This window comes from Molothrus aeneus, chromosome Z (assembly GCF_037042795.1).
Source record: "Molothrus aeneus isolate 106 chromosome Z, BPBGC_Maene_1.0, whole genome shotgun sequence".
In the NCBI taxonomy this organism is placed as follows: Eukaryota; Metazoa; Chordata; class Aves; order Passeriformes; family Icteridae; genus Molothrus; species Molothrus aeneus.
Window position 1 is genome coordinate 68,715,112 of NC_089680.1, and position 142,850 is coordinate 68,857,961.

General features: G+C 44.1%; 2 protein-coding genes across 3 annotated transcripts; one reads left to right on the forward strand and one right to left on the reverse strand.

Moving 5' to 3' along the window:
* Window positions 1-9,851: 9,851 nt before the first annotated feature.
* On the reverse strand, window positions 9,852-22,046 carry DHFR (dihydrofolate reductase). 2 transcript variants are annotated; one of them, XM_066569128.1, is made up of 6 exons: window positions 21,915-22,046; window positions 21,385-21,434; window positions 19,844-19,949; window positions 18,799-18,925; window positions 11,579-11,694; window positions 9,852-10,032 (listed from the first exon to the last, which is right to left on the reverse strand). In XM_066569128.1, the coding sequence occupies exons 1-6, from the start codon at window positions 21,998-22,000 to the stop codon at window positions 9,945-9,947; spliced, it is 573 nt and encodes a 190-aa protein (XP_066425225.1). In that variant the 5' UTR covers window positions 22,001-22,046; the 3' UTR covers window positions 9,852-9,944. The 2 variants fall into 2 exon arrangements, with proteins under 2 accessions (XP_066425225.1, XP_066425226.1); XM_066569129.1 differs by lacking the exon at window positions 21,385-21,434 and having other exon boundaries at window positions 21,915-22,019.
* Window positions 22,047-22,119: 73 nt separating this feature from the next.
* On the forward strand, window positions 22,120-117,583 carry MSH3 (mutS homolog 3). Its single transcript, XM_066569072.1, has 24 exons — window positions 22,120-22,221; window positions 24,357-24,480; window positions 25,088-25,296; window positions 27,643-27,855; window positions 29,207-29,323; window positions 30,075-30,192; window positions 30,717-30,862; window positions 31,837-32,003; window positions 56,884-56,996; window positions 58,742-58,856; window positions 65,098-65,182; window positions 65,755-65,864; window positions 76,619-76,751; window positions 84,700-84,887; window positions 87,337-87,505; window positions 90,113-90,177; window positions 92,086-92,202; window positions 93,786-93,893; window positions 95,468-95,582; window positions 98,889-99,046; window positions 112,404-112,590; window positions 113,615-113,744; window positions 115,532-115,706; window positions 117,180-117,583. Exons 1-24 carry the CDS (start codon window positions 22,120-22,122, stop codon window positions 117,286-117,288), a joined length of 3,273 nt encoding a protein of 1,090 aa, XP_066425169.1. The 3' UTR covers window positions 117,289-117,583.
* The last annotated feature ends 25,267 nt before the right edge of the window (window positions 117,584-142,850 follow it).

Genomic DNA, 142,850 nt, shown 5'->3' on the forward strand with positions numbered 1-142,850 from the left:
GCATTCTCCTCTGGTGTACAGCAGTGAGACCCCTTCTGGGCATTGTTTCTTCCAGGCTATCCAGGAGCAGCTGCCTGAGCCTCTTTGCTTCTGACAGAGAGCCTGTGGGCATCTTCCGGGACACAGAGCAAGGATGTTCTCTGCAGAAATCCAGGCGGGCCCTGCCCACGCCTTCCTTGCTCATGGCAGGAGGTCTGCAGGTCGCCCAAGCACGGCTGCTCTGGAGCAGCCAGCCTGACCCTTGCCATCCCTGCGCTGCGCTCTGCTCTCTGCAGTTGCTGTGTGCCTCTGGTGGTGCTCACGGCGTGCTCTCCCATGCATCTGTGAGCCACAGGCCCACCCGATGGCCCCCAAAGGCTCCAGGGGGGGCTTTCCTTGGAGGGCACCTGGCAGGGCGTCCTCGCTGCTCGCACGGGGCTGTGTGACTCCCTGCCGGCAGCCCTCACGGCCGCCTCGCCGAGCTGTGCGAGCGCGCAGCCACCTGGTGCGTGCAGCAGGGCAGGTGAGGGTGAGCTGGCAGCCAAAGGAGCCACCACGGTGAGCTCGGCATCACAGGGAGAGAAGGTTCCAGGAGCAGTGTGATGGGGATCTGTGCCTTGCTATTTTTTAAAAGTGCACGTCAGGATCAATGAGAAGCCGCCATGACTAAGAGCTGGATAAATGGTATGAATAAGCCACTAAGACAAACAACATTCCAAGGGCAGGTTCCTCAGTTGCTCTTTAGCCTTCTCTTTCAAAAACTAAGTTGGGAGAATGTCCACAGATGTTTTGGGGCTTTTTCCTGCCCGTGGTGAGATTCTAAGTATCGTTGTTTTCTTTTCTCCCCTACCTCATCCATATTCTTAATACTCAGTCTTTGCCATGCAGCCTCAGAAAAGCTTGTGTACTGAGCACTCACTCTTGAGGAGTTTACTGCTCTTCACAGTCCTGTTGTTGGGTTAATTCTGTGAGATGGAGAGGCACTGTACATTTGTGTTTATACCAGCACTCCTGCTGCTGAAACAGTACCACTTCTGTAGTTCTTGCAGCTCTAAATGTCCCCTTTCTATTTCTCCTTCCATCCTTGCCTGCATTGTGCTGTTGAGCTTGATAGCCAACATGAATCATTGACCAAAAAAACCCAAAAAAAACCCCCACGTATCAAACCAGCTCTTGGAAGAACACTTTTATGAAGATAATTAGATTTTTTTCTTATAAACATCACCATGGATACTCTTGGTTGGATAGAAAAACAACTACTGGTATCAAGAAGTTCCTGCTAAAAGTGGAGGAGACTGGAAAGCCAGAGCAGGCAACACATCTATGAAGCACAAATTTTAGTATAAAACACAGAAGATGTTTGCATATGCACATGGCCTATTTGTTTATCACATTTCTTGATAACCCTCTCCTGTATTTCGCTGACAGTTGGGCTACCTGAACATGTATCAGGAGAAAGTTCCATGGTTGCAGAATTCTAATAACAATTTTAATTAACTAAATATGTTTGTCACAAACAGATGTTTTTAGGTTGCTCAAAGAATTACTGTAAAGGGTATTGCCAAATCAGGTTTAACATAATAGTGAAAGTGTAACACAGTTCATTGACATGCTTCACTCTACTACTCACAGCTCAAGCACAGAGATCAAAATCTAGAATCAATCAATCTAAAATTAAAATCAAATGAAAGTGATATATGTGGAGGCTGAGGACAGGAGAAAGAGTAGGAATGGGACAGGGTAAGGATGCAAAGGCATAAGGGAGACTCTGTCACTGAGTTACAGGGCTCAGAATGGACCTCCCTGCAAAATGTAGCCTCAGACGACCCAAGATTTAGGCCTAAAGATTTTAACAGCACTTAAACATAGTGGCACTGAATTAATAGCCTACTTCAAAGAATTTAACAAAGGACTCTGTAGAATTTACTAGAAGCATGACAGTAACTCACAGGCCTGACTTATGAATCTAGTGCATTTAGGAATCAGAGAGCAACATTCCTATTCCATTTGCTGTAGCACATTCACAGTCACAAACTCACAGAGGCAGAGCCTGCTCAGGTGTGCACAACCCCTGTACAGGTTCATCCCTGTGGGAAATGCCCCCCAACTCAGGGAAGGACGCATTTAGGACCAATGTTTGTAGGGTCACAACGTCAGGACCAATGTTTGTAGGGTCACAGGGTTAGTCATAGTAACGTTCCATCTGGATTGCAATTCTGCTTGCCAACTTTCTCTGAATGTTCACAAGCAAAATGTTCATCCACTTGGACTTGCTCATCAGCCAGCACCAGATCCTGGGAGCAGACAATGTCTCTGGAGGACCTCAGCCCCTGAGGAGATGCTCGTCAAGGCCACAACCTAATGAGCATTTCTGAGATCACAGCATGGCCCCAGGTGGGTGATTCTGTATAAACTGTGCCGAAATAGGGGTGGGCAGGCAGGAAAATGACGTATTTAGTTTTCTGGATGCCAGTTGCCAGCAAGTTGCAGGAAGCCCAGCGCTGGACGGCAGCCTGGAGCCCAGGAGCCTGCTTTGGAAAGGCAGTCTCAGAGCTGAAAGCCCTGGCTTGGCACCTGGCAGTCCAGGCATACCTGTGGGGCCCAAGTGTCTTCAGCCAGCTGGGCCTTTCCTGTGTCCTTGGGGATCCTGGCAATCAGCCAGGTCAGCTGCTCCACTTTGTTTGTCAGAAGATAAAAGAAAGGAAAGGAATGGAAATAGTTAAACTCGGTCTGACATCCTCACCCCCTGCTCTAGTTTTGGATTTTGCTTCCCATGAGAAATTGTAAACACTCTGTCGTGTCTGTTTGGGACTGGCCAGCCTCAGCCTACACCAACAAGAACTCATTCAAGGAAAGGGACCATGATTGCTTACATATGTAATTATTATATATTATTTCATTGCCCTGTAAATTGTTGAACCTGATATGATGTAATATAAGCCATTCTGTAGTTCAGTTACTTTATTATGTATTAGTGCATAGAATTATTTTCAAAATGGTGAATGAATGGAAAAATATAGAAGCCTAATTAACTTGGTTTAGTTGGGATGACTGAAAAAAGCCCCAAACCCTGAAACCATTTTTATGATATACTAATTTGGTATATAATAAAAATAAATACATGAAATACTTAAAAACATTATAAATCATTGAATACAGAGGCAGCTGTTTATTGTAGTAGAACTGTTTGCTGAGAGGAACATGCTCATGTTGTAAACAACAGTGTTCTTAAAAATATATCTAAAATGTAACAGGCACAGCTGCTTGCTTGCTCAATTCTTGAAAGGGGATTATGGTAGTGATGTAGAGACATCAGCTGAGAGGTCTAAGAGAGAAGTGGAGTGCTATGTTTTGTGCTTCAAAAATAATGACCAAAACCAAACAGAAGGAATTAGGAGTCTATGAAGTGTCTCACAAAAACCCCATGTGTGCAGTGTAAAATCCAGAGAAGAGCCTTGTTATGTTATTGGTTTGTTTCCCAGGCAATTTGGAGGCACACATGGCACTGCACTGTCTGTGCTCCCTGGGCCTGCCAGGCTCTGGTGCGACCCTCTGCCTCCAGGCAGATCATGCCAGTGCCCAGGTATCTCCTGGTTTCCATCAAGCATGCTTTGATTAGCTATTTAGGACATGGAGCTTTCTGCCTGGATAAATAATCTCTCTGAAGTGTTTGGTGGTTTATTGCCAAGTACTTCGATTAAAAAACTGAGTGTGTGTGGGAAATGCACTTGTGACACTTGCAGGAATAATTGTGGCTGGTGACGGAAGCAGGGCTCCCTCTAACAGCTTTAGAGAATATATTGCAATAAATGTCTTGTTCCACGGGCACCAGCCTTTGCAAAGCTGCACAATTCAAGTGCTACCTTCCTGTCTGCTATAAATCAGCAGACTCAGGGGATAACCATCTTTTGCCAGCTCCCACAGTCTGTGAACATCCTTAGAGCAGAATCTTTCTCATGCATACGTTTATAAATGGTTGTTTAGATTGCAGCAGAATGTTGGCTGTGCTTCTATGTCTGGAGCAGCTTCTAAAAGAATCTGAATTACATACTGTGAAAGAAATATAGTGAACTGTGCAGAAAAAAAGGTGAAACTGGTCTGCAACAAAAGGAACAGAATTTACATGATTCCATTGGAAAGATAACGAAAATTTCATGAGAGCCACTGAGAATCAACACTAAAGAAATCAATTTTGACTGGCTGAAATAGCAATATGCACAAAAATACTCAGTGAGTAAAGAACTCAAGTCAAATGGGTTGCCTTCTACAGTGATAAACAACTGAACAGGCACGAGAAAAAAAAAAGGATTTAAAATTATTTAGAAAAAAAAAATCTTTCTAAACTTAGATATGTTACCTTAATGAGGTTTACCACCTAGGACTGCTGATAGGACCAGATCTAAATTTCAATATTTTTGAGCAAAACCTAACAAGAGGAGGTATAGTGATTAAAAGAGCTCTTGTGAAAATGAAGCTCTTTTTCCAGCTGTTTTCACAAGAAATAATTTCCAGGAGCTTTTTTGGACATGTTCAATGAGCTACTGATACAGAACTAAAAAGACTAAACACTTCTAAAGTGCTCCTTAGTACAACTGAACAAGCTTTAGTGCAATTCAGTGGCCCAATCCATTTTAAGTTATTAAGGTGAAGCAGGGATCTCCAGTGAAGGGCTGGTAATCCATCCACTGGGACAGCTGTCCAAAGCCAATGTGAGTGCTCCCAGCAGGGTTTTGTGTGGAAAACTGCATTTGGAGGAAGAATGAACATCAAAATATTTTGTTTTTATGCAAGTGTCCATCTCAATTAAATCAATTACATAATTTATAAATGATTTTGTGGCTTTGAATAGTGGCTTGCTTATTGAAGAAGACTCTGCTTGGTGTTAGGAACTTATTAAACTGAACTGCTCAAGGAAGGGAAAGAGATTGATTTAGGGCTCCATAGGTAACGGTGTATCATTCATTTCTCGCCCTCTCAAGTTCTGTTTATTCTCAGTTTGCATTTACTTTTCCTTTTTTTTTTTTCCACAGCAGACATCACTTACCAAAATATTTATTTTCATGCCTACAGCTTTGTTTACTTAGGCAAATATATGGCCCAATTTCAAGAAAAACACTTCACCACCACTTAATCAGAAATAAGCACATACTTAAGAGACATCTATTTGAAATACCTAGTTCTCTTGATCAGCCCAATTCTCTGAATTTCTGTAAATTTTCAATCCAATGAATGAGACTGAAGAGATAAGGAACAGAATGGTGAGGACTACAGCTCAGGGACTGAAGAGGATATAGAAATGCTGTAGCTAAACCATCAAATGATAAAAAGAGCAAAACAAGATATATGAGAAAAGATAATCTACTTTAACCTACGCAATTTAATTGGAGATGAGCAGACTTTTGCAATGTAAGCCATTGTCCAAGTCACTTGAAAAGAAGTTCTGAAAATGTAATCAGAATAGACCTCTGCTTAAGAGCTCATCTATTCTTTTTCCAACCATGTCAATTAACCTAACAAAAGGCTTCTTGTATGAATTTTGCTTTGATGTTACAGAAAGAAGACACAACGATCTGCAGAGAGCAGAGGGTAGAATAACCCAGGATCATCCCAGAGCCAGCTGAAAACAAGTGGAGGCAGGGAAAAGAGCAGGTTTCCCACGTGCAGTCCCAGAACCGAGGGAAGCAGAAGAGCACTGGACTGGGCACAGCGACAGCCCCTGGGCACAGGAGGCTCTGGATGGGACTCTCGCTCCCGGGTGCAGAGCAGGCACCTCCGGAGAGCAGCTCCAGCTGAGGATTTCTGTGGAGCTGACAAAGGCAGTCACACAAACGCCCAGATCCTGAAAATCCCTCTCTAATTCTTTGTCACAGCAGCTTCAAGGTGCTAAACCCCGCAGCACTCTTAAAGTGTTTTCTTAGTAATTATAGCTACAGGGAAAACTAACACCATAAACCATGTATCCTTCTAGGAAACATCAATTTCCTCTTCTCAGCTCTCTTTCTCCTCTTCCACTTTTCTGTTTCAGGACCTGGCTCTTCATATTTTTCAGGCAGCCTTACCCTAACTTGGTTGGCTTTATTCCTACAGCCCTCCAGAGCAAGCAGAGACAGCTAATGCCCACCTGAATAACAAGGGAGGCATCTCCCAGTTTTGTACTTTACCAGGCTTTGTCGCCTCATCTGTCACCTCATCTGTCACCTCTGCTCACCTAATTTTCTATCCTGATTAAAGAACATCCTTCCATCCAAGTCAGCTGCTGCCTCTGCCTGCTCCCACTTCTGCTAGCAAAACTTTTCAAGTCAGCCTAGGTTTGGGTTTAGGTTTAAGTCCCCAGCAAATTAGCTGTTGTCTGATGAAGTCAACACAATTGTCTGTTCCCCATTAAGATGTCAAGTGCTACCAGTGCTCTCCTCAGATAACCTGAATAAGATAATCATTGCCATTCTCCCCTTCCTGTTTTTCCCCTGCTCTTCTGTATAAATACTAATAGTATTTTATTTGCTAAATTAGCTAACTTATTTTTCAGAGTGTACCTTTCTTTTCCACGGATTGCTGTCCACAATAGAGATTTGTTGTTGGAATGTTCCCAGCTCTGACCTTGAATACACCATGGCTCTAACACTACTGAAAGCATCAGCTTTCTACAGCCAAATGGAAATCGCTGTCCACTGTCAGATAAGAGATAATGAGTAATAGACAAGCAATAAAACATTTATGTTTGTTTTTGACTTTTTATGCAAACCCTCTGGTTTTAGCTATCTTGTTAAATCTAGTATTATCTTTGAAAATTAAGATTTTAGTATGTTTGGAACAGTTTGTTCCTGGTAAAGCATGAATGAGGGGGATTAAATTATACCTGTATAGACTTTTCTTGGTGATTGGTAATTACACTGTCACTCGTGATGCTGTTCATTGCACTTAGCTGCATGGAACTGGGTAAAAACATGACATTTCCCCCTCCACTGGACATAATGACAATCTATGGCTTTTCAAGGAATCATTCATCAATGAGGTACAGGAGTAAACAAAACATGGGGAAGACACATCTGGAACAGAGTTTTTTTTTTTCTCTTCAAGCCACAGTATGAGAGACTTATTTTTACCCTGGGCAAGTAACAGGGGCCAGGTAACCACCCTCACAATACGCTGAGAGCAACCAGTCTGCATGTGCTTGCTGAGCACACAGGCTCACACGCTCCTGCCCACCCACCCTGAGACAGCAAGCCTTTAGCCTTGGCGTGGGTAAAGAGTGGTGCCTGGGCTGCCTGTCTGTGGGGGGAACAGATGACATGATTTTGGGTTCAACAACATGATTTTGGGTTCAGCTTCACTGCAGTCAAATGCATCCTCCTAGCTCTCGACAGGGCTCTGTATATTGAAAAGCTGTGGGACAAAAGGTGCTGTCCCAATGCAGTGCTTCTGCTGAAAACCACACCAAACAAAAATGGATATCTTTGTGGCAGAGAGCCACACTGAAGGAACAGCATTATGTTCTGAAAAGTTTCAAGTAGAAGAAAGAAGTTCGCATTTCCACGAAACGTCAATTAACTTAATTTGTTGTTGTATCTGACAAAGGACATAGTTAAATCTGGAGAGGACTGAGTGAGTCCACAAAGAATCAAGAGTAAACACTTATGTTCTCAGAAGGCTTGTTTTTGCACCCAAGGTAAAAGTTCTTTGAAATGATGCTACAAAACATCCTGGCCTCAGTGAACCCTATCTTTGCACTTAGGCACAAAGTTTCTAATGTATGTTGGCCTCAGCCAACATTGCATGAAGTCTTTTCTCCCACTTTTAATAAATGTCAGCTGTCCTAAACACAGTACTTTGCAAACTGTCAGAGCTTTCAACACTGACCTATAACAGGTATGTTTTAAACACTTTTGGGAGGTTATTCTCTTGCCAGGGTCACTGTGACTCGTATTTTAAAAAAACAAATGACATCTCCCTGGCAGCAGTCTCTTTCCTCCCCTTCAACAATGTGCTGTCAATTTCAAACTCTGGAGACTACTTGCAGCATTATGTAAGCATAAACTTGTTTTTATCGATTGATGTAACATCAGCACACATGGAACAAGAAGATCAATACAGGGAAGAGCTTACAGTTTCAAAGGAAACACAGAGAAAACTGAGACAAGTCAGAGCAGGCGCTGCAACAAATATGTTTTTTATCAGCTAGGTGTTGTAGTAAAGTGCCATGAGAAATTCAAGGGGTGCTCATAGCTGATATTCTAAGGGAACATCAGTGTAAATTATACCAGTTTATTTAATATTTTTAGTATTTTTGTATTTAACTATATCTAGTATTTAAAGATGAAACAGAACCACTCCACTATTGCTTATAATCCACAAAATCACACTGATAAACAAACTGTATCTTTACTGATAATGCTTGACAGGAACATAGGAACACAGACTTTTAAATCAACATATATTTTCTTCCACTTCCAAGTGGCTGCAGTCAAACTGACAGTGACTTTTTATGAGAGCAGCAAAGCTTTCACACAGCTGTGAGCCCAGGGAAATATTAAAGCTTCTTTACTAGATTTTGCTGGGTTTGTGTGGCCAGGTGTGGGGAGCAGGGGGGCTGCAGGGGTGGCTTTTGTGAGAAGCCACTGGAAGCTTCTTCCCCCGTGTCCCGTGGGGCCAATGCCACTGGCTGCAGGGCAGAGCCACTGCTGGCCAAGGCTGAGCCCACTGTGGCACCTTTGGGACAACAGAGGTAAGAAGGTGGGGAAAAACCCATGGGGAACAACACCTGGGGGAAGAGGTACTGGGAGGGGAGAGGAGAAGAGCCCTGCAGGGCAGGTCAGGCAGGAGCAGCTCAGGCTCCCCTCAGCCCACGGGGAGCCCTGAGGAGCCCACACTGCAGCAGCAGATGCAGGAGGGGGCTGTGATCCCGTGGGCAGCTCCTGCTGCAGGGGCTCCTGGCAGCACCTGTGGCCCCACAGGGAGAGGAGCCCACCTGGAGCAGGTTCTGCAGCAGGACTGGTGATCCTGTGGGATGCGCCCTGGAGTGACAGTATAAGGATAAAATGTTTCTACAATCATGGAATATTCAGGGGAGTTAGAAAGGAAGGATAGGCCTGGAAGGCCCTGGGAAAATGTTAGACTGCACCTGTAGAATCATTTAATGACTATGATAAATGATGTTATTGTTAGATGCGATGACTGTTTGTTAATTGGATATAATTATTGTTTAATCGTAACAGAAATCATGAGAAACGATGTTGGGGGGCACTTGATGGAAATTACAAAATCCATGCTCGGATGAAATCTATGTATACAATAGAACAATGTAAGTGGAATAATTAATATGTAGTTATATAATGATAAGGGTATAAAAACGAATTCATCCCAAACCCATGTCAGGTCAGATTTGGGTCAGTCTACCCCTCACACCCAGAGCTCTTCAATAGAAGCACCTGCATATAATCATTCTGTGATTATGTGTTCCTGAACACTAACAACAGGTCCTGGATCAGTGCACCCCTCAACTGCTGCATGAGACTTCCTGATCCCCCTTCCCCTGCTGGGCTTGCTTACCTTTACCCCTACACCAATAAGGCTGTTACCAATGTATACAGCACCCCAGTGAAACTTGGGAGGATTGGTGCTTTCTCAGTGCTGCACGTTTTGAACAAGGAGAGATACTAAAACCCTTTGTTTCAGTAGAAAGGTCTGAGACAGTCAAATGCCCTTCCTTATCTGTGGAATTGTCAGGGATGCTGCCATGGGTTGTAAGATCAGTGCAAGGTCCCCTGCAACCTTTGTGGTGGAATTGCTCAGACCCCCTTCTGCAGGGTGTACCTTCAAAGTGTGGGGTGTGGTTTTTGGAACCATTCACTACTGAGGTATTGTACCATCAGGCATGATTTTCTTAAAAATTTTAATGTATCTTTACACTCAGTAAAACTTCATGGTTTAAAATACTTGCCCTTACACAGAAGTACAAAATGCCTCCCTTATTGTGCCATGACAGTTTTTTCATACACTTCAAATTTGTACTGGATCCCATTCTCTTCTTGGATATCAGCAGGGACACCTGGGTACCTAGGGAGAGAGGAGAAGAAAAAAAAAGCCAACAAGCAGGTAAGAATATCATTATGATTCACCTGTAATTTATCCAATCAACCAGAAAAGCAAGTTATTTGGAAAAAAAAAAATGAAAACATTGACTTTTAGAACAGGTACACCATTTTTAGGACTCGTATTAACTACTATCCATGATTTATATGCACATAATACCCAACATTTTTTATTAAAGCCTCCAATATGTTATTCAAAATGTCAGGCAAGGAAAACGAGATTATGGAACACTTTGGTTTTTTCCTTGCCTTGCTTTTCCTAAGTTGGTTTAGAAGAAATGCTAAGGACAAGGCTTTTTACAAGTCTGCAAGAGATTACTAAACAGGTGACTGCTACCACAGAAAGAGTTCCTCTATATTCCAGGTTTTCTAAACCACTTCTTATTAATAGACACTTTCAAAAATCTTTTCATCTCTCCGCAAAAGAAGGATTTTGTATGAGTAATACTGACTTTGAGGGAGAGATAAATTTTAAATTTATTTGCTAAGGTTTGGCATCGTCAGGTTTCCACTTCAGTGAGGAAATTACCTGTTATTTGACAAAATCATGTTCTAACACCAATGTTCATTTCAGTACATTGGCCAAAAACAACGTATAGCTAGGAACAGCCGAGAGGGAGCGTTGGGGTCAGATCTCAAGACGCTCAAATGAGCACAGAGTAGTTCACAATATATTGGGAGCTGGAGAAGATGACTCATCCTCCCCACCCACCTTGTCTGTCCAGCATCCCTCTTCCCTGCCCCTGCCTATCCTCCCCCAGAGCCGTGCTAATCCATTCCTGTGCCCCCCGAGGAGAGTTTCACTCCTCATACTCTCTATTTCTTCCATTGCTGCTCTGTAACCAGCTGAGAGCCAAAACAGGAGCAGCAGGAGGAAAACAGGTTTGGTCCTCCCTGGTTTTGAGGCAGGTGTCTGAATTTTTGCTGCTCCTCAGTGCCTGTTGGGTGTAATCTTGTTGGAGAGAACATAAAAGCGCAACAGAAATATGACAAAGATAATGTAGAAGAAACCACAGAGAATGGCAGAAATGGTAAGTTTTTGTACACCTTTTCCTACTGCATTTATTAGGAAGAAGGAATTTTCTCAAGAGGGAAGGAATAACCTTAGAAATACATAAAACTCAAGCCTCTACACCCAAGTCCATTTAATTTGTCTTTGGCAATTTTATAAAAGACATTCAGAGGCCAAATACAATTTACTAACATACTGAGAGTTACAAAGCTTAGTAAATATTTGAGTAATTCTAAACCAGGAAACAATAGGAAAAAGCTATTTTTGCAGCACACTGACATAGACAATTCTTTACTGTGAAGATCATAGGAAAGGTGAAGAACACAGCAAGTTCCAAGAAAATCTGTGTAGAGTGTGGTGCCATTCCAGGTTGTAAGTGAAGCATGATTCTGGGGAAAAATTCACCTCAAACTCAAACCAACATGGCCTTAATATGACCCTTAAAACATTCAAATTAGATTACTCTGAAGACAAGCCTGGTACTCATTTTGGTACTTACTCTGTTAGAAGCTTGTAGTCTTTATGGTCAATTTCTGGAAAAAATGTGTCACTTTCAAACTCTTTCAAGATTCTTGTCACAAACAATCGATGATGAATTGGCTTCTCCATTGCTGCCTTTAGAAACAACAGAAACTCAGTCACAATTTTATGTATCACAGGCTTTTAGCAGAGCTGTGAAAATTACACTCTGAATCTCCTCTTTTAGACTCTGCTGAAGAGCACTTTCTAAAGGGATAATTTCACCCTGTGTCAGTTCCACCTGGTAAATGGCAGCAATACCGAATTCTCAGAGCCTGGGGTATCCAACAGAAGTTAAGAACAAAATTTAAATAACCCTGTGAGAAGAAAGGAACAGTAGGCCCAGTAGCAACAAGCAATTTCTGAATCACACCTCTCTGGGAGACAGGAAGGTTTAAGTGGTGAGAGATGCCCACACCACAAGGTAATTTGTTCTGATGCTTAATACCATATCACTGCTAGGGATTTGTGCTGTATTTTTTGGAATTCCAGATATCAATCTACCCCTTGGTTTAACTTCAAAGTTGGATCTGTTGCTCTTCTCTGGAAATGCTCCAGCACCTCAATGTCTTTCTTGCTGTGAGGTGCTTAAAACTGATCACAGCATTCGAGGTGCAGCATCTCTGGATGCTGAAAGCTTTTACATTTCCAAGGTCCTCAGATGAAATTGTTCTAAGATACTATTTGTTAGGTGAGGCTTTCACCAGCAAATTCAGGAGTTAGGAATATACATTTTGTTTTGAGATTGAAAATGGCAACTCTTCCAGAACTTGTGGGTATTACAATAACCCATGAGAAGCAACACTAGGGCTAGTTACAATACATTTTTGAAAAGCTTGTAGCTGTTCCTCTCCGTCGCTTAAACTGGCAACGAGCAGTGCTTTTTGTGGAAGGTGACTCACCATGCAGCAGGCTATTAGCTACTACTTCAACAAGCACAGGAACCAAGTAATAACAAATGGAATCCAATAAAATTAATTAACCACTGCTGAGAGGCTAATTTGTAGAAAAGCTGCTCTACTAGAGATCAGTTAGAAATGAAAGAGGCAAGTCACAGCAGACAAGCATCGAACGGCACTGAACTGGTGTCCATCCAGTTTGTACACAAATACTAGTATTCTTCTTCGTTAAGGACAGGGAGATAAGAAGAGTCACACTTGCAAAATGACAGAATAATAATCTGCTTCACAAATAAAAACATGTGTTCTGTAAACAGAGACACTTCTGCTTTGTAGTAGAAGAACAAATCAAGTTCCTATCCAACCCTGTGGGGAATTCAGCTTCATCAAGAACTCTCTACCAGCACAACAGGCCAGGGAGGAGCACAGGGAGGGACCAACCACAGGCGGTGCAAAGAAAGTTAAATTTAATCCCAGGGAGACCAGCTGGTGACCTCTGCTCTAGGGCGATGGTTTCATTAGCTGAATGAGCCAGCCAGCTGTGTCACTGTCCCCACATTCACAGAAGAAGTGCAGATGCTTCCTCAGCTGGCCAGACTGGCTCTGGAGGCCGTGTGTGTAGGTGGCCCGTGACCAGTAAACAGCAAAGAGAAAAGAGCTTGGGGAAGAGCAACAGGCTCAGGCTGGCTTCAGGCCACGTACTGCTCCTCAGCAGCTGGGACTGCCCCTGGCAGGGAGCCTGCAAGGGGCAAGGACAAACACACTTTTCCACTTGCTCTGCTCTGTTCAGGGCAACTTTCCCCCACTGCTTTGGGATTCCAGCACTTAAATCAGCCACTGGCTGCCCTCCCGACCCAGCCCCAGCCTCTGCCCACAGCCCTGCCTGTTAGAAGTCTCATATGACTGTAGGATTGGTCAACAGATCACAGCTTAACTGTAATTTAGAAGGCATTATAAATTAAAAATCTGGAATTTCACAACGTGTCTTTGAAAAAATGTAACTGAGAAGTTTATATAAGATAAAGACACAATCTATAAATTAGGAACATAAAAACATAGATCACTAAACACAGATAATCAAGAAATAAAATATAGATTTTGATTTGAATCTCAAAACTTTAATATTTCATTCAACAAAACCAGCTGAAAAGCCAATATTCTCACATAATCACCCCCAGGCTATGGCTGACCTGGTTATGGTCACGGGGGCAGACCCTGCCCCACCACCCTGAGCCCTGTCACTCCAGTTACTGCCCATGGGGACAGCTCCTGTTCCCTTGGGAACACCTGGTCCCCCCTGTTCTTCAGAGGAAACTTCAGAAAACTTCAGAGAAATAAATTCTGTGTCAAACATGAAACTTTCCACAGGTGGAGCCTCCAAAGGAGCCTGTTCAGGGAGGCCTGGACTCTGACACTGCCTCGGTGAAATACTGCTGAGGACATGGCAGGGTGGCAAAGGAGTTTTGTCATAGTGTTGTTCTTTCCACAAGGAATAAAGTAGGTCCTCACCGATATTCATTTCAGTCTTGCCCTGTCCAGCCCATTCCGCTGGTTTCACCATTTTTTTTGGGACTGAAGAGAAATTAGAGGCACAGAGCTGAGCTGGTGGAATGCTGACATACTCACTCAACATCATAAAACCATACCATACACATAAGGAAATTGACACCTGCCTCTGCTGGTTTCTGTGGATTTGTGTGTGTTTTTGTTGTTGTTGGTTTTGTTTGGTTTTCTTAAAATCCTATTTAATATTTAAGGATGTGATGGACTTACAGGTCTTACTCCCAGCAAAAACTCAATGTTGTTTTTGACCCGTCTAAATCACACAGTTTAAATGTAGTTAAAAGAGACCGATACAATTTATACTGAGTGGACTCAGAGTAACCTAGTCTAGTGGAAGGTGTCCCAGTCCATGACAAGAGGCTTGGAATGACGTGAGCCTTTAAACCCTTTCCAGCCTAATCCCTTCTGTGGGCCCCTGACCCCGCCAGGGTGTCCAGAGAGCACTATTTTCCAGAGTCAAGGCCAAGACCTGAACCTCTCAAGAGACAATACCTCCACACAGGTGCACCAGTGTCTTAACTGAGAACAGAAACCTGGTTTTGAAATCACAGGATTGTAGAATCTCCAAGGTTTAAGAGATTTCCAAGACCACTGAGCCCAACTATCAACGATTCTTCCAACTCTCCCCACTCACCATGCTTGAGGTGTAGGTGGGAGCAGCTTTGATATCCATGAATGAAATTTCTTGGGGATGAAGCAGAGCCAGAAGCTGTGCTCCAGTACATCTGATGAGCCCTAACAGCTGTGGGGGACTCCAGGGCCAGCATCAAAGAGTGAGCCAGCACCACAAGCCCCCAGCACACAAGAAGCACTCACAAGCCAGCAGACCGCCCCCCAAACATGAAGTGGTCACACAAAATCAGACTGCCTGCCATGTGTGTAACAGCTTCAGAACTGCTGTAACCCACTGCTGGGCTCCTCCTTCCTCATCCAGGCAAACAACAGCAACCCCAGCTCCTCCTGGAGCTCGGGAGATCCAGAAGAGTGCACAGGGGATCCAGGGGGCATTGCAAGGAAATTTACCTGGCAAGCCTGTGCTGTAGAAGGCCAAAAGCTTCCCTGGGGGCATTGCTACTGCCCTGTGGCTACATTAGGAGATAATAAACCTGATGAGGGATCAGTGTCCAGCCAAATTCAAGATGACACCCACATGAGTTTTCCTGAACTCTCACTGAACTGATGGAGCTGTTTTCAATCTTTCCTGCCCTAACTTGCCAATACCAACACTCCACCCAGCCTCTCCCTGTCCCCACTGCTCCCCATTTCGCTGTTGCAGAGGGCAGGTAGGTTTCCTAGACTGTGTGAGCACAGCATCAGTGTGACCTACATGAGGGCTTGGATGGCCACCACAGCTCACAAAGGGCCTGAAGCAGCTGATGCCAATCCTCCCATGCCCTGCAGAGAACTGTGTCCTTGAGAGCCAAGGGGCAGTGGGAGAGATGGCCAGAACCAACAGAGGGATGCTCTGTGTCCTTGTAAGTGTTCACAGCTTTGGCCCTCCCTCTCCTGCAGTCTGAGGAGGAAAAGGATGGGAACAGCAGCAAACCCCTGCCTCCATCCCACTCCTGGTAGGCAGCATCCTGTCCCAAAATGCTGTCTTGGAGCACATGCTGTAGTGCCTTGGCTTGCCCCAGCTCCTGAAGGCTGGACAGGGCATTGCAGCCACCTGTACCCGAGACTGACTGGACACTCATGTCCCAAAGGTGCACTCAGACAGCTGGGCAGCCGCTGCCCCCTGGCCCAGCTCCCTGGCTGAGGGCAGGCCGGGCTGGTGCTCCAGCATGGTGTCTGGGCCAAGCAGAGGGCACAGCAGCCCAGACATCCTGAACGGCCCAGGCCACCCCCCAGGGGTGCAGGAAACAAAAACCAGCAAAGCCTGGAAGGTCATGGCACACTCTCTGCTCACACCATCTACAGAAACAGGCCTGCAGGATTGCTCCCAGAGCTCGGTGACAACAGCCCTGACCAGGGTGGAGCTCCCCAAGGCAAACTGATGGTACTGTGCTAAGGCGAGCAGCTGTGTTAAAAGGCTCCGCAGGACAATAAGCCACTGTCTGAAATAACGATATGGGCCCCGGAGGGGCTGTCTGGCAATGGCAAAGCTGCTGCTGCAGCTTCTGACACACACCCTCACATCCTGTGCATTCTGCATCTGCTTCCCATTCCCTGGAATCCCACTCCAACGGAATGTCACCAGACTGAGCTCACTGTGCCCAGGACCACAGACCGAGCTGGGCACAGCAGCTGCAGTGCTGTCCCCAGGATCCCCACATCTTCCCACTCCTCCTCTGACACCCACAGCAGCCCCTGACAGGCTCTCAGAGCACATGGCTGCCTGTGGTTCCACTCTGCAGCGATCCCGACGGAAAACCACTGTGCCACAGGGAGCCAGCAACCCACAGAACAACTACCCTGCACACGCCATGCTCCTTGCACCCAGCATGACAGGGACAGACTGAAATCCATAACAGTGAGCCTGGAGGCAGATCCCACTGGGAACCTGCAAATCTGCCACCTGCAAGAGCTTCCCCTGGTCTAAAAGGGCAGCAAGGAACTCTCATGGGAACATTCTTCCTGTTTGACAGTAGAAAGCAGAAACAGACTTGGTTTTCTTCTGTAAGAGAGTCCTGTCACAGCCTGAATAATCAAAATCGGGTAGGTCTTTCTATAGAGAAGCACAGACCTGTATTAATGAACAAAATCAGGTCTCAACATTTGAGCCACACAAACTAGTGAAATCAAAATGATGCTTTAAAACCAAATACCTACAACTACTGAATAAAATTATTCTCTTCAATTACCAATTGCTATTTTATTTCCCACACATTTCCACATAGTATACTGGAAATATTCCTGTAAAATCCTTTGTGCATCTTTAATACAGGCAGTAAAAATATTACTTGTAGTTTTGGCAGATGTGCATGGTCCCCATAAAACCCTTTCAATTAACATCACAAAGGTAGTTTGAGTGCAGGAATCTGTATAGAACTGTCAGATTTCTCCCTAACTTTCCTTTGAAATGTCTTGGGCAGATGCTTGAAAGCGAAGAAACAGCCAAAATTTTCAAACTACAAAAGGGTTTGGGCTGGACAGAACCTTAAAGCTCATCCTGTTACATGGGCAGGGACACCTCCCAGTGTCCCAGTGCCCAGCCTGGCCTTGGGCAGTGCCAGGGATGCAGGGGCAGCCCCAGCTGCTCTGGGCACCCTGTGCCAGGGCCTGCCCACCCTGCCAGGGAACAATTCCTCATTGCCAAGATCCCAGCCAGCCCTGCCCTCTGGCACTGGCAGCCATTGCCTGGCTGCTGTCCCTGCAGCCCTTGTCCCCAGTCCCTCTGCAGCTCTCCTGGAGCCCCTTTGGGCCCTGGAAGGGGCTCTGAGCTCTCCCTGGAGCCTTCTCTTGTCCACACTGGGCATTCCCATCTCTCTCAATGCTTGTCCATGTCCAGGATAGCCAGGTCTCCCATTACTTTACACATTCCCTTGTACTGATCAGCACAAACAGTACATTCCAATTTATTCTCGATCAAAACTGCCAATTTATCATGTGAGTATTGGTGAGGAATGGTCTAAAAAAAGGCATTATTTCCTCCCAAATATCAGAAGCCTCCAAGACAGATGCTCTTGGAAGAAGCAGCAGAAGCAGCAGCTCTTTACAGCTGAGCCTGTGGCAGGGAAGGGGCAAATGCTGCTGCTCAGAGCTGGCTCTGGCTCTGCCCTCTCCAGAAACCCTCTGCATGGCACAGGCACCATCATGGCAGAAAGCCAAGGACATTTCTTCCGTAGGATAACATCTGATTACAGGCTGAGTAAGTTTGCACATGGAACACATGGTGGACTTCACCACGAGGAACAACAGTGTTATTTCATATGCACCTCATCTTCTAACAGTCTTAGAAATCACCAACTACTTCATTTCTTTACTGTGAAAGATGCGTTTCCTCAGACACAGAGGTTAATGAAAAGCACGAAGTGTAAAGGCAAGAAGTACCAGAAAAATGCATTTTCCTACCCTGTACACAGGGCACAGTATCAGCCCTGATTCCTCACCAGGTGCATTATGGCACTGTCATCACACATCTCACATCTGAGTGCCCAACAACAACTGCAGTGTATCTCCCAGCATGCCTGTAATGACTACAGGACAGCAGCACTGTTCCCTTTTCTGTTAAATACAATTTGCTTTACAATTCTTGACCCAGGGAGTGGGAGCACTGCTGGATGGGAAAGCAGAGTGAGTGTGACCTTTTGTTGTGTGGTTATCTCCTGTTATTGCAACACCATGACCTGCCAGCTCTCTCTAAATCCTATTTTCTTCTCCATTTACATGTACAAAGTGTCATACTCTGGGCTAAACATGCTGGAGCACTTTTCCTTCTTTTTCTTTTCACACCCTTTGCAGGGTCAGTCAGCAATCTCAGTAAAATAAACACAAAACCATGGGCTCAGTAAAATAAACATAATAATATGGGCTTTTTCTGAAGAATCCAGCAATTTAGGTATTTATGAAAAGCTCTCAAAAGCACAATAACAGTGTGACACTGGCCCACTGGCAGGAGCTTCTAGACAGGTATTCTGAGCTTGAGAGTTGAGATCCTGCTCTCTGAGACCTGTTCTGTTGCAATCACTGCAGTTTCCTGGTAATGTGAAGGGAAAGCACCCCCTAAAGCAGCAGTAATAGGAACTTCATCCTCATCCCATCAGAGAAAATGAGTAATTTAGGAGGAGGCTAAATGTACCTTGTACACTGAAGTGCCTCCCACGATCCAAACCATGTCTACTTTACTTTTTAACTCTGGTGAATCCAAAAGAGCTAGAGCATCATCCAGACTTTTGGAAAGATGATGTGCTCCTTTCGGGGTTTCCCTAGAAAAAGCAAAGATCTATTACTAAATAAATCAAGGACAATTCATCATGATCATCAATACACTCTAGACTCAGAATGTGCTTTGCTGAATTAACAAATAACTACATGCTGCATGTCAGTTAATTATTTTGAAGTGCCTGTTATTGCTAAACTATGTTAAAAGTCTCATCTGACTGTAGGATTGTTCAACAGATCACAGCTTAACTGGAATTTAGAAGGCATTCTGAATAAGGAATCTGGAATTTCACAGCATGTTTCTGAAAAAGTGTAACTGAGAAATTTACATATCTATAAGATAAAGACAATCTATAAATTAAACATAGATCATTCAATACAGATAATCAAGAAATAAAATGTAGATTTTTAATTGAATTTCAGAATGTTAACATTTCATTCAACAAAACCAGCTGAAAAGCCAATATTCTCACATAATCACCTGCCAATCCACCAACATCCTCCAAAGCAATAAAGCACTGAAAGTGGACATTTGTGTTTAAAAATATTTGCGTGACTGTGGGTGATGCATTCAAGAAGTGAGTTCTGAAAAAGGACAGTTCATCCACAAATCCTAATAAAAATGAACTTCAAAAAATGAACTTTGGGCCACCAGTGTAAGGAGGAACTAGGGAAATACAGTGAAATACATGAGTCAGAAACACTATTGAAAAATGTCAAATGGTGAGTAGAGCGAAAAGCAGTACTCATGATGCAAAGTAATGACAATTACCTTTGAATGAATTTTTAAATATTCAAAATTAAGAGTAAGGTAGTCATAACACTCAGAACCAATAGCAGAAATGCTTTCTAAACAGGGATCAAAAATGCTACATTTGGAACTACTGTATGCTGTAACATTACAGACATTTTTTGCTGCAGGTTTTTATTTGTTTTACAGGGCCCTTATTTATCATACTTACTTGAGCTCCCTGCTGAGCACAATATTAATCCTGTCTCTTAAAGGACGGTTCTTCTCAGGGATAGAGAACCACGTTTTTTTACCCATTATCACTGCATTCTGTTTACCTGAGCAGGAGAGAATGGATTTGAATTGTTTAGAGACACTGATGGACTTGCCCTGCCTTGCCAAGCCCCTCTGCAGCAGCTAGCAAAAGCACCAGCTCAGGCCCCAGTTCTCAAATGAGAACTGATTTATAAACCCACAACAATTTCTAGCAGAAGAACCACTCAAATTAAAGCCAAAGTGCTAAAGGTGATCAACCATACCCTAACATTCACACATAAATATGATTTCTCACCTAACCCAAGCATTCATAACCTGATTACCTCTCATATGTAAATCTGCTAAGGAAAGGAATGTTTCTCTTTATGAGGAAAAGGAGTTATCAGAGAAAAAATCCACAACGCCAACATGGTCACTCCTTCCATGTTGTTTCCAGGCTGAGACACAACAGCGGCAAAGGTGACATCCCTGGTGTGGAGATTTATGGCAGCATAATCCATTAAGAAGTCTGGTTATGAAGCACTTTACCTGCCCGGCATCTGAGATCACAGCTTATCAAAAGATCTGCAGGCAGGACAGAGCAAAATGTTTCTTTGTAATTATATTTCAAACATCTTTTTTCTTGATCACAGCTTATTTCTGCCAGGTAAGATGCAACTTGCAGACATCTAAAAAGACTGACAACTGTCAGTTGTGTTCCGTCCTTTTTTAGTACGTACAGGGCTGCGAAGGGTTGAACCAGGTCTTCTAAATGTATGTATAAGTCTTTCACTCAGAACTGTTTCAAAATGAGATCAGGCATTCCTTGTGGACTATGTGACAGACATTCCAATCAGAAAATTGAATAAGTCACCTAATCAAAACAATATTTCAAGGCGGAAAATGGAGTATGGCACCTAATCAAAATGTAGGAACACATAAAGCTGACCAAAAGTGAGTTTTTACCAAACAGGTGAATTTTAACAGCATAAAAAAAACCCTGAACAAACCATGAAAAAGTGACCATGTTGACAAACAACTGCAGGATTTCTGCGCTATGGTTTGGACTTTCTGGTGCATGGATTTGGCTCAGCACTCAGAAAAACTCGGCAAAATTACTGTCACAAGGGTCAGAGGGGTGGATCGAATGGCCAAGGCTGAGCCACAGCAAACAAGTGAGATAAGCTAATGCAGACTAAAAAAAACAAACCACCTCTGCTAATTAAGCAGCTTGTAAAAACCTTCCCATTTTAACTTGGAGTTTCGTGTAAAGACTTGTTAGGTAAACTTCAGATGAAGTTTTCTATTCTTCTGGTGAAAAAAGGACTTGAAAATTGCTCCCTAAGAGGAGCAATCTGCAACTCCTCTGAAATATCTGCTTCATCCTCTTTCCTCATCTAGCCCGAGCGATTGAAAGGGCTGAAATACAGGTGGGACTTGTCAGGGAAGGCAAGGCAGAGGGCCGAGGCAGGGAAAGGCCGGAGCCGAGCTTGGGGCGCCACACACCCCACGCGTTACCTTCCACACGGGCCGTGCTCGTCATTCTCTGGAAGTACTTGAACTCATTCCTGCCGGGGAAGCACGGACTGCGTTACAACGTGTATAAGAATAAGTTCTCTAGTTTATATATATATATATATATATATATTTTTTTTTTTTTTTAAGTTCTCTCATTTCAACGAAAAATCCCCACTCGTAATGGGTGTGTTGCCGGAGGCCGGGGAGAGGCGGTTGGACAGAGCTGAGCCGCTGCCTGGCCGAGACGAGACCTTTGTCCCCCAGCTGTGGTCGCATGAGCGATAACCTGCGGCCACGGCATGAAAAGTATTTATGAAAAGCTCTCAAAAGCACAATAACTGTGAAAAACAACCCCACAGCCGCGCTCCCGCCACGCCGCCGCTTTCCCGCCTCACAGAGCATCCCCTCAAGCACTACAGCTCCCAGCGCGCCCCGCGCGACCCCGCCGAGCCCGCCTGCTGCCGCGCGGCACGGGGCACGCTGGGGGCTGTAGTGCGGGCGGGGGGCGCAGCGGCGGGGGGCCGCGGTACCTGAGCGGCGGCCAGGGCAGCCGCCCGTCCTTGCCGATGCCCATGTTCTGGCTGACGGCCACGATGGAGTTGAGCGAGCGCACCATGGCCGGGCCGCTCCGCTCCGCGCCGGGGCCGTGCCGCGGCCGTGCCGTGGCGGGGCGGGCCGGGGCGGGCCGAGCGGGCGCATCCGGCGGGAGGCGGTGCCGCGGCGCGGGGCCCGGCCATGCCGCGGGGCCGGCGGGGCGGCGGGGCCGCGGGGCAGCCGGTGCTCAGCAGGTTCTTCGGGGCGGCGGCGAGCGACGGCGAGCGCGGGCCCCGCTACACGGTGCGCGGGGCGGGGCGGGGCGGGGCGGACACGGCCCGCTATCCCGGTGTCCATCCCGGTGTCCATCCCGGTGTCCCTGACCGGGGCACAGACACTGCGGGACAGGCTGCCAGCTCCCGGCTGTACGATCTGTGTGGGCACCGGTGCCCGGGTCCTCAGGGCCAGCCTGGCAAGAAGGACACGGAGCTCCTGGACAGGGCCCAGGGCAGGCCCCAGAGAGGATTTGGGCTGTGCAGCATCCGTGTGCTGGGCAGAGCCTGCGGCAGCTGGGCTGGGCAGGCTGCAGAAGGGAACGCTGCCAGGGATGCCATCAATGCATCCCAACATCTCCAGGGGCTGCCAGAGCACGGGCCGGGCTCTGCTCGGTGCTGCCAGTGCCAGGATGAGCAGCAGTGGCCATCAAATAAAGGGCAGCGAGGTGCAGGGCAGCAGGAGGGAGAACTTGTGTCCATGGAGGGACAGCAGAGCCCTGGAACAGCTGCCCAGGGAGGGCCTGGAGTGTCCCTGGCTGGAGACATCCCAGCCCCAGCTGCACCTTCCTGTGCCCCTGCCCAGGGTATCCTGCCTGGGCAGGACTGGGCTGGGGAGCTCCAGAGGAACCCGCCAGCCCCAAATCCCCTGGGATTCTGTTATACACGATGTGTCTGTTTCAGAGGAGCTGGAGCTTGGCACAGGTTTGGTGATCTGGGCAAGGCCAGCATGTTGGTCCATGCCATTCGGGCTTCACACCCGTGTTGAACCCCTGTGCCTTCCAGTTTTGCAAAATGTGGAATATGTTAAGGTTATCGTAAGTCAGGATGTTCTCTGAGGTTTGATCTTTGTGTTCTTTAAAGCATCATCAGCCAGAAATGAGACCTGACCAGTGGGACAGGCAGCAGCTGCATCCCTTAGTCAAGGGCTCCTGCAATTAGCAAGTTTTAGGGATGTAAATCAGGATGTTGGTGTAGGGCCCTGCATGCCTGGCAGCCTGGTGTAAAGGCTCAGGGCCCCCAGGTGCTGCAGCCGCCCCTGCTCAGGGCAGTACCGGACTCAGCCCTGCAGGTCACACAGGGCTCACCCAGCCTGCGGGGCACCTGGGGCCCTGCTGGCACAGGGGCAGGGCTGGGGCAGCGCCGGCTCTGTCTGTGTGTGAGCGACGGCAGCGCTGGCAGGGAGAGGGCAGGGCTGTGCTGGAACAGCCCGGGGGGCAGCCAGGCCTGCCCAGCCCCGGTGGGGGTCTCTCTCCAGGGTGCCACACTGGCCTGTGGCACGCTGAGGAATGAACCCCATTTCTGGGCAGCCCTGGCATGCAGTGAGCGAGCTGTGCTCCTGTCCCAGGTGCTGGAGCTCAGGCGACTCGGGCTCTGAGTGCTGGTAGGTGCAAGGCCAGAAGAGCCTGCAGTGATGCAGATCCTCCCAGTGTCACCACTGGGGAAAAGTGGCTGTGTCTCTGCTGGTGGATTTCATTCTGAGTTTGTATTTTCCACTCTCCATGTCGTTACTGTTTCCAGCCCCTTCTGGCCCTGGAAGGGTGTTTGCTTTTTTTACCTGTGACTCAAGTCAGCTATTTTGGTTGCCTTTGGTCCAAATATATGTTGAAAGGTGTGGTTCCATCTTTCTGCCCTTGTAGAATAAACTTCCTAATTAGTGTTAATTTGGTGGTATTTAACAGTGGGCTTGGAAGCTGCTACTCATGTGGGCTGTGGTTATATGGAGGTTTTGGGTTTAGTTGGTGAGGCTGGAGTTCCTGCTTAGTTCCAAGGAAATTTAAATTCCATGGTTAAACCATCTGAGGTCATGATATGAAATGTGGATGCAAGCTGCTGAAAGCACCTGTTGTGTGCTTCTGTGAGAAGTGTTTGTGTTCTGTTGGATTTACAAATTACTTCTTCATATTTAGTAAAGCTTCTTGCAAAAGGTCAATGATGAAACAGCAGAATTGGTGAATTTTCTGTTTACATAGTGCTCTAAAGGCATGCTTCAAAATACATCTAAGGAGCAGGATGCTCCAAGCTCCTCCAATCTGGCTTTGAGCAATTCCAGGGATGGGAGGTTGGACAATTTTGCCTTAACTTATTGTGAAGTTGCTTTGTTCTCTTTCAGAGAAGAGCAAACAGAAAAGGTAACTGAACTTATTAGTTCAATTTATGTTTCAGGCTTCTAAATGTGGCACAAAAAGGAGCACACCTACTGAAAGCAATGAACCCTGTGAAAAGAAGACCAAGGCACGGCAGATTACTCTGGAAGAGATCTGTAACCCACTGAAGACTCAGGATAAAAGTGAGTTGACTGTTAGCAAACCCTCAAGCATTGGCAGCCAGCAAATAAGTTTTTCATTGTCAGCTGCTCTGTTGCCTCAGCAGTGCCTGAGTTCCATCCGGTTTTGAGCAGAGAATTTAATAAGGTAATGCTGGTATGAAAAACCCGTGAATGTAAAGTTCATTATGTTTCAATAGAAAGAGTTAGCCTCTCCAGTTTCAAAGTGGGAATGGTATTAAGTTTGTTGGTGTGATGCTTTGAAGTATCACTAGTACACCCTCAAGAGGCAATACTGTCTGCCTAAAGAAGTGTATTGAAAGAAAATCTGCTTGATTCCCAGTCTTCTTAGCTAACTTTATGGCTGTGCAGTTGTCAGTCCAAAAAATAATCTCTTCCCACTTAGAGAGAAGTGAGGAATATTGGTTTTCCAGGGAAGTTAACCAAGCTGTTCAAGTGCATGATTCTGTCAGGCTGGCAGAAATACTGCAGTGGGAGAGGAGAGGGAGCACAGGGAGGAGAGACATGGAGCAAAATGGTTGCGTCTGTGCTTACTGATGTTCTTCTAATAGACGTTCCCTTTTATAAAATAAATTGCTAGTGTGTTTTTGTTGTGAATTTTCACCAACAGAAGAATCTCAGAAATGTGAGAAGTCCCGTATCTGTTTGGAAACTCTGGGCAGGCTGAGAGAGTTCTGCAGTGATGCAAACCAGCAGTGTACCAGCCTCCGGGAGGATGGCTTTCAGGAGAAAGAGAAACGTGCCAGTGTTACGGGGAGGAGCTCAGAACAGAAAAACCCTCTTCCATCTTGGGACAGCGGCCCACAGGTGGCACAGAAGGTATGCAGAGCTTTGCCCCTGCGGGGTGTGTGGATTGCTGGTTATGAGTTAAACCAGCAAACTCTGGCACAAGCTTCCCCTTGTGCTCCTCGTCTCTGACGTGGAATGGTGCAGCAGAGCCCCACAGACCTGTGTTTTGTACAGGTGTGAAGCTCCTTGCACGGTGAGCAGGCTGGCTGCTCTGGCTCCTCAGTGATGCCAACGAGCAGCAGCATCCTGAGGGAGCAGAAGCTCTGCTGGTGTTGCCCGTGCCTCTGAGGGATGCTGTAACACCCCAATAACACATGTTCAGAGAGGCACTTTGCTCAGCTTCCTTTCACTTCCACATGTGGGCTCTCAAACTTCCAGCAGGCATTCTTTGCAAAAATGTTGTGTAGGGTTATCACTGAGATGTGGCTTAATCTAGTTTGCTGGAATATCTAACTAGTAAAGGTATCACTGCTTTTTCATCTGCAGGAGGTGGGGGTAGCTCACACAAAAAATTGTCATGATGGTATCTGTGGTGCAAGTCAAGAGACTTGAATGGAATAATAGTATTTTGCTTCCTCTTTACTTATGGGGGTAGTTAACATTAGTTAATTGGGGGGGTTTGGGGCTCAGCTGATCAGGTGATGATCAGGAGATGAGTGCTCAGCTGATCAGGAGATGAGTGCATCTCAAGGCTTACTGTGGTGGCTGCTCTTTGGTGGAGTTCTCCATCTGGCTTTTTGAGGGAAGGAGCTTGCATGAAAAGCTGATTTTAACCTCCCCTGTCTGAGGGCTGTGCCCTTTAACTGTGGGGGTCTGCTTTGTGTGGATGTGGGGTGCAAATGCTGAAGTGAGCAGCTTGTGGCAAGATGATTCTGTTGTGGTAAGAGGTTGAGGTTATGAAGATGTGGTCAGTTGGAGAACCTAGAAAATTGATTTTTTCTTGCCGTCCTTGGAAGGGGTCCCTTTAGCTGTTTGTGTCCTGCTTTTTACTTTGTAAGTTTCCTCCAGCTAGTAACTTAGACCATCTCACCAAGTCGGCTTTTGTGTTTGTTTCTACTCCTTTTGCCTGGTTTCATGCCCTTGTTTCACGTGGTTTGTGATGACAGTTTCCTGTAAAATGAGACAAGGTCACTCTGTTTGGCTGGCACAGACCTTGGGCCGAAGAGTGCTCAGTCTGTGACATGAGGATTTTGCAGCAGAGACATCTCCTGAGGCCACCCAAGTTCTGGGTGCAGGGCAGCTTTATTTGAGCTGGGCTGGGTTCTCTTGCTTAATGGTGTGCAGCTGTGGGGATTTTGCAGTTACAGCTAAGTGCTGTTTTCCCCCACTTGTTCTCTGACTGCACACTTTGTACATTCCCATGACCCAAAGTATATATGATTTAAGCCATCTCTGTTTTTTTAATTTTTTTTTCTTCTGAATTACCATTGCTGTTAAACAGTCTGTTCACTTTGTTTCTTGTAATCTGAACGGGACCCTTGGTAAAAGTGGAAGTTTATTTTTATCTGATTTGTTAGCAAATACAGATTTTATAGCACAACCTGATTGTGTTTTGAATAGTCATATGCTTTAAAAAATTCTGGAGGGTGTTGTCTTTGTATTTTTTTTAAGCAGTACTATCTGTATTTGATCTTGTGGTGTAACTGAGGAGGAATTTTGCTGCAAGTGAAAGGCTTTTCAGCGTTTTTCTCTGCACTTCTGAACCCATCACTGCTGACAATACAGAACAGCACAGTGTGGTAGAGCTGAAGTTGCTTGGCAAGAACAGGCTACATAATGTCATTGCAAATGATAAACTGCAGACAGAGTGAGCTCAAAGCATTTCACATTTGAGGTTTTAGAAACTGTAGTGCTGATTTTCTGTGTTTAAGTTGTTCTGAGAGATTTGCTGAACTTACAGAGGAAGTGCAGACTGGAGAAGGAGTACAGTTTTGGTAGCTGAGACAGGGAACTGAGACTCAAATTGGTTTATTCCTTGGTTTACTGTGGACTTTTGGAACATCATTAATCTCTTCATGCTGGAGTTTCTCACCTGTAAACTGGAGCAGTAATTCATCCTTATTTCAATGCATGGCCTGTTTTAGACTGCCCAGTCTCTGCAGCCTGCATTGTCTTGGTCTGTGCTTTGAGAGCTTTTGATACAATAGTGTTCTGATTTCCCCCTTATTTAGCTAACTTTGACTTTCATGACTATTTAATTCATTTTCATTACAAATATACTGTGTTCTGTATATCCTGCTGCAATAATTGTGCTGCAGCTTGGGGGCTCGTCAATGCAAGAGCAATCTTTAGCTCTGTGGTCAGTGCAAACCAAGGAGGGGGCAATTGATTTGTTTGATGAATCCTAATTTCCACTTTCCCACCTTTTATTTACAGGAGGAGTTACAATGCAATCTTAGTCAGTTTTCTGCGTCTCTTAAATCCTACGAAAATTCTCAAAATTCTTCAGAGACAAATCTTAATAAAAGAACCAAAAGCATTTACACTCCACTAGAACTCCAGTTCATAGAAATGAAGAAAAAGTATAAAGACGCTGTTTTGTGTGTGGAATGTGGATACAAATACCGGTTCTTTGGACAAGATGCAGAGGTAATTGTTTCCAAGATTAAGGAAAGATACTTGGATTATGCTGGTGTCATCCTAGGCCCGTGGCCAGTTCTGGAAGGGAGACTTCTTTGGGGGCATAAGGGGGTGTTGTGTTTTGTTTTGTTACTTGAAATCAGGATGAAAAATCTCTGTGTGCTGAAATTCAAGATTATCCATTATGCACACTTTTTTTTTTTTTGTCAAAATGGCATTTATTGTTTTGTAATCACATGGTCGTGCTTGCTGTCTTGTATATTGAGAATTTAAGGTGAGTTCCCAGTCAAGAGTTTTGTCAGAGTTAAAGTTGAAAAACTTTCAGAGGTGAATTGTATATCATGGCTCAGAACTCTACTATAATATATATATATAAAAAATACAGAACTGTAATGTATGACATTAGGAATCTTTCAGATTGAAAGGCAGTGGAGCCCTTTGTGGTGTTGGAAAAGATGAATATAGCAGGTATAGCCTGGGTGCAGAGAGTATCCTGAATGCATGCCTGGATGTGGCACCTACACATGGCAGATCTGTAGGAACTGGAAAGGACTATATAACGAACATAATGTTAAAGTGGTGGTTTGTAAAAATGTTTCAGAATGTTATTTTCTTGTGATCTATCCCAAAGTCGTTGCTACCAACCTTTGTTCGGTGCTATTTTCACACTTGAGACCAGTGAGAAATGTTGCTTGGTTACTGGGAATTCATTTTCCCCATCATATTTGTGCTGTGTAATTTGTCTGCTCATTTGCTGGTGTACTTACAGCCCAGAAATAGAAACATGCAGTTCAGACAGACCGGTCAGTGTTTGCCTGCAGGTCCTGCCTAGCACCCCATTCTCTGCTCTGAGCACCTGGGGCAAGAAGACCATACAAATCACACATGATAATGTCACATTTTAGTTAGTGTTGTTACTCTTTTTTATTAAGTATTTAGTTTCCACTGCTGTTCAATATTGATTTTTCAGTATTTTAGTTGATTGGCCAGGTTAATCCCATCTTTATGACCACAAACTAAATGCCTCCATTCCTGCTGCGTTTCTAGTGGCGTGAAAATCGTTTGACCTTTTGCTGATCTGTGTTTCAGACCCTGTGTGTGCAGTGTGGGTGGTTTACCTCACAGCGGTAAAGATCAAGGTGCAGCCTTAAAACCTGACACCTGCAGCCTTTGGTAGTGAATCCCCTGTTTATGGCAATGCTGGGACAGGGAGGTGGAGGGGCCCCTCCAGGCTTTCTCCTGGAATGTTTTCCCTTTGTCACCAAGCTTTTAATTGTAGTTGTGCATCACTGTTGTCATAGAGATAAGCTCCTTACCTTCTTGGATTACTTTTTGACCCTTTGGCTGACTCTTGTTGCAGATTGCAGCTAAGGAGCTGAACATTTACTGTCACCTGGACCACAACTTCATGACTGCCAGCATCCCCAGCCACCGGCTCTTCGTCCACGTGCGCCGCCTCGTAGCCAAGGGACACAAGGTTACCCCTGACTCCTGCTAATTGAGTACAGACCAGCCCTGAGAGAACTTGCACTGCTTGTACCAGCCCCTGGTTTCAGCTGAGAAGTGGGCAGCTCGTTATCCCTGGTTCCTGCAGTAGAAATGGCCAACTTCCCTTTGTTTCAGTGTCTCTGTGCTGGGGGTGTCATGAGCCATTAGCAGATTCAGAGAAGTATCTTCGTTTTTTCAGGAACAGTTCCAGAACAATTACTTTTCTCAGTGTTTTTGTATCAAGGTTTTGCATTTAATAAGGAGAAGTGTACATATTCTCTGTTTTATTATTCCTCACATCCTTGTTTTTCTTATCCCAGCCCACTGTTTTTTTCTCTGTTCCTTCCTGTTTTGTATCCCTGTAATTCTGTGGCTTTCTGGTGATAGCGTCTTTTTCTGCTTCCATTTCTAAGAAAAGGACTTGTTGATTCTAAATTGGATGCAAGCAACCCTTCTCTAATAAGCAGTGATGTCCAGCTAAATTGTTTCAAAATAGGATGAGAAGCACAGGTACAGATGTTGAGAGGGCAGTCAGCAGTAGGAAAAGGGTCAGGAAAAGCACTGCCTTATAATCTCATTAGTAGGATTGATGTGAGAGCCCTTTCTGTTGATCATCTATTCCAGCTTGAATTATGCATTTGTTGTTTGCACATCTTAAAAGATTACCAGATATATAGAATAATAAAAATAATAATTCATTGCCAGAGATCTAACTTTGTTTCTTGTTTGTCTGCCTGTAGGTTGGAGTAATAAAACAAATGGAGACTGCAGCACTGAAAGCTGCTGGAGAAAATAAAAGCTCTCTCTTCAGCCGTAAGCTGACTGCCCTCTACACTAAGTCTACACTTATTGGAGAAGATATCCTTTTCAAATAAACTTGGTTTCAGACTAACCTTTGGGAGGCCTTGATTCTGGTTGTTATCACCAGGATGGAACATGGGCAGCTAGTGGCTGACATAAGAGTGGCAGCAGGAAATAAAGTTCCTTTAATTTTATGTTGTGGTAAAACATCTTGCTGTCTTTAGAAACAGTTCAGTCTCCTCAGGGCTGTAGGTTTGTTGTGTTTACTGTAGTTGCTTTCTGAAGTCATGGAGTGGACTTACCAAATCTGCAGTGTCCTGCAGGTCTTGCCTAAAAAATGTTAAAATAACAGAGAAACAGCTTTTAACCAATGAATTTAATTTCTTTTCTTCAGTTTTTTGTTTTGCTCTATCTGGTCTTGTCTACCTCCTGTTTTTAATTTCATTTCTCAAACAAAGTTAATAGATACCAGGAACTAAAAAGATTGTTAGATTAATGTCTGAGAGTACAAGACTTAGGTCTGGAAAGACCTGTGAACAATCCACCCAAATCTGTGTAGTATTTTTTTGAACGTTTGTTACATGTGAACCCTTTGTTGAAGCTGGATGATTCTGTAGATGTTGAAGAGGTAACAGCAGATGTTCCCGATAGCTACCTCCTCTGCATCTGTGAAAATGGGGACCACCTGAAGGACAGGAAGAAAGGTGACATTGTTACAGGCATTATGGTAAGTTAGTTTCTCAGGAGTCAGTGTTTTAGGGTCTGCCTGGGGTTGTTTTGTTGTGCATTTTGGTTTTTTTCCTGGGGAGGTGGGTGGCTACCTTGTTAAATTCATGAATGTTCTCTTTCAGATTTTATTTTGCGGGGGAGTAGGAATTGATTTTTTTTTTTTTTTTTTGTAAAAAGAGGCACTTTAGGTAAGATATCTGTGTGTGAACTGTGATGGCTTTATATTTGAAAACTTCAGAAAAGGTATGGAGTGGACAGTTGAACATTTATCAAACTGGTTTTGCTCCTGTCTCACTTGAAAACATATTAGTATTTTAACCAAATACATTAGGGAAATAATTTGTTCAGATGCTTTACAAATTTCAATGTTTAAACATTTTTAGTGTCAATATTTTAAAGCTTGTGAGCATTTATTTCCTCTACAAAATACCATTCTTTAGAGGAAGAGACTTTAGAGTTGCACTTCAGATTTGTATTGGTGAAGATTAAACCCAGTCCTGTTTAACCAGCAAAACACACAGCAAATCCCAGTCAGCTGGTAATGAATTAATTAAAAAGTGTCTTGATTGTGTCTCTGAATGTCATACTGCTGCTGGGAGAGAACAACAGAAGCAAGTGTTCAAATTCCAGTTCGAATTAAATGTGCATTTCATGGACTCAGTTAGTAGATTTGTCTGGTATTAAAGCTTGAACAGTGATGGACTGCTAACAACAAAAGCACATTTACATTTGTAAGGTATTGTTGCCACTTCCCAAGACAAAGTTGTGTTGGTGTTTTGAGGTTATTGTTGTGTTATGGGTTTGTAAAAAAGCACATTCAGGTTTTTGGATCTGCCGCTTTCACTGTGTGTGTGGGTGCTGTATAATTTTACACCATGGATTTTCTTTCTGGTTAAGAGTTTGAGCCACTGCAGCAGTCCCTGAAAATGTGAATATCCAGTGGATATGTGTGTGTACGTTTTTGTTTGGCAGGCGATCCAGCCAACTACAGGAGAAGTGGTTTTTGACAGTTTTCGGGACGGAGCTGCCCGCTCAGAGCTGGAGAGTCGGGTTCTGCGCCTGCAGCCAGTTGAGATAATTCTTCCATCTAGGCTGTCAGATCCATCTGAAAAGCTCATCCACAGTATAACCTCCATGAGGTGAGTTCTGTGGGGTTCTCTTTCCCAGAGCCAGCGGTGGAGCCGAGATCCAGGAGCAGGCATGGATCTGTAGTTCTGTCATGGCCCTTTCCAGAGTGGCTGCAGTTTGCTGCTAGGGTCAGAACTTCCCAAATCCCTCACAGTTCTGGGCACTTGCTCCTAAGTTGTGTTTAGACTGAAGTTCATGGCTTCTGACTCTGGCCTGTGAGAGATTTGTGCACTTAAACATTGTCTTTGTCATGGTCCTGCCACCACGCTCCTGATCACAGGATCTGCTGGAATAATTTCCAAGCTCAGTCACTTACCTTTCAGATCTAAAAGAGGTGCTATGTGGCTTTTTTTCCCTGCTTGCCATAGTTTTGAGGTCTCTAAAAGACATGAGACTTCCTTTTCTGTTAATGTAGGTAGGAGTAGAAAACCTTTGCAACTGGTATTTGATCCTGTTTGTCCTTTTACACCATCTAAGACTGGGGTACAGACCTGGAGGTATTGTGACTGATCATCTCTTTGTTTTGAGTTCTCTTGGCATGTTTCTGGAGGAAATTTGTTGCCTGTTTTCTGTATCACTTTTTCTGTGCAGTAAAGCCAGAGTAGGGTGTAACTTTTAGGGTGATAGGTGAAAGATGAAGCAGTGTTCTGAACAGTGGGGATGAAATCTTGCAGATGCAATTTTTTGGAGGAAATTTCAGTTTTCCACTTTTTTGTTTTTAACCATGCAGTTTGGGGCTGTAGAGAACTCGTTTAGAGCTTGGCATTTCAGTTTTGAATGAAATAGTCATTCTGGTGTGAATTTGGGAGAGTGGTTGTGATTTTTTTTCCTTTTTCTTTGTGTTTTTTTGGTTGTGCACAGTAGAGAATGTTAATGAGTGACTTCTCATTTTTATGAAGACAAAAAATGCTACCCATTAGCCGATTTTGTGAACAGGGATTAGTTTGTAGTTTTTTCACCTTTCTGGTAATTTGCTAGGCAGCTTTCCAGCCCAAGTGCCCTTAATTACATGAGAGTGACAAAAATAGAGCACATTATTGCCATACACCTCAGTAGCCTTATTTTAAAAACAATTCTTCATGGATTTTTTCTCGTACCAGAGATTAAACCACTAGAGGGCCCTGAAGTATTTCATAGTAATTTAAGTGATTTCAATATGCTGCTTTGTTGTGCTTTTAATTAGGTTTGTTTTTGTACAACAGTTAATTTATTTTAATGCATACTGAGATGTCTGTAGTATTCAGGTTTGGTTATTGGCCCAGTATCTGGTGATTTCATCTTTGAGCAGCTTTTTTTCTAAAACCTGTTGTTGAGAATCTTCCATGAGCTGTAAAAAGTTTAATTTCCATCATTTCTTAAAGAACTTTTTAACTAAAACAGTGGGAGCCAGCTCTTGTGGTTCAAGAAGGGTCTTCATCTCTTTGTGTGTTAGGGATGCAGCAGAAAAACACTGGGATGATGAAAACAGGGTAGAGATGGGAGAGAAAAGTAGTCCCAGGTGACTAGAGGATGGGAAAGAAGAGAAAAGGAGGAGAGGAGAGGAGAGGAGAGGAGAGGAGAGGAGAGGAGAGGAGAGGAGAGGAGAGGAGAGGAGAGAAAAGAGAAGAGAAGAGAAGAGAAGAGAAAAGAAGAGAAGAGAAGAGAAGAGGAGAGAAAAGGGAGGAGGAGAGAAAAGGGAAGAGAAGAGAAAAGGGAAGAGGAGAGAAGAGAAAAGGGAAGAGAAGAGAAAAGGGAAGAGAAGAGAAGAGAAACGGGAAGAGAAGAGGGAAGAGAAGAGAAGAGGGAAGAGAAGAGAGAAGAGGAGAGAAAAGGGAAGAGGAGAGAAAAGGGAAGAGAAGAGAAAAGAGAAGAGAAGGGAAGGGAAGAGAAAAGGGAAGAGAAGAGGGAAGAGAAGAGAAGAGGGAAGAGAAGAGAAGAGGGAAGAGAAGAGAAAAGGGAAGAGAAAAGAAGAGAAACGGGAAGAGAAGAGGAGAGAAAAAGGAAGAGAAGAGAAAGAGAAAAAAGATAAGAGAAGTCTTTCTACTCTTCCAGTGTCGTGTAGAAGTTGCAGGAGATTTGGTGCTGGATGTTGTGTACTAGAGCTTGGCACTGAGTGAGCAAGGTGATGTGGCCAGCACAAAGACTGTGCTTATGGTTACCAAAAGAATGAAATAAAATATTTAGCTAAGGTAAAGCGCTGTAGCTTTGTGAGAGCAGCCCTAGGTTGGTTCAGTGCCCCTTTACACTGACAAGAGTCAAAACTCTCTGTGCTTCCCTTCAATTTCTGTGAGGGTTTTTTTTTTATTCTTTGCTTTCCTAGGGTGGATTTAATGACTAAAAAATACAATTCAAGCACACTAAGCTGGGGGCCAGTGAAGAGCCTTCCCTCAAAAGCAAAGCTTATTTTAAAAATAGGTTACAAATAGTGGTTCAAGACAAACTGTTCTGGTGAGTACTGTGCTGTTCCCAAACTGTTAGTAACATCTGTTTGCAAGTGCTGACCTGCCTGGAGCAAAATCCTGTCATGGTTTTAATTTCCTTCTTTCTAGAAAGCAGAGAAAAAGCCTTGCCTTCAGAAAATACTTTCATTTTTTTCCCTAGGAACACAGTGTTTTTTGTACTCCAAGTTCTTTCTAGTCAAGGGTCAGCACCCACCCTCCTTAACATGTTGGCTGCTTTAAAACCTAGCCTGTATTGGTCTCCTGACATTGTCTTTGAGGCTCCTTTGGGATATTTTTGCTCCTCTCATGTTGCCCCGTCCTTGTTTTGTTGAAAAATTCAGTGCATTTTCAGCGTGCTCCATTCTTCCTCTTTTTTCCATTTGCCCATTTTTGCAGTGTTTCATTCTGTAGCATTCCTGGACACTGTGGAAACACGCTGCTCGCAAGTAGCTTTAACCCACAGCGTTTCCCCCAGGTCTGCACTGTTTGGTTTAGGCTGCAGGTGGTCTGCAGCTTGTTGCCTGTGATAACCCCAAGGTTCTGAATATGGGGTTCAGGTTTCTGCTCTCTTCTGGGTGCTGCAGTAGCCTTTGGCTTGGAGTTGGTTCCCTGGAATTCCCCTCTCTTTCAGACCCATTGAGAACTAAACCTCATCCTCTCTCTCCAGGCATGGTGGAATCCCTCGAGTAGCTGAACCTCCTCCATCATCTTCAACACAAGCCTTTTTAATTTGTGTTTCAGGACCTCTGCAAATATAATTTTAAGCTCTTTCTGCTAAGGGCAGTGCTAATGGCTCTCTGGTCGAGCAGTGGCCTCTGCTTTTAACTGTATTGGGTGAGGTCTCTGCAGGTTTGTTCCTCTCCAGTTTCTGTCATGGTCTCTTAGAGCGAGCTGTAGTGGATTTATTATGTTTGGTCAATGGTGCTGTTCAGTGCTAATTGCTCTCATGGACAGAGTTATGGATTTATGTCATCAATCAAGTAGAAACTCAGCTGGAATGAACTCTTGACTTGTTACTGTGTACAAAATGCTTTTAATTTTGTGGTCTTTATATGTGACTGCTGGTTGTTCAGATCAGAGGATGCATTCATGTACTTAACACTGAGGTTTTTTTGGGTTTTTTTTGTGAAGGGCATGTCCATTTATTTACATAGCTCAGCTCCTGAGGTTTGTAGGTCAGCAAGGACAGGAAAGGTTTGTAGTGGCAAAAACAAGACCCCAAAGGGATACAGTGAGAGTAAACAGCACTGCACATTAAGTGGTGGAACAGAGGAGTGGAGAGTGTCTAAAGGGCTGGTGATCATAAAAAGCAGTGATTTCATGGTTTGTATGGCTTGTTATGTTCCCATGGATTTTTAAGTGAAAGGCAAGCTGTGACAACCATCTTGAGAATGTTTCGTGTCAATGGAAGCTGCAAGCAGTTAAATTTGCAGCAGGGAAGGAAAAAAGCAACCAAAGTGCAAAACCAGCATGTGAACAGTTTTCTGCAAATACAAACCCCAAAATCATCAGTGAACAGATATTTACTAACCAGAGAGGTGTTTGCACTGCTGAGAGTCCAGCCCATGGTCTGTGCTGCCAGCTGCTTGACGTGGTCATGTCAGAGCTCTCTCCTTTTGAATGGACAGGGCAAAAAATTCCACCACAGTGTTCTCACCTCTTGCAGTGGCCTGGGAGAGTTGCTGGATGGTGTTTTTTGGCAGTTTGATCCTGTCTCAGTCAGGACATGCTGCTGTTCTCATTCATTATTTCCCGTGGCATTGCAGGCGAGGGAAGCGTGGGGCTTGCATCTTGTTTGACAAATTCCTCAAGAGTTTAAGTGTATTTTTTCACCACACCTGCCTGACTGCCCCTCACAGTTTGGGATGTTCTCCAGGTGGAATTACTGTCCTCCCATGCACGTGGAGTGGAGTTGTTGCTGCAGGGACATGAAGAGGCAGTTGCAAAGCCCTGTGTCCAAATGCAGAATGCAGTTCACTGTCCTTACCCTGGATGATAAATTAGATTAAAAATGTTAGCACTGCTTTTTACAGCCACAGCTGGCCTTTGCAGGCCTTGCCTTGCCCAGCCCCTTGTGTTTTTGTGAACTTCCCCCCAGGCCAAAGCTCTGATGAGCTTCCCCAGACTCACACCTGGCTCAAAGGTGCATTATTTCTCACATGGCTGCAAAGCATGGAAAACATGTATGTTCAGCAGCTGCATTTGTGACATTATTGTGCTGATTAGTAGTATTCATGGGTGTGGACTTTTTTTCCTCCTCTCCTTTTGAGGTAGAAATTATTAAATGAAGAACAATTAACTCTTGAGCCTTGATGCTTGTCGAGTTTCTTGGTATCAAGAAGTTAACTTTTACATAGGGGAAAAAACCCTTACCTTATAAACAGAAGCAGGAAAAATAAAACTTTAAAGCCTTTGTTAGCATGTTTGGGCAACTGTTTGATTTATTATTACAGGACAGATCAGAAACTGTAGGAGGTGACAAGTAAATTGTGGTACTTTTTTTTGTCCCCATTGGTTGTTTCTTGTTTTTTGTTTCAGTATATATTCTTATGATGTGATTTTTCACATATTCAAATGAAGAATGAGTCTTAAGCTCTTAAAACTGGCATGCAAGTTTAAATCTTTTTTAGCAGTCTATGAATGTTGGCATATTTGTTGAAGTCCTAGTGTTTTGTTTTAACAAGGACTGCTTTTTCATAATTTATTCAGCTTTGAAGCTGACGTGGGACATAACTCCTTCCCTGTGAAACAGTGCCATTGAGAATATCTTGGATGTATAAACTTCTCAAACATTACTTCTTCCCCCGTTTCCTCATTGTTAGGAGTTAGAAATTGCCAGGGGTTAGAAATTCAGCAGTTTTAATCCAAGCACTGATGTCAATGAGACAGTGTGGGAGAGAGGAAGGCTGAGGCTGTCTGCATGTTTGACATGCAGGTAGCAGTGATGGGGAGTGAGGAGAGTAAAGCTCTTGTAGTCCTGGTTCTCAGCCCCTCCTGAGCTGGGCAAGAGAGAAAGGCCATGAATTTATTTATTTTTAATAAACCCAGAATGTAATGGTTTTCCTAATTTTGAAGAGAATGAAACTGAAGTGGGTTTTTAAGTGCCATCAATCTGCTGAACTGCAGAAATGAACAAGATTTATCTTTTGGCCTGCCTGTAGCAGTTTAATTCTGTGCTTGACTGAGAACGTTTGTCTCTTTTAACAGATGTTCTTTCCTATGTATGCAGAGGTAAGAGGCTTTTGGAAAATTAGACTCCTGAGCAGTGTGCTTTAGGCATAGACTCTTCCTCTGGGAATTTGGAATAGTACAAATGACTGTTAGATGTTCCAAATTCATGTGAATATTTTCTGGGTTCTCAGTAGAGAATTTGGAATCCCTACTATTATAATTAACTCAATATTGCTTAGCAGCACAGTATTTTTGAAAGCAAAAAGATTTTGTGTAAAACACTTGCCTTCAGCTTACGTGAAAGCCTTTCTACAGAGGCAGATAGAGGTACCTAAGAACATTTCCTAGCAAAGATATTTGAGAGTGTGTTCCTGTTTTTTGTTGTGCCCGTCTGGCTGGCTTTTGTCAGGTGGAAGATAACTGTTTGCCCCTCCATCCCCCCTGCCCTGGTGTTTTACAGCTGTGCTCCTGCTTTCTGGAGTCTTTGCCACCTCCTCCTGCCTCAGCCCTTCTGTTTATGCGTCTTGGGTGTCCCTGTCCCCACTCCCAGCCAGATTCCAGGCATTCCTGGCACTGTCCTGCTCCTGCAGCCCCCTCTGCAGAGATGAGGCTGGACCTTGGGGAGGGTGCAAGTGACACCCCTCCAACCTGCCTCATCTGTCACATGCCCTGGGCACTGCAGAGGTATGGAAAGGAAGGATAACTCTCCTGGACAGCTTCTGGACAGCCACCTGCCCTCTCACTGCATGCCTTCCATTGCCTTGTGGCTGTGCATCTTCCTTTTCATTGAACAGGTCTTGTCAGGCCTTGAGGAGGAACCAGGAGAGCACTGTGAAGAGCAAGTGGTGCTCATGTAATCATAGAAGCCTTTGGTTGGAAGGGGCTTTTATAGGTCATCCAGACCAGCCCCCTTGCTGCCTGTGGGTCAGAGCCCTGTCCAGCCTGAACCTTGAATGTCTCCAGGGATGGGGCACCCCCTCCTCCTGGGTGGCCTGTGCCAGGGCCTCACCACCCTCATGGTAAAATACTCCTTCCTCATATCCAGTCTGAATCGGCTCTCTCTGGGTTTAAAAGCATCACCCCTTGCCATGTCTCAGCAGACCTACTGGAAATTCTGTCCCCATCTTCCTTATGAGCCCCCTGTAAGAATTGAAATGCCACCCTGAGCTCAGGCCAAAGCTTCTCCTGCCCAGGTGAGCAATGGCAGCTGTGCCAGCCTTTGCTGCCGGCAGAGCTGCTCCATCCCTCTGCCCGTGCTGGAGCCTCCTCTGGCCTGGCTGCAGCAGCTCCAGCTCCTTGCTGGGCTGGCCCAGGGCTGGGGCAGCTCTGCAGGTGGGCTCTGACTGAGGGGCAGAGGGGCAGAATCCCCCCTGCCCTGCTGCCCACGCTGGGCTGGGCCCAGCACGGGGCTCTGGGCTCCGGGCCCAGCACGGGGCTCTGGGCTCTGGGCCCAGCACGGGGCTCTGGGCTCCGGGCCCAGCACGGGGCTCTGGGCTCTGGGCTCTGGGCCCAGCACGGGGCTCTGGGCTCTGGGCCCAGCACGGGGCTCTGGGCTCTGGGCTCTGGGCCCAGCACGGGGCTCTGGGCTCTGGGCTCTGGGCCCAGCACGGGGCTCTGGGCTCCGGGCCCAGCACGGGGCTCTGGGCCCAGCACGGGGCTCTGGGCTCCGGGCTCCAGGCCCAGCACGGGGCTCTGGGCTTTGGGCTCCGGGCCCAGCACGGGGCTCTGGGCTCTGGGCTCCGGGCCCAGCACGGGGCTCTGGGCTCTGGGCCCAGCACGGGGCTCTGGGCTCTGGGCTCCGGGCCCAGCACAGGCTTTGGGGTCCCAGCCCTGCCCCACAGCACCTCCAGGGCTCCTCCAGGGCTGCTCCCTCTGCTCAGCCTGTGCGGGAGCCAGCCCAGACCTGGGGGCAGGTCACTGATGTCCACTGATGTCCACTGGGACTCAGCCTTTGACCGCTGCCTCTGGATGTGCACAACCAGCTGATTCCTGAACAGTCCATCCATCAAACCCATTCCCAGGGCAGTGCTGCTTTTTTTTTTTTTTTGTTGTTGCTAGACAAACAAAACAAAAACCCCTAAAAACACCAGAAAACAAACTGGAACAACCAAAGAACCACACAAAGACCTCAAAACTAAAACCAAAGAAAAAAACCCACCAAAAACAAACAAAGAGACAAACAAAAAAACCCCAGAAAAAACCAACCAAACAAAAAAACCCAAAAGAAAAACATACTCATTTGAGAGAAAGGGAGCTAGGAAGAGGGGAAAACACCTTTAATTTAAGGGAAACAGTTGTGTAGCTATCAGAAATCCTTACTTAGATTATTTATTGATTTGTGAAGCTGTTTTAATTGTCTGAAAAGATAGCACATGAGCACATGATAGCATCTTGAGGTGGAGAAGTTAAGCCTCACCATAAATCATCCTGTGTATATTGCCAATACAGTGCACTTGTTATTCCTGATGGCTTTCAGAAGAACCCAGCTTGGTTTGTCTGTGAAGGTAACACTGGGATTGGTGTTTTGAGTTATCTAGGTGGAAATAGCATTCTGGGTGTGAGAAATTACACGTGGCCCAACTTTTGGACCCAGCCAGAGTCAGAGCACAGACCTGACGTGGCACCAGAATCTGAATGCCAGTGCCCTTGGGCTGCCTAAGCAAGGAAAGGCTTTCATAAATATCATCAAATGCGCTTGTGATTAACTCCAATTAAGTTATGTTTTGGAATGCTTGTTTTGGAATCTGCTGTTCAGTACTCAAAGCCATAATGTAATTTTTGAGCCATGGGAGAGGGGAAGCCATGCACTCTATCAATTAATCCTGTGGTATATAATTAGCACACTATCAGATATTATTAATTGCAGAGTAAAACGTTTGGTTTTTAATGTACTGAGGAAAGGAGCCCCAGAGTGGAGTTTGAGCAGCAGCTCTGGAGTGCTGCTGGTGGGTTAAGGAGCTGTGTTCCCACAGCCCCTTTTGATCTGATCATGGCAGAAGTTTTTGTGGCATCATAGAGAGCTGCAGCAGGAAATGGAGACCCACAAACACCAAAAAACCTCTTTCTTTTAACATAACCCTTTCTTCTGCTTGTTTTTTAAAGAAAGACAACTTGTCCTGAGTGTGGCCACGTTGAGAGTGGTACATTTGGAGCTGTCTGTTGAGGGAGGATTCAGCAGGATATAAAGTCCCTCTGCTGCAGCCCAGGCACAGGAAGGATTTCAGAAACATGAAGGAATTAATGTGTATTAATAGGGATGTGTTTTCAGATACTTCTGGCTCATCACTGACCATGAGCAGAATCTAGACCAGGGCCCTTCATGTCAGGCTGGGTGAAAGGAATTCTTGGGATTTTGTTGGGAACATTCTTTGTAGACAGATTATGCCAACATTTTCTTGTATTTTAAAACAACTACATACAACTTCAAGTTTAACACAACTTCTTGTAGTTTAGAAGACAGGTACTGAACAAAAAGAAGGCTGTGTGTCTTCTGAACATAAATTCATTATCTGACAAAAAAACTCAATTTCACTTAGTAGTTTTATCCCTCTACTCCCTCTAATATTGTAACCATTTAATTTGTTGGTAATAATAGAGGATTTATTACTCAGTTTCCTTAGGTCTTGAGTTACAAAATCTAATAAGTTGGAGTAAGTATCCATTGTCTGTAGAATTAAGATGCTATTTTTTTCTTCAATTTTTGACTTACTTGAAAAGCCCCAGGCAGAACAAAGACAAAAGTCTGCTACCTCTGTTTTCAGTTCACTTCTCCAGAGATGATGTGCAGCCTTGTGATACTCAAAACTGTATTTTGAGCTGAACCATTGCCAGCCCCCAAAGCGTAAACATGAGATAAATTGAATTTCAATTTAGAGTTATTTCTTGGTTTTTTTTTCCTTAAAAGCATACCACTTGGCCCAAGCTGCTTTCACCTTCTTCCTTGAAATGTTTTGTTTTTTTTTTGTTCCATTTGTAAAATAATTTAAGTGGCTTTTTGCAGTTGGCTCCTTAATGGTAAATCCTTGGAAACAAATAATACACAGTGCACAGCATGTGTTAAGTTACATGCTAAATTAACCCATGGGAAGATCTGCCTTGCTTTTTCTCTTGTATTAGCTTTTCACAGAACAGGAAATCAAGGTAAATAACAATTTCTGGTGAAAACATCCCACTCTTGGATTACAGGAATGTGGAATAAGACGAAAATATTTTATATAAGGAGTATAATTGTTAACACTCTACTTGTATTTATTCTGTTAGAGATGAGACTGTGTTTAAGCATCTTTGTACATCTCACAGGAAAGCCTGAAATGATTTGTTGAAAAATTAACAAGTTCAGTTCATCACATTTGATGGACTCTTAAATCAGCTTATCAAAGGAGACATTAATTACAAGTGTAATTGACCAGCCAGATGTATCCCGTTCTCTGTGCAGCAGCCTCTATTAAACCATTACAAAACATGCAAAGCTCTTTTATCTGAGGGAGATGAGAAGTTGCCTGTGCCAAATGCTGCTTTAGCAGAGGGATTTCCATGGTGTTTTTTGGGCTGAGGCTGGGCAGATCTTCCAGCATGGGCAGAGTGTTTTGTCCTGTGGTTTCACAGAGTTGGCTCCCAAGCTTGGACAGGGCTGTCCCCGGGTGCCAGGAGGGCTCCTGGACCCTTCCCACATTTCAGTTTCCCAACTGTTGGGAGTTTGGGAGCTGCAGAGCTCCCAAAACAGGGACTCTCTGGGGATGGAACCACCCTCACCTTGTGTCAAAACCACACTTCTCATTGTGCAAGGCAGGTCAAGACCTAACTCAGCAGCTTCTTCCTTGTTTTAGAAACCAGAGTTTGGCCTTCCTGGCCGTGGGCACACAGCTCTCGGGGTTTGAAGCCTTATTTCAGCATTTGGCTGCCATTTGCTGGGCTCTTTTTTAAAAATTTAATTAGATGTATGAGAACCACATTTGTATTTGGGGTAGAATTATTAAAACCAGCATGCCATTAATGCACATTCCCAAAACCCTGAAGCTTCTTCTGGTTTTGGAGTGCAGAATGAAAGCAGTATTAATTGCCAACTTAACACATGTAACAATAACAGCTCCTGCTCTTTTATGTCTTCTCTTGCTTTCATTCAGATTACTTCTTAAGGAGTTTCTTGCTCACTTCAGACTGGGATTTACTGTTATATACACCTCCCTACTTGCATCTTAAAAGTTTTGTTCCAAGTGCTGCCATGGTTTGACAGCATTGAAGGAGAATAACTCCAGTAATTGCAAAGAAGGAAGGAGTGGGGCTAGAGCAGAACTTTGCCTATTGTGTTTATATTTGAAGGTGTTTTTGTGAGCTTGGAATTGGGAGTCTTTTTATTTTAATCATGGGTGGAGAGCTCGGTTGGAGACTTTTCTGGAAGAAAATCAGAGATAATACAATTTTCCAGCCTCCTTTGGCTGTGAGGTCATTAGGGACAAGGCACTGAAGCATCATGCAGCTGGATCTTTCTTGGAAAAGTGTGAAAAGGCTTTGCAAGGTCCAGGCCATGTACAGAGGCAAATTTGGGTTGGTTTTTGAAATGTCTTCAGAACAGTGGGTTTGATTTTTAGGATGGAGCTGTTTAATACTTGGGGTTTTTTATGGTCTCTGATGACGTCTGTAATTGCAAATGCTGACGTCTGGAAGATCCTGTTGTGGCCTTAAAATTTTTATTTCTCTAGAGTAGAGGGTACTTGAATGTGCTAGTGTCCCAAATGCTGAGCCTCCAAATCGAGGAGAGAATAAAGGGAAGGATGAAGTAGTTACATAATCTATCATATCCTTTCATTTGGGGTTGGTTCAAGTGGTTCTGTCAGTGGCGTGAGAGGAGAATGAAATGTGAGCCGTGAGTTACACATGCCAAAAACCAAAAAAAAGAGGCTTTTTGCCACAGTGTGGTTGGATATTTGGCTCGAATGGTACGTCCTCCAGTTCCTTGCCCACTGATAAGGGAATAAGAACATATCTCTTACCTTGTAGGTGGGTGAAGTCCTCTACAAGAGCACATGCGTGGAAAATCCCTTTGTTTTCCACAGAGCATCCCCTGCTCAGAGCGCGGACCTTGGGCTCCTGAGGTGAGGAGCAAGCAGATCACCTGTGGTGTGAGCATGGAGCAGGCTTCAGGCCCGTCCCAGAGCCCCTCAGGGGGCTGTGTTAGCAGCGCATTAAATATTGTGTGCTCTCCTCCTTCCTGCGGCACAGAGGGGTCTGCAGGAGCAGTGGCCATGCAGCTGTGTTCCTGTGTTCCTGTTCTTACTTGTGCAGTTGGTCTACAGCTGGTTTATGACACACCTGATGACTTACAGAGTTTCTTAGAATATTTTCTTTTCTCCAGATCTTGGGGAAATTTGGCTTGGATGAGCTTTCTGGAGCTCCACGTTCCAACATGATCCATGTCTTTGTCCACTCTGGGAAGCGCTCAAGGGAAGGAAGCTCCCAGCTTCACGGCATCACCTGTTGGAGTGTTTAGTTGGTGTTGTGGGGGAGAATGCAGAATGAAGAGAACGCTGCTTGGTTTTGTCCCTGCACCTCTCAGCAGAATCTGCCCCAGGCTTCCTGAATGCCCCCAGGGTGGTAGAAGATGCCCTCTTAACTTCCTGCATGCCAAATGAATTCAATTTCCTTAGTCTGTCCTCATTTGGCATAGGCTGTAGCCCCCTAATAATGGAATGCAATCACCATGCTGGTTTTCTTTTCCTCTGCAGCCTGGGTGAATGCATTTTCCACTTTTTTTTTTTTTTTTTTTAATCAATGCTAATACCCAGAGGAGCAGGAATCCAGAATTTGCACATTCATATATAGATCAGGTACTTATTTTGAATATAGTTACTTATCAAAGACAATAATTCAGAATATCTGTGCAAAAATATCTGGATAAAATTATCAAAATCCTGAAGATATAGTTTCAATTTTTTATTATAACTTCTTAGAATAAAGAATTAAAAAGCAATTGCAGGTCTTCTGCTTGGGTGCCATTAATGTGTATACTTTCCTTCCATGTTTAAATTAAACTGAGGTATTACGGGGTAATTTTGATTTTACTTTTTCTGGTTAAGTTGGTCTGTAATCTTACATGATGCCTGAGTATTTATCACCAGGATTCAGTGGGGTGGATTTTTATCTTTACTTGTTTTGTTTGGTTTTTTGTGAGTTTTGTTTGGGCTTTTTTGTTGCCTTTTTTTTTTTTTTTCTTTTTTGGGGTTTTTTTGTTTGGGTTTTATTTCCTTTGGTGTTTTTTTTTTGGTGGTTTTTTTATTTGGTGGTTTTATTGTTTAGGTTTTTTTTTGTTGTTGTTCTTTGGTTTGGTTTGTGGGGTTTTTTTGGTGAGTTTTTTGTTTTGTTTTTTTTGTTGTTGTTGTTGTGTGGGGTTTTTTTTTGGTTTGTTTGGTTTTTTTTTTTTGTTTTTTTTTTTTTGTTTTTTTTTTAGGTTTTTGATGTTTTTGTCTCTTTCTGTGGCCTTTTAGCTGTTCCATCCCCAGAGCACAGCCATCTGCTCCCTGGCCTCCCCCTCCTGCAGGCCATCCCTGCATGTCCTGTCCCCCTGCAGGACAGCTCTGTGCCAGTGCCTGTGTTTTTATCACACAAGGTTCTGAGCCTCTCTCTCAGGGCGCACAAACCAGGGGCTCTGTGTGCCTGCAGCCCAAAGCAAGGTGTGTAAGAGCCTCAGCAGCACCCTGGATCCCCTCCTGGGTATGAACCTAAATCCACTGAACTGACATCATTTCATTGCAGTGATGGGTGGAAGATCCAGGTGTGGCCTTGCTGCTTGCAGAGGCAGCGTGCTTTCTCACTGAGGTCTGTGTTGGATGTTCAGTGCTCCTTGTAAATTTCCATGGCAGTTCTTGTGATTAAAGAACAGGAATTATGTTTCTGACAGTTCTTGGCAGGTAGAGTAGTGGCAGCAGTGTGGGAGGTTAGCTCAGAGTGATTTAAAACAGAGACATGAATGGACCCTGTCTGTCACCATCTCAGTCTTTTCTTATATAATCATTAGAAATGATGTTTCATAAGCTGGTGGTGACTTCCATTCAACTTCCTAGTGATGTTTTTAGTCTGTGCTTGTAGGGTATCTTTTGACCCATTGCCTGGGTAAATCTGATTCCTCCCTCAGCAGTAATCCTGTATCACAGGATCCCAGGGGATTTGGGGTTGGGAGGGATGTCTGGAGATGATCTGGTCCATCCCCCAGGAAGGTGCAGCTGGGGCTGGGATGTCTCCAGCCAGGGACACTCCAGGCCCTCCCTGGGCAGCTGTTCCAGGGCTCTGCTGTCCCTCCATGGACACAAGTTCTCCCTCCTGCTGCCCTGCACCTCGCTGCCCTTTATTTGATGGCCACTGCTGCTCATCCTGGCACTGGCAGCACCGAGCAGAGCCCGGCCCGTGCTCTGGCAGCCCCTGGAGATGTTGGGATGCATTGATGGCATCCCTGGCAGCGTTCCCTTCTGCAGCCTGCCCAGCCCAGAGATGCTGCACAGCCCAAGTCCTCCCTGTGCCTGCCCTGGAGCCTCTGCACCAGCTCCTGGTGTCTTTCTAACCATTGTGGATTTTCTGTGGCTGACACATCCTGCAGCTTTCAGCTTTGTTTTGAGATTCTCTTCAATCCTTATTGGAAAAGTAATTAACTTGAATTTAAGATTCTTTCCAGAAGTTTGTTGTGTTGTAGCTGTTTCTAATTTTTAATTGAACAGCCTCACCTAGGAAACGCTTTTGTTTTTTGGACAAAGCACTGTGTGTTTTGCATATGTACGTGTATGACCCACGTAACTTCCACTGTTTTGAGGGCCAGTGCAGTTTCAAATATGTTGAAATTAAAATGCCTTGGAGATTTTTTTCACAGCATGAGGGAAGGGGGGGATAATTAAAATAGTTGGGAGATATCATTAAGCATTGAGCTTGGCTTTGTTCAGGCTGAATTTAGACTGTTGCTTCTGCTGCTGGAGAAGATGGGTCTTTGAATAAGATGTTTTCTCCTGACTGTTTCCTCCATCAGCTTGATGCTAGAGAGGGGTTGTGATGGAGAGTGCTGATGGCAGTAGGCAGAGATTTGACAGAAGCACAATGGGTACGTCTTCACTGAGAGATCTGGTAGGTGGGGAGCCTTTGCAAAAGTACTACAGGAGAGACAGAGGAAAGTGCTTTGTGCTCAGAAGCTTCTGCTGCTGCAAATGAGAGCGTTTGGTGTTCCTGTCAGTCGGGACAAGTATGATCAGACAGCACGTGTCCTTGTGGAACAGAGAGCTGTGCAGTCACCTGGGGAGGCTGTGTGCCTCACTCGGGGTGCTGGGGGTTCTCAAGAGCCAGGGGAAATGCTGCTCTTTAGAGCAAGAGGTGATAGTCCACACTTTTGTGTTAGAGTCTCAAAACTAATTCTTTCAAGGCTATTCTGTCGTCTTTTCCTTTGCTTTGCCTGTCCAAAACTTCTTGGTTGCTTTTAGTCATGCTCTTCTTATTATTTAATTTATTGGTAATATTTTTTAAGCACTTCAAAGTCTTTTTTTTCCTAAGTGATGAAAAGTAAAGTGGTAATAATCTTGAGTTATATAATGTAATAGAGAACTCAACTTTTCTGTCTCCCAGCCTATTGTCTGGTGTTGTAGACTTGCTTTTACTCCCTTTTGCTAAAAAAGCCTTCTAAAATGCTTGGTAACTCAAAAAGAAACTGAAATAGTGTTAAGTGGTGTCCCGAACGAGTCTGCTTGAGCTTGCTCAAAAAATCACCAGCAAGGATGTGAGCAAAAGTCAGATTTAGTATTAAATTAGAAAGCACAGCAGCAGTGGTAATGTGAAGAATGGAGAATCAGAGAGGGGTGCTGTGGCAGTCAGGAGGTGCAGTGATGTAAACACACAGAGCTGCAGCTGCACAGCAGTTGAGACCAGACACAATAGTAAGAGACAGTGTGGAATTAAATGAGTAGTTATTCCCTTTTTATTGTTTGCTTGTCCAGCTGTACGTTGTTCTATGAAGTTTAAGGCCCACACTGAAAGAAAGTACAGAAAATGACCCCACCTGATGGGAAAGAACACAGATAATTAACATTTTATTTACGACTTGGCACAAACTTGGGCGACACAGGGATATGAAATGCTCCATCCTTGGGGACAGAAAGGGGGGTTTGGGATTTGGAAATGATCCCAAAAGCACAATGAAGGGCTCACGTTTCATGGCCTGTCAGTCAAGTACAAGAAAGAGAGATGGGGAGAACCTTCCACACCTGATTTTAGGATATACAGCAGAAATGTGCAGTTTCATTCCTGTGCATTTTTCATCTTTGCTGTATAGATCCAGACATGTAGAAATACTTGTATTTATCCTTAGGCATAATCCCAAAGGTGTCGTGAGAGGATGATTGTCTGTGTCCTCTCTCCTTCCTCACTCCCACTTTGATTCAGAAGCAGCTGTTTGTCCATCATGGGAAGTAATAGAAAGAGCATTATGCATTATTTCATCAGCGTGCATGTAGCATGGCAGATCCTGGGCAGGGTTTTCCTGTGCTTTGCTTTGTGGTGGTGTTCTTGTTGCCTTGGTTTGTTTGTTGGTGGTTGGTTTTTGTTGTTGTTTGGTTTTTTCGTTGTTGTTGGCTTGTTTTTGATTTGGTTTGGTATGGTTTTTTTCTTTGTTTTGTTTAATTTGTTTGAAGCCCTGCAAGTAGAGGGACTTCTTCTGGTTGGCAGAATCCTGACTGGAGGAACTGCTGATTTTGGGGACACACTTGTGCAGCTGGCTTGCCAGCTGATTTACCTGGAAAGAGGAAAATTATGTTAATTTAACAAATGTTAATTTAAAGCTACTATTACATTCAGGTTAGTTTTTGAGTGCCGAAAGCTGCCTTATTGCTGGAAGTGCACCATTCATTGTTTCTGGAATGCCCTGTCCAAAGCAGGCAGATTGATAGAACAGAGACTTTAAGATCTCATTCTAGCTCTCTGGGAGCTGCCTTTTAAAGAAGAAAAGGAGGACCTGCCTAGGTCTCTGAATTTTGTTTTCCCCTTTTGTCAGTTCTACTGTGATGAAGCTCAATAAAATGTAAGAAAATGGATCAATGCCTGATTCATTTCCTAGCATAGGGCAGATCTCTGTCAGGGTGCAGGGGGAAGGAGCAGTGGGACAAACACAGGGCAGATTGGCCCAGGCTTCTGATGAGACCAGACCAGTGTGAGCTGCATCCTCCCAGCATCAGGTTCTTCTGTACAGCTTCTGCAAAACACTTTTTAACTGCAGACACAAGTTCAGCTTGCCTCCCAAAATGTCTTTTCAGTGGCAGCCTCCCCACGTCTTGGATAAAAGCAATCTGAGCTAAGAACAAAGAGCCACCAGTATCATATCAGGTAGATCATAATGAACACAGCTGGGCATAGCAGAAAATCAACAATGACCTTAGTCGAGTATTCCTGTCTATATTTGAAATATACAAATATATATCTGTATATATAAAGGAAAGTAAGTATTGCTGGAAGTGAGGGCTGTGCTGGCTCTGAAGAACTGTGTGATCTGATAGCTGCACAAGATAGTTCCTGTAAGCAGTGCTGGTCACTGGCTAGGAGCTGCCCTGTGCTGGCACTGTGATGGGACATGGTTTGGTGATCTTCTTGATAAATTGAGCCTTGCACCGTGGTAGAAAGAGATTTTAAAGATAGAGGTGTTATTGTCATCAATCATGTTAAAGCGAGTGTGTCACTATAGGACAGGAAATAACACAACGTGGACACGCAGCTCTCCCAAGGTAAAAAAGAGGGAAGTTTAATTCTGACTCCAACATTTATAGATTTCCAAAAGTGACAGTGGATTGGAGGGTGAAAGTGCCACCTCTCCAATGACACTGGACAAAGCAACAGCCCATCAAATTTCTCTTCCTCCATAAAAGAATGCAAAACAATAACTTACTTACATAGCGTGAGAAAGTTCATTACAAGAATGTCAACACCAGAAGATTTAGAAAAACTTTAAAAAACAGGGTGACACTAGTAAACTCTACAAGCTTGGGGTATTGAATGGAAAGAACTTCTACATCAGAGGTTAGGGTTTCATTTGTCCCTCCGTGTGTTTGTCCACAGCCATACATGATGGAGAAAATGGGTGCATTTCAGGGCTTTCTCTGCCACATTGTGAGTTGGTTTTTCTGACGCTGTTTGTGGCCGCCTCAGGCTCACAGCACGTTTGGGTGGGCTGGAGTTGTCCTCTCTGGGCCTGCCTTTGTGAGTGCTGCTGGAGCAGAGAGCGCTCCCAGGGCAGTGCTGAGCTCAGAACACTCCCCTCATCTCACAGGGAGCCCTGCTCAGCCCGAGTGCTGCTCTCCAGCCTGCTTGGCACCGCTCTGTAAGAGCACTTGCCTGTGAATCATGCTCTGCACATCAGCTCTGAGGACATGTGGAGCTGGGAAATAGCCTCCCTGAGATCAAGCAGGTACAGCATCTGCGTCTTCCCTGTCCACAGAGCCGGCTCCTCTGCAATTGAGGGAAATTAAATTGACGTGCTGGGATTGTCTGGGTTCAGTGTTGACTATTGCTCATCCTGGCTGTTCCTAGGCGCTAATAATAAATAGTTTCCTAGCAGTTCTTGATCCTTTCTACTTTCCAAGACATGAGTGCAATGTGTCTCATCCCATTATTGAGACAGGCAGATGGAAGAAGCCTGAAGAAGATTTCTGTGTGTGGGTGCAGAAGCTGCTGGAACTACAGCTGTGCTTGTGTTTTGTCCTGTGCTACCTAGTTCTGCCCTGACAGAAGGGATGCAGAGCCTGCACAGCCCTTTGCTTTTCTCCATCCTCCTTACTCCATGTCTTTGGCAGCTCCTGCCTCTGAGTTCCTAAAGCTAAAATAATGTTTTCTTAGAATTCCTTGCTTCCAGGCTCCAGGCTTGTCAGTGTGGTTGGAGTTCTTTTCAGATGTAGTTCTTCCTGAGAAAATCAGAAAATGTGTTGAGAAACGTTGGTAGTTCAGATGGAAAAAGGCAAGCAAGGAGTTTTCCTCAAGTTTTTCTATGTGTGTGTTTATGTATTTGTATGTGTACATGCATGTGAGTAAGCAGATACACATATATGTGTGTATGTATATTGAAGTGTGTCAGAGTTGCTTCTGGGCTTTTCAGCAGCCTCTGGCATTCAGGAGGGGTCTGGGATGGGGCACTTTGGAAGCTGGAGGTGCTGTGGGGTGCTGTGTTGTATGTAACATACTGATAACACCATGTGGTGATTTCTGCTCGGTTTTCATGGACAGCAGCCATTTGTGTCAGATACTCAGCAAAGGTGACTGTGCTGCTGTTTTTCTGCAACAGCAGTCTCCATCTCTGCCATCTGAAAGCTGCTCAGAGCAAACGTGGGGAAACACTTGACTCTGCCTGCAGAAAAAGCTGTGCTTCTAAAAATGTGTGTGCTCGGTGCCAAAAGAACAACTGCTTGGAAATGTCCCCGAGGCTTTGCCAGAGAAGCTGCTGCAGCTCCGTGCCAAGGCTCACCCAAAAGGGGAGGATGGTTGTTCTCCATTTCCACAGACACACTCAGAACTGAGCCCCCTTGATGCCTCAGGTTATAGCTTTCGTATTTCTCAGATTCTGTGCTGCTTCAGTGTGTGGGTCTGGGTTCACATTCTGGGATGGTGAGCTCTGTGCACAGGGCAGGGAGACAAAACAATTCCTGCTCCAGCTGGGGAACAAATGATCCAAATCTCAGCCCCAGAGCACAAACCCCGTGGGCTGGAGAGAGAAAAACAAGCAGGGTGGGACTGCAGGGGCTAAAGCTGGGATGGGACAATGAACTGCAAGATGCAAATGGAGCAGAACTGATCCCAGGGAGAGACCCCGTGCCCGGCCGTGCATTTTGGGGCCATTTTGGTCCACCTTGGGTGCAGCCCTGGCTGGGTTCTGGTGCTGCCCAAGGTGGATCCATGGAGGAGATGCTTTGAATAAATCCCTGCTTTATTCTGGAACTCTGTCCAGCATCACCCTGATAAAGCATCACCCTGAGCTAGGAGAGGCTGGATAACAAAGGTATCCCAGTGGTGACAAGTGAAGGAAATGCAGTTTCTGCCTCTTGGAATCTCTGCTGCTCACAGTGACCCCAAGATGTGTTAGGAAGTCTCTGTTCCCAGCCCAGCAGTTGAAGAAGCAGTCAGAGCTCTGCATTTCTCGGTCTCAATGTTGTTTATTGTTCCTTATCTATAAAATCCTTTCTCCTGTCCTGCCCAGGTCCGCTCAGCAGGACACTCAGAGGCACTCTGCCTGCCCCAGGGCAGGGTTATCTTTTTATACTAAAAACTACCTGTACAATATTTACAGTTACTTCCCAATACCTGTCACCTGTGTTAGACAGTGAGCTTCTACTCTAAACCAACCCAAAAGTGCCAACATCACCCAGGAGATGGAGGCCAAGAAGAAGGAGAAAGGCTGGGTACACCCAGATCCCTCCATCTTGCCCCCTGAACCCCCATTCTAAAATCCCAAAAAATCTATTTTTCACCCCATGATAAATTCACTATCATTCTACTTAAACTTTCGTGGCTTGGAATCCTTCATATAAAGGTTGGTAATTGTTTTTCCCAAGGGCTAAATCAAAGGCACCGGGGTCTGGGGCTCTGTGCCAAGGTCTCTGAGCCCCCCTGACAGGGTCTCACGTCCTGCAGGGCAGCCAGAGGAATTTCCTGGGTTACCACATCTGCCAAGCATAGTGATAAGGGAAGGTGACGCAGTGTGCTTGGATATCTGAAAGGACTAATGCATTCAGGTTGCCTTGCTCTGCTGGGCAGTGCTGGCACTTTTTCCCTGCAGTGGCAGACTGGTCATCCCAGCAGAGTAAACCATGAGGAATGCAGAGAAAAGAGCAGTTTGAATAAATTGTACAGGAAAAACTAAATAAATCTTTTGTGCTTTACAGATCTGTGCTTAGCATCAGAAGTAAAAATTTCATACTACATTTTAGGAGCAGACACCTTCCCAAATTCTGCATCATTGGTGTCCCTGTGTTGTGATACAGGGATGTGCAGGGAAATTTTGGTCTGTGCACCCCTGCATTTGAATGTACTAAATCAGAATGGGCATGGCAGAATAAAGGTAAAATTCTGCAGTTACTTGCTTCCCTTAGGAGGACTTACTGAGCTCTAAGGAAACAGTTTGGAGGTGGCTGTTTTGCAGTAGGTCTTTATTCACTTTATGCCTGTTTAATTGTGAATTGAACAGAGCAACGCTGACGTGATTCCTGCTTTATGCAGCAAACTGCAGCTAGCTCTTGTACTTAAAGCAAGCTCATTCCTAATAAAAGATTTTATTATTTTTTAGATACCTTGAGTCAGTTTCTGTAAATTAGTTTTATTTATGTTGTTTCCTTTTAGCTTCTAGCATTTTCATAAATGTTTTTCTTAAGAGACCTTTCTGTCAAAGTGAGAGCACTCTTTTAAATATTTTTCCGACAGCACTTGTTAAGCAACGAATTTTAGGGTGATGCATTGAATTGTCAGATAAATAGAGGAATTAAACCCGGCAGTTGTTGATCCTTTTTCACTTTGCCAGCAGGGTGACAGATAAATCAGCCCCTCCAGTAACAGGAGCAGGTTAGGATGCACATGCCACGTTATACATTATTGCATTACTTATTACAATATTGCATTGCTCCATTATTTATTGCATTGTTGCAGTGTGGTGTGCCTGTGTGTGTTGTAGGATTCATTCAGCTGTCTGTGGACTCACTGGTTTCAGAGCCTTGGCTGTGGGTGGTGGTGGTGTCCTTGGGCAGATTTTGTGGTTTATCTGGAGAGCAGAGGCAGTTCTGCCCCAGATGCCAGGGCAGGGAGGAGCAGGGTGCTCTGGCGGGGGCACGGGGGGTTCATCCCTCCCTGGTCACTCAGTGTCCACTCCAGGGATGCAGAAGGGCTGGGCAGGGGGGCTCAGGGAGCCCTGAGGGGTTGGGTTGATCTCTGATGAGCATGGCTTGTTTTCAGGGAGCTGGAAAGAGCTGAACTGCAGCTCCTTTGGACAAGAGTGATGTTTACAGAGGCTGATGGTGAATTGACTTCTGATTTAAACAGGCATTGGTGGCTGGAGAGATAAAATAAGCATCGACATGTCATCCTGCCTATAATCAGGAAAATGGCCTTTGGTGATCATCTTGCTGCACAAAGGACACACATGAAAACCTTCTGCAGTAAACTTGGTTTTCATGCATCTTGTTAAAAATTTAGGTTTTTTCATGCATTGAATATGTAACTTTCCATTTTTTTTAATGTTATCTAAAATATCAAGTGCATACTCTTCAGCCAGAATGTCATATATATATTTGATATTGCTCTATCTACAATACAAATATTAAAATATTTGAAGATCTTTGCAGATCACTGAGTTAATAATTTTAAATTAGTGAATAATTTTCATTGTTTCCCATTCATTGAGCTGACAAACAAAAATACTGTCAGAAGTCACTGAACATATATTGATTGTAACTATCATATTCCAGAGTTTAAGCTGAGGAGTTGGATGCATTTAGTTATAAAAGGGAAGAAAATCACAAATTAATTAAAATTACAGCAATGAATGTTTAAACACTAGAAAGCAAATGGGTGTGGCATGAACCATCCAGTGAAATACACCCCAAAGCCTTCCTTTTTGACTTTCTTTCTACAAATCAGCTCTGCAGACCTTGTTAAGCCTTGCTTTTCTGTAGTCATTGCTGTGAAAACATAAAGAGGCAGAAATTAAAAATTCAAACACACAATGGATCATGGTTAGATGATTTGTTTGAAGGATGGAGTTTTGTACCTTGGCTAAAGGTTTATATTTATATTGATAGTTATCAATAGTTATATTTATATTGATAGTTATCATGGCATTGTTACTGATAGTGCCTTGTGTACTTCACTGTGCCCAGCAAGGGATGAATAAGGCCATCAAAGAAGTTTTTTCTGTCCAAGAGAGAGGGGAAAATGTAGGAAATGGATTTATGGAGAGTTCTCAAAGCCTGACAGAAGGCTCATACAGTGTGCACGTATATGCAAACTTTGAGACAAGAAATGCTGGCTTAGAAATGCCATGGAATGAATGGACAGACATTGCTGAGAGAGAAATGGAGCTAGAAACAAGCTACAAAGGGCGGCCTTGCAAATAAGGCTGGATACTGTGGAGAAACAGAACTGTGAAAGATGCACTGTAGTGACACCCACGAGGGGTAGTTTTAGATAATTGGCTTTAAGGCATCTACAGCATGGTGTGGCCAAAGCTGACAGGCCAAGAAACTCTTATAATGTATTGTAATTAGGAAATAGTTGGCTTCTGACTGTGATGGAGTGAATTATAACATCTGTATTGTCTCACCCTTCAAATGAGACTGAAAATGGAATAAGAGTTTTGAAAACACCTCTCAGCTGCCCCATCTCTGGGTCAGGAAAAAGTATTGTCCAACACAAGGGGGAAAAGGCAAGGAAGAAAACAGCTGACTGGGGTTGGTGTTTTCCTTTGCTTGAAGGATGTTTGCTCTTCCTGAGAAGGGTTGGGGAGAGGGGACTCCAGGGAGTGTAAAGACTGAAAACTTAACTAGATCAGTCAGCTGAAGGCAGTGCAGGATCACTGAGCATGTGCTGGGACAAGTCTTGTTAGCTGGACACGTGTTTTGGAAATTAACTCTCCTTTCTGAGAGCTGGGCCTCAGAAATGTATTGATCCTTTCAGGTGGGGATATGTGGAATGTAAAGCAGAAAATCTGTCTGGTTTTCCCTGTGAAGCTGGAGAGCCCTGCTGAAAGGGTATTGATTATATATGTATGTATTACTGATCCACGCTGTAATACCTGCACAGTCCCTCTCATTGGCACAGTCCCAGTCTTCTCAAAGCACTTGGCTGATTCACATCCCATGGGGGTGTGAGAGTGACTGGAAACCCTGAGGCCGAGTAGGTTCTGTGTGTGTCTTTTCACTGGAGCCTTCTCCTGGCCCATGGCTCAGTGCTCACTGTGTAGCTGTGTAATTCTGCTCAAGGCTGGCAGGGCCACCCTGAGTTCTTCTTTGTGGGTTTTTAACCAGCATTATCTGTTCAGTGCTTATCAACAACTGTGCAAATTGCAATGATAAGGCAGCATCCAGTCTTAATTCCAGCCGCCAGTTAGGGAAAACAGGCAGTGTGGAAATGCTGCATCTTGTAAAGTTTGGTGTGTTTGGTGGTGCTGTTAAACTGGGAGGAGCTGCTGATACAACTGATATAAGTGATATAACTGCTGGCAGGAGAGGGTTATCAGTAATAACCCATCCTTGGCTGCCTAGACTGCAGTAAGGCTAAAAGATATCCAGCCTTTTTATAGCTGGCCAGGGCCTGTGCACAAACCACAGACAGGACAGGGCTGCTGGGAACGTGCCTGGAGCTGTTTGATTTCCCAGCATCACTCCCATTCCATGGCTGTGGCAATGGGAAGATGCCACCAGCTCACATCCCAGGCAGCAGACACACAACTCAATGTCACAACTCACTCCAGGAGTTTTTTGCCCAATCCCACAAAGCAAAAGCACATTGACAGTGTTTATATCTGTACAGTAACTATTCTATATTGACAGTAGTTCTGTCCAATCACTATAAGCACAGGTACCTGTGGTTAAACAGTGCTTGCTTATTTCAAATACAATACCTGCTTGTGAGCCTTCAAACACAATGCACAGAGCTCCATTATTAAGCTTTAACCTTCCCAATATCTTGCTAGATAAACTTTCTGTAGCTCAGGGAGTTATTCTAGACAAGTGTTATTGTTCTATTTGTCCTTGCTTTTCTACTTTTTACATAACTTTTCTGCTGACCAATCTCATGGCTGCTGCTCAGCTCCAATCACAATTCTGCTGTCTCTGGGGCCTGCCTTTTGCAGCTTTCCCAAACCCTCTGATTTTGTGGAGTCCCACACCTTTAGTTCTACAGCATGGAAAAAAATCTTCCAAAGGATAATTAAATATGGAATGGGACAGGATAATAGCTTAAGTTTGATCATCAGTCTTTAAGAAAAGATAAAGCAAGTAGTTGCTATGATTGGTGAAGACGTGTTAGTATCTACCTTGCAGGTATGCTACGCCGCCTCTTGCAGTCTCTCTTTTGGCTGTGCTTGCTGCTGTTTGGGTTTGCTTTATTTGCAGTTTCACAAGGGTTAGAAGAAACATTAAAAAAAATACAGCATGCTTGGAAATGTTTTCAACCTACTTTAATAGCTCATCTCTTAATTCCTTACCCATTCAACTCCTAACAAAGCAAAGACAAAAGAAAGTGCACCTTTATAACCTCCTTCATGAAGGGAGTCCAAAAACCTGAAAGTAATTTTTTTTTTTTTTCTTTGCAGGTTACAGGATGACAGAATTAGGTTAGAAAGGATGGAAAACCTCAATTTTGAGTACAGCCATGCTTTCCAGAGGGTTACTGACTTCTATGCAAAAGAGGTGCCTGGTACTGCAGGTATGTTCATTCAGATTTTTATGCAAAAGAAGTGCCTGACATTACAGGTCTTTCATTCCAAATATCTTTGAAGCGTGCACCCTATTAGCCTTTACAGTCACACAGGCTTTTGGCCACCTGTGCTTCATTCTCTGCACAGTGGGATCTCATGTTGAGCTTGGAGGCAAAGGAACATTATTTAGATAGAAATGAAACAGGGCTACCATTACTTTTTTTCATAGCTTGAAGGTGTGTGTTTAGACAGATTTAAATTTAAACGTACATAACAGCTGAGGAGGATTACTCAGCGTATGAAATGTTCCTGAAGTTCACAGAACCCTGGGATATTTGGGGCTGGCGGGTTCCTCTGGAGTAGGCAGGGTGCCCTGGGCAGGGGCACAGGAAGGTGCAGCTGGGGCTGGGATGTCTCCAGCCAGGGACACTCCAGGCCCTCCCTGGGCAGCTGTTCCAGGGCTCTGCTGTCCCTCCATGGACACAAGTTCTCCCTCCTGCTGCCCTGCACCTCGCTGCCCTTTATTTGATGGCCACTGCTGCTCATCCTGGCACTGGCGGCACCATTGAAAAGAGTCTGGCACCATCCTTTGACACTGCCTTGAGGTATTTATATGGATTGATGGGATCCCCTCTCAGCCTTCTCTTCTTCAGACTAATCAGGCTCAGCTCCCAGTCTCTCCTCATAAGAGATGCTCCAGCCTCTTAATCATCTTTATGGTCCCCACTGGACCCTCTACAGCAGCTCCTTGTCTTTCTGGAATCTGGAGCCCAGAACTGAGCACAGCATTCCAGATATGGCCTCACCTGGGCAGGGCAGAGGGGCAGGATCCCCTCCCTGACCCCTTGGCCATACTCATCCCGATGCATTCCCGCATCCCACTGTCCCTCCTGGTCCCCAGGACACTGTCAGCTAATGGTCAATTTGCCACCCACCAGCAAGCCTAGGCCTTTCTCCACAGAGCTGGTCCTTGTGGATCACTCCCAGTCTGCTCTGGTACTTGGGTTATTCCTCCCAAGGACCTGTAGTTGCCCTTGTTGAACCTCCTTGGGTTTCTCTCTGCCCAGCTCTCTCAAGCACAATGTGCCCTTGGTGAGCACAGTGTCCCCAAGCCCTGCTGGCCACTCCTGGTGACCTTTCTTTGTGCATGCTTGGTGGTGACCTGCAGAGCCACCTGGTCCATCGCCTTCCCAGGGATGGCTCCTGGGAGTGTCCTGGGCCCTCCCTCTTGCCCTTTTTGAAGACAGGAGTAACATTCTTGTTAACTAAGTTCTGAAGTTCTTGCAGGTGTTACCTGAGAACAGCTTTAGAAACATCCCCGAAAAAGCTGAACTGTGTGGGTTTTTAAAAATACCAGTTTGTGGTATCGTGGAGTGAGTTTTCCTGTTGCTGCAGCTGGAACAGGCACTGTAGAAGAGTGCTGTGCACAAAAATGAAGATGTCAGAATTCCATTCTTAGTTTATATATTTAGAAGTTTGTTATGCCAACAGTTAGTAATTTTTTTATGAAGAAAAACTCATGAGTCAAATGTTTTCTTTCATCATGTGTTTACACTGTTGCAATGTGTCTGCATTATTTGGAATTAGAAGTGTTATTTTGGAGCCTTGCTTTATGTTGATTTATAGATGTCGTAAAACACTGTATATACATGACAGATTTCTATTAGAATAAATTGAAAAGCAGATCATCCTTTTTCTACACATTCTGGATTAACCAGAAAATAAACGTTTAACAAGAAAAATTTTTTTTCAGGTCCTCAAAACCTATCTGTAATACTAAGCTTGGATAAGCCTGTTATTTGCTCTCTGGCAGCAGTAATTACATATCTCAAAGAATTTAATTTGGAAAAGATGCTTTACAATCCAGGGTAAGTTTCCTTATATAAATTTCCAATTCAAAGCACCACTTGCAAGTTTTAGCAGACAGTGTCCCTGATTGTAATGAAAAACTTGCTAGTGATAAACATAGTCTTTGTAAAAATTACACCTTCCATTTGATTTCCTAATCAGAACTCAAAGAATCGAGTGGTTCCTTTGAGTGGTGTTTGAGGAGAACCTTTATGAAGTTTGTGTAGACATTACTGTCAGTGATGTGAATGAGCCTGTACTGCTGCCAGGTGATACTGAAAACAAACAAGGTGCAAAAACTGGTAGATACTAGGGAAAAAATTTTAAAGTTTGCTGGTATCAGCTGTTGCATCTCAACCTCAGTTTTATTGTGTAACTAAAATGTGGGGCTTTTCTGGGCAGCTTTAAAAAAAATAAATTGCTGTTGCAACGTAGCTTTGCAGATGTCATTGCAGTTTGCCAGCAGTGTGTAAATAATGTTTTCTTTCCGTAGCTCTGGAGGCAGGTATAAACTCTGTGTTGTAATGATCAGGCAGTCTGTTTCAGTTGCTGAATGTAGTTACCAGTTTTAGGGAGAACTGTTTAACACATCCTGGCTTTCTGAAAAGTCCCTTGGCTGGACTCAGGGGTAAGCAGGAGTGGGGAGGAGGGTCATGGCAAAAGCTGCTGCTAGAGCACCACCATTTGTGCAAAGTTTCTGCAAAGCCACACTGACATGGATGTAACCTTGTCACCTCTTAAGCAGTCCCAACACTTCAGTTTATTAGATATGCTGAGATGAGTATTCAAGATTTGTGACAGGCTTATGCAGGTGGAATCAAATGAAAAAGGAAAGATGTCACTGTTAAAGCTTCTCTTATCCTGTCTTGCGTGAGTATAAATCATTGCTGTCCTACCTGGCTTAGCTTTGGAAATATCGTTGAGGCTTATTAAATAAAACAGCTTTATCTGTCTTGGATCCTGTACAAAATATTCCCCCAGTTGTCTCAGTATTCCTCTGCCCCATAAGTATGCAGGATTTTATGAAGTCAGTCTGGCTGCAGAGTGGAAACTTAGAAATATGTCGTGTCATTTGTAGATCATTCACATGTTGTGTGGGATTCTGAGAGTTTGAAGCCCAGTTTTGAAGGGCTCCCTGCATGACCAGTTTAGGTTACCAGCTGCATTTAACACATCAACTGCAGGTGCCAGCTTCACACACTGCTTAAACACTCTCCCAGGTGTCCACCACGATATTTGGAAACGATATATGTGTTCTGAATTTTGGGATGGATTTCTTTCCCCAAGTTACCCTTCCCTCCAGGTTGTACGTGAATGTTATCAACAGGTTTGATGTGCGTATAGAGCTGATGGGGAAAGAGTTCCTGTGGCATCTTCCCTGCTGATCCATCAAGGGGTGTGCTGATCTGGGGTGCCCCTGCACTGTGCTGTGCCTGCTTTTCTTCTTTGGCTGCCTTTAAAAAAAAAATTGTTTTTTTAATATGCTGGCTTAGGTGGAGAAATCTTGTAGAACTTTTGAGGAAGAAAATGAATTTCAAGGAAATGCCATTTCATGGTCAGCTCGTGGGTCACAGTGCCCTGTGTGCAATCACACAGGAGGTGAATGTTCTTTCAGCTGGAGAAAATGTGAAATCCATCTTTTATGTAGAAGTAATTCTCTAGCAGAGGACAAATATAATTACGTGGAGGCTTATGTAGCAGCAGTCAGTCACATATCAAGTACATTATAGACTGGGAAGGAAAAGCACAAAATCTTAGCATTGGCATTTGCCTGCTGAAGGTTGCTCTAATGGATTTCTGGGGACTGTATGAGTATCTGAGGGAAAAGGCAAAAAAATACTTAATACTTTGGTGAAGTTCTGTGAAGAAATAAAATAACATTTCTTGAGATAACTTTTGGTCAGGAGCTTGGATTCTGCTATGTTTGTTTCTAAAGCCTTTGTGCTCCAACTACCCAAGTTCCGCTTGCTGCTTGTAGTGTGTCATGGGGATCAACAAACTGAGCCAAATATTCAGAAAAACTCAACTTCAATATTTTTTCCTAATCCCAGTGAAATACTGTCTAAATACTGAACAGTGAGAGACTTCTAAGCAAATAATGTCAGGCTCATTAATGTCCTGAATTAGGAAATAGAGGAGAATTCACTTCCATTGCATTGTCAAGGAACCTGAAATTCCTAGAAGAATTCAGGTCAGTGAGCATACAGAGGTGAGTCAGAGAGCACGAAGTGGGAGTTGTGAGGTGGTTTTCAGTTTGTTAATGTGTCACAGGTCTGGATGAAGAACACCCATTTGATAGGAAGAATGACACAAAAATCCATTTCACCTCTGTACCTTCTTTGGACAAACACTCTTCTCCCAGCTGAAAAAAAAAGTTTCCATTTCAGTTTAGTAGGAAGAGTCCTAAGTTACCATGTGAGTCAAGGAATTGGTGGGGTGAAGCAGGTTTTGCTCTCATATTTCGATGAAGCTTTTAAATCTACTTTTAAGATCCTAAAACAAGCAAAACATGTCAAAGAAATAACGATTTCTGCCACAGCAGGACCCCAAGCTTGGCTTGGTTGCTTTAGACTTCCAGCAGCAAGTAAAAATACATTTAATAATAAATGGTAAAAGTTTCTGTTAATCAGTGTGTTCTAATACATTTACATACGGAGAGACCTTTATTAAAGGCTTTTGTCAAGCCCAAGTTAGTACACATGTAGGAGGGATTTTCAAGCACATTTGAGTACCCAATTTTGTTTGAAAAAATCATCATTGGCATAGCAGTTGCTGAGGAAATGTGTCATGGTGTGTTTCAGTTTTACCTCTGTGTTTTTCAGCATGTTGGATATGGAGGAGAGAGACTTTGTAGATAGTGGTTTGTAAGTTTTGAACAGTGATGTATGAACTTCAAGAAATCATACACAAAACAAAAAGGGATTCAGATCAAAAGTTCTAGCCCTGCGGAAATACTCACTAATGAGTTTAAACCTGGTTAATTAAACACAAAACACAGTCTTGGGCTTGTCATCCTTTGCTACACAGATTGTGGTAAATGTCTTTGGTATGGAACCTAAGGAAAATTAGTCCTTCTGAAAAATGGAGAGACTTGTTTTTACTTCTTAAAGCTTTTAGGGATTCCTGCATTTATTGTCTGTGTAAGTTTATTCAGTGGTTTATTCACCGCTAGAGATCTCAAAGACAAAGACCCTGGAGCTCTGTAAAAGGTAATTGAGCAAAGAAAATCTTTTGCTTTCAGGGTGCCTTGCAGCTTCACTCAGAAGCATTAGAGATTTGGAAAATTAAAGTAGTTGAAAGTTCCCGATCTAAATAACATGCATTCACTTAGGCTGAGATACCAAGTATGAAATTACACGTATTATCTCCTGTGGAGAAAATAAGGGATACAGCACATTAAAACCACCTTTCACTGCAAGCTTCTCGAGAGGCAAAATCTCAGAATCCCAGACTGGCTGGGATCAGAAGGGGCTTTCAAGCTTCTCCAGTGCCAGCCCTGCCATGGCAGGGACACCTCCACTGTCCCCAGTGTCCAGCCTGGCCTTGGGCACTGCCAGGGATGCAGGGCCTGCCCACCCTGCCAGGGAACAATTCCTTCATGAAACTGAATCTCTCCTACCTTAGTTTAAGGCTGTTCCCCCTTGTCCTAACTGCCTGTGTAGAAAGTTGCTCTACTCTTTTTTATAAACCCCTTAAGTACTGAAAAAATGACAGAGATGATCCGGTTTCTCCAGTTACAATAATAACTCAAGTCTGGGGATGTGCTGAATCAGAACAGTAACCTTTTCATACTCATCATCGTGTGGTCCTGCTCTGAAAAAGTAATTTTATGGGCAGGAACCTCATTCTCATGAGCGTTCCCTGTAAGATTCCTAAATCTCCCTGGAAGCTTCTGTTTGTTTACTCTTTTCCTTCCTCTAAGCCCAGAGATGACTTGACCCTGCCTTGCCACGCTCCTGTTATGGACTTCCCAGCTGTGTCCATTGCTTTCCACGGGGTTTTGTGCTGCTGGGGTGCTCGGAGAGTTGCAGGGCTGTGCTTTGAAGCTGGGGGTCACAGTGTCACCTGCAGGAGGAGTTTTGGCCCCGTGGTGCTGTCCGGGTGATTTCTGGAAGGTCAGCAGTGCAGGGAGGGCTGGCAGCAGCACACCAGCACCTCACACCAGGCTTCTGCTGAGACCTCTGCTGCAAGACCAGACCTGACTTAATGGTTACCCACAACCTTCTCCTGCCATTTGGTCCCTAAATACCTTATAAAGAAAGTGTTTGGTTTTTTTTTTCACATTTTTATCAAGTTCTCATCCCAAGCTAAGGGAAGATGAGTGGGTGGAAGCAAAACATGTTCTGTGCTGTGACATGTGGAATTGTTGGTTGGGCATATCCTGCAGTTGATCTTGGCTGTTACTCATGTACTCTAAACTCTCAATTACCACGATTAATAGCAGAGTGAGGTAACTCAGATAAAGGAAACACCTGGGTAACGTGAGACACACATAATTTATGCTGTGAAAACAACTTCAGCTTGTCTGATCTGCAAGAACTGTAAATACTCTGTGAAAGAAGAGTAAATCCACTGTGCAGTGGAGCAGAGTGAATTGTCTTCAGGTGCTCCTGAGCAGCCCTGCTGTGAGCAGAGTGTGTCCTGTGCTAGCTGCTCTAAAGCCAGGAGAGCTGTGGCAGCACCAGGACCAGGAAAATCCACAATCCTCAGGCTCTGATGTGACAGGAGCATCCTCCTGGCTTTGCAGAGCAGGTGGGAGGGCTTGGCTCTCACCCAGCTGGGTTTAAGAGACCAGAGGCTGGGCCAGTGGCAGACTGGGAAATTGCATTGGTCCTGGGTGCAGAAAGGTGCCTCTGGAGCAGCAGATGGGATTTGTTGTTTTATGCATGGAGTGGGAGCCAGGCAGAAATCATTCCTAATTGATTTTTGCCAGTGTCAGCAGTTGTGACTGAGGAAAATAAAAAGAAGTATTGTTTTGTTGCTTACAATGTTGTGTAATTTGGAAAGTGTTGCTGGTTTTGCCTCCAGTGTTTTCTTTTGCTGGTCAACTTCCTTGGTTTCTGAAATAGCACACAAAGCAGAATAATTATGACTATGGGTACAGTTCTGAGTCAGCTGTACTTCCAAGCTGTCATTAAACTTCTTGAGGGCCCTCAGTTGAATCTGCTTTTTTTACAATTCTGTGGAAAATACTTCTAATTTGACCCATTATTTAGGAAAAAATTTGGTAGCAGGCCCAAGCACCTGCATATGACATAAATCTATAAGATTAGTCTCTGAATATTTCATATTTCTGAAAGTTTTGGTTTTTAGTGTAGCAGCAATGCAGCTGTGTGTCTAAGAGGAAAAGGTAGGGCAATCAAGCTCTTTTCCAGAGGGTTTAAAATGGAATGCACTGAAAAACTTTCTGTGGGTCAAAAAAGACAAGAAAACTGTTTTAAATCTTGCCCAGCAAGTGGTGGTGCTTAGTCTAGGACAGGGAAGAGTGTCCTAGATTCTGTGCAAAGGGCAGTCAGCAGGATGATTAACCCAGACAATCATGACTTGATTTGTCAGAAGCGTTTAGGGAGGATATTGCACTTCACAGTCCTGACTACTGAGTGTGTGCCTGAGACTGAAATGATTGTCAGGCCTAATGTGACTGCACAGCTAATACCAGCATTTTATTAATGGTGATGCTAAAGCAACACAGCCTTTGGGTTGGCCTCATCCAGTTCTGCTAAGGAGTATCAAAAAGTCAGGTAATTTTGGTTATTTCATATTAAACCAAAATAAAATATTTTCAGTTTCCCCTGTTTCTGTTTTCCTACATAATGGCACTTGCAGGCTGTTAAAATTTGCAGCAGTAATGGCAAAAAATATGTATTTTGATACAATATTTTGATGATGAGTTGTGTCAAAAATTTGTTCCATTCTTGAAGTATTAATTGTTAGTCCTGTCAGTGCTAAATTCTAAACTGAATAAATTAACCACTTAGTGGAAAAGGGTTAGATAATAGGAGGGCTGGATTTTATTCAGAGCTCTGTCATTGTAGGAAATGGGGAAGTGAGTCTGAAATTTTATTTTCCCAAGCAGAAAGTTAAAAGAAGTTACTAGTGTTCAGTTCTTTAATTTATTTGAAGAGATTTTAATTTCTTGCTTGACTTTTAAGAATTTATGTGCGAAGCTGTTGAATTCTCTAATGTGAAAAACCTGAGAGTGTTTTAGTGTTCTGCCCATGCCCAAATTTAAGATAAAACATCTGAAATTCCTCTCCCCAGCAATTTCAAACGGTTGTCCAGTGAAACTGAATACATGACAATTAATGGGACAACAATGAAAAATCTTGAAATTTTACAGAATCAGGTAAGGACAAATGTAACATTTTTTAATAAATGCTGAGATTTTCACAGCTGTTTGACTTACTTTTCCCAATGAAGTTCATCGGATTTGGCAATCTGACCCATAAGTCTTAAATTATTTCAAATGGGATCAGACTGAAGGGAGATAACATTTTCAGAAGCATAAATGAAGTTAATCTGTACTAGCTTTTAGTATGAGTTAGGAACTGTGCTGCACTTTGACTAACAAAGAACTTTCCTGAAAATTAATTTCTTCAGCAACTGCAGTTATGTCTGCAAGTAGAGCTTGTTTTTGTGCTCCTGCTCACAGCTTTATGCACAGACTTATTTTAACTGTTTATTTTTGTCCTGGTAATTTCCTAAAAACCACTTTCTAGCCAAAGGAAAAGCATACTTAAGTATTCCACTACTGCTGGAGGTTGTTCATGTAAGGCATTGGTGATGAATGAAATTGATAAGGAACGTACAGTTGCCGTGCCTTAAAGCCCAAGCACAATGTTTTGAATAATGTGAAGGTCCTCCCACTGCAAAACTGACAGACCAGGTGAAAATAATTAAGTTATTTTGTTATTTCAGACTGACATGAAAACAAAAGGAAGCCTGCTCTGGGTGCTGGATCACACTAAAACTTCGTTTGGACGTCGAAGGTTGAAGAAATGGGTGACCCAGCCCCTGCTGAAACTGAGGTGAGGTGGTTCCTTGTGCTGGGCTCAACCTCTGTTTTCTGCTTGTGATACTGAGAATGCTAAATGATTTTGTTTGTCCAGAATACCTGGGATCCACAGCAGAGTCTGCTCAGCAAATGGCACAGTAACAGTGATGGGTGTTATATTGAGGTTTGCAGGAGTCAAACCACTCTTTTGGGCTCAGATAAAAAGTAATGGGTTTGGACCAAGTTAGAAGTTCCTCTGCAGGAATCAGAGTGGGCACCATTCTAATTCTGTACCCTTTTTCAGACAAGGAATGAGGATGACCTGGGATTGGAGCTTGTTTTGTTCCTAAACTTGCCAATTAATGCTGGATGTCTTCCTTGCCTCACAAGTATTTACATTTACATGTACACAAGTATTTACATTTAATGTGTTTAATTTCTTCTGAAGTAGCTGTGGGTAGTTTTGTTTTCCCTGTATATGATGTATTGCAGAGGAGAGGGTTCCTTTTTATTAATCTTATTAGTCCTGAAAGGTGATGATTATTTGGCCACTCCAGTGTTTTGACCTGTGCTTGATTTATCAGTGCTTTAGAAATGCTGTGTTTTGTAGCAGTACTATGCTGGTTCTCACTTATCTCAGATTTGAAATGGACTCCATCTTTTCTGATTTCTCTGGGCAGACTCGATTTGAGTGCTGTGGTTGAATGTGTGGTAAATGGCAGTGTTGGGTCCATGGGCTGCATTTGCCCACGGTTTGAGTTTTTGGATCCATTCATTTGAGTATGTGTTTCCTGAGCATTGTCAATGTAGAGTTCATTGAAGTTGTCACTTTGCTCCCTTCACTTGTAGCATACAGGAGATGATCTTTTGACTTGGTTATCCACAGTATTTTCCCCCTCTGTTTTACTGTTGAAAATAAATTAAGCAGTTTTAATGTTCATTACTTTTGGACAGGTTTAAATAGTGAGATACACCATTGTTTTAGCATCTTGCTGTTGTTGGTAATTTACAACTGTTTCTTCAGAAGCATTTTTTTTCCTTGACCAAATCTAGTATGGTGAAGCACTGTACTGCTGCAGCATCACTGCTTAATTTGCTTATTAGCCTTTTTCTAATAAGTTAATTTCAGTGGCCCTTTTTTAAAATTTTAAAAAAATTCTTCGTATAATAGCTTTCATGCATCTTTCCCACTTCCAAAGGCTTTTGGTGTAACCATCCTAAACAGCATGGGAGTTAACCAGGGCATTGTGTCATGACAAGCATTTAGGTGGAATTTCAGGGCTGCTTTGCAGGGATAAATGTAAATAAACCAGTTTTTATTTCCCTCCCTGCCCTGGAGACATGCCGGGTGTGTGTGTGCAGCTGTCAGTGGAGGGAGCCAGAGCACTGAGGATGGCCCTGGGCAGGAGCTGGCTGGGCTCCTCCCGGGGCTGGCCACAGCGAGTGACCACAGCGAGTGACCACAGCGAGTGACCACACCCGTGGGGCAGCAGCAGCAGCAGCAGCTCAGCCACCCCTCCACAGGGGAATGGAGCTCCTCCTGCCACCCAGCACAGCAGGCAGAAACTGCTTCCCCAGCACTCCAGGCCCTCTTTGTTAACCAATAAATTTAGTTTAAATTCTCCCTTGTCTCAGTGCAGAACCAGCCTCACAGGTTTGTAGTTTTGTTTCCTCCTCTTAGCTCTCTCTCCTTCCTCCTTCTGCTTGGCATTTTCAGGCTGCTTTGGCTGGAGGTGATGGTGCTCCAGCCACTACTTGAAGCTAAAAAAGCTGTTTTGCTCTGTGTACTTCTCCATTTTTGACTCTCAAGTTGTAATTTTACATAGTTAGTGCATCAGGCATCTGGCAATATTGTTCCCAGTAATGCACACAAATACACTCAGAGAACATTCCGTAATTGCAATTCACCTGTGCCTCCTGGAGTGACATTCTCAGAGGAAGTAAGGCTCCTGTACTGCATCTTTTCCAGTCAGTGAGTAGGTGTATCAAGAAGTGAGAGGGTGTAATTACTGCTTTATGCATTAGAGTTGAAAATCACTTGGGATGATGACTAAATTTCCTGTGAAGAAACCATACATTAGGGTGAATAAAGATGGAATGTGTACAGACTCATTTGGGCAAACTTGAAGATGCTCTCTAAATCATCAGTGATGCAATACATGTAGAGACAAGATGTACACATTTGGGAAAAAAAGAAATGGCAGAAAAAAGTTTAACCAAGAGGTCTGTAGTGTCAGTAGTCTCAGTTACTCACCTGGGTACACAAAGATAATGAGATAAGAGCGCATCAGTCTCTAGCAACTGAGGTTTTCAGGAGGAATGGGGAAGGTTGTTTTTCTGCAGAAGTGAGGTATTTGTGGGTTATAGAAGTGTTGTCTTACCTCTGAAGTCCAAGTTCCATGGAGTGCCTTTCTCACCTGGTGTCTGGAGGTGGACGAGAAGGGGAGGATGGTCTGGAGGGTTTGTGGGAGAGGGAAGGCTGCTGTCCCCACTCAGGCAATGGGGTGCCAGCAGGAAAGGGACCAGAGCAGCCAGGGGGCTCAGGACAGCTCTCAGCATCCAGGGTTGTGTGCAGTGCTGGAATCTGAAATGCAGGGAGCTCTCAGAACTTTGGGTCTGTAAGCCAAAGCTTAGAATTAAACCCAGGATTTGATCTGAGACCTTGGGAAAGGCTCCCAAACTCAGGTGCTAGAAGTGAGAACGTGGATTTGTAGTTTAAAGCAGAGACACATTGAGCTAAGTAAAGGAAAGTTCAGAGCTTTAGAGTTTAAGATACAGAAAAGATAAAAGTATTTACAGAGGTAAACAAGGAGATTAGAATGCAGTGCTGTAGGTTTGTAGGTCATAACATGATTGGCTAAGGAAGCTTACACTGTCCAAAGACAAAATATTTAAGAATTTATTCAAAAGCATAAATATCCTTGTTGGCAGTGTCTTATTGGCCAATAAATCCTTAAAAACTCTTGTAACTGAGGGTCTTGTGACCTTCTGAGCCATGTGGTGAAGATGTGAGCTGAACTCACCTTTCCTGCCCGTGTAAAAGATAAGAAAAATAAACCACATCGTCATAAACAATTCAAAGATCCCATCTCAAATTCTTTCCAAAACTCCCCACAAGTGAATTATCACAGTGCCACAGTTACAAATAGTTTCTTTCCTAGTGGGAAGTAGATCTCAGAGCCCTTGAGGCTGATATCAAAGTCACGGCTTCTTCAGTACCTGCATGAGGAGGAGAAAGATAAGGTTCCCATGGGCCTGGCTGAGCAGACCCGGCTCTGGTTTTAATCTCTTGTTGTATTGTTTATTTTGGATGTTGTCCTGTACAGACACTGCCCTGCAGATGACCAGTCTGAAACCTGACCTCTGCAGAATGTGTCCTTCCCTGTCTCTGTATTGTCCATGGTTACCCACTGCCTCCCTCATTCCTTTCCAGAATCTTCTTTACCTTTCCCTCCTTGCCCAGGTGTCAGGAGTGCTGATTGCCCATCTGCAGTGCAAATAAACAAATAAACACTGCTTCCTTTCCCTGGCTGAGCATTAATTTGTGTCTGTGCCTTGCTCAGATATTGATTCTTGCACAATTTCTTGGAAATCTGCTTTTTGGATGTATCAAATACACAGCCTTGTCAAGGTTGGCTGGAGTTGAACAAGAGAAGGGATTTCTGGTGCCAGGGAAGAGGGAGAGATCTTGCTGTGGAACTGGGGAGAACCTGGCTGCTCTTGGCCTCTGCTGCAAAAGTGCTTCCTTTGAGTTAAAAGGATTTCCAGTGCAAAATTTAAAAAGCTTAGGGGTGTGTGTGAGATAAACTGGAAAGGTGTGAGATGTGGACAAATGAGTTGGCACAGTAATCTCTCTCTTTGGGGTCTTCTCCACAGGTTTTTGAGGATTTCCATGATTGAAGTAGTTCAAGCAGACTGAGTGACCCACAAGTGCCTGGATTGTATTTCTTTAATATTCCTTTGTCTCTGTTGGATCTTTGGTGTTACATATGATGTGCCTGCATTTATTTGTAGCCAAGATCACCTGATCGTTTTTTAGTTAAAGTTGATGTTTAAGAAAGGAGAAAAGGAGTAAATTGTCAAGAAAGGAGAAAATTGCATCTGTTTAGACAGTTGCCAAAAACTTGTCAACCTTTGCTTTGTGCTTCAGAGAAACCAAAATTTTAATTACCTCCCAAAAACTGCATTTCTGTTTTTTCCCTTGGGATTTCAGTATACTTTGTCCCCTGTTTCTTCCAGTTCTGGACAAGATGATGCTTTTACAATACTAAAGCCTTGTAGGATGGTATTGATGATTACTTTTAGTCTGAATGTGCTTTGTCCACGGGAGCTCAGAATGACTGGCAATGTAGCAAATTCAGAACTGCACAGTTCAGGACTACAGACGGTTCCTGATCTACTCCTGAAGAAGAGGAGGTGTAAATTGGCATTACTAGTGCAACATGACTTGGTTGGAGGATATATACTGTAGAACTGGGAAGAGAAGGGTCCCCTTACAGTGAGATTGGCAATCACCTGTGTTTTGTAATATAAAATAATGTCTTGTTCTGCAGCATCTCACTTTGAATGTATTGAGTGCTGCTTTATTTGTACTTCTATACACAAAGTATTTGACTTTGTCCTTGCTCTCGTAATTAAAATATCAGGGCAGTTAAACAAAGTGTCTAAATGTCCTTGTCCCATCTTTATTTTGGAGTTAAACTGGTTCCCATTTGATACCATCTTCATTCAGAGCAGGATTAGAAGATGTATTTTTTTTTTCCCCAGCAGTTATTTATGAATAAAATCCACTGATCCTACAGCAGGGGCCAAATTTTCCTCCTAAGAATAACAATTTTATAGAATCAGTGCCAGTATAAAATGCACAAATGCAGGTTACAGCATATGCCTGAGATCTCAAAATTGTTGTAGGAAAGAAAAAGATTGCAGCATCATCACTTGTATTGATTCATTTTTGCTTAGCTGTGTTTTGGTCCCTTTGCTGTGTCTAATTCCTTATAAATGGAGCAATCAGGCATTCATTCATGTTGGCTAAAGTAGCTAATTGTTCCCTTTTTAGGCACAAATAGCTGAAATACGTTGTGTATGAACATAAACAAAAGTGTTTGATTGCCATTTGCATATTTTGGACGTTCTTTTAACAGATGTGAAGCTGAAGTTTAGGGTGCTTATGTACTGCTGCTCAGTATTCGAGATCTATTCAAGGAGATTGTCTTCTCCTGTTGGACCTCTCTGGAGACATCAGGAGTTTTGGGAGTAAATTACTTAAAAAGCAAGTGAACACATCCAGAAGGATGCTTATTTTTTTAGCTTTCACTTAAATTTCACTGCACTATTTATAGCTACTCTTGTTTGTACTATTTCATTGGTGCAAATGGATAAAATTCCAGGGGTCACAGCAAAATTTAACAAACTCATTCCATAACTGAGCCAGTTTCTAGCTCAGCCAGCACTTAGGGAGAAAGGCAGAGGTCAGGGGGGCATCCCAGAGCACCCAGGATGGGCAGGGGCTCGGGGTGAAGGGAAGGAGGCAGGGTCCACAGAAGGGCACAAATCTTCATTAGTAATTAGTAATCTTCATGAGTAATCTTCTGTGACTGTGTTCACAGGGGTTCCAGGGTGAGGGAAGAGACGAAGATCTGACTCCATGCTTCAGAAGGCTGATTTATTATTTTATGATATATATCACATTAAAACTATACTAAAAGAATAGAGGAAAGGATTTCATCAGAAGGCTGGCTAAGAATAGAATAAGAAATAAAGAATGATAACAAAGGCTTGTGGCTCGGCCCTGTGTCCAAGCCAGCTGACTGTGATTGGCCATTAATTACAAACAACCACATGAGCCCAACCCCAGATGCACCTGTTGCATTCCACAGCAGCAGATAATCAATGTTTGCATTTTGCTCCTGAGGCCTCTCAGCTTCTCAGGAGGAAAAATCCTAAGGAAAGGGTTTTTCGTAAAAGATGTCTGCGACAATCTTCATTACACACTTGGCAGGGAAATTGGTCTGTGAGTCCTGAGTGGGATGTGAGCACACAGCAGTGGGTTTGACCAGAGTGGAGAGAGAGGGAGGTGGATGAGAGGTGGGGAGAGGAGCAAAGGCAGAGAGGGGTCCCTGATGCTCCTGTCCTGAGCTCCCATGCAGCTGGTGGGGTGTCTGGGCCCTGGGGTGTCACACCTGGGCCCTCCTGCCTGCAGGGACCTGCTCGTGGTGACATCTCCTGCCTTGCAGAGCAGCTCCTGGCTCTCTGTGCAAAGCAGGCGAGGGAGGCAGAGTGCTCAGACCTGTCTGGACAGGGCTGTGGGGTGCTGCTGACCCTGCTGCTCCCTGACCCTGCTGCTGCGCTCTGCTGGCTCCTGTTTGTCCTGGAGAAGGGCATCCCTGCCCCTGCTCCAGCCCCAGCAGCCTTGGCTGGCTCTGCAGACTGTGCCTGTCACTGCCAGCCCTGGCTGGCCCCTGGGCTTTATCTGCTTGTTCTTTGGGAGTGTCAGGAACATTAACCCACAAACACCAGAGGTTTATGTCCAGAAAGGAGGCAGAGGAGTCCTTTGACTTTATTCCAATAAAGGCAGAGGCCATGGGCCATTCCCCTGGGGTCTCTCCCATTTTTGGAGGACGCAGCCTCCTTTTTATCCCAATTTCCCAGCCACATTTCCCTTCTCTCTTTCCCCATTTCTGAGGCACTTGAGAGGTTCAGACTTCCCAGAACACCTGATCCCAAAGATTTCCCTCTAATGTACAACCCTCCCTTTACATTTTTAATTCTCATGGAATTTAGGGGTTTTTCTTCCCCATTGTTTCTTTCATCTCTCAATGTCTGATTTCATTTCTCAGCAAACCCAAAGTTTATTTGTAAAGGCAAATCTCTTTTTCCATTCATCAATCAGTGGAATCCTTCCCGTTGTTTCTTTTCTCTCCCAGTGCTGGATTCATCCACCAGCAGACCCACAGCCTGTTTGTACAGACAAATCCACTGTTCCTCTCAGAAGGACATCCTGGGCTTATGGACTGCACAGTGGTAATTCTACCTGGCCTTTGGTGGCATTAATTGCCTGTATGAAAGGGAGTGGTCTCAAGCACTGGGCACTCTGTACAATTTAACGTGGTCTTTAACTTGATCAGCTCATCCAAAGTCTGCCTGTCAGCTGTGGTCTGAGGGGAGGTCAGAAAAAGCCCCATAATACATAAGTGAGCAATTTAAATGGTACATTTTCATTCTTTACAGTGCTGCAGTTAGGAGGCTGTTAGGCTTTGATTTAGATTCCATACTCCATGGAAAGCAATGTTTGTTGTTTCATACTCTAATTACAGTTTTTTAAGGGGTTGAATTCCTGTGACTGACAGTTCTGCACATCACTGGTGTCCTAGAATGGATTTAATAAAATAATCCTAATTGTATACACTGTGGTTATGTCCTTAGCATGATCAATGAATTCATACTGTGTGCATTTAGCATAGGTTAAGAGATTTCTGATAAATTTATATTCATTTACCTTGTATTTAAATCATACCTTACATGAGTGAAAATGTCCTTAGTTCTTATACAGCAGTTACATTATCAATTTCACTTTCTTGAAATGTAAAGATATATTATCACATCTAAAAATGTCAGGTTTGCTTTGCTGCAGGAGAGACCAGCAGATCTCTGTTACCACACCAGCAATCCTGTTTAGGCTGCTCAGATGTTAATTCAGTGCAGTGCTTTTGTGTCTGCAGCCTTCTGCTTTGTCAAAATAATTTTTAGTTCAGGATTCAAACATCTTCTTCGCATTTTCCAATTTTCTGTATTGTTCACTATTTGGCAGCAGAATAATGCAGGGGAGTATCTCATTATTTCACTTTAAGTAGTTCTTTTAAATGACTGCAATAACAATTCTGCCGTTAGATTTTGTTATGTTTAAATACAATGAAAAGTGATTTTAGTACTGTATTAATGATGCTATTCTTGGATGGAGGGTATGGCAGAAGTAAGAGTATTGCTTTTAGTCAACTGAATTATGTTACATTATTCCACAGAAGATTGCTTGGAAAATTGGATAAAGCTCAGATTGCTGACATGGTTTATACAGATGAGAAAGAACAGGCTAATATTGCACCTCAGTGCAATGAAGTAGTAGCCAGTTCAGCTGGCTGTTGGGTTTCTTTGCATAATGTTAGATCCAGGTTTTCTGGTGGTGGAATTCTTTTCCAGACCACTCAGAGGCTGGCAGCCCCAAACTGTGCAGTGCAGAACAAATTCCTTCTGAGATGGCTCAGCAACTGCTCAGTGCAATACATATATTTATACACTGGCGCTCAATAAAATGTTTGTTAATTTAAATATTTATGTATTAAATATCTAAATATTTGACGTTTAAAAGCATACTTTGAAATTCATCATCTGTTTTTATGGTGCCTCAGCCAGTCCTTCCTTCCTGATGGGTATATGGTGTTTTAGGCAATTCTTAGCTGTACTTTCTGAATTTTGAAATAGGAATCCCAGTGGGATTTCTTTACAGGTGGAAAAAAATGGGTCACTTGGTACTGAATGCCATTTTCCTGACCCTTTCTTATTTGTGGGATTAAAGCAGAAAACCTGTGTGGATGCTTAGTTTTAGATTACTGGAGCTCCACTAACACAGCCATATGTGAGGATGATTAAAGTGCAGATTAAGCTTTGGAGGGATGAGTTTTTCAAATATCTGCATCTATTTTACATATTACTGCCAGTTTCCAGTTTCCAGTTGGCCACATAGTAATAATGCTGTTTAAATTAACTAACAGAGTTCTGCTGCTTACAGTGCCTCTAATAATGAAAAATAAAGGTTTTTATCTTCTTTAAGGTACATCTGTGTATAATTTAACAGTTCAGTACTCCCTCATGTGGAAGAGAGGTGTTCCAGGGTTTCATGTACAGCACACATCAGTAATTCTCCATGAAAATGGGATTGTGGGTGGTGACACTGACCCTGCAGAAAGTCACTGCAGTGCCACCATGATATTTTCTGAAAAATCCTCTTTGCCCAGGATCTTCTCCTGGGAAGCTGAGAAGCCTCAGAAAAGAATGTAAGCAATAATGATCTGGTTGCTTCAGAATGTGGTCTGGACATTGTTTACCAACAGGTGCATGTTTGATTGGTTCCATGTGAATTGTTTTAATTTAATGACCAATCACCATCAGCTGTGTTGGACTCTCTGAGTCAGTCGTGAGCTTTCGTTATCATTCCTGTTAAGCCTTCCGATGTATCCTTTCTTTTTCTTTAGTGTAGAGTAGAATAGAACAGAATAGAATAGAACAGAATAGTTCAGCCTTCAGAGAACATGGAGTCAGATTCTCATCTCTCACCTCATCCTGGGGAGCCCACAGCACCACAGTGCAGCTGTTTGGTGGCATTGTGTGCTCGGGGTGCTCTGTGGCTCTGCCGCTGGTGCCAGCCCTGCTCAGGCTCCTCCCTGTGACCCTGCTGTCAGTGGGAGCTGCTTCCAAGGTGCCTGGCTGCCCACAGGAATGGGGGAGATTTGTAAAATGTGCTCTTAGATTTGTGTTTAGCTGAGAGCACGCCCAGGCATGATTTCCCCTTTCACATGAAGTGCAATAAAATTTCAAGGACTCAGATTCAGCTGTCTTCAGGGCCAGGGGTCTCTGGCTGCTGGACTTTTGTAATGTCTGCAACCTCTGGAGGTGCCTGATTTCTTTGATTTCCTCATGGACGCTGTTTATGAGCAGACACACTGGCAGCTGGCCTGAAACCTCTGCAGTAAAAGCCACGGGCAAGGCAGGCAGTCTTCCAAAAATGTTAAATTTGGATTGCATCCTTAGTTCCCATCCCTCAGTGCTGGCTGAGCTCTGAGCATCTCGCTGGTCCCTGGGATCGTGGGCTGGGCTGCTTTTGCACACGCTTGTCTGGGATGTGGAGTGTGTGCATCAAGGGACTGATTTCTCCTTGAACTGCCTGGGTGGGTGGGCTCTGGGTACACCCGTGGACCCCCACCTCTCAGTACCTCTCTAAGAAGCAGCAGGAAGGGAATTTGGTTGCACAGAAAGCAGAAATGGAGTTACCTCTGCAATCTGCAGCCAGTCCATGGATATGTTGGAAGGATACAGTGGAGACTCTGTGGGAACTTGGGTGAAATTTGGTGATGGTTGTCCATTTCTGCAGCCCTTTGCTTTGCTTTTAAGAAAATGATTGTAAGGAACCTGCCAAGAACTATGGAATCACCTCTTCTCATTAAAAAAGTGTTTCCTCACTTCAGGAGGGTGTTTCTGTGACTTCAGTCCTGAAATAGGGAGATAAATGTTACAGGTTTTAGCCAAAAAAAAAAAAAAAGTAGAAAAACCAATGCAATGCTGATCCAGGTAATTACCAGTCACTAGTCAGGGTCAGACAGGGAGGCAAAATGGTGAGGTTGTAATTGTACAACCTGCTGGGGTGAAGTGTGGTACTTGGGGTGCAGTATGAGCTCCAAACCCTCTGCCCAGCCTCCTGCACTGTCTGTGCATGTGGGGTGGAATACTCAGGGTTCAGTGCTGCTGCCACCAGGAACACGTGCAGAATTGGGCACTGAGGTGTCTTGTGAGCACAGACAGGGCAGAATGAGCCCATGGCCAGGATCTGGCTTGCATTTGGAATGAAATCCCAAGATTTTCTGCATTCCTCAGTTCTTCTGCTACTCGTGAGAGGATGTGGCATTAGTCAAAGACTGAAACAAATCAACCCAAAGCAAACCACAGGAAGAGGTTCACTGCCTCCCCCTTCCCCTCAGAGAAACACAAGTTTTAATTATTGATCTTCTTCTTTTGCAGTGAAATAAATGCCCGGCTTGATGCTGTGTCTGAAATTCTGCTGTCAGAATCCAGCGTGTTTGGTCAGATTCAAAATCTTCTTTGTAAGCTGCCAGATTTAGAGAGAGGCCTCTGCAGTGTTTTCCACAAGAAGGTACACCCATCATTACACTAATTGATTGTTTTCTGAACAGCATCATTCTGTCTCAGTGTGCTTCCATTGGATTTGCATGTTTGTTTAAAAATGTTTTCTACTTAGCAGGACTGAGGCTGACCTATTAAAGGGATGTGAGTTTATAAAAATCAGATGTGGTGAAATCTTGCTTTGTGATCAGTGATGTGCTGATAGAAGAAATGTCTGGGTAGGGTTCTGAAGCACATGCTTTGGACTGCTAATGGTAACAGGCAAGCATGTGCAGTACTCCTGATTTAGTGTCTGCATTCAGGGAGGAGGGACGGTGCAATAGACCCCTTCTGCCTTGAACTGTTGTTTGCCTTTTAAACCAAAGCTTTGCGTTCCGTATGCTTATCTAAAATCACACGTGCAAGTGGAACCACTTGGCTGCTGCCAGCTTCTTTGCAGATGAACGTTGGTTTGCTTATAAATTCTCCAATTTGGACCTCAGGTCCACGTTTTAATAAGAGTCACTTATGAGAGATGAGGCACTGACAATTCTTAGTTGAAGCACAATAATGTGCCAGTGGCACCTGTGGAGTACATCATGTTCTTTCATTTCACTGCTCTACTTAGAGGTTTTGACAGGTTTTTTTTCAATAAAGGAATAGGTGGGTAGAATGAGAGCAAAGTTGAAATTTTTTGGATGGTTCAGCATAATGTTTTCCCGTGTATGAAAAACTGAAACCCAGTTTTTATAGAATTTTGCAAGACCTGCAGTGTTTGGCTCTTGGAAGGGCTAGTGTGTTTCAGGGAATGGATACAGACATCCAGCCATAAGGAAGGTTGTGAAAAGAGGAGTGTGCACCACTTTACCCATCCTCTGAAGTGTACCACATTCACGTGATAAAATTGTTGGGTTTCTTCACCCAAACAACTGCCCAGGAATTAGATAATTCACTTTTTAATGGTTTAACTCATTTCAGGTTTAATACACAGTACTGTTTCTAGGAATATATCTGCATTTCACAATATCCTGGAACTGCTCTGCTGCTGCCCTGTGGGGTTTTTGCTTTGGTTTGGTTTTGTTTTATTTTCTCAATGTACTTATTTCTTCAGATGTCCCTCCCTGCTGTAGAGCTGCTATCCTTTCTCAGCTTTCAGCTCACTTTGAGGTGGAGCCATGCAGAGACCCTGGATTTTCGTGTGGTTTTTGGGCTGAGGTGACAATGCAGGTTGCCTGAACACCAGCCACTGCAGCATGAAGATGGGTTTAGTGAGTCAGATGTTGGGAAAAAGCTGCAGGAGAGGAGAAATGCTCCAGCAGACTCCCTAAAAAGAGTAAATGAGGGGGGAAAGCTCTAAGCACACACTTCTAATGTGATGGATTTGCTTCCCCTGGTAAAAGCCTGGGTTGTGCAGAGCACTCTGGAGAGCACCTGAAGCAGTGAGGACCTGTAGGGCTTTGAGGAGATGGCAGTGTCCCTGAGACACAGGGTCTGTTCCCAATAAAGAATCAAAGCAAACTCTGGGGAGCTGATTCTGAAGCATGGCTGGTGAATGTGGAGCCTGAAGAGAGGTCCCAGCAAAGCAGATATGTATCCAAGAACATGGGGTGGCTGGGTTTCATGGAGTTTTTTGTGTTCCCCCCCCAGAGAATGCTGCCATTTCAGTTCCTACTAGAGAACCCTTTCCAGCTCTGTTAATTCCAGATGTCCCACATGCTCAAAGTGAGGTTCAGTGCCATTTCATTCCATCAAGGGATCCCAGACTCCGAGTGGAATACTCTGATGGCTTCACCAATGGAATGTGCTTGTTAGTTCAGTGTCACCTGCAGGAAAAATGGGTGAATGTGACAAGCATTTCATCCTCCAGGCCCTTTATACTTCAGCGAAGTCATTATTTGAGGAGGTGTGCTGTACAGGGAGATTCCGAAGCGTACAGAGATGGCTGGGGTGTCTCAGTCATTTCAAACATTGTTTGGAATGTTTTTTGCATTCAGGTCAGCCACTGCAGGAATTGTGTTGTGCACAGGCCTGTGCACCAGTAACCTCTGGAGAAGACAGAAGGAAATGAAGGCAAAGCAATGGTCTGCAAGGCAAAGCACCCTGATGGGAACACTTGTGGTCAAGGACATCACTGTCTGTTTTCCTGGTCTGAATTACTCCTTTCTTTTTTTTTTTTTTTTTTTTTCTGAAAGCCTGCTAATAAGTTGTATCTGATAGCACAATTCAGGTTGGGAATTGTTAACCTGGCCCTTCACAAGTTCCCATTGCCTCAAACCACCAAATCCAGAATCTCCAAACCACCAGAATCAGTCCACTGTATCTGGCTTACCCCAGGTCCGGCCACTCTGGAATTAGAACAGTGTTTTTACACTGGGAACGAGGTGTAGCCTTGGGGGGTCACAGTTCAGCTGTGATTTTGTGCCAGCCTGGAAGAGGGCTGAGGGAGTGCTTAAGGAGGCAAGAGCACCATTGCCGTAGCCGTGGAGAGAGGAGTTGCTCCACTGGACTGGGTGGTGTTCTCGGTTTGTGCAGGTCCAGCCCTTGGCACCTCGCCAGGCAGGAATGCTCTCCACTCCCCACTTTCCTCCCTGTGGGAGAAGGAGGGTGGCTGGAGACGGAATGGGTGAACACTTCTGGGCAGCACTCAGAGGCTGACTGCAGAGGAATCTGAGAGACAGGCAATTTTGAACTTTGACATTGAGTTTTGTCTCAGCTGGAGCAGAGTCACCTTAGTGGCAGAGGTGGTGCTCGGAGGAGAATCACCAAATCACCCAGCACAGTTTGCACCACAGGCATTTCCTTCTGGCATCAGTGGGAACTACAAGTGGCAGAACCCTCCTTTTTATTGCCTCAGTTGAAGTGGAGACTTTTATTGCCTAGGAGTGTGGCAAAAGAGGGTCAGTGACGGATGTTTGAGCAGGTTTTACAACCAGTACAGAGTAAACATGCCATTTGCACTTTTAGAAATGTGCCCTGCAGGGCCAACCTGATGTTTCTTGCTGTTTTCATGCCTGTGTTTTCAGTGTGTTTCAGAAGATAAATATTTACACAGGCTCAACCAAAAGTGTTTATCTTATTTGTACCCTTCCCTCAATAAACATTTGTTTTCCAACTAAAACACAGTCACCAAAGAAATTATCATAACAATTGGCCATTAGATCTACAAAACTGATTAAAGGGGAGCTTTTTACCTAAGGAGGGAGGGCAATATTCAAACCTTACTGTGGTATTTTCAGGGTCCCCTGTGGCACGAAGGAAATGATGAATCGGACTCCATGTTCTCTGAAGGCTAATTTATTATTTTATGGTACTATATTATATTAGAGAATGCTATACTGAACTATACTAAAGAGTAGAGAAAGGACACTTACAGAATGCTTAACAAGATAATAATGAAAAACTCGTGGCTCTCCAGAGTCCAACACAGCTGGCTGTGATTGGCCATTAACTGAAAACAATTCAGCAGAATCCAATGAAACAATCACCAGTTGGATAAACAATCTCCAACCCCATTCCAAAGCAGCAAACACAGGAGAAGCAAATGAGATTAAATTGTTTTTCTTTTTCTTCTCAGCTTCCCAGCAGAAGAAATCCTGGGCAAGGGGATTTTTCCAGAAAATAAGACAGTGACATGACTTCAGCTTAAACATACCTTGAATTTTTACTTTTTCTTACTATGGTGATATCATGCACATCTTGCTTATACTACACTTTTAATCTTTTAAAGAGTCTGCATCACAGATATTTTTAGGTTTGCAGTGCTAAATGCTGATTTGAGCAAACTGTTCCCTGTTAAGCTGATTAATATAAAGTCATAACAAGGGGACTTAATAATCTTAAAATTAAATACCTCATTTCTCCCAAACCAAAGTCTGCTCCCTATGCTAAAGAGATAAAGGTGGGAATTACAATTTGAAAGGAGTGATAAATGTATATTGCATTTAGACACCCATATTTTTTTAAATTTGAAATCTTTTAACTTGGAGTTAAAAGTGGTTAGTGGCTGTTGGCTGTGGGTCTCTGTTGGAAACAATTTCAGTAATGCAAACAGGGCTGAATTGCTGTCAGTGTTGCTGAGAGGGTGTTAGATCTCTGTGATTTTTCCTGCATCCATTTTCAGGACAGTTTGATAAACTGCTGGTTGAAGCTATTGCTTGGCATCACTGTCAACTCTGAGGTTATTTCTCCAGTGCCAGAGAAGTTATGGCTATCATTGCTGTCCTCTCAAAAGCAGGCCTCAAAAATAGCATTGGATCAGCTCGTGAGACTCTTCTGTGAATTCAAGACAGTTAATCCTGCTTCACGCAAACAATTTTTACTGTATTTTAAAAGCTTCTAATTTATAACACAGTGTGTATCTTTGTGAGGTTACCTAGGATTTGAATGGAATCAGTCCCGCTGCAATGGAGCCCAGATTGCCAGAGTTATTTGAATGTGTCCCTTCCAAGTTGTCTGTTTGCTTAGTGAATGATTTCTGCAGGGGAGACATTAAATTTTACATGCAAAGTCCTGCAGTGTTCCTAGCATGGAGCCATAAGTGATTAAAGGGGGAACAGGAACCCTGAATAAGCACAGAAGAGCTGTGTTCACCCCATTCTTGGGGACACTGTTCAGCAAGGCTGTTTGCAGTAAAACACAGTGACTTTGCCTTTCTCCAAGGGTCTGTAGTCACAGAACCAAGTGGGTTTCAACTCATTGGGTGACTCTGACCGTGTCCTGTGGGCCTTCAGAGTTGCTGTGAGGAACTGGAGAGTGTTTATTAACCATCTTCTGACAAACCTCATAACTTTAAGGGTTGTTTTAGGTGCCTGAAATGCAGCTTTCTCCTCTTAGTGAAGCCTGAGCTTCAGCAGCCTCACCAGCCTCGTTGCAGACAGCTCAGCCAGGTGCTCCCACCTGCTCCCAGCACTCCTGCAGGTGTGCACTGACCAGGGCCCTTTATTTCCTTCCTTAGAAAAAGAACAGCTAAAGCCCCCTCCCTGATGAGCTCCCCTGAGGGGCTGATGCGTTTCTGGGTGTGCGCATCTGCTCGGTCTCCCGTGCTGTGCATCATCACCCTGCTGCCTCCTGGGCACGCTCTGGAGAAGCCTGGCAGGATTTTGTCCCTCATCCTCCTGGGTGTGGATGGGGATGGTGATGCACTCAGTCACAAAGTGTTTTATTTGACTTGGAGTCCAAGCTGGGATTTATCATTTGTTTACAGGTTCAGGCCTTTCCTCTGTGCTTTGACTTCAAACACTGTTGGCATATTTACTCCTTTGTTATTTTGTTTAATTTTCTTATAAGATAGAGGCAGTAAGTCCCAGATTATCAGAAAGATGATGATAAATTGCAGCCAGTGCAGAGGAAACCCAAAATTTTCATGAGGAAGAATAATGGATCGTTTATGAAGCAGACTAAAAGACCTTTTTATTTTTTTGTTAAATTGATGATTAAAGGAGAACAGAAGACTTTGAGGTGTTTGAAGGGTGTTAACAGCAAAGAAACACTGCAGTTAGTGTAATACAAAGGAGTACAACTGGAGATATTTGGAATAATTTAATGGAAAGGAAAATCGTGCTGTCTGATAACACTTCTACATGATGATCATTGCTGCATTATGGGTTAGTGCTAAGCACACAAATATATAGGCCTGAGAGCAGGCAAAAAGAAAATAACACAGAAAAACTGGAGCATTTGCAGGAAAACCTCCTAATGGGTGTCCTCTGTCCCACAGAACTCTGTGCTTCTGTAAAATAGATGAGCTTAGGTTCTCCAGAAATACTCCAGGCGTAGTGTCTGTGGCCCTCCTCAATTCCTAGCTGTGGTTAAATTGCATTTTCGCTAATACTCGATTCTGCAGTTGGGTACAGACATTCCTTGGGAATAACTGCAGTGTAATAAATGAGAGAATTTCCTTAGTTCTTGCATTTCAGTGTGGGAAGGAAGAGAAAGAAACATTTACTTTAGGGAAGAAATTGAAAGACAAAGGATGACAAAATAAAATTGTAGATGTGTTCCATGAAATAGTGATTCACTGTAGCCTGCCTCTTCTGTGAGCAGTGTTGTGCTGGTCACCATACAGCCCTGTCCAGAAATTAAATTCTAGATTGCTGTGGTAGAAGAGAAAAAAAAGGTTAGAAGAGAAGGATGTGGCAGACAAAGAATATTATATATCCTACTGCCTTCCTTGCATCCTCAGGTGAGGAAAATAAACTGGTTTTCTTTCGGTGCTGTCTGTTGACTGATTGGAGAATTTCAGAAGGCTAAAGGAGGAATGTTTCTACAGATCAGTAAAATAGGAAAAAATACCAGCATAATTATTTATGGACAACCTTTTTCAATTTCTGAGACTGGGATGTCCTGGGAGTGTGACTGATTGCAGCGAGGTCTGGGAGCCCTGGTGTCCACAGGACTGGGTGTCCCTGTGCTGTGCAGCTGCGGTGCAGCACAAGTGCAAACCCAGGGAGGATTGCAGAGCCTGGGGGCATTGGCAGTGTGCAGGAGGGGTGGGGACTGCCCAAAAAGCCCTTCCTGAGTATCGCTGCCCTGCCTGGGGGTTATTTACAGACCACAGACAGGACAGGGCTGCTGGGAACGTGCCTGGAGCTGTTTGATTTCCCAGCATCACTCCCATTCCATGGCTGTGGCAATGGGAAGATGCCACCAGCTCACATCCCAGGCAGCAGACACACAACTCAATGTCACAACTCACTCCAGGAGTTTTTTGCCCAATCCCACAAAGCAAAAGCACATTGACAGTGTTTATATCTGTACAGTAACTATTCTATATTGACAGTAGTTCTGTCCAATCACTATAAGCACAGGTACCTGTGGTTAAACAGTGCTTGCTTATTTCAAATACAATACCTGCTTGTGAGCCTTAAAGCACAATGCACAGAGCTCCATTATTAAGCTTTAACTTCCCAATATCTTGCTAGATAAACTTTCTGTAGCTCAGGGAGTTATTCTAGACAAGCATTAATACACAGACCATTGCTCTATTTGTCCTTGATTTTCTACTTTTTACATAATTTTTCTGCTGACCAATCTCATGGCTGCTGCTTAGCTCCAATCACAGCTCTGCTGTCTCTGGGGCCTGCCTTTTGCAGCTTTCCCAAACCCCTCTGATTTTGTGGATTCCCACACCTGAACAGGATCTGAAGGTGACAAACTGTGCTGGCACTGGGGAGCATCCAGAACCCTACAGCAAAGTGCTTGAGGCGCAGCACAGGTGGCTCAGGAAGGGAGGGGAGGCTCTCTTGTAGAGCGGGTGCTGTAGGTGAGGAGCTGCTTTGTTTAGGGAGGCAGCTCCTGCCCTGTGGGTGTCACAAAGGAGGCTCTGGCAGGGCTGTGTGTGCTTGGCCCCAGGGTGGGATGTTCCCTTCTGCAGGATGCCCTGGATGGGTGCCTGGATAGGCAGGAGAATCTTCCCTTGTGCTGAGGAGAGGATGACGAGTGGGCTGGTGTGTCCCCTGTCCCTCCAGGCAGGGCTGGCAGAGCCCAAGCTGTCAGTAGCTTCCAGCACTTTGAACAGGGTGCTGGGTTTCCCTTTCTCTGTGTTTTTTCTTCTCCTCCCTGTGTGCTTGTTCCCAGTCTCTCCCTGTCTGTGCCTGACCTTGCCTTTCAAACCCTGCCCTGCCAGGGCAGCCCTGGGGTGCACAGGGCCATGTGGACAAGGTGTGGTGCTCCTGACATCACCCAACCTGCTTTTTTTGCTGTTTGCACCTCTTTGCCCCTTTTCCTGCCTTTGTGTGCACATCTGCCCCCCAGCAACAGGAACACTGGAGATCAGCTCTTGACAAAATCCTGAGGGCAAGAGATGGGACGATTGGTGTGGTTAATTAACCCCCCTAATTAGTGGGGAAAGATGGTGCAGCTCTGTTACTGTCCATATATTTTATTTGCATGCCTGTCACATTTTGAAAAAGCAGAAGAACCTGTAAGTGAAAATGCAATGATTGTAATGATTCAGACATAATGATTCCTTCCCTTCTCAGTGCTCTACCCAGGAGTTCTTCTTGATAGTCAGCACCCTGTCTCGTCTGGACTTGGAAATTCAAGCTTTTGTCCCAGTCATACAGTCCCATGTGAGATCTCCTCTGCTAAAAGATGCACTGTTGGAAATCCCAGACCTTCTCTCCCCAGTAAAACAGTATTTAAAGATCCTTAATGAAGAAGCAGCCAAGTAAGTAGATACATGATTTTTCTGTGCCTCATAGCCTGAGTAAATGTGTTCGCTTATGCAAATTATGCCTCTTGGTTTAATACACTTCAGTTTTATATTTTTATTTCATATTTATGTGGGTACAGTTCCTTTTGTAAAGTTAAACTAGGTGAGGCAGTATCTTGCCTAGAGGGTGTCTGCCTCAGGGTGAATGAGTTTTTGAAAGTTTCTCACCTGTTTTGGGAGATGAATTTACAGGAAAATACGTTTTGCATTATGTTAATTGGTTTAACAGCTTTTTAATTAATTGTTTTTAAGAGGAGCTATTCCTTTTGAAGAGAGGCTTGACCTTCAGCAGAGCTTTGCTGTCAGCAATGTGCCTTCCACTGTTTTTGTGGAAGCTTCCTCAGAGCTTTCTGCACTTTTTGTCTTGTTTATGTCCATTGTTGGTCCATGAGGAAAAAAAAGGCAGAGGAAGAAGATACTGGGTTGGAATTAATACACGTTATATTGGAGAATACCTCTAAATAACTTGCTGTGTACTGTTTGTTCTGAAGCACTGCTGCCTCCACTGTCATCCCTGGATTCTTTGCTGAGGTTGTGGCAGAAAGTTCAGTGTGTTGTTATATGGGGGCAGCACAGTCTTAACTTTTACATTTAGAACAGACTAAAAAAAAAAATACACTTTATTTATAAAACATCTTTATCTTTTCCAAACTGAGATTGAAAAATAAATCTGAGAATCAAAGCCTAGAACTTTATTTTATTTGCTTCTGATTTAGAGGTGGACCCAAGGAGTATAAATTTAGAAGCTGAGAGGGACAGAAGGATTTCCTCTGCCCAATGGCAAGGTGGGATTATGAGATTTCTGCTGATGCCTGGTGCCCAATTATAGTTGTGACAGTTTGTGCCAAAACAGACTGTATCTAAATCATACCAATCTAAATTATACCAGATTTAGTGTAGGTAGTTTCAAAACATGGGATGTTTTCTTCTGTCACTGTACTAACAATGGCTAGAATAGTATACAAGATATAAATGATTTGTAGAATGGGTACATTGTATTTACATTTATTCAGAATGATTAAGCCAATTTACTTTCTGGCCTTTATATATCTCAAATGTATGTGGTGGTATTATTTTTACTCAAAAACATTTCTTTCATCAAAATCTTGGCTTCTGCTCACATCCATCCATGCACACACACGCTTGAGCACAGACTGCATCATGTGTTATTTTTGTTATGAGGTGTGGATAAAATCCTGTAATTCTTCTGAAAAGTATCCCTTCCTCCAGGTTTTGGGGGTTTTTAGCAGGGAGATTGAGATTTTGGGATTTCTGTTTTTGAAACTGTCAACGTTACAATTTTTTGTAGGCATCACATAGGAGTGACAGTCTTCACAATCAGCTACTGGCTACTAGGGATCTTTTTTTCCTTGCCTTGCATTCCCATGGAAACTAGTCTAATTAGCACGAATTTGTTTCTAAAAATTAGTATTGTACTCTAAAATGGCATCCTCACTGTCACTTATGTAATCCCAGTGAGGAAGGAGTGCACAGCCAAAGCTCAGCTCTGTGCTGCCTGCCATGCCACTGGCTCCAGCTGTAGCTCCAATTTGCAGGCCAAGGGGCAGTGGAGTAAGTAGAATATTAGATTTTTTTATTGCTTCCATGTTGTGGTACTTTCAGTTGGCTAATTACTTGCTCTCCACATATTAGTTTTCAAGGTAATTATATAATTAACGTGCAGAGTTCTGTATTGGCTCTAGAATGCAAAGTTATATTGCAATTAACTTAGGGCTGATCACAGTGCTTTTTTATTGTTTGCCTGATACTTACTAGGGTAAGTGAAATTTTTTGTTATTTTTGTTGACAGCTGTATTTTTAATTGCTAGTTCAGCTTCCCAGTTTTAACCATTTGAATGGCAGTGCTTGTTTCAGGTTTCAATCCTGACTTGAGCTAGTGCTGCCAAAACAGTTCTGTCATTTTTTCTGGCACTGAAATTAGAAAAGGGCATTGTTTTGCATGTGCTTACAAGTATTCTGGGTAATCTTTTCTGGACAAAAGAAGGAAGCTGCTCTGGGAAAGTACTGATGGCATTCTGCTTCCATGAGGGCCATGAGGGGGGGATTTTTCCATGCAATCCTTACAAAAATGTGCCCAAATTTGGCCAGATTCTAAATGTGTTGAAAATCTGTGTTCATGGCATGCAGAAATCACCTGAAATTTCATGTTTAATTGCAGTACAGGTGTTGTCAGCAGTTGGGGTGCCTTTCTGCTCCTGTCCTGAGCACAGGAGCTTTCAGTGAAGGGGCTCTGCTATGACCAAGCACCTGAAAATCTGTACTCAGAGGGGAATTGAGCTAATGTTCCAACAGACAAAAATAACAAAATAAGGATGCAGCTGGTAGAACTGAGATACATCTCTCCCTTTTCACCATTGTTTTACCTTGCATTTCTCTCGGGTAGGACTGGAGATAAAACCCAGTTGTTCAAGGACCTGACGGACTTCCCTGCCATCCGAAAGAAGAAGGAGGAGATCCAGGATGTGCTTTCTAAAATCCAATTGCATCTGCCGGATATTCGTAAACAGATTAAGAACCCTTCTGCAGAGTATGTTGCAGTTTCGGGTCAAGAGGTACTGTGGGGTTTATTATGTATGACTGTACCCATCCTTGCCTGGAAAATAGCTTAAAAGCGGGACTTAGCTGGAACTGTGTTCCCTGAGTGTGGTGCTTCATGAGGGCATTTGACTGTAATCTTTTGTACAACTTTGAAGAGCAGCTTTCTTGCCGTGTGACTCCTTTATTTGTTAAGTCAATCACTTCAGTGACTTAAATAATAGAAGCACAGTAGTGGAGTTGAATATGGTCCAGTAATGCTTTGCTTTTCTGTCTGCGTAAAAACACATACTTCCAAGGTTAATTGTATGGCTATTAAGTACTGGAATACTCTCAGAGAATCAGGAAGCACAGCATTTGGTTAATTTGAAGAATGGTGAAAGGATTTCTGAGTACTGAGTCAGACTGTAATTTGAAAGATGGGAGAGGAGAGGCAACAGTATTAAAGAGTGACAAGTGTTGTTTTAGTTCCAATTCTCGGAAATGGTGTTCTGGACTGGAACTTTTCCTCGTGGATGCTGCACGAGTGTGGGCAGGATGTTATCCAGCCAGCTGAGAGGTTCCGTGGTGAAAAACAAGAGACAGCAGCCCCTGCCACGTTTGTGGGGAAACTGAAAGGAGCAGTCAGGTAGCACTGCTCAGTGTTCTCTTCTGGAACTGAGAGTAGGAAGCTGGGAAAAGCTCTGAAACAGAAAACTGGGGAAAGAAAGGAGTTAGGAAATGGAATGAGAGGTGTGAGCAGAAGAGAGGAGTGGGTGAAGACAGGGACGGAGGGGGCTGGAATTGGCCTGTGGGGCACTTTGGAAGCTGAGAAAGATCCAAAAGACGCAGGAGGGAGGAAATAGATACTGCTGAAAATGAGGGAAGGGATGAATTAGAGACAGCAGCCTTTGATAAAGACCCGAAGTTGGATGTTCCTGTGGAGGGTGAAGCTGAGAACAGGAAACACACGGCCCAGGAGTCGGGTGGGCTGTCGGCACAGGGGCTGAAATCCAAAGGAAAAGTGGAAAAGTGTGTTTGAGTATTGTCTGAGGCAGGGAAGAGCAGGATCTGAAAGGTTTCTCTCAGGGAAGCTGGGTTAATAGCTGCCATCTGTGTGAAGTAAAGGAAAAGAGAGGAGCTGATCAAAGAGAGGAGAGCATCCGAGGAAGTACTGAAAAGTGGTTCCAGAGGCAGCAGTCACTGCACACATTTCAGAGGGGAGGCCTTTGCAGCAGGGCAGAAACCTCTGCAGACAGAGACATGTCTGGGTGCCTTGATGAAAGGAGCTGCAGAGGCTGGGGATTGCTCTTATTTCATGACATCTGGTGTGAGTGTGCAACAGACACCAAAAGAGGCAGCAGAGAATAGGGGTCAGGGAATATGGTCAGTGGGAAAAAGAGAGATGCCAGAGGAGTGGAAGTAATGGAAACAAAGTTGTATTGGAGGAATAGAACACAGGACTAGAACAGGAATGTATTTGATTTGAGCTCTTTCTTCCTCAGATCTGTATGTTTTATTCTTCCTGTGTTCTTGTAACACCCGGATAAATGTGAAATTCAAATGCTTTTTCACTACAGAGAAATACCTTGGAAGTGCTTTGGGCAAATTAACATTTAGTGCACCCTGTCCTTGCTCTATTCCTGTGTTAGGATTGTTATCCTTGTTTATTCTTGGGGATGACTGCTGGCTCCTCTGGAAGTTTCTACCTAAATCCCATTAGCCACAATGGAGGAGTTTTTCCAGACATGGCTCTTGTGGCTTTCTGTAAATGTGGTCAGGTTCTGTGTTAACCTAATCTCTGCAGGAAATCTGTTTTCCAGCTGAATTCTGTGACGTGAGACTGCCTCAACTCTCTGACACCCAGGACCTCAGGCTATTGTTACAGAGATAACTGACATGAATCATGTGAAACAAACACGTAGATCTCAGTGCTCTGAGCACCCTGGCACTGCTGCTGCTGGTCCCTCTGCCTCCCTGTCTGACCCCGAGCCCACTCAAACCTGCAGCAAACTTCTGCCGGTGAACCAGGGGGACGTGTGTCATAACCCCAGCTTCTTCTGGGGAGGGAAGAGCTTTCCCTTCTGGGCTGCTCCTTCTCTTCAGGCCGAGCCTGGTTTTCCATTGTATTTGCAGGGAATGTCCTGATGAAGGCAGGAATGATGAATCTGGCTCCATGTTCTCAGAAGGCTGATTTATTACTTTATTTTACTATGTTATATTAAACAATACTATACTCTTCTATACTAAAGAACACAGAAAGGATACTTACACAATGCTAAAAAGATAATAATGAAAACTCCAGACTCTTTCCAGAATCCTGACACAGCTTGGCCCTGATTGGCCAAAGAGTGAGAACAACTCACAGCCGAATCCAATGGAACAATCACCTGTGGGTAAACAATCTCCAAACACATTCCAGACAAGCAAAACACAGGAGAAGCAAATGAGATAATATTGTTTTCCTTTTCTCTGAGGCTTCCCAGCTTCCCAGGAGGAAAAACCCTGGGCAAAGGGATTTTTTCAGAGAATGTGAATGCCACAGTTTTCCTCTGGTGCTTGCATTTTCTGGATAAATGATGATTCTGATTCTCTGGCTTTCCTGACTTCCCGTGGTGTGTAACATTACATTTCTGTTATTTCAGTTTTTGATAGAAGTCAAGAATTCCCATAAATCATCTGTGCCATCTGACTGGGTTATGGTTAGTAGGTATGTAAAATGTCTTTGAAGTTTGGTTCTGTTTTAATTCAGAGGAAAAAACAAGGTATTTTGGTATTACAATTCATTACATACATATTCTCATTGTCCCATGTGTTTGTTGGGGATTTTTTAAGCTGAGAACCCAACCAAACTGTAAATCTATTGCTTAAAAGAAAAAAAACCCAAACAAAACTGAGAATAATTGATTTGTTACAACATTTGTTTTTACACAGTGCATCCTCAAAGCACAGAATTACTCATTCAATTCTTCAAGGTGCATGTACTGGTTTCAGATCTATGGCCTTGATTCAGTTGTGCTTGTAGCTTGCACATGCAAATCCTTCATACAATTTTGATTGTTCTTGTTTTATTCAGAAAGATTAAAGTAGCTGTGCCAACATCTGCTTACACATCTTGGTGAATTCAATGCATTTAAAATATAACTTTATTTACACATACAGACTAGTTCTTCTTGTTTTGGTACTTGTTCTAATGTAAGCTTGATTTTGGATAATTTTCCAGCAGGTGAAACAGAGATGGACTGATTTATGTAGTTGGCTTTTTTTCTTTTCAGTCATTTGATTTATGATTTGAATGGTTTGAATACCTGAAAGTTACAATGTCCATGTAAATACTCAATTCTCTACAAGCCCCAGAGTGTAATGTGTGAGCACAAACATCTCTCCCTAAGCTGAACTCTGTTGTGATGCTCTATTCAGTTATGCAAGAATTAACACTCAATTCTCTTTTAATTAAACTTCTTTTAATACTGAGAAGTGCACAGATCAGACAGAATTAACATGGTGAACAAATTACAGCTAATCTGGATTCTGTAAAAGAATGCCTGGATGTGCCAAATTGAGTCCTTAATAAAAACACACAAATGAATAGCAAGTGAAAACTAGCAAGACAATTTGTATTAACTGTGTTTATTTCAGGCTTATGATGGAGTTTTCCTCTGCACAGTGAATTTGTTTTTGTCTGGCAGGGTGTGTATCAGCCGGCCATGCACTCGGGCAGCTGTTGCTGAGCAGTTTTGTTTTGTGCTCTGGGGTGATGGTGGCACGCTGTGCAGGGCGTTCCAGAGCCTTCTGAGTGGGCAGCAGTGCCACTTCACTCCCAATGGAGGTCACTGCCACCGCTGGGAGAGCCTTCCTTCAGCACATCCACTGTGGGGGCTGGCGGAGATGAAGGAGATGAGTCCAATTTGGCCTGTGGATGGTGCAGCTGATTGCTGGGTGTGGAAAAACGTCAGTCACTTGTTTTTCGAATTTTAGAAGTTTAATAGTAATAAAATGGTTATAAAAATAGTAATACAATTGGAGTAATAATAATTGGACAATTTGAATTAGGACAATATGAGACAATAGAGACAAAGAGTTGCAGACAGTCTGGGCACCTTTTCTGGGCAGCAGGAACCCGAAAAAGGACCCACGTTAACAGAGGATTAACCCTTAAAAGCAACAGCCTGTTGCACATTCATACACCTCATACTTGATGTATGAATTCCATTCGAACACAGGATTCTGTCTGGTCATCATCATCTTCTTCCTCTGAATCCTGACAGTGCCTTTGAGGTGGGAAGAAGTTCGTTTGTTCTGATAATGGGGCAATAAATTCCATTTCTCTGAAAGATTCAGGTGTCCTGTGGCTGCCATCTCCCTGCAAGTCCTTTCTTTAGAAAAAGTATCCTACATAGCATCGTTTCTATTTTAACATTTTTTTTAAAATAACCTAAAACTATATTTAACACACTACTTAAGAGAATTAATACAGCATCGCTTTCTAGCACAACACATATAATACCCATTTTAATATTTGCGAAAAGCCGGTCATAAAATACATGCATTTTTGCATTTTTCACACTGGGTGGCCTTGATCCCAACGAGCTCTGTGTGTCTCTGTCTCCCTGTGCAGCACCAAAGCCGTCAGCCGCTTCCACTCGCCGCTGGTCACAGAGAGCTACAGAGTCCTGCAGCAGCTCCGCGAGCAGCTGGCCCTGCTCTGCACCTCTGGCTGGCTCTGCTTCCTGGAGTGAGTGTTCCACCCCTGTGCCCTGCTCTGCGACACAGCAGGGACACTAAATGGAGGCGTGAATAGTTGTGCACAGCTGTAACTGGCTGGTAGTCAGTTAACATGCTTCTCTTCCTTTTAAACCGCTTTAAATGGTTCAGGACTGAGCCCCAGTCCTGGGACCAGCAGCGGTGTCCCTGCCTTTTAAAATTCTGGTGAAAACACACCATTAAGTATGCAAGGTGTTTCCCAAACTCTGAGTAATAATACCACGGGATTAACAATCTGAAAGTGCAGCTGACTCTGAGTGAAACTGAGCCTAGTGGTTGTCATTGGTTTTATTATATTACTCTTTAATATTACACAGTAATTTTATTATTCTTTATATCTTATATGCTAGATTGACCATGAGAGTTAGTTAGAAGGTGGTGGGAGTTTTGTTGTCCCTCACATCTGGCATATGTGTTTGTCTGAGATCAGAGTTTTCAGTGGGGTTATTTGCCTGTTTAGCCAAAGGATCTTCCAAATGGGAGTTTAAACAATACTTCCTGAACTTCTGAATGCCTTTAATTTTTCAGGTGCCTGATTATCTGTTTTTTTTTTACTTGCACGAATTGCAGAACTGCTGAAATTGTTCCTCTTCTCTTGCAGTGATAGCTTGCAAGACCTTAGCAAATCCCTGCTCAAGTTGTCTCACTGGATTTGCTTCCCATTAGGAGCCCAGAAATTCTGAAAATTGAGTAGAAACTGGAAAGACATTCCAATTGACATGTCTCCAGCTGTGTTTCCTTTGCAGTACTGTAAAAGAGTTGTCTCCACGTTCACTTGTCTGTTCTCAGCAGTGCTGCAGGAGAGCAGGAGACAAAAAGGAAATACCTGTGTGTAGGAAAGTGCTCTTCTTTCCCACCCCTCCATTCATTTATGTCTTTGTTTATTAAATTTTGCTCCCCTGCTGGTTTTATATTCTATATTGTAGCTTTGGGACTAGGAGAGAGGAAAAAAGAATTCCAGAGGACTAAGAGAATGAACTCCACTGAAAACTCTGTTCTCCTGATAATGTCCTTATTGTACTGGGGAAGCAGCACCATAAATTGGAAATGAATTCTTGAATTTTCTGTTGTAGATACCAGAATTCATTGAAATTTTAGACAAATCCTGTGTTCAGAGTCTCTTAGTTTGGTTCTTCTTTGACTGTAACTTACAGCTGAATCAACAGCTGAGGCTGAACTGAGGCTGAATCAACAGCTGGATCCAGCTGCTGGAATTCTGTATAAATTCTGATAAATTGTGGCATTTTTGTACACCTCATTTAGGCAGCAGGGATCAACTGCTGGCCCTTTATGAGCTAGCTAATGAATTTAATTTTGCCCGATTTTCTGTGCTTGAACAATAATTCACTGTTAGAATGGGAGGTGAAGTCCACCTTGATTGAGGTCCTCATGCTCTGTCTGATACACTGCTGGGAGATTTGGATTCAGAGTGACTTAAAGAGCACAGGAGCTCTGTGAGGAGCTTGCATGGGGTGCATTTTGACAATCCTTTTGTATTTGTGCGGAATTGTTTCTTTCCCTGTTTTTGTGTAACTTTTCCCCGTTCTGATGCAGCCGTTTCAGTGAACATTATCACCCCGTGTCTAAAGCCATTTGTCACCTAGCAACTGTGGACTGCCTGTTCTCATTGGCCCGGGTGGCCAAACAAGGAGACTACTGCAGGTAATCAATTTTTAATTTTTAATTTTTTTACGTAGGATTTCATGCGGAATTATAAGAGCGTACTTAAAAATAAATTATGTTTTAATATGTGTGCCGAGATAAAAATCACTACTAAAATTGTTTACAGTAGTTTCAACTTAATCTGATTTTGCAGAGCAACACTTCTGGACTTAATGCAAATCTGTAAAAATTGCAGTTCCAATTTGACATCCTAATGTTTGTTGTTTGACCTGAGTCTAGTAGGTGATATCTTACTTACACGTAAATAAATGCTGGACTTTTTCTATGTCCTTCTTTAAAAAAATATTGGGTTTTTATTCTCAGAGAGGTCTGATTTTATGGTAAGGTATTAGAAAGTGGTATCTGTGTGATACCTCTGTGGTATCTGAGGTGTGTTTGGAAGGTGTATCTCAGGTAATTAATAGTAAATATCAGCTCCAGCTTGCAGAGCAGTGGTGATGCCTCAGCTGGGCTCACGTGTCAGAGCTGAGCTGCTGCTTCTGCCCCAGACCACACACAGGCAGGGGGGTGAGGAGAAATCCACTTGCAAATACTTCTGCTTTGATACATCATTAAAGATAATATTGATCACTTCTGGGCTCTTGGGATCTTGTGTGTCTCTCTATCGAAATCTCTTTGAAAATAATTGCTCACTTATTTCGGTGTACTGGGATGAGAAAACAAACCGAAATCTGATTAATTCACTGTGCAGAATGTAAATAATTCACTGAATTTCAGAGTGGCTTCATAAACTAGCAGGAAGGCGACTTCTCAGTGAAGCCTCAGCTGCAGGGAAGGTGTCAATAATTAATTCTGGAGACCTGCTGCAGGAAAGAGTGGGCTTTAGCGTTACTTTGGAGGAGTGCTTTTTGGTTGGCGGGGGTTGTTTCCTGCCTGAGGCAGGTGAGTGAGCGGGGCCAGGGGCAGAGGTGCTGGGCAGAGGCGAGCCCCCCTGGCAGGGTGCTGCTGCAGGCTCCTGCTCTGCACAGGAGGTTCAGCGGGGCTCTCAGGCTGCCCCTGCAGCTGAGGGCGGTGCTGTGGGCGCTGCACAGGCCACCAGCTGCTGTTGGAGTGTCCACTCTGCAGACTTCCAGTGAATCTCAGCTTGAGGAATGCTGTTGAAGACTAAGATTGTCCATATGCTGGTTTCATCCCAGCTGTACAATTGTTGAATTACCTTTGTGCTGAATGCCCCCCACCGTTATCAGGTTTTACCACTTTCCCCAGTGCTTTGGGTTTGTAGGATGCCCTTTATTTGGTCTTCATTTTCCTTTAAAATTTCATTATCATTCTTCAACCCAAGAGAAATCTCACTCCCCTCATCTTCCCTTTGAAGTCCACTCAAAGTGTTAGTTAATTTCAGTCCTAGAATTCTGTGGCTTTATTTTTCTCAGACAAAGTATTCTTCAGAAAGTATTTTCCTTAGAAATACTTGATGGCAGTAATTAATTTTTATAATTTGTATCTTTTTCCACAAAAACTTACATCACAGGTGACAGTCCTGCAGGCTTCAGTTACAGTAGTTGTACCTATTCAGTTACAGAGAACACTGAGATTAATTTCCTGTTTTGCAGGCCAACTGTGCAAGACAGTCGTCGTGAAATAATCATAAAAAATGGGAGGCACCCTGTGATTGATGTTCTGCTGGGAGAGCAGGATCAGTACGTTCCAAACACCACCAGCCTTTCAGTGAGTACCCAGAAAGTGACTGAGCTTCCAGATCATTCGGGGCAGGAGGCTGGGCTGAGCTTCCCGGGCAGCGAGTGGAAATGGGTGGTTTGAATCATGCAGCCTGCTGGGCTGCATTTCAGAGAGGTGTTGCTAGATGTCACCACATCTGTTCTGTCCCTCTGCTGATTTCCTTGCTGCCAGATGCTCTCTTTACAGCCTTGTTCAGTCTCAAGGCATGAAGAAAAGGAAGGTAATCTCGAAATTAGGAAAATGGGTGTTTCAATCAAATGGTTATTTTCAAAAAACAAGTGAATAATTACAGGGTTTTTAACAGTGTCATCGTAGGGAGTCTGCATTTTGACAAACTGTATCTAGTTTTTGGAATCTTTTAATATCAAAATACAAACTATAGGTCAAATTTTTCAGATTAGTTCTAAGATTGCTTGTATTTTTTAAATGTATTTTTCTGCCATGCAGTTTCCTTTCTCTATGGAAATATTAGTGTCATACAGCCTTTTTTTCCTGATAAACTAAAATCTGTCTTTTAAATTACACGCCTGTTTGAAGCTTTTCGTTAAATATTTATCTCTCCATATACTTTTATAAATATTAAATAGCTGTTCTTAATGAATATAAAAGATATCCTCACAACTTCTCTCTGCCTCTTTATGCAGTAAATGTAGCAAAGGTATGAAACAGCTGCCAGAGTGGGACATTGCTGCAAAAACAGCACTCGGATGTGTGTGTATTTCTTGGGGAACATTTTAAAGTGCTGTTCCATACTGAACAATGCTACAGATATTTTGCAATACATCAGAGAATGTTTTCAAAAGTATTTGTCAACTCCAAACAAGCGACAGATGGCACTTCCAAAAAAATGCAGCATGTCATTCAGGAATCATCATGCACTTTTCCCTCTTTAGTCCCATTCTTATGCTGGCTTTCTAAATACTGAATATTACAAAACCAAGTGATCATGGCAGAATCACTCTTGCTTCTACAGTTCTTTGAGTTCTCTTTTTCTTGAGAGAGGTGGGTGGGAACCAGTTTATTAAAGCATCTCCAGTTTTCAACTGATGTGTTTGAATCAGCAGGAAAATACATCTCCTGTCATGTTGTCAGCTGAAATGTTGTCAAATATCTAACTTGAGGAAAAGCTTTTTTTTTTTTCTTTCCTTAATCCCCTGAAATAAACAGCTTATTTTTCCATTCCCCCTGTTCTCCTCAAACATTTGTGGGTTGTTTTAGAATTGTTTTCTTCAGCCGTGGATTCTAATGAGATTTTGGCTCCTGGCTGCATCAGCTGTGAGGAGAGAGGGGTTCTGTGGTCTGGTATTGCAGTAGATTCTGAAAACCAGAGCCCTGGCAGAGCAGCCATCCCATAGCACGGCTGGAGGGAGCCTGGACAGACACCAGACACATGCAAAAAATTCATGGATCCTACCATGAGCTTGCGAACTCATTCTGGGTTTGAGTATCTGTAAATTCTGGTGTGCTGAGCCCTGACAAAGTTTTAGTAGCAGTGCTGAGTTACACTTTGGAGACTGGAATGCTATGAATTTTGTTCTCGTATAGTCATGTGCTCTTCATTACATCCAGTCTTTTATTCCCAATAATAGCATTTTTTACATTTTGACTGCACTGTGACTTCTGTGTAGATGAGATTTATTTTTTTTTGTGAAAGCTGATCGGCTTTGTACATATAATAAATACTGATGTCCTGTATCTTCTCCAATACCTGAATTATGACATAAATGACAGTCCTGGCTGTGTTCTGTGTGTGTTCCTGTGAAGAGAATGAAAGGCCAGTCTGAAACCCAAGTCTGTGAAGATTCTGAGACCTGCTGCATGGAGATTTGTTGGCTGCTGTAACCACAGTGCCTGATCAGTGCCAAGTTCCCCACATAATGTGACTAATGTCATTGTGCACAGCTTGTCCTGTCTCCTTGCCTCTCCCACAGGGCAGTGGAGACTGCTGGCTTCTCTTCAGATCATCACTTGGTGCATTTCATCAGATGCACCCCTGGGAAAGTCTAGCTGTGTGATGTCCTTGCATAACTCAAGCTCTTGATCTCGACTCAGGCTGTGAGAGAGCTTTATAGGTTCATTGACAAGTTTTAATTTTGTATCAGCAGTTGTCTTGCACTTGAGGAATACAGTTTTATTGTGGAGCTGCAGACACATAGCAGTACTGTGGGGAGTCTTACAGCTGAGATGAGTTCTTGCATCTGATCTCATTTTCTTGGGTCTGGTTTTATTGATGAGAGACACTGATGGAGTTAGGGCATGGCCTGCTCACAGCATCTGTGTTGCAGGCAAATAGTGCCAGACTCAGGAAAGTCTTGATGCCTTCTTGTAGCCACTCTAAATGCCCTTTTGTCATACCCAGCCAGGCAGTTATGAGTGTAAAATCCAGGTCAGGTCTTTGCCTACCAGATCTTCCCATTTGACAGTGAGAGCTCAGACTGGAGAGGAATCCAGATCACAGCCAGATTTGGGCACTGCTGGCTGTGCTGGAAGCTCACAATTTTCTCCCTTTCTCCAGATAAATTCTGCAGATTCCCAGAGCGGTTTGGGATGGAAGGACCCATAGAGCTCATCTCATCCCACCCCTGCCATGGCAGGGACACCTCCCAGTGTCCCAGTGTGCAGCCTGGCCTTGGGCAGTGCCAGGGATGCAGGGGCAGCCCCAGCTGCTCTGGGCACCCTGTGCCAGGGCCTGCCCACCCTGCCAGGGAACAATTCCTCATTGCCAAGATCCCAGCCAGCCCTGCCCTCTGGCACTGGCAGCCATTGCCTGGCTGCTGTCCCTGCAGCCCTTGGCAATTGTCTGTGTCCATCTTTGCTGCAGCCCCTTCAGGCCCTGCCAGGCCACCCTGAGCTCAGGCCAAAGCTTCTCCTGCCCAGGTGAGCAATGGCAGCTGTGCCAGCCTTTGCTGCCGGCAGAGCTGCTCCATCCCTCTGCCCGTGCTGGAGCCTCCTCTGGCCTGGCTGCATCCAGCCCTGCATCCCTCAGCATCCCTCACTGCTCCCCGTGCTGGTGACCAAGTTCCCTGATTATTTCTTGGCTGGAGAGCAGGAAAGTTCCCCCTCACTCTGTCCATTTTGCTCAAGACTAATAAAAGTTGATTTTGGTGCATCTGGGGCTTCATAATATCTGGAGAGGTGAATGTGATGAGCTCTAAGAATGGAGGAAAGCTGTTCACCTAGGAATAGAACGTTTAACCCTGCAGACTTGTCCTGTATCCTTCTAAGCACACCAGACTTCCTGGTAGAAGCACCATGTGCAGGGCAATGTATTTCACCACTGTTTTGTGTTTCCAGGGAGATGGTGAAAGGGTCATGATAATAACTGGGCCCAACATGGGAGGGAAGAGCTCCTACATCAAGCAAGTGGCACTGATCACAGTCATGGCGCAGATTGGCTCTTTTGTTCCTGCAGAAGAGGCCACAATTGGCATTGTGGATGGAATTTTTACCAGGTAACCTGTCAAAGCTGGAAATGCTACTGTGGCAGGGGGTGTGTGTATCAAAGTATAACTTAATTTTTCATTTAGAACTTGAAAATTTATGCCTGAAGTTTCCTTTCTTTTGTTTTAGAGGCACTTTATGTTCATTGCTAGGTTTTGATTACAGCTTTTTGGTAAGCTATGGTACTTGTTTTGTAATCTTTGAATCTTCAAGGTGTAAGAATTTTAAGGTGTCTGTCTTGCTTAACATCCAGGTATCTAGCTTACCTGCCTGAATGGATATCTGAGCCAAATTTATGCTGTTGGGTAGTGGCCAAATGCTTCCCCTAAAATGAATGTTGTCACCTTTTAAAATCATGTCACAATTTCTGCTCTGAAGCTCTGTTGTGTATACTCACAATATTACAGACTGAAAGTTTTGGGCTGCATATATTTTATGCCTAATCTCCTTCCTGTACTATCAGTCCTAAACACACTTACTCCTCACTTGATGTCCTTTTAAGAATGAATAATGACAATTTATTTCACTGTCTCATTCTTGAGACATTGCTGAGTAATTTGTAAAAATTATCAGTAGAGTCAAAACTCTGTATATTATAATCTAATATTGCTAGGGTTTATCATCCTGTTCCCCCCCTTTTCTTCAATAATTAATTAGTCAAAGTCTTGTGTTACTGGTGGTATTTGAGGTGGATTATCATGTGTGGTTATAAGTTTCACAGCAATCAGGTGCCTGAGCAGGAATTTCTGGAAATTCCTGTTGTGTGATGCCAGTGTGCATTCCAGAGGTAACTTTTAATCAATAACCTGAGGTACTACTCACCTGCAATTGCTTCATCCTATAAAAGTGTTGTGTTTGTACTTTCCACTGTGTCACGACAAAAACAAATGAAGATCACACCTTGATGCAGGTGAGTGCCAAGCACAGTAGCAAACAATTTGTATCCAGCTTGGCTTGCTCCAGAAGTAACTGGAGATGAGAACTCAAAATTCTTCACTTTTTTCCCCACCCTGTGTTGGAAGTAAGGGGCTGGTTGATGAGGTGAGCATTTCTTGTGGGGCCACAGAGATACACAGGACCTGGTTTATGATACAGGAGGAGCATTACAGCATCACTGAGCATTTGCAGATTATTTTTGTCTTCCTCTGGGGTTTGTAGCTGAACATGGAGTACTTCACTTGGGTTCTCACTTCCTTAAATTCTGATCATACACACACTCAAGCTGAGTATCTGCTTTCCTCTGCTTTTCCTAAACTGTCATTGCAAAAGGATGATTTCTGCAAAAAATACTAAGAAATATGATACAGTCATTGGGAGAGATGTTTTGTTTTGGGCCTGCTTGAAAGAGAATAAATAGGATTTTTATCTGTGTTCCACCTGGTCCCCAGTGTATTTCCCTGATTCTGCTTCACTTTTCTCTGTATTAGACTAAAACCCAAGTACTTTTCTCAGAAAGTAGTGTGGGCAAAGGCAAAACTTCTGCTTTCAGACTTACAGCCAAGCAGACACAGAGTGTTTTTTACAGACACAGAGTGTTTCAGACCACGTAATTTGTAGCCCAGTCACATTCTAACACAAGGGATTGGATTTTTTTTGTCCACTTGTCTATATTACTTTTAGAAGCTCAGTTGGATGTGCCATTCCTCATTTAATGTGATATGTGTCAAACACCAGATAAATATGTGGAAGAATTACTGAAATTCTTGTAGTTACACCAGCAATTAAGAGTAAACGAATTGACTAAATATTAATCAGGAAGAAGTTGATGATAATACATATTAAAGATAGAAGTAGTCATGCATCAGTTAGCATGTCCTGTTAAAAAGGTAACAGAGCAAATAAGGAGAAAGGGAACAGGTTAGAAGATTCTGCTCAAGATATACAGAGACCATTCAAGAAGGAGGCACCTCTCTTTTGGCTGGTTTGGGCTTTTTTTGAATAGGTTTTGGTTTTTTTCAGGGTTCTGGCAAAGGTCTTAAACTATATAAGTCTGTCAGGCAGGTTAACGTGGTGTTGCATTCATGGAATTTCTCAGCCATAGGAGGTTACCCTTGAAATAGTTTTTAATGCCTGGTTTAAGGAAAGAATCAATAAACCAGCTGCCACATACTCTGTCCTGCTTGAGGTTTGATGCTTTCTTCTAAAGCCTCAGTTTTGCTCTGTCCTCTTCTCTGGTAGAGAATGACCTGGAAGAGATCAGAGACTTTCTCCTAACTCCTACCCAATTTTCCTTTTTTTTTTTTTTGTTTGTTTTCACCTGTGCTTTGTTTTGCAGGTTAGTTTTGTTTGTATTTATTTTTTTAATTATAATTTAATTTTCTTTTTATGATAACAGCTATGTAGACCTCCTTTCTGCACTGCCACCCCAGGCCACAAGGTCTCGCTGAAAAAAGTGCGAATTTCCATTTTGTTGCTGATAACTTCAGGGCATTTTTAATACTTTAAAAACTTACCATGGGAAGGTGTCAGTCTCCAAGGTACTTCCATCACTGCTGTGGTGATGCTTTAGGGGATGCTGCTAGTGTGGTACCCCTGCAGGGAGAGAGAGTGAGGGATGCAGGGAAGGATGTAGCAAAGGATGCAGGGAGGGATCAGCCAGTGATGCTGTACAAGCTGGCTCTGTGAAGGGTTCTGTGCACCAGGTTGACCAAGAGTTCATGACAAACCTTTTTCCAGTCCCTTTTTTGGTTTGTAGACTGCATCTTCCAAGTGTGAATTTATATAGGTTTAAGGGATTTGTATCCCCAGGATTTGTGTCTTGTTTTTCAAGTAGGGTTTCCATGGAAATTGAAAGGTTGCTACTATGGTTATTCCTTGTGATATATTGCGCTTATATAGGATAGCATCTCTAAATTGACTTTACATACTGGATTACACCAAATGTTTTGAAAGATGCAAGAGGAATTGCTTACGCGTAGAGTGAAGATTGGAATGATCTTTCTTCCCTTCTGGGTGGGTAAGAGAGGGGACAGTGCTGAGCCTAGCCCAGAATAGGGGGAGCACACAGGATTTTGAGGACGTCTGCTGGTTAGTATTTTCTTTTTTTTTCCCCTTCTCCAATAAGGGATAATGTTTTCTTGTAATCTTTTCTTAAAGAATTTCAACTCAATCAGTGGCATTATATTTAAGAAATATAGAAGGGTTTTGAAGAGGTTGACATCCCGTCTATATTGACTTTTAATGGGATTTGGATATTTGATTCTCTGATGTTTGAAAATCCCCATCCAAGTTTCTCCTTGCAGTAAACGGGCTCATTTTCTACTTTAAAATCAACCTTCAGTTTTTGTTAGTTCTAATACAGTCAGTCAGACCCTGAAATTATTATGCTGTTTCTGTGTGTGTGTGAGCAGGGAGACAAAGCAAGGGTGGACGTCCATGTATGGAAGAATTAATGACAAGAGTTCTGCTGGCCTAATCATGCCCTGGGGAGGGGTGGTTGAATAAGGCTGACCTCTGCAGAGGTCCCTCTTCTATCAATTATTGATAGAATTTCTCACTGCTAGGAGGCTTTATCCTATTTCCTGTGGGCCAACAGTGGCTTTTCATGAGGGTCCATGTTCTAATCTGGGAGGGAGAGGGAGAATGCTACAACACTTTGAAGGCAAAACATCTTCAAAGAAACAAGATAATTAGCAGTTCAGGTTACCAAGTGCCTTCAAGACTTTGAGAATCAATTTTTGAACATCACAGGCTGCCATCAGAAAGAATTGTGTCAAGGAGAGCAACCCCTGCCAGTGCCAGGTGATGGTACAGGGACAGAATAATTTCCTTCCTAGAGCACTTACCTGCCTGGATTTCTCTTCCTGTGTTGAAATAAGAGCTATTTTCACTTATTTCAGGGAGCTGGCACAGTCACTACAGTGACCCACACCTTGCAGTGAGGTTTATCCCAGCCAAGCTGGAAATGCTGAGAAAGGTTCAGCTTCAGTTATCTGAACTAATGAAGCACCTGTGCCTCAGGTGCCTTTGAGAACTGCCTCTTGCAGGGGGTCTGCCTCATGCTGAAAGGTCACAGGAATAAACAGAGACATGTAGACTATCCTCTCATGCACTTGGGCTCTCTTTAAAGAGTTATCTTGCTGCTTACAGCCTCTCAGCATGACTTTAATCCTCATGGTATCAAAGACACCTGGAATTGTCTGTAGGGTGTGTAGAGAAGGCAGGGATGGAGGGGGCTGGCAGTGCAGGATAGTCCCTTTGCATCACATAATGTGTATTTAGGTGTAAAGAACTGTCCTCTGCATTAATACACAGACCATTGCTCTATTTGTCCTTGCTTTTCTACTTTTTACATAACTTTTCTGCTGACCAATCTCATGGCTGCTGCTCAGCTCCAATCCCAGTTCTGCTGTGTCTGGGGCCTGCCTTTTGCAGCTTTCCCAAAACCCTCTGATTTTGTGGATTCCCGCAGCATTACTTATATGTATACCTGGCTTAACATGGTAACACTGATGAGATTCAGTCTCTTTTTAACTTTAGGGAGCTGCTGGAGCAGCCAAGACATTTCCTCAGAGTCCCTCTCAGAGGGAACTCGGTGCTGTTCTGCCAGCTGGGGGCTGTGCTTCCCTTGCTGTGCCGCTGCTCAGGTGGGCTCTTGAGCTGATCTGAAGCCCACTCATACCAGGCATGGCCCATTCCTCTGAGGTTTGTGAGTGCTGCGCAAACCTCACGGGGTAAAAGCCTCACAAAACCCACGTGGGATACAGCATAATGGCATTAAAAAATAAATCAGTGTTTGAATGCCTGCTCGAGTGGTGTGCCTGGCACTGCTCATCTCCATCATCCTGTGAGCAGAGAGCCACAACAGTCACATGCATTTGGGCTCACAGAGTTGGAAGGGGAAGGGGCATTTGTGTCCCAAAGTGACATTTCTGGTATGATTCGCCTACAGGCATTGTGGATCCTCTCACATTTTTTCCCTGTGCCTTGACTGTTATCACCTAAAAGAGAAACTAAGGGAGTGTTTGTGGCTGTGTCCCTGTAGGATTGTGCAGAGTGAATGGAGCCCTCAGCCTCTTCCCCATAGTTGGAAAGAATTGCTGTTAGGGCTTAGAGGACGGTTTAGAGATTGAGGATTTCTTCAAAGGAAACTAAAAAGAACCCAAGAAAACTCAGTCCTCATTACTCCAAACTTCTGGAGAGGCCATGTACCAAACAAGCCGTAATATTTTCTTCTGTATGGTTTATTAAAATGTCTGCTGTTCTGATCTGTAAGTGGTGGAATTACTCTCAAAAAGGTCAGGCCTTATAATAGATGTATTGTGAGTGTTACCTCCCTGAATGCATTTACAGCTATTTAATTCTGACAACTTGACAAAGTCATATTACTGTTTCTCAAGTGTGTGGAGCTGAAAGAAACAAGTAGACAAACATTTTATTTTAACTGGATGAAATATACCTATGGCATTATCACAATTTCAGTAAGGTTTGAAATCATGATGGAAAGCAAATATTGTATGAATACCTGCAAGCTGACTTGGGATGCTTGTATTTTCTTTTTTCTCTTTTCTTTTCTTTTCTTTTCTTTTCTTTTCTTTTCTTTTCTTTTCTTTTCTTTTCTTTTCTTTTCTTTTCTTTTCTTTTCTTTTCTTTTCTTTTCTTTTCTTTTCTTTTCTTTTCTTTTCTTTTTTCTTTTTTCTTTTCTTCATTCAAGTTTGAAAGATACTTAAAAAATAGCTTACTTTAGATTACTTTTAGATTTACTTTCAGGTTAAAATGTTTCAGGGCTTGCTAAGAGTATATTTTGTAAGAATTCCTGAGAAAATCAGAAAGCACAGGATAGAGTGGGTATGTGAAGCAGGGAAAATAATGTTCTGTCAACTGGAAACTGAGTGGAAGATGTTCTCCAAGTGCTTTTTGCAATACATTGAGGCACATCTGGTGAGAACAAAAGCAAAATAATACTCTTAAGTATTAATGGATGTGACTGTTCCATTGATGATGCAACCTCTCATGGCAAAAGGAATTCTCAACTTTTTGTAACTAGGCAAACCATGTTACACTTAATTTCCTTCAGCCAGTTCCATTGGCTTATCAGAAGGGAGTTGCACAGGAGGAGCACAGAGGGGGAAATAGTCATATTTAAAATAATAAATAAATAACAAGCTCCATTATTAGAAATCCTCCTAACTGCATAGGAATAGGCAAATATTGCCTCTCATTTTTATACCACTTGTGAATTTTTCTGGTTTTAACTCTAAAGACCAGAGTCTACATTTTAAAAAATCCTTGCTTCCATTTATTTCCTTATTAAGCTTTAATGATTTATTTGAAGCTTACAGGGTAAGATAATGAAGATAATTTTTCCTAGAAATAGCAGCTAAAATCACAACACCTCAGACAAATGAAGGCATTCATCTAGACAGCTTCTTCATAATCAGAAAAACCCAGGCTGTGAAGGCAGTGGGGAGGTGACAGCAGTGTTTGGCAGGTTTTGCAGGTGTGTACAGAAATCGCCAGGAGATTGATCGCTGAGTCAAAACTCTGGAGGAGTTTATCTCAGCTGAACAACTTGTTTGTACAGAACCTGGTTCTGACCAGAACTTTGGGGATTTTTTTAAAAGCTCTTTAAACCTGAAAATAAATGTTTAAATCATTCAGATCTTCCTTTGGAAAAAAAAATAGAATAAATAGAAGAAAGCCTCTCAATTTGCCTGAGCAGTTAGACTCTGAAAGATAATGGTTAGAAAATTAAAAAATCAAAGGTACTTTTTGAGCTCTTTGTTTATTTTGTGTGTATGTGGTAAAGCTTAGTGGTTCTACCATGCACATTGATTTATTTGTTGTGCAGAAAAGAAGGGAGCTGTTCTCACAAAGCAATCCCAAGTGAATGGCAAGTCCACATGAGAATTTTATATACTGACATGCCAAGAAATTGTTTGTCTTGAAAGCACAATGAGTCAGACCAACAGAACTTTTAGCTGTCAATAACCCCAAAGTAATTTTCAGAAATGTTATTTCTTTATGGCATAGTAATTTGCTTCATTTTGTTCCTCCTTAATTGTATTTTTGTTTACTGCCAGAGTAACAAGAATTACTTAAGCCTTTCATTTATGCTCACAATCAATCATGTAATTGCACCTCTGGGGTAAATTGTTCCCATCTTTCGGGGAAGAACAGGGCGCTGTATTAAGTACATTGCACCATTTTTTATCACGTGGAGATAGCTTTGGTTTAGATTAATAAAAAAAAAGAATAATCTAAAGTTGTAGTTAGTGTTAAACTGAAGAATTATTTTGTTCTGTTTTTCCTAGAAAAGTTGTGTCTTGGACGTATCACAGTGCATTTGAGCTGTAATTGCTTCTGACAGTGTTCCGTGGCTCTGTAGGAGCAAGTTAAGCCAGGCTGTGCATGTGTCTGTAGCTAATTTGGTTTCGTGTCTCTGTTCGTTTCACAGAAACATGCATCCGCAGCGTGAGGTGTGCATCCTTTACCCACGGAACGGTGCCGTGTTCCCCCAGGCGGCCTTCGGGGTGCACGCGTGCCGCTCGGGGGAGCCTGGCTGCCCGCAGCCCTCGGTGCGCGCCGGGGCTGAGGTGTGCCCTGGAAATCCGTCTCGGGCGGAGCAGGGCCCTGCCCGCCCCCAGGGGCACTCACAGGGCACCTCCTGCTGCCCCTGATGGGCTGCCGAGGGTTTCCCCAGGGTGCTGCCGGGGCCGGGGCGGGAGGAAATGTGCCTGCAAAGCTGACCGGCTGTATTTACCTTTCTGGAGCTCTTCCATCCTGTGACTTGACCCAGTCACACGTGGAATGCGATTGTCCTTGGCGTCCACAGGTCTAAAGGGGAAAAGTTCACTTGTGCTGAGTGCTTCAGCCATTGTCCCTACTCTGTTGCTATAGTTCCTGCTCTTTAATCCCCCCTGGCCTCAATCCTTCAGCTACAAATGCACATTAACTTAATTACCTCGAGTTCCCTCCCTGGTGTCCCAAGCAAACCTGTGCATATGTGAGGGTGTTGATTTGTCTCTGTTTTTTCACCTTCTTCAAGCTAATAGTGCTGACTTTCAAAGAAACACCTTAGTTTGAGTATCTGCTCTATAATTTATCCTTCAGCAAAATGTTTGCCCTCACAAGCTGCTCTTTATCTTGACCACTAGTAATATTTATACTGATAATTTAAAACTCAGTGATGTATTTGCCCCAAGCAATGTAACAAGTATTTTTAAGGAATTCAAATGTTACTGAGAGTATCATTGCTGAATTTCAGAGAGCAAATTTACTGTGTGTTCCTCACTAGGTAAGGTGACATAACCTTTTGTAAAACCTGAGTTTCTGTTAGTCCATGAAGTCTAGGGATGAGGGGTGCTGGTAACTTCTGATCCTTCAGGGCCTGCACTGACTCACAGGGATTCTGTCCTACCTGTCCGTCAGTCCAGCTGAAGCTTTTGAAAATATAGAGTGGGTGTTCTTCTTCCCTCTGGCTTTCAGGAAAAAAAAAAAATCAATGCTCTTCACATCTTGAAAGTTAATCCTGCTAGAAATGTTTCTTTGAAAACACAGGGGTGCTGGTGTATGCAGCATTCCCCTGTGGGCCAGCCCTAGAAGGAAAGGAGGATTTCAGTGATTATTTATTCTGGCTGCTTCAGTTACCTAGTGATACAGAGAAGGGGAAAAAAAATTATTTAGAAACCATTATGAAACTGAGTATTGAAATCACTTTGGACTTGCTTTTTTTTCTAGGATAATGCAAACTTGTATCTCTCAGAGTCTTTTAATATCTTCATTAATCTCTCAGTGACTGAGAGCATCACATATCTATAATAACGTACGAAACAAAAATGTGTTTTACATTGAATGCATTCTGTCAGGCTTCTCAACAGCTGTTCTCCTTAATTATGTAACATACCATTGGTATTTCTTCATTTAAATTTGCAGATAAGCAGTTGTAGAGATGGTTGAGCACGTGTGCATGTAGACTGAAAACAGGTTTATGTCATGAGCATCCTTTGATTCCCTGTCATCATCCATGTAACTTGGCACGCTTCTTAGAAGTCACCCATGAATAATGCAATAATAATAACTATCCTGATAGCCATGCTTCCCATCACACTTCTTTTTTTTGTTCCCTAATTCTGTAATTACAGCTTCTGTAAATTATTTTTCTTTCTGTCAGTTTTTGGTCTGCATGAGTGAGATCTTGATGGAAACGAAGAGGATGATGTACCAGTAGGCTGTGGGGGAGTGTGAAGCATTATTTTCTTGCCAGTGAGCTGTTACGAATTTGCACATGTAATCTCCTGAGGAATTGCTTAATACACCTCCAGTGTCCTGCCCGTCCCTGGTGGGCTGCCTGTCCCCACTGCCCTGGCCACACTGCTCTGCTGGGCACACACAGGCTGTGGAGAGCAGGCCCCTGCCAGGAAAAGGCTGAGCTGCAAGGCAGCAGCACATCTACTCCTCCCTTCTTGTAAACTGGTTATTTTAATTTAAATTACTCCTGTGCAAATGCAGTGATCTTTGAAATGACATTTCAGAGGGGTTTGTGTGAGGGAGTGAGTGGAATTGTAAAGTTACATTATAAATTTATTTTATTCATGGGGTTCTCAGTGTTATCTTTGAATCACAGAAAGTGATTTTTGTTGGTACTGAGAGTGTTCTACACTTTATTCCGGGAGAAAAGAGTAATTTAGTCATTTTCTTTTCATGTTAATTGTTCTTGAACTAGATTTGTTCTTCTGCAACAGGTTCAATTTTTGTAGTAAGTATTTTAGGTCAGCCTCTAAACTCAGATGGATGTCACAGATATCTTTTATGAAAAATCCTTTCCTTAGGATCTTTCCTCCTGAGAAGCTGAGGGGCCTCAGGAGCAAAATGTAACCAATGGTTATCTGCTGCTGTGGGATGCAACAGGTGGGTCTGGGACTGGCCCATGCTGGTTGTTTGTAATTAATGGCCAATCACAGTCAGCTGGCTCGGGCTCTCTGTCTGAGCCACAAGCCTTTGTTATCACTCTTTCCTATTCTATTCTTAGCCGGCCTTCTGATGAAATCCTTTCTTCTATTCTTTCAGTACAGTTTTAATGTAATGTATATCATAAAATAATAAATCAGCCTTCTGAAGCATGGAGTCAGATCCTCGTCTCTTCCCTCACCCTGGGACCCCTGTGAACACCATCACAGATGGATATTACTAAAATCAGTGGGAGAGTAGTAGTTACAGTTTGGGGTTTCTTCCCAGCATTAAGTATTGTATAGAGTAGGATTAAGTAAGTAGCACCGGGCTGTTGACAGCTGTTTGGAAATAAGGCTCTAGAGAATGGCTTTGCAGTCTTGTTTCCTGGGATTCGCGCGGTGGAATGTTACCACTGTGAGCTCCTGGGCTGCCTGTTCATTTCCACAAACTGTGAGAGAGATGCACAGTGAAATAAAAGAGGAGTGAACTTCCTGGGGCCCACACTGTGATCTCAAACCCAAGCCAGCTCTAAGAGCATGTGGGATAACTTCCTTTGAGAAGTAGTGCCGTTATATCCTCTAACTTACCCTCGGAAAATTAAATTACAGAACATTGCCTCTCTGCTGTTTTTTTCTGAGGCCTTTGACAGGAATCTTTGCCACTTGAACTGAGCACTGAAAACAGAAAATCCATCCTCTTCTTTTTTTTTTTTTTTTTTTAGTTTGCATAATAAATGGGTTGAACACCGTAAGATGAAGAGCTTTTAATTTTGCAGGATTTAGTTGGCTGTCAAAGAGACATTAAAACAAGTGTTTTCCAGCCAAATTGCATCTGCTGAGGAGTGATGGATCCAAAGAGACGCTGCTCATGCTGCCTGTCTGCACGTTCCTTGTGGGCAGGACTGGAGAAGAAGAATTTAATGGTTTAATGTATCAAAACATTTAGGAGGAGATCTGCTTTAAAATGTGGATTCCAAGCCACTGATGAGTCCTGGAGAAGTTTGGTGGGGTTTATTATGGCTGTTTTAAATGTGAAAAAAAAAAAAAAACCCTAAAAAATGGTTGTTTAAGCAGTAGGTTTTGTGACTCAACAACTTTATTGTATCAGGAATAATAGAGCATAAAGTTAGGGAGCAATGCCTTGCTGCAAATGATCTGTTACTTTTATAAATGCAATCATCCACACTAAAACAGTTATTCCTGCTTATTTCTGGGATAACACTGCTCAGTATGTATGTTCAAAAAACAAGTATTATTCTTCTACTGTAAAAGAGAGAGGCAGAAAGAACAATTTTATCAATTTTCAAAGGATGACATTTAAGAGGTTTTATGTAATTTAAAAATGCACTGGTTTCTTAATCTGTCGTTAAGCCCGAGTTGGATTTGAATGTTTTAAAATGCTGGAAAGAAAAACTTCTTCTCCAGCTGTCTCTAACAACAAGAGGAAGATAATACTAATTTCTCTTTGTATCTTGAGCATTTAGTGAGGAAGTTCAGGAAATTATTTTTGTGAATGCAAATTAGATACAAAGCAGGCGAAAATATTTTGTGGGCTCTGTGGAAATGATGCAATCCCAGAGAAAAATGGAAGCTCTGTGTGTAATCATCACGAGCACACAACAGACAGCCTGTGAGATGCTGTCCCTGTAAGGAAAAGCCAAGTCAGAAATGAGAAAATAATAACACCACTAATTGTAAGGTTGGAGACTAACACTGACGTTGTTCACTAAGGAGCCAGAGATTGTTCAAACATAAAAAGTATTTGTCATTCTGATTAATGCATTTGCAGTTAACAGTGTTAAAAAAGGTGTAAGTTATCCTGTTCCCTGTGGATCTGTGCAGGAAGGGGCATTGTTTGATTTTACAGCAAGGGCTGGTGCTTGACCCAAGCTGGGAAAGGGGCACAGGGGTTGTGGGGGGCACTGAGAAATTCACTGAAATCTTCATCATTCCTAACCCAGCATTTGAAAGGATTACAGAAGTAAGTGGCTTAATGAAATGTTAATTTCACAAAACCTCATTATCCTGAGTTATACACTTAATTCAGAGAAAAATCATGTACAATTTAATGAGCTTATGGCCAGAAACACCTGGTTTTGGGGTATGTGGGAGTGTAACTTGTGTGTGTGTGTTTAAGCACACACTCAATAAAACAAAAACTCAGCTTTTCTCATATGCCCATCTTCAACCAAAAGTAGTTAATTTATAACTGAAGATTTGCTTATTATGCAGTTATGCATGATAGTACAACAGATTTTCAGGACAGGGACCAGAGAATATATACAAATCATAGTTATACTGGGTCCAGCCTGCTTGGTTTTAGTCAAATGCTCTTAGTCATAAGATCCTCATAAAATTATTTGTATCTTGGTGGTGCCTCAGGAAGTCACAGAAGCAATTATAATAGAGAGAAATCCAGCAAAAGAGAGAGAAAGAAACCACTATATTGGGCTTCTCTTTAAAGGTTCTGATTGGCTCTAAATACTGCTGTGGCCAGCTGTTAAATTTGGAAATATAACTTACTAAACCCATGATTTAGTTTTCCCTAAATGAGTGTGGCTTTTATGTAACTATATATTGGCTGATAAGAGTGAATAAACCCAGTTTTACGTCCCTCCTCAGTGGCATGCTCGTGATGACCTGTCGCAGAAGGGATGCTTTAATGTGATTGATGTAATTCAAAAGCAGAAATGCAAAAAAGAAATGCTCTTTCTTTGGTATAGAATGGGTATTACTTGCCCAGGTAAGGAAAGCTGCAGGAAAACGGAAAACCAAGGTGGACTAACAACAGGTTTCTCACATGTAGACCACAAATTCACAATTTGAGATAGGGTTTGAGGGTTGCATGGATCTGAATCAGAGCTAGAGGAATTTGGAGGAATTTGTGTGTGGAGCTCACCCACCTGCAGGCTGCTAAGAGTTGTGTTTCAACAAAATGAAGAGAGAACTCTTAAAATACATTTAAATCTTGTTTAAGGACACTGGTTAAGATTGTATACCTGTGCAATTAGGGGAACTAATGGTTATTTTGTTAGTGCCTGAAGGAGGTGGCTGTTCTGCTGTTTGGATGCACAAACACCTGGTTCACACTGAGCTTCCACTCTGTGTGGAAATGGCATATTGGATACGTTTGGGTATTGTTAGCATTAGAAACACATATGAACAGAAGCTTCAACTAAACCAAGGGAGTAAAATTCACCTTCACAGCTACCTTTGATGGAATTTTCGTGAGCTAACTGGTCTGAAGTCCCAGGGTTCTTTTTGGGGGAAAAGCAGGCTGTCTTGTGCCGTTTGTGAAGGTGGGAGAGGTGTGTGCTGGGAGACTGTTCTGGAAGGTGAATGTTCTGCCTGCATTCTTCTCCTCTGTTTGTACCAGCAACCAGAGATTACAACAGAATGGTTTCATGCCCATGATTATTGTTTTTCCAGCATTGGCTGACATTTGTGATGAGTTTCTATGTTCTGTGTGCCGGTGCAGAATGGGCGCTGCAGACAACATCTACAAAGGCCGGAGCACCTTCATGGAGGAGCTGACTGACACTGCTGAGATCATCAGAAAAGCCACCTCGAGGTCGCTGGTGATCCTGGACGAGCTGGGCCGAGGGACGAGCACACACGATGGCATTGCCATTGCTTATGCCACCCTGGAGCATTTCATCAGAGATGTAAGTGCCTGAGTATTGGAATAATTACCAATATAGCCAGACGGGACGTGCCTTGGCTTGTCTGGCCCTTGCTGCTGAACCAAACAGCGGCACTGTGGTGTTTCACCCCAGAGACACCTTTGGCCAGCTGGGTGTGTGGTGTTTCACCCCAGAGACACCTTTGGCCAGCTGGGTGTGTGGTGTTTCACCCCAGAGACACCTTTGGCCAGCTGGATGTGTGGTGTTTCACCCCAGAGACACCTTTGGCCAGCTGGGTGTGTGGTGTTTTACCCCAGAGACACCTTTGGCCAGCTGGGTGTGTGGTGTTTTACCCCAGAGACACCTTTGGCCAGCTGGGTGTGTGGTGTTTCACCCCAGAGACACCTTTGGCCAGCTGGATGCTGCAGCTGGGCACTGGGGGACAAGCCCAGGCTTGCAGGAGCTCAGGTTTACCTCGGTGGAGAAGCTTTAAGGCGATGGTGCAGGAAAGGAGTCGGTTCTGATGGAGGCTTTGGATCCAGAGCTTTATTCTGGCCCTCATGCCTCTGAATGCAGCACCAGCTCCAGCAGAACTCCTTGAGCCCGTGGTTGCTGCTCCTTTAACCCCGGGGAGAGGGGAGGGAAGGGGCAGGGAGCCACCAGCCAGGTCCAGGAGGGGAGGGACAAAGGGACAAAGGACACCTGGATGGCCCAATGCCCCCCAGGGGTGGAGGGCATCTTTTGAATTGTGCCAATCACTCAACGCTGCCGTTCTGGAATGCCAGGATTGACAGACAGTGCACAGCAGGGGTGAGGGAGGGAAAGGAGAGGTGGCTGACACACCTGGCAGGGAATTATCATGGGAGGAACCTGGGGTTTCTGAGGTAAATCTTGAAATCACAACGCAACACCTGAGGCGCGCTGTGGTGCGGGTAGGCCGCGCTGGCCACGGCCATGGAGCGAGGTGCCATTTCCCCTCAGGGGTGTGGGGAAAGGACACCAGCTCAGCGAGGCTGAGCCCAGGGGACGCCAGGTGAGGCCCAGGCGTGCTCTGTGTGTGCTGCAGGTGCAGGCCCTGACGCTGTTTGTCACCCACTACCCGTCGGTGTGCGAGCTGCAGCACCTGTACCCCCACGCTGTGGGCAACTACCACATGGCCTTCCTGCTCAGCGAGGACGACAGCACGCAGCACACAGGTCAGTGCCAGGAAAACCCACCCACAAACAGCAGAGGTTTATGTCCAAAAAGGAGACAGAGGAGCCTTTACTTTATTGGAATAAAGGGAGACCCCATTCCCCTGGGGTCTCTCACATTTTTGGAGGACGCAACCTCCTTTTTATCCCAATTTCCCAGCCACATTTCCCTTCTCTCTTTCCCCATTTCTGAGGCACTTGAGAGGTTCAGACTTCCCAGAACACCTGATCCCAAAGATTTCCCTCTAATGTACAACCCTCCCTTTTCATTTTTAATTCTCATGGAATTTAGGGGTTTTTCTTCCCCATTGTTTCTTTCACCTTTCAATGTCTAATTTCATTTCTCAGTTTATTTGTAAAGGCAAATCTCTTTTTCCATTCATCAATCAGTGGAATCTTTCCCATTATTTCTTTTCTCTCCCAGTGCTGGTTTTATCCACCAGCAGACCCACAGCTTGTCTGGAAAGACAAATCTCTCATTCCTCTCATCAGCCACAAAGTAACTCTGATGTTGATGCCTTTTCAGACTAACTAAAGACAGGAGCCAGACTTCTAAAAAGCTGTTCATAGCCATTGTCCTCCTCAGACCTTGCCAAATGCTTTTTCTTGCCTCCCAGCCTACCAACCTGAGCAGTCCCCAGTGGCTGCTGCCAGCAGTTGGAGGGATCACTCCGTGCTCCTGATGCCTCTTTGGGCTACCTGAAACCAGGGGTCAGACAAAGCTAAGGGAATAAAAAGCAGCTCTATTCATTCAGGGGCCTTCAGGTACATTTTGGGCAGACAAACCCTCCCTCAGGGGCTACACCCAAAAATGAACCACAGGTCATGAGTTTTCAGTTTTATAAGTTTGATCCATTTGCATTTTGGGGGTTAATCTAACAATTCCAGCTTCAGCTAATGAAGTCATTTACCCCAAGTTTGCCCACCCCACTCCCTTTTGTTTGCATTTCTGGCCCTGGGGCAGTGAGGTGTCCTTGGTTGCCAGGCCTGGGGAGGAATTGTTGTGTCTGCCCAAAGTGGGGCAGCAGCAGCTGACACTGAATGTGGAGTTTGGAGTTACACACTAAAGAACTGCAGGATCTCAGATACATGGAAATTATAAAAGCTAAAATCCTAGCATGTCAGTGTGACAATTTACACCTGACCTGAATGTGATGCGCCCACTGTCACTCCAGTCCCACATTCAGGGGTGTTGAAAAGTGGACATGCATTCCTTCACGTGTTTCAGGAGGATATCTGAGCTGGGGTAGGGAAAGATTCACCCATCCCAGCATCCAACTTCCCACAGCAGCCAAACACAAAGGATTAGGGAGGAGGGATTAGGGATCAAACATATGGCAGCTCCTTCTCTGAAAGATCTCACTGTCTGGAAACATTTGCTATTTATGGGGTTTCACGAGCAGGATGTGATGTGTTTTGTAGCTCCCATGGATTTAATTTCAGCTGGGCTCCATAATTTAATATGGTGTACTTTCAGTGCCTTCATCCTACTGTGTCAAGCAGCTCCAAAATCTAGCACTCTATGGAGTGAAAAAATGCATCTGATTGTTTTGAAACATGATGGCCCCAGTTCTTGAATTATAAGAGACGTCATAAAGGCTTGTTCATGGAATAATTGTAAAATTTTTACATGTGTTTCTTTAATGACTTGCCATTGCTATTTGCCATTAACCTTTCCCCTAAATAATTCTTCATATTGTATTATCTGCTAACCTTGTAAGCTGATCAGGACAGGGGACTTATGTATTTGCCACATAGAGGAGGTTTTGATTTTGGTTTTATGTTTCTAGGATCTGAAGTGGAAGAGAGTCCTGAATTTATCACTTTCCTTTATCAAATAACTAAAGGCATCTCTGCAAGGAGTTATGGGCTAAATGTTGCCAAACTGGCAGATATTCCTGAAGAAATCTTGAAGAAAGCAGCTCACAAATCAAAGGAGTTGGAGAGAATAGTGAACATGAAAAGGTCAGAACAAATGCAATTTTTTTTCTTTAATTATTTCCTTCTATAATACTACTTATGTTCTCATCAGTGATCGTGAAAATACTAATGACTTTAATTTAGAAAGTTTTTATTACTTACTTTGGAACTTGAAATTGCCTTTGCATGCCAAAGTGTAAAAGGAAGTATGGACATTCTTCTTCTGGTTTAACTTGAAAATAAATATTTATAATATATTTTGATTGCCCTCACAAGCACTCAGAATTTTACCGAAACTTTTGGGAATTTTAATATTTCCCTGATACCCAATTTTCATTCAGGGGTGTTTGTACCTTATATATTAGAGTAGTTATGAAAATTCCTGTGTGTATCAAGTGGCATAATGGATTTGTAAATCCTGTAACATTATGTGCACAGTTTAGATATTCATAACTGTTTTCACTGTTTCTTTTTTTTCTTATGCTGTTATTTTCTGTGGCAGTCCTATGAGCAAAATTCAAATAGCCCCACAGGAACATAATGAATCAAGATCTTGGTTGTCTGATGGCTGTACCTAATCCTGACAGGATAATTTTACATGAGAACATTTTGACTACTAATTATTTATAGGTGCAAACTTTGAAACTCAGCAGTGCTCGGCGCTTAACGATGTTTTTTTATCCCCTCTTAATAAAGCAAAAGAGAAACTTTAGAAGGAACTTGACAGTTTATAGGGAAAATAATGCAGTGGCTTATGCTAATTGGAAATATCAGTCTGTAGTTGGCAAAAGTAAAAAAAAAACCGAATTTGGACTAGGGTCCTAACTGTGCTGTTCAGAGAGTGGGTCTGGTCTGCATGATGGGAACAGGAGTTTCCAGCTCTGGGGAACCACACCTGGACCTGCTGGTGGCACTGCCCTTGTCACAATATCCAAGGGCCAGATGCCTTGTCTTGTTTTTTTAAATCACCCTCGTATTATTTAAGAAAATCCACCGGGTAACTTCATCCAGTTCTGACATTGGACAATTGACATTGTCATTGGCAATGTGTGTTAACCCATTTTAAACGTAATTTGTCACAGCTCTTACAAATCAGAAAATGCTGAGAAGAAACAGGAAGGATGTGTGCACTCATTTGTATTGGAAATGTGTTTTCTTGTTACGGTCCTACATATACAAATTTGTACAAACTGAATGATTAAAATTAAACAGGGCTGACTACAATGCTGTTTATTTCCTTTAACAAGTAGTTCTTACCATTTGTTTATATCATTTTGTCAGTGTTGCTGGTGCTGTAAGTTAGTTATGAAATTAATTTGTTGGCTGACCTAAAGCAGGAACATGAATCTTGGAAAATATTAACTGGTTGTTTGAAGATCACATAACATTTTGAGCTGAGCTATTTTGGACACTGTATAAAATTTTGCAGATGACTGTAGGACTTTCAGGGTTTGATGTGCTTCACTTAAAAATGTGTCTGTATTTTGATTAGGGTTTTTTTTCTTTTTTCTCCCACAGGAAAAAAATGAAGTCCTTTGCTGAAGCGTGGAAGATAAATGATTCTCAGGAGCTACAGAAATGGAAAAATATGTATGAGCCTGAGGATGAAAGAAAGGACAGTTTTTAATCCTCAAATCATGGTTAAAGATGGAAGATACTGGAGGTTCAAAATACATGTCTGGAGCTTAATGGATTTTATCAGGGTATAGTACCAGGTGCACTGAGTTGACTTTTTTGCTTGCTGAGAGATCACAGATGCTGCATCATGTGTAATTTTCTCTCTCCACATCCCTTCCTTTTCACCCTTTTCCTTAAATGCAAACTGCCTATGGGGATTGGTTCTAATTTGTTTAAAAACCATGAAAAAATTATTGATAAATTAAAAGGTAACTTTTTATAAATAAAATAACGTTTCACCTTTATTGTATTTATTTCTGAAGATATATTTGTGTGTGTTGGGAAAATGTAGTTGAGTCTCAACTCTGCTGTACAGTCAGCAACTGCTGACAGTGGTTACTATAAAGACACTTTTTCCCTTGTTCCCATATTAATGCGTTAAAAATTCACTGATTTTTCAGAGCACCCTTTTTCCCTGATCTTTCCCCTGTCTGGCACAGTCTGGAGAAAGACTTAAACCCAGAAATAATGTTGGGGTATTGTAAGGGTAAGTGAAAGGGGCGATTCAGAGTGTGCAGCTGGCATCCCCAGTGCTCTGTCAAATGCAAAGTGAAGCTGAAAAATTCAGAAGGGCTTCTCAATTTTTAAATTTCCAGTTACCACGGCCAAATTTCGTATGGGAATACAGTATCCAAATGGGTTTTCCCTACAAATAACCCGACTAAACACATTGCTGTGAAAATGTACGGTGATGCTGACATGCCTGAACCTCAGCAAATAATCTGAAGCATTGTAAAAGTAATGCAGTGGGGTTGTGGGCCTGGCTGCCCTGCAGCCCTGAGGAGCCCCCAGCCTAGCAGGGAGCCCTGAGGGGGCTTGTGGTCCCCTGGGAAGCCCCAGAAGCAGTTTGGTGGCAGGGTTTGTCCCTGAAGGTTTGTCCCTTTGTTTGGTCCAGGGTTTGACCCCGCTGGAGCAGCCCCTTCCTGAAGGACTGCAGAAAAGGGGGTGATTTTTACATGTCATAGGCAGCTGCTAACCTGAAACAAACAATTCTCTCCAGGTGTTGGGACATCAGGGAAAGTTTGCCACTCAGGCAGCAGGGATCAGTGGGAGCTTCCCCTCCTGGGCTCTGCAGTGCACTGCCCTGAGCTGGAGGAGCTGAAGGGGGAAATTAATCTTGCAAGGTGTGACTGCCAGGTGTGTGTTTATCCAAGGCAGGCACTGTGAGGCATTACAAACCCAGTGCTCTGCTGCTGATGTGCACAGACACGGTGCTGTGGGTCTGAAAACCTCTGACCATTGCCATCAGAGACAATGAACGAGCCATTACCAAATTCCTGCTTGTGCCAAGTGCACTCTTAGTCCTCACTCTCGAGGGAGCATTCAGACTGTGCTCTGACAAGGAAGGGAAAAAAGACCTGGATGCAGTGACGGAAATGGAGAACTGCATTGAAGCCTGGGGAGGTGGGTTTGGTATTGCTGGGCTGCTGGTGCTGTCCAGAAGAAGCTCAGCAGGCTTTGATGCAGACAGATAATGATGGTGAGCCCTGCTCTGTCAACAGGGAGCTTTTCTGGCTGTCCCTGTGGGCCTTCTTGTATTCATGCCAGATAATCACTGTTTTATTCACTGCTGTTTAATTCCTAGAGAACAGGTGAAATGTGTGAGGATGGGAGGGTGCAGAGTGCTGCTGCTGGGTTTGCTGCTGGTTCTGGGGCACATTTGGTGACAAGGGACAGTGCAGGCACAGTGCAGCTGCGTGTGGGCCTGGTTCTGCTGATGCAGAGCAGGAACCCAGGGCGTGCCTGGGAGCATCTGCAGCAGGAGATTCTCCAGACAGACAGGACCTCCTCAGCCTTGGGAGAGTGAGTGGGCTGCAAAGAAAAACTTACTGGAAAACAGGGAAAAGCCTTACTTTTATAAGAGATTTTTGTCTTCATTCCTTCTGCTGTGGGGTGGGGGTACTCTGTCATAGCAGAAATAGCAGAAGTCCTTCTCAAAGAGAGCTGAGAAGCTGCTCTTGTGTTTTTTTGTTAATTTTTTTTTTAAATTGTCTTTTCAGTCCCAGCACAGGAATACTCATCTTAAAAAGCATATGAAGTACAGCTTTAATAGTGGGATCATCTTGGAGATGTGCCCTATTTTTAAATCAGCGTAATGAGGTTTTGTCTGTGTGCTGAGTCAACAGGTTTGATCATCTAAGGGTAAAGAGGAGTGGCCTGTGCTAGATGGTGCCTGCTGATAGTGGGAATTCCTCCTAGTCTTGGGATGCCTTCACAAAGCAACGTTTAAGTCTCACTTCCCAAATATTAAGGTTTTTGGAAGCCTGCAGAGGGTACTGGCTTCTGCTCCCAGCACATTTCTGAGATGGTGGAACACTGATGTGAGCAGTGCAGCTTTGTGCTGAGGCACACACGGGCACAGAATTTGCACTTCATGGCTTTCACCCACATTTTAAAGGCAGCGTTTATCACTTTACTGAGCTCTGTCCCTTCTCCCTGCTCCCAGCAGAGGAATGTTCATGCCTTCCTCTGGGCCTCAGCGCCTCAGGTGAGCAGCCTGGCCTGGCAGAGCCCGTGGATGGAAGGCAGGGAGGGAGAGGGTGCAGCCCCTGCCCCCTCGTGTTTGCTTACGTAAAAAAGCCACTGCAGAATGTGCAAAGCAAAACACATTACCAGGAGCAACCACCTCTGCTGCTGCCAGACAGCATCCTTCACTGAGGGAATTCTCCAGAGGATTTCTCTTTGTGTTGTTACACAGCTTTCCACGGGTATTTATAGAGGTGACATGAATTTGGTAACGCAAAAGTTCACAAGGTGTGTGAATCAATTTAGGGACCACTGGAATGCCAGCTGAGTCAGGTATAACAAAAAGCATGTTTCCTGCAATGAAGTTAATGTTTGGTATTGATAGGTATCTAAAAGTAAATTATCCAGATATTTCTTCTCTTTGTAAAAATACTGCTAATTTAATTAAATTATTTTAGCCAAACTATTGCAGTAGTTCCGATATAATTTTTTTTTTTTTAAGGAAATAAAGGTTTGGTGGATTGAGCACAGGGAGGTAGTGGGACTTCCTTAATTACATTACCTTATATAGAGATTTTTCCCCTGCTTAGACTTAGGGACAAGTAGAAAGCAAAGGATATTTTCTTACCCTCCTAAAAATCTGTAACACTTTCTGAAACAATCACCTCGATTTGAGATGCAAGTATTGTTCACTGTGAGGGACTGTCTGAAAGTGGACTGGTTCAGCCATAAGTGACCTATAGAGAGAGACTTCACACACAGTTTTCAAGTATTTATGTTCTTTTGCACTTGCAAGGAATCTGTAATTTTCTTATTGCCCTCTTTCCAGGCGTTTCCTTGAGAGTAAGTGAAAGTGTTTTTTCAGGTGTTATAAAATAATGTTGTTTTTATTTAAAATACTCGTAGCTGCCCCTAGTAACAATAATGAAAAATATTTCTGATGTTAATGGAATTTTTAACCTTTTATTTTTATTTTTTAAGCAGTCAGTTTCTATAACTTTGGCTTGTCCTGTAGGAAGAAGGATGATTCTCGGGAAAGAAGGGATTGTAAAATACAACACACAGCAAATTTCAAATGCACAATCAGCAATAAGGAAGCAGAAATCAATGTTGGGTTTTCTGAATCATAATAATCCCAATATCTAGGGTGAATTAAAACTCAAGAGTGTGCCATGAAGATTACTAGATATAATTATCTCGCTCTTATGTAACACCAAATAAAAGTTCCAGTCGAGTGCTGAGCTTTTCCCTCTGCCTACATTTCGAGTTATTCCTCTTTGCATTTTGCTCTCTGCAGAATGCTGTAGGAATTGATGTTTTTTGTCCTGGCTTAAGCCAGCCTACCCACAAAGTGCATTGCCAGGGAGTGATGCAGCTTGTTATTCGGATTTTTTGTTCCCAAAGTGATGTCAAAGCAATTAAAGTTTAATAATGCAAGGTACAGAACACCAAGGTGCCCCGAGCAGCCTTCCCAAGAACATTCCCAGGGAGACAAGGACAGTGTCCCTGGTGTTAGGAAAATTAACCCACAAACAGCAGAGGTTTATGTCCAGAAAGGAGGCAGAGGAGTCCTTTGACTTTATTCCAATAAAGGCAGAGGCCATGGGCCATTCCCCTGGGGTCTCTCCCATTTTTGGAGGATGCAGCCTCCTTTTTATCCCAATTTCCCAGTCACATTTCCCTTCTCTCTTTCCCCATCTCTGAGGCACTTGAGAGGTTCAGACTTCCCAGAACACCTGATCCCAAAGATTTCCCTCTAATGTACAACCCTCCCTTTACATTTTTAATTCTTATTGAATTCAGGGGTTTTTCTTCCCTAAATTAATTCCCTAAATGTTTCTTTTATATCTCAATGTCTGATTTCATTTCTCAGCAAACCTAAAGTTTATTAGTAAAAGCAAATCTCTTTTTCCATTCACCAATCAATGGAATCCTTCCCATTGTTTCTCTTCTCTCCCAGTGCTGGTTTTCGCCACCAGCAGACCCACAGCTTGTCTGGACAGACAAATCCACCGTTCCTGTCCCTGGGACCACCCTGCTGCCCACAGCTCTGTGCTCCTTGCCTCTGTGCTGTGCCCACCCTGAGCTCACCTCGCCTCGCTGACAAGGGTCTCTGCATAAATTCAGATGCTGCCTCTATTTGCAGTACTTCGCCTAAGCAAAGGCTCTATTAATGCAATTAAGTAGCTATGTTAAATGAGCTGATCTTCTAGGTAAGTTCCTATGCTTAATAGCTCGCACATAGGAAAAGAAAACTTCGCCAATCCCTTAATTAAATTGCAAACTAAATCTGTGTAAGACTTTTGACACATTTTTTTGAGAAGCAATTAAGGCTTAGAAGGGATCTGTGGCTGATGATACCTTTGGTCTGTCCCACAAGCCATCAGGCAGCTTTCCTTCCCCCCTTTTGCCCAGCAGCAGGACAAAAGTCTTCACCTGATTTCCTCAGGATTTACCTTTCCTGCCCTTTGTAACTGTTACAACATATTTTGTTTTCTGTTCTTCACTTCCAGTGCTGTGTGCTATGCCCATCTCATCTACAATTACCTTTTTCTTCCTCCTGATAAAAAGAGGCTGCTCAACAGAAAAGAGATATTTTTTTAAAAGCCCTATATCCTGTATTTTAAAGGATTTAAATTTAAACTTTATATAAATACAAATAATTTTTAAAAAAACCCCTATATCCTGTAATTTAAAGGATTTAAACTTTATATAAACACAAATAAATTCAAACTTTCCCCTCTACAGCTGCTCCTTGTAGCTAAGGGGAATCCCTCTCCTTCAGTGGGGGCTCCAGCAGTGCTCTGGAGTTTCCTTTCCCCACTCTTTGGTGTGAATTTGGGACATTCCCCGTGGTGCTGTGTGTTCTGCATTCTGCCCTGCCCGGGGTGGGCACAGCCCCGTCCTGGCTCACAGCAGGAGCTGAAATCTTCAAAAACCTGAATCCCTTAAAAGTGTGCCCAGGACTGCAGCAAGGGTCTGTCCAGGCTCTGGGCTGGAAGTCCCCGTTATTTATTTACCATGTGTTTCACCAACTCCCAGCTGACATCCTCTGTGCTGCTGTTTGTAAGTTGTTACACGTTTAATAATTTCTGTCTGCTGTATTTTTAAACTGCAGGTAAGAGAACAGCAAGGAGAAGCATTTTGACTCTTTCCCACCTTTGCACACCAATCCTGTAATGCCCTGCTGATCACCCCAGTATTGCAATAAAACAATAATAAACTGACATTTTTTTCAAATAAAATTGATCTGACGTATTTTCAAATAAAAATAATTTGACACATTTTCAAATCTCACTCTCTCTTGGTTTCTCAGGTTTAGGTCCCACGATTTTTGAGGCAAGCTCACAGCGAGTATCCAGTGCTGTGCGTGAGTTTTCCTGAGCTCAGCAGATCTCCGTGGTCACCATCAGGGATCTGAATCCTCCCCTTTTCTCTCCCGTGCCAGTTTCTTTCTGCATCACTGACAGCTCCCCTGCCAGGCACTGCAGGGGCTGGGCACAGCGCTTGGGCTGGGGCTGCAAGTGAGGAAATGGAGCTTCTGACAGGACCCGAGGCAACACAGCCTTTCCTTTGCTGGCAGCACGAGGCAGCAGTGTCAGAAGAGTTTATAATGCTCACAACAGGGAGTGCAGAGGAATTATTTGCAAGAGCGGATCCTGGCCCTGCACCAGTGCCAAAGTGGTTTTGTCACACATGGGCTATGAGCTACGCAGCGTGCTCCTGTGAGTGCTGGCCTTAAGGTTTACAAGCTATTGGAAAGGAAGTTATGGACAGAACTGTGCTGAAAAGTGCATTTTTTGTTGCCTGACCCTGCTCTTTTTTCAGCATCCCAGGGCTGTACATGGTGCACACACCTTCTGAGTGTCCCAGCACAAGCACTTGACTCACTTCAGCTCCACTCCTTGTTACTCTCACAAAGAAATTCATGCTTGGCTAGTCAGAGATCTGTACATGTTTTGGAATTTAGTTTTGTAGGATTGGAAGAGATTGCCCAAAAGTAAACGGGATCCTAAGTGAAGTGAGGGTAGAGTCACATTTATGAGCAGTGAAACATTTTCAGCTGTTTTACTGAAAACAAAGCCATGAGAACTGGACTTGGTGTGGCAGCTCTGAGGTCTCTGTCCCACAGATGGGGCTGGGCATTTCCAGCCTTTGTGCTCCCCCAGGGGTGCTGTGGGTGACAGCCCCTGCTCCCCCAGCAGGGGAGGGACCTGGTCACTCAAATTTGAGCTTTCATATTCTCCAGACTCTGTAATGCATTGTAAATAACTCTGAACTCCATGTAAAGCGTCAGCTGCTCTCCTCACAGCTCAGTCCCACAGAACAATCCTTCTCCAGCCCCAGAACCAAGGACACCGCTGCAGCTTCAGCCCAAAAAGTGCAAACAACAGGGAATGGAGGAGAGCAACTTGGGAGAGTGGGACTGCAGAACCTGGAGCTGGAATTGGACAATGAACCCCAGTATGGAAATGGACCAGAACTTACCAAAGTGTGAAAACTTGTGTCTCAGGGTCCATCTTGGGTCCACCTTGGGTGCACCTTGGGCAATACAAGAGCCTGGCTGTGGTTCCACTCAAGTTGCACCCAAAAAACCAGCCCTGGGAGAGAAAAGGAACAATGGGAGGGATTCCACTGATTGATGAATGGAAAAAGAGATTTGCCTTTACAAATAAACTTTGGGTTTGCTGATAAATGAAATTAGATATTGAGAGATGAAAGAAACAATGGGGAAGAAAAACCCCTAAATTCCATAAGAATTAAAAATGAAAAGGGAGGGTTATACATTAGAGGGAAATCTTTGGGATCAGGTGTTCTGGGAAGTCTGAACCTCTCAAGTGCCTCAGAGATGGGGAAAGAGAGAAGGGAAATGTGACTGGGAAATTGGGATAAAAAGGAGGCTGGGTGATCCAAAAATGTGAGAGACCCCAGGGGAATGGCCCATGGCCTCTCCCTTATTGGAATAAAGTCAAAGGACTCCTCTGCCTCCTTTCTGGACATAAACCTCTGCTGTTTGTGGGTTAATTTTCCTGACAGATTGGATCCCTGGAAATGTTCCAGGCCAGGCTGGATGGGGCTGGGAGCACCCTGGGGCAGTGGGAGGTGTCCCTGCCATGGCAGGGGTGAAAGGGGATGGGCTGTAGGGTCCCTTCAGCCCAAACTATTCTGGGACTGATTCTCAGGCTCACTGGGGAAGATGCAGCTAGCATCAGCCTGGATGTTCTAACTTGCAGCAGCTGATTGTACCTGAGCCTCTTACCCAAGAGTAATCTACCAACAGCAAATCTCACTGAGAGACAGCTTGTCTATTTTGATTCCTACCAAGGCTTTTTTTTCCCCTTCCCCACATTCACCAGGAATTCATATTGTACTGTAAACAAAATGTAGTTCAAGGATTTTAAATTTTTTTTTATTTTATTCTGAATGGAAGGCCATCTGATGCTACGTGCAAAAAGAAAGCTTTTAAGAGGACAATTCATTACAACCTCTGTAGAAAACACAAAACTAATTCATACATCCCTCAGCTGAGGGTTGTTTATGTGCTGCAGCAGTGAACTGCTGGCAGAAACCTTCACCTCACACACAAATAGGAGGCAACAGTCTGTCAGTCATGTCCTTTAGGAGCAGACATTGTTTGGATAGCATCGGCATCACTTTCACATTTGTGCAGTCCTGTCAAGGTAAATCCCTCTGAGAGGCACAGGATGAGTGTTTTAACATTGCCGTAGGCAGCAGCATTGCCCACTGCTCCCAGCCCAGCCCCGGGCTGGGAAAATCCAAATTCTGCCCTGGGGATTGCTCCTGGCTGCTCATTCAGCTCCCAGAGAGGCAGGGCAGGTGTGATGGGGGAACCCAGGACATCCCTCTGTCTGTCCTGAGCAGCCCAGACCCTGCCAGGGGGCTCAGAGACCCTGGCACAGAGCCCAAAATGCCCCTGTGGGATTGATTGTGACCCCTGGGGCAAGTTACCAACCTTAGAGGAAGATCAGTAAGCCACAACAGTTTAGGTAGAATGACAGTGAATTTATCATGGGTCAAAAAGTAGATTTTGGGGTTTTTGGTATGGGGGTTCAGGGGGCAAGATGGAGGGATCTGGGCATGTCCAGCCTTTCTCCTTCTTCTTGGCCTCCATCTCCTGGGTGATGTTGGCACTTTTGGGTTGGTTTAGAGTAGAAGCTCAGTGTCTAACATGGGTGACAGGTATTGGGAAGTAACTGTAAATATTGCACAGGTAGTTTTTAGTATAAAAAGATAACCCTGCCCTGGGGCAGGCAGAGTGCCTCTGAGTGTCCTGCTGAGCGGACCTGGGCAGGACAGGAGAATTTTATAGATAAGGAACAATAAACAACCTTGAGACTGAGAAATGCAGAGCTCTGACTGCTTCTTTGAGTGCCAGGCTGGAAAAAGAGACTTTTAACCTATCTTGGGATTGCAGTGATCCAAAAGACCCCAAGAGTGTGATGCAGGGGGCAGGGCAGGGAGGCTCAGTGTTTGGGTGCTGTTTGGGATGTGCCTCATGAGGAGCACAGGGGCAGCTCCTGGTGAGCACAGAGAGGGGTCAGCACTGCCTGCAGTGAGAGCCAGCCTGCAGGAAAACCCTGCACCACACAGGGCTTGCCTGCCTCATTGCTCCTCACCACTTCTCATGTGCTGAGTGATCAACAGCAGGACAGGATTGCCCAGAGCACACGTTTTAGGCCAAAAATGCCCTCTGCAAACAGAGCAGGACACAGAGGGAGAAAATGTCCAAACGTGCCCTTTGGTCCTTGGGTGTCTGCTCTTGGACTCACAAAATCCCTGAAACGTTTGGGTTGGGAGGGACCCTAAATCCCACCCAGTGCCACCCCTGCCATGGCAGGGACACCTCCCAGTGTCCCAGTGCCCAGCCTGGCCTTGGGCAGTGCCAGGGATGCAGGGGCAGCCCCAGCTGCTCTGGGCACCCTGTGCCAGGGCCTGCCCACCCTGCCAGGGAACAATTCCTCATTGCCAAGATCCCAGCCAGCCCTGCCCTCTGGCACTGGCAGCCATTGCCTGGCTGCTGTCTGTGACCATGTTCACAGGGGTCCCGGGATGAGGGAAGAGACGAGGATCTGACTCCATGTTTCAGAAGGCTGATTTATTATTTTATGATGTATATTACATTAAAACTATACTAAAAGAATAGAAGAAAAGGTTTCATCAGAAAGCTAGCTAAGAATAGAACAGAATCAGAAAGAATGATAACAAAGGTTTGTGGCTTGACAGAGTCTGAGCCAGCTGACTGTGATTGGCCATTAATTACAAACAACCAACATGGGCCAATCCCAGACCCACCTGTTGCATTCCACAGCAGCAGATAATCAATGTTTACATTTTGTTCCTGAGGCCTCTCAGCTTCTCAGGAGGAAAAATCTTAAGGAAAGGATATTTCATGAAAAGATGTCTGTGACAGCTGTCCCTGCAGCCCTTGTCCCCAGTCCCTCTGCCGCTCTCCTGGAGCCCCTCTGGGCACTCAGGTGGGGGCTCTCAGGTGTCCCTGGAAGTTCTCCAGGCTGAACAATTCCTCTCTCTGCCTCTAAGTTCCCTTCTCCACAGTTAACTCTTCCTCTGCCAGCAGGTCCAGGAGCGCTGTGTGCACAGTCTGACAGCCCAGACACCCGACAGCTGCCTCCAAAAGCAGCTCTGCTCTTCCCCCAAACCCATCGCAGTTGGGGAATGTCATGTGTGGCATGTTAGCAGAAACCTCAGGTCTCACTCCCTGCCTTCAGATCCTGCCTTTTCTCTCTTTTTTGGACTTATTTCTGGTCAGTTCTGAGGGCTGTGACAGTCACAGGCACAGGGAACTCCCAAATCCTTCTTTCAGGCTGCATCCTCCAAAAATGGGACAGACCCCAGAAGAATGCCCCATGGCCTCTCCCTTTACTGGAATAAAGTCAAAGGACTCCTCTCTCTCCTCTTTGGACATAAACCTCTGATGTTTGTGGATTAATTTTCCTGACAGATTGGATCCCTGGAAATGTTCCAGGCCAGGCTGGATGGGGCTTGGAGCAGCCTGGGGCAGTGGGAGGTGTCCCTGCTGGACCAGGACCCTCCTGTGGTGCAGGGGTTCTGACAGGAGTCTGTGCTACCTGGCAGGCAATTTTTGTGCTGATAGCAATGCGTGAAAATGGACCAAAGAATGTGCAGGAAATCCTGCAAGGGCTGGAAACCAGGTGCATGCTGAGGATGTGAGGTGGGACAGGTTCCTGTGCTCCTGCTGGAGCATCTTCCCTGGTGTGAGCAGGAGTGTTGGGAATGACCACCCCACAGCCCTGGTGACCCCTTGGACACCAGCTATGGGTGACTGTCCTGGTTCAGAGCAAATCTGGGAGAGAACCCCCAAAGGGGCTCCTCTAGGAAAGCAGATTCCCTCAGCCCACTCCCCAACCAGTCCGGGAGAAAATACCTCCTTGGAGAAAAGGGGAAAAAACCTGTTTATTAAACAATAAAACTGAAACAATATTCAACAATCGAACCCCTTGTTGCTCCAAAAGAGATGACAAACTGAGAAAGTCCCTCCCCGGGTTGCAGCTCAGCTCACACAGGCTCTTACCAGTCCCTCCAGTCGCGGGCCAGGCCCGGCCTGGTGGGCCACAGGTGCAGCTGCTGGGTGTTCAGTCCAGAGCAGGTTAAACAGGGCCAAAGAAAAGGAAAAAAAGAAAAAAAAAACACAGTCCAGGGAACTTCCTTGCCTCAGCAAGCTAAAACTAACTGAAGCAAAGGAGAGCTCTGTCCTGCTGTCTGTCCATCCACAGACAACACAGTCCAGGAGCAGGAATGTGGAGGAGTGAGTGCAGTGTCTGAAAACAAACTGCTGCTTCTTCTCTCCCCCCTTCACTCTCTGCAACAAGTCTTAAAGGTGCAACACTTATTCTGCAGCATAAACAGAACAAGACAACTGGGGATAGAAGCACCATATAGTCAACCCAGGCCCGTGACTGACCTGCAGGCAGTCAGGATTCATCCCCATCCCAGCCAGGAGCTCCCCAGTGGGTGCTCTGCCACCTGGGCTCTGCAGGGAAATTTCTGTAACAAATGAAAGATGAAAATAAACTTTCACAGGTCCTGGCAGGGGACCAGGGCATTGCTGAGCCCTGCAGGGCTGGGGACACGGGGCTGCTGGTGCTGCCAGGGCTGCTGCTCAGCTCTGCTGCAGAGAAATTCATGACAAACCCCTGGTCTTGTGGCTTTACATGAGGAAAAAGGTGCTATTGTGTACACATGGGATAAGGGATAGCTCGTTTGGGTTCTAATTTGCATAATTACAGGTATAATTTGTTTTTTCTTAGCCATCTTTAGAGCCTGTTATTCATGCTGTTACAGCTATGAATGAGATTAAGCCTTGTCTCTGCTCCCACACCTGAAAAACCATCAATTTTCTGCATTTTGGGGAATAAACTCAGTTCTGTGGGTTCAGGGAGTGGTGAGGACAGAGAGCAGCTCTTCAAGGCAACAAGAATGGCATCAGTTCATCATCACCTTCATCACCTGGGCCTCATTCCCTGGCTGTCCTCCATGTGCCATGGGATGGCACCCAGGATTATCTGCTCCATGGTGAGTTTTATGCAAGCACACCTCAGTGCAACAGAAACATACTTTTCCTCCCAAGGGTTTAGATAACACCTTCACCAGAGGAAGGAAGGAGGGGCACTTCTTGCATTTGTTGAGCAACGAAGTAAATCCTTTGCTGTTGTTTCCTCATTATCATTTAAAACATTCTAAAATGACCAGCCTTTAAGTCCTTTGCTTCAGCAACGGCTACTAGTCCCCCTAAAAGCAGGGTTTAATTCCAAATGCCGCCAGTCACTTTTGTTGGGGGTCATCCCCACCACACCTTCTCCAGTAACTAGGCCAAAAATTACATTAGCCTTTCCAAGTTGCTAATTACCAATTTTCTAGACCTGTGACTCTGGAAGGTGTAGGGCAGGAAAAGCTCATGGAGAGGAAAAAGCTCCAGGATAGGCAGGAGTTACCAACAGCTGCCCTGGCGCAGAGAGGAGGCTCAGCTGAAATCAGCCCCTGAACTTAAAAATCCAGGCTGGTGTCAGTAGCACCCTCCCAAACAAGGAGGCTGAGAATCCCAGACTGGTTTGGGCTGTGTGAAAATGCATGTATTTCCTGATTGGCTTTTCGCAAATATTCAAATGAATATTATATGTGTTATGTTAGAAAGTGATGCTGTATTAGTTCTCTTAGGTAGTGTGTTAAATATAGTTGTAGGTTTTAACAAATTGTTAAAACAGAAACCATGCTATGTAGGATACTTGTTTTCTAAAGAAAGGACTCACACTGAGATAGCAGCCACAGGACACCTGAATCTTTCAGAGAAATGGAATTTATTGCCCCATTATCAGAACAAATGAACTTCTTCCTGCCTCACTCAGCCCTGAAGAGCTGTCAGGATTCAGAGGAAGCAGCTGACACTGCCCAGACAGAATCCTGTGTTTGAATGGAATTGATGCATCATGGATGAGGTGTATGAATGTGCAACAGGCTGTTGTTTTAAGGGTTAATCCTCTGTTAATGTGGGTCCTTTCTGGGGCTCCTGCTGCCCAGAAAAGGTACCTGGACTGTCCATAACTCTTTGTTTCTGTTGTCTCATATTGTCCTAATCCAAATTGTCCAAATTATTATTACTCTAATTATATTACTATATTTATAACCATTTTATTACTATCAAACTTTTAGAATTTAAAAAAACAAGTGATTGGTGTTTTTCACAGCTGGGCACGGACACCTTCCTCAGGAAGAGCAGGAGTCGTGGGTGGTTCTGGGGAATTCTCTGGTTTTTGGGTAATTTTTACCAGCATGTGAGTGGAAGCTTTTGTAGGAGAAAGGGAAATTGATGTAAGGTAGTGGTCTGGATTGTGATTTTTGAAAAGCACACTGCTTTTCCTGCAGAAGTGTATTTGTGAATCAAAAGCACAGATAAAATCAGTAATATGGGAAACTCTGAATAATGGAAAGGAGGGCTGGAGGCTGGGCAAAAGTAGGTGAGATTTACTTCAGTGTAAATAGTGTGCAGCACTCATGGAGGGAAATTTCTGTAGCAGCTGAAATATGAAAATAAACTTTCACAAACAGTGCAAGTACTTCTGCAAGAATATATATTGATTTTTTCCCACTTTTTTTGATTTTTACTTTTCCATAGCTTTATTTCTCAGATATTCAGACACCAAACCAACATTTTCTCAATCAACAAATCAGGTTGTTTGACTTGCCCAGAGCATTCACAGGTGGATTACTTCAAGAAAAGACACAGAGATTGAGTAGAAAGGACACAAATGAAAAAAACAACCTTGTTTCTCCTGGTTTGAAAGCAGAATCTTTTAATGAGCCATGGGGTGTGTGTGTGTGTGGTACTTCACAGAAAAGAAAGGAATATTAACTTATCTTTCCAGCATATGGAAGCCATAGGTTCTCCTAACTCAGCTACAGTAGTTCAGAACTGAAACCAACCAATGCAATACCATCTTAGGGGTTTCAAGGTGAGTTTTTAATGCATTCTGCAAACAGAATCATGTTGATTTCTTTCAGAAACGATGAAAAAAAAAACATCTACTGTTGCTAATAAAATCACACTATGTCTCACTACAGTTACGGGCTGCAAATTGTATTTATTTTTCACAAAACAAATTATATTATGTCAGGCTGCTGGAGTGAACAATAGTTATTGTTGGGAAATAGGTTCAGATAAGTTGTACAAGCTACGCTTCCTGCCTTAAGAGTTTCCCAAATTGAAATTGCAGGTTGTGGCCTGGGGACAGAGTGTACCCTGAGCTCTGCAGGCTCCTCAGTCCTGGCAGCTTTCCTTGGGTCCATGGGGTGTGAAATAATTAACACAGCAGCCCATTTCTTATTTCATGAATCCCCAGCCGGGGTCTGTGTACAAACCCCAAACAGGACAGGGCTGCTGGGAACGTGCCTGGAGCTGTTTGATTTCCCAGCATCACTCCCATTCCATGGCTGTGGCAATGGGAAGATGCCACCAGCTCACATCCCAGGCAGCAGACACACAACTCAATGTCACAACTCACTCCAGGAGTTTTTGCCCAATCCCACAAAGCAAAAGCACATTGACAGTGTTTATATCTGTACAGTAACTATTCTATATTGACAGTAGTTCTGTCCAATCACTATAAGCACAGGTACCTGTGGTTAAACAGTGCTTGCTTATTTCAAATACAATACCTGCTTGTGAGCCTTCAAACACAATGCACAGAGCTCCATTATTAAGCTTTAACCTTCCCAATATCTTGCTAGATAAACTTTCTGTAGCTTAGGGAGTTATTCTAGACAAGCATTAATACACAGATCATTGCTCTATTTGTCCTTGCTTTTCTACTTTTTACATAATTTTTCTACTGGCCAATCTCATGGCTGCTGCTCAGCTCCATTCACAGTTCTGCTGTCTCTGGGGCCTGCCTTTTGCAGCTTTCCCAAACCCTCTGATTTTGTGGATTCCCATGCATGGGGTATGAAATAATTAGCGCAGCAGCCCACATCTTTCCTTGTTTCATGAATAAAGCACATCAACAACGAGGTTTTCCTTTCTCCCCATCTGGCTAACCCAGCACAGCCACAGGGACAGAGAGCAGAGTTTTCAGAGTTTCCAGGGGGTAAAACTCGATTTCCATGAGCGTCTCTCACGTGGAAGTGTCTCAGGGGCAGCTGGAGGGCAGGGCTGCAGGAGGAGCCGAGGCACAGGGCTCAGCTTCCTGCATCAGTCACCCAAACCTTTCTGCAAGGGAATTCCCCACAGGGAATGAGGAAGAGGAGCTGCTGGAGGCTCTGGCTGCTCTGCCCATGCAGTTTCCAGCTGTCAGGAGTGTCCCTGCAGCACTGCTGGGCTGCAAGGAGCAGACAGAAATGATTTGGGATCATTTCCCATCCCCTCCCCGTGTCCATCTCCCCTCCGCTGCCTGAAACCTGCTGGAGAAAAGATGGCACAAAATATTCTTGGCATCATCCTCCACCTCTTCAGTGCCTGAGGTCCCTTTCCTCATTCCTTTTCCCTTCTCAGGCAGGTAACTAGATGAACAAAAAAAAGTTTAATTTAATTTTTTCTTCTGCATCCATTTATCAAATTGTATGTAGGACGCATTGGCCATTGCTCTGCATGTCCAGGAAGGCATTTTAATCAATTAATAAATAAATATGATTCCTGAAGTATGATTTTCCTTGCTCTTCAAAGTCACCTTTATTATTATTGGCAAAAGAAGGCCATATATAAACACCCTCTCACTCTGACTGCTTCGACTATTCCTACATGAGAAACGAGCACTAAAATGGTGTTACAGAAATGCTGACTTTCTCCTGGAAAATAGGAGTGTGAGGTGTGTCTTGTGAGCTGGATTCACTGAGCTTTTTAAAACTGACATTTGGCAGTGATATTTTGTTGGCACTTGATGCAAGGAAGGTTTAGTTTAATGAAATGCATTTATGTCCCTTCAGAAACAACTTAATGTCCTCAAAAGTGAATCATGGAATCACAGAATGGTTTGGATTGGAAGGGACCTTAAAGGGCATCAATTCCCAACCTCCTGCTGTGGGATCCCACCCACTGCATAGGAGATTTTGGGAGGTTTTGCTCCAATTTGGACGCTCCAGCATCAGCTTGTCCTGTCATGTGGCTGGATGAAGACCCAGAGCTCCTCATCCTCACCAGCTGAACCTGAGCAGGTTTGACCTGGAGGGAGGAAGGCACAGCAAAGTGGGGGCTTTGGAGCCCACTGTGGGCCCCTGTGAGAGAACAGTGGATTTGTCTTTCCAGACAAGCTGTGGGTCTGTGTTAGGTAAAACCAGCACTGGGAGAGAAAAGAAACAACGGGAAGGATTCCACTGATTGATGAATGGAAAAAGAGATTTGCTTTTACTAATAAACTTTGGGTTTGCTGAGAAATGAAATTAGATATTGAAAGATGAAAGAAACATTTAGGGAATTAATTTAGGGAAGAAAAACCCCTGAATTCCATAAGAATTAAAAATTAAAAGAGAGGGTTGTACATTAGAGGGAAATCTTTGGGATCAGGTGTTCTGGGGAGTCTGAACCTCTCAAGTCCCTCAGCCAATGGGGAAAGAGAGAAGGGAAATGTGGCTGGAAATTGGGATAAAAAGGAGGCTGCATCCTCCAAAAATGGGAGAGACCCCAGGGGAATGGCCCATGGCCTCTCCCTTTATTGGAATAAAGTCAAAGGACTCCTCTGCCTCCTTTTTGGACATAAACCTCTGCTGTTTGTGGGTTAATTTTCCTGACACCTGCTTCAGCTTGGCCAGGAGGAGCAGGCTAAATAAAAGGGATGGAAGCTGTGGAGCTAGCCAGAAAATAAAAACTTTAATAGTGAAAATAACAAACGTGGTGCAGGTAGAGAAGCCAGTCTCCAAGGACCCCTGGGTGGGGCAAGCACAGCCAGGGACAGAGGCACAGACCCAGTCAGAAAGGGGAACTCAAACATGACCTTATAAGAAAAAGGTTTTGACCAACAGTGAAGGAAAAGTGGGAACCTGACCAAATACAGGAAGGTTCTGTTACCAGGACTGGCTCCCAGAATGGTTTTTATGGTGGCCTGGTCAGGTGTCCCTCCCCTCAGTGCCCGGCCTGCCATGGTTTGTGGCCAAATCCCTCTGTGAAAGCATCTGGGGTAAAAACCTCAGCAGGGTGAGATCCCACAGGAAAATCCTGAGCAAGAAAGGCATGGAGCTGGCAGCGCTGCGCAGCCCTGGGCTGGGCAAACAAAACCCCAGGGGTGTGCCAGGGGAAAACTCCTACAGGTGGGCAGGGCTGCAGGAGTTTTCTACAGCCCTGGAAGACGGGGCTGTAGAAAATTCCTACAGAGATGGTGTGCAGCTCCTGGGGGGGGCGGGGAAATCCACAGCCCTGGAGCCCCCTGAGCCTGCAGAGAGGCTGCACTGCTGCTGCTGCTGCCTTGGCTGAGCCTGCCCTGGAAGCAGGGGTGAGCTCCTCTGGTCCGGCCAGGCTTGCTCCAGGCTGGTTGGAGGTTTCACACACACAGCATCGCATCATGTACAGTATTCCTGGGTTTTAGCCACTCCTGTGATTCCAGGAGTCAGGGAGGATTGCTGTCCTGCTGTCCTGCAAAACCCTTCCTCAAAGGCTCGAGGGTGTAAGTGACTTTTGGTTTTTTTTAATTTTTTTTGGTCACAAGAGAAAAAACCATTTGGAACTGCTTAAGGACAAAAAGATCAGAGAGGTGTTGGTGTTTGTAGGACATGAATTTGCTGTTGTGGTTCTCCTGTGTCTCGACATAAACAATAAAACTGCTGCCTGAACCTTTTCAGCTCAAGCTTCACCCCAGGTGAGGAGTGTGCAGCAGAGGTGTTGGGGTGTCTGGTTTTTGAGGTCTCTGGTTTTTGGGATATCTGTTTTTTGAGGTGTCTAGTTTTTGGGGTGTCTGTTTTTAGGATATCTGGTTTTTGGGATACCTGTTTCTTAGGGTGTCTGGTTCTTGAGGTCTCTGTTTGAGATATCTGGTTTTTGGGATGTCTTGTTTTTTGGTATGCCTGTTTTTTGGGATGCCTGTTTATGAGGTGTCTGGTTTTTAGGATGTCAGTTTTTTGGGGTCTCTTTTTTTTGGGATGTCTGATTTTTGGGTATCTGGTTCTTGAGGTCTCTGTTTTTTGGGATGTCTATTTTTTGAGGTGTCTGTGTGGTTTTTGGGATGTCTTTTTGGGATGTCTGTTTTTTGAGATGTCTGTTTTTTGAGATGTCTGTTTTTCGGGGTGTGTGCTTTTTGGAATGCCTGTTTTTTGGGATGCCTGTTTTTTTTTGGGATGTCTGGGTTTTGGGGTGTCTGTTTTGTGGAGTGTCTCTTTTTTGAGATATCTGTTCTTCGGGGTGTCTGCTTTTTGGGATGCCTGTTTTTGAGTTGTCTGGTTTTGGGATGCCTGTTTTTTGGGGTGCCTGATTTTGGGATGCCTGTTTTTTTGAGGTGCCTGTTTTTGGGATGCCTGTTTTTGGGATGCCTGTTTTTTGAGGTGCCTGTTTTTGAGATGCCTGTTTTTTGGGATACCTGTTTTTTGGGATGCCTGTTTTCAGGATGCCTGTTTTTTGGGATGCCTGTTTTTTGGGGTGCCTGTTTTTGGGATGCCTGTTTTTTGGGATACCTGTTTTTTGGGATGCCTGTTTTTTGGGGTGCCTGTTTTTTGGGATACCTGTTTTTTGGGATGCCTGTTTTCAGGATGCCTGTTTTTTGGGATGCCTGTTTTTTGGGGTGCCTGTTTTTGGGATGCCTGTTTTTGGGATGCCTGTTTTTTGGGGTGCCTGTTTTTGGGATACCTGTTTTTTGGGATGCCTGTTTTTTGGGATGCCTGTTTTCAGGATGCCTGTTTTTTGGGGTGCCTGTTTTTTGGGATGCCTGTTTTCAGGATGCCTGTTTTTTGGGGTGCCTGTTTTTGGGATACCTGTTTTTTGGGGTGCCTGTTTTTTGGGATGCCTGTTTTTTGGGATGCCTGTTTTCAGGATGCCTGTTTTTTGGGGTGCCTGTTTTTTGGGGTGCCTGTTTTTTGGGATGCCTGTTTTCAGGATGCCTGTTTTTTGGGGTGCCTGTTTTTGGGATGTCTGTTTTTTGGGATGCCTGTTTTTTGGGATGCCTGTTTTTTGGGGTGCCTGTTTTTGGGATGCCTGTTTTTTGGGATGCCTGTTTTTTGGGATGCCTGTTTTTTGGGATGCCTGTTTTTTGGGGTGCCTGTTTTTGGGATACCTGTTTTTTGGGATGCCTGTTTTTTGGGATGCCTGTTTTCAGGATGCCTGTTTTTTGGGGTGCCTGTTTTTTGGGGTGCCTGTTTCTGCTGCTGGGTTTGGTGCCTGGAGGGGTGGCCCTGATATCTCGGTGTGGCCCAGGCTGTGCAGGTCCTGTGGTCCCAGTGCCACCACGCCCTGCCCGATGGCCCCGGGGCTGTGGCAGCCACGGTGACACCACAGCCACGCTGCCCTCATTATTCCTTCCTAAACAGTTTTCATTTTGAGCGTATGATTGCTTTTACCACCAGCTGTGTTTGGCCTGAACTTCCAATATAATTGATTGTAATGGAAGATGTGTTTGGGGAATAAACTCTTGTTTGTAATGCAAATAGATTCATACTTCTGCTCTTACAAGTTTTTTTTTTTAGCTTTAATCTGGGTAGAGGAGCACTGCAGGAAACCTGTGTGTTTTGTTAGATTAATTAAGAAGATAAGCTGAGAAAAGCGTGTTTTACCAGTAGCAGAATTAACAAGCACTTTGAGGTTTTATTTTCCTGATTGTTTTCTTTACAAAGTGTCTTGCTCCATATGGGAAGAAAGCAGCAGAGAGAATGGCAAGAGTGAATATTACTGAGAAATCCAAATTAAAGCAGCATAATTTTGTTTCAGGCTTTTCCACTGAACTTCTTTACCCAACTCCTTTTCTTGACTGTTCCTCACTTGTGCTTGTACTTCTAATTTTAACAGCTATTCTGATGCATATATGTTAATAGACTTATATAATTCATAGGGTACATCCCTGCTAGGCTGACAAGGCACAGCTCAGAGCTCAGCTCAAGTTGGAGCAATAATAATCCAAGACAACAGAGCACAGAAATGGTGCAGAGGAACAAAATCAGAACAATAGTTTTTTATATAAATTATATATATTACATCTATATTTCATACCCATTTTTATGTAATACTCAGCTTCAGTCACATCTGATGGCTCTAATTTTAGGCAATTAAGATCTTTTAACTGTTACAAAGAAAGGACAGGCTGCACAGAACAAAAAAAAAGCCTTTATAAAACACTGGAAACAATAAGCCCTTCATCAATAACTATCTGTATGTTATGTGACAAATCCAGAGTGAGTCAATCATTCAGCACAAGTATAAAGTATTCCTGATTTTGTAGGTGAACGTGGCAAAACCAGTCCAGCTGTGAGAGCTGCCTGCAGATCCTGCACGTGTGTAGGTAGGATTAGTCACACAGGATTCATCTCAAAGCAGCAGGAAAGCATCCTGGGATGTTTTGCTTTTGGGAATGCCATTGTGTGGCTGCCAAAGTGCTGTCACTTCCCCGGAGATGCCAAAAGCACAGGAGAAAAGTCTGTTCACTCACTGGAGCATTCCCCAAGGGCTTTTGGGGTGTTTTGTGGGAATTTACAGAATCAGAGGGTTTGGGAAAGCTGCAAAAGGCAGGCCCCAGAGACAGCAGAACTGTGATTGGAGCTGAGCAGTAGCTATGAGATTGGCCAGGAGAAAAATTATGTAAAAAGTAGAAAAGCAAGGACAAATAGAGCAATGGTCTGTGTATTAATGCTTGTCTAGAATAACTCCCTGAGCTACAGAAAGTTTATCTAGCAAGATATTGGGAAGTTAAAGCTTAATAATGGAGCTCTGTGCATTGTGTTTGAAGGCTCACAAGCAGGTATTGTATTTGAAATAAGCAAGCACTGTTTAACCACAGGTACCTGTGCTTATAGTGATTGGACAGAACTACTGTCAATATAGAATAGTTACTGTACAGATATAAACACTGTCAATGTGCTTTTGCTTTGTGGGATTGGGCAAAAACTCCTGGAGTGAGTTGTGACATTGAGTTGTGTGTCTGCTGCCTGGGATGTGAGCTGGTGGCATCTTCCCATTGCCACAGCCATGGAATGGGAGTGATGCTGGGAAATCAAACAGCTCCAGGCACGTTCCCAGCAGCCCTGTCCTGTCTGTGGTCTGTAAATAACCCCCAGCTAGCAATAGTGTTTCTCCCCATTTTCTGAGCCCGGGCCAGAGGAAGGTGCTGTGCATGTCCCCAAGCTCAGCAGACACCAGTAACCAAAGGGAGATAAATGACCATCACTTACTGCAGTGTAATTTCAAAAGTCGGAGCAGGATTTGTGCTAATTACTGTCCTTAGCTGAACGTGACCCGGTGGCTGGAGGGCATAAAGCTCTGTGTGCCACCCAACCCCACCTGCTGTCCCTCAGCTCACTGAGAGCATTGGAGAGCTTTCCTGAGAAGAGACTGGAAACCCTGTGTGTGGCTTTTGGGGGGGATTGTGAGGCATAACCCCGAAATCCGTCTGTCAGCACCCAGGACATCCCTCTGTCTGTCCTGAGCAGCCCAGACCCTGCCAGGGGGCTCAGAGACCCTGGCACAGAGCCCAGGATGCCCCTGTGGGTTTGATTGTGACCCCTGGGGCAAGTTACCAACCTTAGAGGAAGATCTGCAAGCCAGGACAAATTAAGCAGAATGACAGTGAATTTATCATGGGGTGAAAAAATAGATTTTGGGATTTTTCAGAATGGAGGTCAGGGCTGTGTGAAAAATGCCTGTATTTTATGATTGGCTTTTCGCAAATATTCAAATGAATATTATATGTGTTGTGTTAAAAAGTTGTGCTGTATTAATTCTCTTAAGTAGTGTGTTAAATATAGTTTTAGGTTATAACATAATGTTAAAATAGAAACTATGCTATGTAGGATACTTGTTTTCTAAAGAAAGGACTCACAGTGAGATAGCAGCCACAGGACACCTGAATCTTTCAGAGAAAGGGAATTTATTGCTCCATTATCAGAACAAATGAACTTCTTCCTGCCTCACTCAGCCCTGAAGAGCTGTCAGGATTCAGAGGAAGCAGCTGACACTGCCCAGACAGAATCCTGTGTTTGAATGGAATTGATGCATCATGGATGAGGTGTATGAATGTGCAACAGGCTGTTGTTTTAAGGGTTAATCCTCTGTTAACGTGGGTCCTTTTTGGGGCTTATTTTGCCCAGAAAAGGTACCCAGACTGTCCATAACTCTTTGTTTCTGTTGTCTCATATTGTCCTAATCCAAATTGTCCAAATAATTATTACTCTAATTGTATTACTATTTTTAATAACCATTTTATTACTATTAAACTTGTATAATTTTAAAAACAAGTGATTGGCGTTTTTCACAAGGGAGCAAGATGGAGGGATCTGGGCATGTCCAGCCTTTCTCCTTCTTCTTCTTGGCCTCCATCTCCTGGGTGATGTTGGCACTTTTGGGTTGGTTTAGAGTAGAAGCTCAGTGTCTAACACAGGTGACAGGTATTGCAAAGTAACTGTAAATATTGTACAGGTAGTTTTTAGTATAAAAAGACAACTCCACTCTGAGGAATGTGCCAAGGGAAATTGAGAGATGCAGCCCGTGAGGGTGACTGTAATCAGTGCTGGGCTGTCGGCGATGGGGAGAGGCAGGGACACTGATGATGATCAGAATCCCATTTTACTGTGGGACACAAACGTTTCAGCCCCCATAGCTGCTGGTAAAGCCCAGGTAAGGGAGCACAAAGGGCCTTGCATGGCACCCACAGGTGTTTGATTGATTCAGCCGTGCAGGGAGGTGAGCAGGCCCCAGGCACACCCACATGCGGGGTCCAGGTGTGTCTGTCCCCAGGGCCCGGGGTCACCCTGGTCTCAGGGCAGTGCAGAGATCAGGGATTGGGGAGGGAGCAGCTCAGGGGCACAGGGACAGACACAGGGACAGACACAGGGACAGGGCAAGGAGTCACTGGGGTCTGACAGCTTTTGGGGGAGCTGCTTCTGTCCCCAGGGCCCGGGGTCACCCTGGTCTCAGGGCAGTGCAGAGATCAGGGATTGGGGAGGGAGCAGCTCAGGGGCACAGGGACAGACACAGGGACAGACACAGGGACAGGGCAAGGAGCCACTGGGGTCTGACAGCTTTTGGGGGAGCTGCTTCTGTCCCCAGGGCCCGGGGTCACCCTGGTCTCAGGGCAGTGCAGAGATCAGGGATTGGGGAGGGAGCAGCTCAGGGGCACAGGGACAGACACAGGGACAGACACAGGGACAGGGCAAGGAGCCACTGGGGTCTGACAGCTTTTGGGGGAGCTGCTTCTGTCCCCAGGGCCCGGGGTCACCCTGGTCTCAGGGCAGTGCAGAGATCAGGGATTGGGGAGGGAGCAGCTCAGGGGCACAGGGACAGACACAGGGACAGACACAGGGACAGGGCAAGGAGCCACTGGGGTCTGACAGCTTTTGGGGGAGCTGCTTCTGTCCCCAGGGCCCGGGGTCACCCTGGTCTCAGGGCAGTGCAGAGATCAGGGATTGGGGAGGGAGCAGCTCAGGGGCACAGGGACAGACACAGGGACAGACACAGGGACAGGGCAAGGAGCCACTGGGGTCTGACAGCTTTTGGGGGAGCTGCTTCTGTCCCCAGGGCCCGGGGTCACCCTGGTCTCAGGGCAGTGCAGAGATCAGGGATTGGGGAGGGAGCAGCTCAGGGGCACAGGGACAGACACAGGGACAGACACAGGGACAGGGCAAGGAGCCACTGGGGTCTGACAGCTTTTGGGGGAGCTGCTTCTGTCCCCAGGGCCCGGGGTCACCCTGGTCTCAGGGCAGTGCAGAGATCAGGGATTGGGGAGGGAGCAGCTCAGGGGCACAGGGACAGACACAGGGACAGACACAGGGACAGGGCAAGGAGCCACTGGGGTCTGACAGCTTTTGGGGGAGCTGCTTCTGTCCCCAGGGCCCGGGGTCACCCTGGTCTCAGGGCAGTGCAGAGATCAGGGATTGGGGAGGGAGCAGCTCAGGGGCACAGGGACAGACACAGGGACAGACACAGGGACAGGGCAAGGAGCCACTGGGGTCTGACAGCTTTTGGGGGAGCTGCTTCTGTCCCCAGGGCCCGGGGTCACCCTGGTCTCAGGGCAGTGCAGAGATCAGGGATTGGGGAGGGAGCAGCTCAGGGGCACAGGGACAGACACAGGGACAGACACAGGGACAGGGCAAGGAGCCACTGGGGTCTGACAGCTTTTGGGGGAGCTGCTTCTGTCCCCAGCCCAGGGGATGCCCCCAGGGTCTCCACATACCAACACTTACATGCTGTCTTAGGGAGACCAGCAGGGTGTACTGCAGTGAGTGGGTTACAATCACAGACTCAAACTTATGCGTACAACAACATCCTGGCTTGCAGAGTTCGATGGGATTTTCTTCTTCCAGTAAACCTGCTTGATTGAATCTTCTTGCAATCCAGGTCTAAATTTCAAAGTTCTTTTGCTTTTGCCAGGGCATCCTGTTATCAAATCTCTTATGTTAACCAGGTGCAGAGTGCCTCATCTGTCCTGTGTCCCCCAGCATTAAGGAAAGAGGTGAAATGCACAAATGTGAGAGATTTCTGTCAGAAGTACTTTAGGATGATGTTTTTGGGTACAGGTTAAACTTCACCAGCACTGCAGATGCCACAGAGAGCTACCCAGGATGTGTTCTCCATCAGAATGGGGAAAATTGTTGAAAAATACAATTACCCTCATCCATTCCTTCCCCAGGGTTTTTGAGAACGTTTCTTAGAGGTTTCTGCACACCCCTGCTCTTCCTGGGCTGTGGGCTCCCATGCCTATGGCACGTGTTACACACAGATATTTTTTACTCTTCTTGACGAATACTCTAAGGGCATTATCTAATTAACCTTTCCTAATATCTGACAAAGCTACTGTGCAATAGCTGTGTCTGATCTGTGTGTCTGCATGTGTCAGAAATTTAGAATTATTTCCCCAAAGCCATTAAACACCCAGAGCAAGAAATAGAGCACAGATCATCAGAAGTATTTTCATGTTGCCTTTTCCTTTGGTGAAAAGTAGCACCACTCAGACAAGGAATAATCTCACTCAACATCCTTGAATATTGACAATGTAAGTTTATCATTGATACAATCAAACAGGATGGCAAATTGCAATAAATACAATTTTCAGCACCACTTGCAACCACCAGTGTATAACGAAAGGGATGTGCTAGCATTTGAAACAATACAAGTGACCCAAGAATTGAAAACAAACAAAATAATAAAGGCGTGAACACATTTTTTTTTCATTTTCTGGTAACATTATTATTTTATGTTCTTACTATCCAAGGAGAACCTACTTGTGAAAGAAACTCCATTTCTGCAATAAAAGGACCAAGTGTACTTTGCTTTGGATGCAGGCCTTGGCTCATTTTAGCATGTAGCAGTAGTGGCTTTGTGACAAGTACAATAAATGTTTAGTTTTGTATTTTGCCTAAAAATACATATATGGATAAATT

Bases quoted from the DNA above. Each gene is read 5' to 3' on its own strand.
- DHFR (XM_066569128.1), bottom strand. From the start codon at position 22,000: ATGGTGCGCTCGCTCAACTCCATCGTGGCCGTCAGCCAGAACATGGGC. The intron at 11,695-18,798 runs GTACATTTAGCC...TTGTTTCTAAAG, and splicing joins GAGGCACTTCAGTGTACAAG to GCAGCAATGGAGAAGCCAAT. The intron at 10,033-11,578 runs GTAAGTACCAAA...CTCTCTCCCTAG, and splicing joins GACTACAAGCTTCTAACAGA to GTACCCAGGTGTCCCTGCTG.
- MSH3 (XM_066569072.1), top strand. From the start codon at position 22,120: ATGCCGCGGGGCCGGCGGGGCGGCGGGGCCGCGGGGCAGCCGGTGCTC. The intron at 24,481-25,087 runs GTGAGTTGACTG...TTTCACCAACAG, and splicing joins ACTGAAGACTCAGGATAAAA to AAGAATCTCAGAAATGTGAG. The intron at 92,203-93,785 runs GTGAGTGTTCCA...GTTCTGATGCAG, and splicing joins GGCTGGCTCTGCTTCCTGGA to CCGTTTCAGTGAACATTATC.